The sequence below is a fragment of the Perca flavescens genome, chromosome 16 (assembly GCF_004354835.1).
Source record: "Perca flavescens isolate YP-PL-M2 chromosome 16, PFLA_1.0, whole genome shotgun sequence".
Classification (NCBI taxonomy): Eukaryota; Metazoa; Chordata; class Actinopteri; order Perciformes; family Percidae; genus Perca; species Perca flavescens.
In genome coordinates, this window is record NC_041346.1 from 23,507,101 (window position 1) to 23,651,279 (window position 144,179).

General features: G+C 40.2%; 2 protein-coding genes across 2 annotated transcripts; both read right to left on the reverse strand.

Moving 5' to 3' along the window:
• Positions 1-13,632: 13,632 nt before the first annotated feature.
• LOC114570542 (laminin subunit gamma-3-like) lies at positions 13,633-70,970 on the reverse strand. Its single transcript, XM_028600868.1, has 22 exons — positions 70,954-70,970; positions 69,633-69,697; positions 67,508-67,627; positions 56,141-56,339; positions 44,214-44,323; positions 41,444-41,671; positions 30,209-30,397; positions 29,650-29,895; positions 28,207-28,360; positions 27,960-28,102; positions 27,626-27,804; positions 24,530-24,710; positions 23,173-23,417; positions 21,953-22,029; positions 21,495-21,629; positions 19,607-19,811; positions 18,967-19,113; positions 18,199-18,301; positions 17,053-17,255; positions 16,350-16,490; positions 16,125-16,224; positions 13,633-15,576 (listed from the first exon to the last, which is right to left on the reverse strand). The coding sequence occupies exons 1-22, from the start codon at positions 70,968-70,970 to the stop codon at positions 15,314-15,316; spliced, it is 3,450 nt and encodes a 1,149-aa protein (XP_028456669.1). The 3' UTR covers positions 13,633-15,313.
• On the reverse strand, positions 69,616-117,992 carry LOC114570623 (laminin subunit gamma-1). Its single transcript, XM_028600993.1, has 8 exons — positions 117,367-117,992; positions 109,510-109,814; positions 90,396-90,526; positions 86,952-87,118; positions 76,084-76,272; positions 74,965-75,082; positions 74,671-74,799; positions 69,616-69,697 (listed from the first exon to the last, which is right to left on the reverse strand). The coding sequence occupies exons 1-7, from the start codon at positions 117,752-117,754 to the stop codon at positions 74,787-74,789; spliced, it is 1,311 nt and encodes a 436-aa protein (XP_028456794.1). The 5' UTR covers positions 117,755-117,992; the 3' UTR covers positions 69,616-69,697; positions 74,671-74,786.
• Positions 117,993-144,179: the final 26,187 nt, after the last annotated feature.

A 144,179-nucleotide genomic window follows, 5' to 3' on the forward strand; every position in this document is an offset into this window, starting at 1 on the left:
TTGTCTTTTTAAGGCTTCAGACCTTCACAGCTCTGTGAATAACAGTTACTGAGGCTATACAAGTTCCCCTGACAGCAATGGTCCAGCTAATAAACGATAGAAAACGCAAACTGCATTTACCTGTCGAGGAGAAAAACAACTTGGCTTCAGTTTCCATTCCCTCTGACTCGCTTAGGTTTCTTCATTCTCTCAACAGAACTTCCAGAGTGTATTGTTGTTTATGACCAACTCTATCATTGACAATTTGCAAGGAATTCTGGAGATTTTTGGGACTCAAAACTGAATGCTGCTCCATTATATTTTACATTACACACCTGTCCTTGGGATGGTTTTCTGAGCCTAACGGGAATTTTACGATCCAGAAAGATAAATCCATAAATCACACCATTTCTTTTACAGTTCCCATAAAACTGTCCATAGAGTCTGTGGATTACTTTTTCAAATAGTATTTTGTTTTTCCATTTTTTGATCCATGAAAAATGGTATTCCTTTCATTGTCATTGTTTTGTCAGAACCCTATCTGCATGGTTAGATATCACTTAAAGAAAAAAAAAAAAAGAAAACCTTGAAAAATATTATGGACAAATTCCAGTCATGGTCCAGCCTGCATAGCACTGAGTCAGCTCTCCTCAGGGTATCTAATAAACTGCTGATGTCTGGATTCTGGAAATTGTGCCATTTTATTGTGACCTCTCTCGCTACTTTTGACATGTTGCAATATACTTTTTTCATGCAGTGCCACAAGCAAGTGTTATGATTTGCCTCCTATTTATGAGAGAGATACATTTCTGTAAGAACTGGGAACTCTTGTATTCATTCCTCTATGTCTATGTTGAGCACACAACACCTTCCTTATTGTCATTTCACAGACAATACACAGTTGTAGCCATATTTAATACAGAAAGATACTAGACCCTATTGGCCCTTAAGACTCCACTATACTGCTGTGCCTCTGCCCTCAAATGTAGATAACCATTGCCAGAATTATTGTTGTTTTTGATTCTAATCTTGTTGACAAAGAATAAACACTGTTGTAAGTAGCAGTTTCTAACTCAGATCTATTGCAACATTAAAACAAATCTGATATTTTAGTTCCCATGTCTCTCCATTTTTTTGTTATTCTTAAAGACATTTTACTAAATGCTGAATATCAAAATGTCAAATGTAGAATTTCATGCAAAAGCATATCAGAATTCAGGGAGATACACCCCAAATAAAGGGTGGCATAGATTGTTTTTTGGCAGCAAAAAACTTGGGGGAGGAATAATGAGAAACACAACTGTAGGCAGTATCCCATGTAAAAAAAAAAAAAAAAAAAAAAGTGTTTTATTCACAAAAAAATAAAAAAAGGAACCAGATTCCTTAAACAAACTCCAGGAAGTTACACAACTTAAAAGTAAAGTTAAGACAAGTCACACTCATTCAACCTCTTCCTCCTAAATGACAGACCAGTGACTGGCATTTCACCTTAACAGCCTCATCTAAACTGGGCCATACCATCTGCTCAGGTAAACATGGGGTGACCTAAACAGGTGTAAGCTTTCACGAAAATTGACAAAACCACAAAACGGAAAGATACTAAGTTATTTAAGACATCAAAATTTAGCTATGAAAACACAAATATATATCCAAGTGCACACGCACTTTAATAAGGAGTATCATCTGAACAGTTTTTCTTCATTATTTGATGAAACATTCACTCACTTGAAGGACAAAGATGCACACCTGTTTTTAATCATCAATCATCAGTGATTGTGACCCTTTAAACAGATCACAATCCTGTGTAACTCAAATATAGCCACTTTTTAAAAAACTTGCGTTTCATTTCCATAAACATTACATACGATACATGTTAAGTAATAAGCCTACAAACGCCTCGTCTTTCTCCAGCAGTTGCTTGTGTTTCTTTGGTCTGAACTGGACTTAACCCTTGTGTTGTCCCAACGTTTTTGACGCCTTGTTAAATTTTTCTTCTACACAATTTCAGCGCTTATTTCTACGTCCCATATTTGATGATATAAAACAAAAATTGAAAACGGGTCAGTGTGACCCGAAGTCAACACAAGGGTTAAGCCAGTTTTAGAACCATGGCTAAAAAAAAAAAAAAACCTGTGTCACCAGAGATTTCCCAAACAAGTCGCTATCACGCAAGTGAATCTCTCCCAAGCAATTCGATTTGCATGACTGCTTTCACATAAAAAAAACATTTCCTTTCGTGACTTCATGATATCCTTTACGTTTGGTGAAGAAGCCCCACAAAGCTAAAAATGAATTCCATTTTAAAACGGATGAAAAATAAATGACATAATATGTGATAAAAGCCAAGGTGCAGTGATAAATCTCTAATACAGACATAATCAATAAGGGCATTGCCTAGACTTTTGCTTTTTGTCTACTTACCTGTGTTAGAGGGTAATACTTCTAACAGATCAGTCAGCCTGAGCCTTTTTTCTTAAAACAATGTTTAAAGCTCAAATGAGCTCCAGCCACAATCAGATTCACATGACAACCTGACAGCCCTCTAAGATACTTTTGGTCCGAGGTCTAATCAGCCAGATTAACTGAAAATACCTGCGTGGGTGTTCTGGGCCTTTAAATCTTTTTTTTTTTCTCCCCTTTTGTGTTTTGAAGACTTCAGTGTTTCGTATTCTAGCTTGTGAAGAATACCAAAGTACCAACACTGCTTTATAATAGTTGGAAAGGTAATTAGAAATACTTTTCCCCCTCCCAAATAGCCTGTTGTTGCTTGTACCTTGTGTCTTGAGAGCACTTAAAAAAGAAAAAAACAAAAACTTTCATAGCCATTATGGGATTGTTTTGAATAACTAATCTTAAAGCTGCACTAATCAATATTACATTAAAAACAACTCAATGATGTGTAAAGTGAAAGGTGACAAAGCACAGATTCTGCATTTCCACCTTTACGGAGCATTTTAGCATCTTTCAGCTCATTATTTTGGTTTTACGGATTGCAACTACTGTTTTGGTTGACTCTCACTAGTCTCATGAGTACGTTGGCCAACAGGGGCAAACGCACTGCAACTTTATGAAACACACGCAAATAGACAAAACACAAGCAAATTAAGAAACTATACAAAAAGAAAAGCATCAAGCACAATCACCGAAAACAAATGCAACAAAAAAATCCAGATTACACAACGGAAGTTCTCCAGGCCCACAGAGAGAGAGAGAGAGAGAGAGAGAGAGAGAGAGAGAGAGAGAGAGAGAGAGAGAGAGAGAGACGGGGCATGTTCAATCTCAGAACAGTGTGCAACTGTGTGCAATCATAGACTGTAAATATTAAGTCTATTTTTGAGATAGGCCTATGTTTTCTCTCGTTTGGTGGGTGTGTCTCTAGTTTATTGGCTCAGGTCGCAGGTGATACTCAATCAGCAGAGACGTGTCTGGAAACTCGTGGTAATAAAAAGGCAGAGCGCTCTCTCCCTGTGGGGTCGAAAATCAAGCTGTTCCACTTAGCGATCCCCCTACAGGCCTGGAGAACTTCTGTTATGTAATATGCAGCATTTTTTTTGTTGCATTTGTTTTCAGGGATTGTGTGCTTGTCTGTTGCATCGTTTCTGTTTTTTTGGGTTGTGTGCTTTTCTTTCTGCATCGTTTCTGTATTTACAGTTGTGTATTTGGTTGTGTTGTGTGTATTTGCGGCACGTTTGTTAAATGCTGCGCATGTGTTGTCAAATTAATGAAGATGTTCTCTTAATTTGCTTGTGTTTTGTCTATTTGCGTGTGTTTCATTAAGTTACAGTGCGTTTTCCCCTGTCGCCCACTATTGAATTGAATTGAAATTGAATTGAATTGAATTGAATTGAATTGAAAAAACTTTATTAATCCCGATAGGGAAACTGGTTTGCTACCAACCATACAGCAATCGAACACAATACACAACTAAAAAACAAATAAACAAACAAATAATTCTGGACTAGTAGACCAATAGACCGTGATAAGGAGACAATAAATAAATAAATAAATTATAAAAGACAAAAATAATATCCAACGGTTAACAGTGTAGGTTATAAAATCTAACCGCAGCGGGAACAAAAGACCTTCTCATGCGCTCACTAGAGCACCGAGGCATTACCAATCGCTCACTGAAAGAGCTTCGGAGTCCTTTGAACAGAGGGTGTAATGGATGGCCTTCAAAAAGCAGGACAATTTTTAGTTTTGAACTAATCCTCTTCTCTACAGTAACCTCCAGTACATCCTGGTTAAGACCAATAACTGAACCAGCTCTCTTGATTAACTTGTTTATCCTATTTTTGTCCTCAACAGATATACTGCCTCCCCAGCACAGTACAGCATAAAAAAGAACACTAGCCAAAATCCCTTGATAAAAAACATTTAAGAGCTTTGTGCTGATGTTGAATGATCTAAGTTTTCTCAAAAAGAACAATCTCGACTGAGCCTTCTTCATTAGCCTTGTCTCAAGACGTACAGTAGCAGGCAGATTTTTTTAGCAAAAAAAGCTCTGATAAACCCATGGCACGCTAGTAGCCTAGCACCAGACAAGTTAATGCCGCCTTCCCACTGGCATTTGAAATCAGTTCTGGTACGGCTGCGAAACGACCGGAAGTCATTCATTTCCTATGGAGATTCGCAGACTGCATGCGAATGGGGTCCGAACGAGTGCGGTGCGAAAGAAATTGTGTCAGTTCAAAAAATTTAACTCTTGCGACATGTGGTTCCTATCCGAGAATTTCAGCGGAAGTTAGCGTTGCTATGATACTGATAAACAAACCTGCTAATGCTAATTGGTTAGCTAGCAACAGCCATCTAACTATTGACATCATACCGCTATATCACATTTAACCGACCTGACACGTCAACGTCCTGGGCAACTTTTCTCCACGCAGCAGCCTTTCTATTTATATCTCTATAACCCTCATCAGAGAGGTCATAGAGAATCGTACATTCAGACACTTATCAGTCGTTCTAGTCTCTCCGCCATTTCTGTGAGTCGCTTCCAACGTTTTTCAACGGTGTAGTACGACATCCGCTTGGGGAGTATTGCGTATTACGGAGCTAATTTCAAGTGACAGTGGGAAGGCGGCATAAGAGCCAGATATTTAACTCAGGGGTTGACTGGAGGAGACCAAAAAGAGAGCTAAAAGGAGAGTCAATATTGGACTAACATTTACCAGGTGGCCAAAACATGACTCCAAATGTCTGATAATGTGTCTATGGGCCCTGTCTTGCACCCAGCGCAATTGACTTTGTGCACCGATGCATGTATCATTCCTATTTTGCACCCGACGCACAGCAGACTTTTCCCTCCACAGACTCATGTCGGTAAATTAGGGAATGAACTCCCGGGGGCGGTTCAGCAATTTTGCAGTTTGAGAAAACAATTTTGCCACAGACCAGGAAAAACCTAGTCTAAAGTCAGTGGCGCGTTATTCAGATGCTATTTTAAGGGCGCATGCTTGGCCGTAATGTAGAGTGTGCACACCGCGCATACACTTTGCTTCTCTCATCTCACGGACCCAGCAGTTCTCATTTTTGCAAACCATACATAAATACAAGGAAAAATATGACCTTGTTTTACACATTTCTATGAATCATGGATGTGTTGATGACATAAATGAGGAAATATTAGAGGACTTAAGGAAACGTGATGTTGAACTGCATTTGCCAATGCCACTTAACCCAAATGCCCCAGCAGCAGCAGCACGGGAGAGGAGAGACAGAAGAGCTGCATCGTCTATAGTGAGGTTATCTTGGTCTAATGTTAGACTACATTGCAACCTCGTGATTCAGTGAGAGTGAGAGTGAGCCCAAAACAACAAGTATGTTTTAGTGACATTTCTTTATTTACATTTTGTCAAAAAGAAAAATCAATTGCTGGTCTCCTTGGCTGTGAACCACTCCTGGCATGCACCCATGGATGTATTAAGAGTGTGTGCCTAGCAAATCCACCATTATAATAGCAATCCGCCATGGAACAAGCACGCCTACTTTTAAAGGGAATGTGAGATAATGCTCTGATTGGTTTATTGCACATTACGCCCAAACCACACCTATGAGTAATGTAGTTACTTCAGACCAACCCATTTTAGATTTGCGTCGGGCGCAAGAGTGATTTATCCCGCTGGTATAATAGCAAAAGTGCCCGAGATCCGCCTACAAAGCTACTTGTGTTTGATACTTGCGTTTCAGATTGTTAAAATAGGGCCCTATATCTGTAAATGAGAAACTATATGCTAACACTATAGCCATATCAATTTTATAAGGTGATAGTATGTCAGTGTTTACAGCTTGTTGGACTGCCCCCAAGTGAGCAAACAATTAACACATGTAGATTTAAGCCAACAAGACAAATTATTGGTCAGCTTTGCCATCAATCATCCAGATGTGTATTGGGTAGCTTCTGTTTTTTGGCCCTTTGTGGAATCATTTCGGCATCATATGTAACCTGTTTACCACTGAAGATTTTGTGTTTGATTTAAATATTGTAATCTAAATCCTCTTCTCATCTGCCAATTATTTTTTAACATATTCACTCTCCATTAAAAGACACACTCATCAGCTTTCACCAACGACACAGCTTTCACAGTTCATTTCAGCTCTGTTAAAGCTTAACAATTCCCAACAGGACTCACAGTACGTTCATCTTCACAGGAAATGCAACAGGAATTGTGAATGAGGTTACAAATATTTCATCATGCAAAACCTTTTTCTTTATAGTTTCAACTTGAATGATTCCACATTTTGCAATGCAGGAAGCAGATCAGTTTTCAGTCTCGTCACTCCACAGTCTGACATTAACACTATTAATCGAACCACTCAAATACACAGAATTGTTTTATTTAACCCTGTAGCATTCCACCCCCTTTTTTAAATTTTTTTAATTAGATTCCACAGAGAAGTGGTATATAGCATTTGAACGCTGGGAACCTGAGGATTAATTTGACATGCGGCCCATGTTTTTCTAGTCTTATATCAGTGTTCTCACCTGAAGTGAACCAAACTCTAATGCAATTGGAATCAAACCATGATCCCTGTTTTCAAGCGAACCAGAGTTCAGTTGTTAGTCTGCACCAGAGTTCGAGTGAGCTTTCACACCAGTGCAAACAAATCAGACTACCTGACGAAATGCTGGTTCAGTTAAAACAGGTGTAGTCTATATCCACAACGTTCCACTTCCAGGATTGCTCCGTTGCCACCAGAAATTTTGCCATATGTCCTTCTTTTTGGCCGGATTTCCGTTACCTTCCGCTTTCTTTCTTGTAATTTTAAACTCCGGTCGATTTATGAGGACTATGGTTAACTGCACCTCAGATCGCTGCAGGGTAAATCCAGACAGCTAGCTAGACTCTAGCCAGAATCTGTCCAATCTGAGTTTTCTGTTGCACAACTAAAACAACCTTTGAACGTACACGTTCCACCGAAACAAGTTCCTTCCCGAGGCTATTTTGCAGCGGAACCATGGCTCCGTCCGGCGCTTAGCACCTCCCAAGACAATTGTGATTGGTTTAACCCTTGTATTAAATTAAGGGTCAATTTGACCCATTTGCGTTTTCATGTTGACCAAAATACTGGTTAACCTATCTTTTTCTTCATGAAATTGTATGACATTTCCTCATTTAGGGTCATGAACTTGTTCATTAAATCTGGACACTGATGTGTAGTGGAATGTCTGTTCGGAGTTTGTATACAAAGATGATGTCATCAACACCCATTTAGAACTAGGTGTGTGTGTGTGTGTGTGTGTGTGTGTGTGTGTGTATGTATGTGTGTGTGTGTGTTTGTGTAAAGGAGGAGGAGCTTTCTCGCGCTTGTCCTCTTCTCTGTTGTAATGTCATCTCTTTGACACGCACACTACAAAATGAGCTCCAAAAGGTTTGCAATTGAAGAAGTTTCAGCACAGATTTTTGATGGTAATAGTGATGTAGAGGAAGAGATTTCAGAGTCAGAGGATCTTTCAGAGACCAAGAACAATGCTATTGACGATCCGGATTGTGAATTTTCCTATGATGAAGAGGATTCAGGGGACTAGTCTGGTGTAGTAAACATTAGCTGAAAACAATGGGCAGCAATCATAGTCAACATGGACAGCTAAAGATGGTAACATAAAATGGTCAACATCACCACACAGACTGACTGACTGTCATCAAAATGACTCCAAGCCCCACAAGATTTTCTGCCACACTAGTTGATGATATTCAATCACCATTTCATCTCTTCATATCCCAACCAAAAGATAGGATCATAGTGGACATGACCAACTTGTAGGGGAGGTGTGTATTTCAAGAGAAATGGAAGCCACTGGATCAGATTGACTTGCATGCATACATTGAAATCCTAGTCCTGCTGCGTCCGCAGCATGCACCCATGTTCTGCAGCGCCACGTTACATCCCGCAACACCCTGCTGTGATGTTCATACGCACAGAGTAGTCAGGATCCGGTATAGGAGACTGCACGACTGTACGACACAATGTGCCCTGCTACGACATGAACTTCCATGACTACTTTGAAGTCACTGTTCCATTATCTCTACTGTGACTATTATTTGCCATTGTTCATCACATCCCCAACCGGCCCCGTCAGACACCGCCTACCAAGAGTTTGGGTCTGCCGAGGTTTCTTCGTAAAAGGGAGTTTTTCCTCGCCACTGTCGCAACAGCCACTGCTAATGCTTGCTCTTGGGGGAATTACTGTAATTGTTGGGGCTTTGGAATTTATAGAGTGTGGTCTAGACCTACTTTATCTGTAAAGTGTCTGACAGTACATGCCCAACAAGCCTGCCAAGTATGGCATCAAAATATGGGCATCCTAGGATGCCAAATCTAGCTATGCATGGAATATGCAAGTGTATACCGGAAATATTTTCACTAAACAATTGGTAAAAACAGTTTTGGGGGAAAAAATGTTTGTGATGAGGAAAAAAAGTTTGTTTTGAGTGTATTTACACTGTACAGGTCATTTTGAACCGTAACCTCATCAATGTAATTTTTTTTCAACATAATACGAGGGTTAAAGAAATGCCAATAAACCAGAGTACCAGAGCATTTTTCTTCCATCCCGGAATGCTGTGTGGACTAGCCAGACCCTTTTCCGCAGCGCTGTGGAGGAAGGTCTGGCAATGCAAAACTAAAATGGATGAAACTGCATGGTCATTGCCCACACTGCATGGGATTAGCATATAGTAGGCATGTATGTCAAGGGGAGACTCGTCAGTACCCATACAACCCATTTTCATTCAGATATTATTAGGTGAGAGGTCAAGGAACCCCTTTAAAAATGGCCATGCTAGTTTTTCCCTTGCCAAAATCTATCCTAATTTTGTAGCATTATTAAGCCACCTTCCTGACAAGCTGGCATGACATGGTTGGTACCATGTGTTGAATACAGATGCTCTGCTGCATAACAAAAAATGAAGCATATTGTAGTGGTATTAGTATTATAACAATAAAGCAGTCCTATGTGGCAAAAGGGTGCTGCAGTAATCAGAAATATACCCGACACCAGGTTTAAAATGCATTTAAACAAATCACAATGTATTGATGACAACTGAAAAGGATGTATTTGCATAGGTTTACATGCTGTCACTAATACTGTACAGCACAAATTCTTCTGCAGGGATTTGTGCAGGGTGTTTTTCAACCTGTGTTGACATATTTAAGTCATCTAACTTTTATTTTCCCTCTTGTTATGAGCCTGTTTAATCTAAACTGCGTACCTACAGCATGCTCACATTCACAGCCACTGTGTGATTGCTTGATACCGAAGCAAATAAAAGGGATTAGGGAGACAGCTAGATAGTTTAGGGGCCCAAATATATTTAATTTCCCTTTCCTGAACTCATTTCATGACTTGCTGTGAAGTGGGATGAGAGTCACAGTAGGGGATGTGTCTGCAACTATCTTTGATGTTAAGGATTTGCACTTGTGTTGCCTGCTCAGACCATGCAAGGTATCTGCCTTCTGTGCTATTTTTTGTGGGTTTTAAAAACAGCTAATTTGACATTGATGTTTTTCTTGGGACGGTACAATGTTTTTTATTCTAGTAATCTATCCCCAGCACATGGTTGCCGTGTGAATGACATTCAACATACTGAATGACTGCCAGCATGCATCCTGACACACGAGAATGCATCCTATAGATGTCAAGCAACGGCTGGTAATTACCAGCCAAACAGCCTCTATGATTCACTGCCAGTTTCTGTTTGGGTCTTAGCTTATTAAAGTATCACTGAACCAACTCTTACTTTTCTGATCATGGCGACTCCCTGGTAGCCTCGTGAGACCGTCCTGATCTCGCGAGCTCCAGTTTTCCACTCGCAGATCAGTCTGGCATCTTGAGATAGAGAAAATTTGGAGCCGTTCGCCAAACGACCGGGCCAATCAGCGTTAAGTTTTGAGGTGGGTTAGGTGGTGATAGACAGATGGTTTATCCAATCAGCTAACCAGTATTTTCCGACAGCGGTAGCCCTAATTCTGTTAGCCGCTCGCTAATGCTTTTTTTCTCTTGGATCCTTCTTTTGGAATATGGTCCGGGAACCTGAAATGGTGCCTTTTATTCCTAAATTACACTCATTAAAATACACAAACGGCAAATATCCTTTACCGACATGTTGCTTGCATGCTATGCTAAAGAGCTATGCTTTGCCTGCAGTAGCAGGGGCGGGCTTGTGGTTGTATTTTCATACGCTTCGTGGATCTGATTGGTTGATTTGGCCCGTCTATCACCAACATAGGTGATAGACAGATGGTTCATCCAATCAGCTAACCAGTATTTCCGCCGAAAGTTCCCAGATGGATATGCCGAGCAAATGTGAAGCAATCCATCTGGCGGAGTCAGGTTAACTCCCTGGGTCTTCTCTGTAGGAGAAACTTTTATGGCAGAACCAGACTTTAGGCAAGTTATAGTTGTGCAAATGGAAATCTTTGACTGACAAAATAATAGGGATGGAGTGCTGTTCTTCAAGTAATGATTCAAGAGATGTATTAGCAGCACTAGCTGCAAAACTTGACTAGATGGTACACTTTTCAAAACCTTTCAGAATGATGCAGACAAAAGAGTGGAAGCACTGCTGGATATTTCTTGTATTCAACCACAGGTGCTCTTTGGATATTGCGGGTGCATTGTGTTTATCTGTCATGTGAAGGGCTCACTGCATGAGTGGAAATAGATTTCAATTCCAACATTTAAAATAGCTTTATTTTACATGGCAATATATCCAAAGTGACCAATGCAGTTCGACTCACATATACATTGACTTACACACCTGTACTGTACTGCATTAACTTATTCTTTTAGAATGATAAATATTCCATAAAATATTATCTTTATTAGCTAGCTAGCTAGCTTAAGCAGATAAAATCTGCCTGATTCAACTGACAAAATTGTCACGATGCCTGCGTTTGTTTACCTCTTTTTGTAATCAATAACCCATTGCTCCCGAATTTACTACAACGTTTGATTGTTAAATCTGCCCCAGTCATCATTGTAAACTGCATATGAGCTGTGTAATGGAAAGCTTAAGGGAGAGCATGTTATTAAGGGGCTTACCAAACCGTAAAGTGCGACAATTGTATATCATATTGACTTAAATATACAACAAATATTAATTCATGTATATGTAGTATATTGTCAATGTTCATTCTTACTCATTGTTATTAAACAAGGTCAACCACGTGTAAGCATTACATTGACAGCACAGAATATATCCTCAATAGAAATTAAAAGGAGCCCTCATGTTTATGTAAAGGTACACAACTGGGCTGGGCTGCACTGTCATGTCTTTAGTGTCATTTTAACATTTTTTTTTTCCAGATAGGTAATTTTCTAGGAACATTGACTTGTGTCAAAACACACTGTTCATGTCTTTAAAAGCCTAGATTCTTACTGTGAGAGTGTCATGGTAATTAGTTTCCCATTTTCGGCACTGGCACTAGAATACAATTGTTTGTGATTCCAGTAGAATGATGGAGCTGAGCTTATTAAAGCAAAATGAGGTTTGAAATTAGCAGGTAGCAACGCAGAAAATCACACAATATAGTGTGGGAGAAGCTTTTCTCTAACTGTTGAAAAAGGTGACATCATACTGAAGTTCCTTTGATGCTTTCATTTCTTGTCTTGAACTTTGAGTTCAAAGCAGCAAACTCTCAAATCTGTGATTCTCTGCGACACATTTTCATTAGAGTTCTTCTGTTGATTTGACTTTTTAACTCCTTTATTGAGAACACCAAGTAACATATATGTAATGTGTGGTGTGAATTAGAGCTTAGATCGGCCCAAAAAAATCAAGCCCGACCCAGCCCGAGCCCGAGCACGTTGTGTCCGGGCCCGGCCCGGCCCGACACATTAACTGTAATTATGAGTCCGAGCCCGATTTAAACCGACACTTTTTTAACACGTGGGCCGTTATAACTGACATTCTCAACTACAATTCTGAGTTGTTTGAACTGCAGAAATCTGTTTAGAATAATGCAACAAGGACGAAGCATGTAAACTGTGCTGTTTGTTTATTCAGCACAGCAGGCCCGGTATGATGCGTGCGAGTAGAGGGGAGACTCCGTGCATGACACGTGTTGCATTTTGTAACTGCAGCATAACTTTTGTACACATTTGTTACTTTTATATAGGCTATATATATTTATAATATTTCTGATTATGGCATAGCTTTCTCCCTACCCAATTAGGCTTTGGGTTAGGTCGGGCTCGGGCCGAGAATCTAAACTCTAGTATGAATACATTTTGCTTGGGAGACAAACCCCTCTTTATTTTCCAGTACAATAGTTTATTGTCTAACTACTAATTCAAGCTGAAAGAAATTTGCTGAAACATTTCCCCCAAACCACATCAATACATCTGTAATGCTGATACTAAAAGGCTGTAAATATTTTTATTACTTTTCCTATACATTTACTATATCTAGGGACACTACCACTTAATGATATTGTTGCGGACTGTACTGACTAACTCAAAAAATTAAAACCAAAGATCAATGGCATTCATGCAGGTGGTGCATCCACTCAGTTATATAAAAGAACGTAGAGTGAAGGAAAGAAGTGTGAAATGACACCCATCCTGAGTGAATGCCATCGTTGGCCAACATAAAACTGTTGGTGCATGTTACTACGTGCAGAAAACATTGTATCAAGGTGTCCCTGACTTCTACTGTATATGAACTTCTGTTGGACCAGTGCCTGTGGACATGACATTAACAACATATCTAGACAATATCAGCTAATATATGAACTGATACACTCACATTGTCTGGGCTTTTCTGGCGTAGACCCCATCAGAAAGAATGTTGCAGTATTCCCTACAGTATAAAGCATGAATACTGTGATAAAGTAATGACTTTAAGGACTTTGTGCCATTCTCTATCTCCATATTAACTCTCAACAGTCATTAATTTGGATTTCATTTTCATAATGACACTCATTTCTACTTAGCTGCCAAACTGACTGAAAATTATTACTTTTAATAAAATAAAATGTAGAGCTGCATTTATCCACATGATGGATTTCCATGAATGTTCTCCCCTGTGATTTTCTTGGTAGAGAGTTAAACCGAGACATTGCTCGGTTTCTTTCACCTAGTACAGTACAACATGTAACGCATTAGCATTAGATGTGTCAAAGAAAAATAAAATCACAAACGCTGACTACAAATGTTATAAAATAGTTTATTCGAGTTAACCTCTACAATCAGTGTGTGAACCAATATCGGGCACATCAGCTCATAAAAAAGACAATAATGACTTTCGCAATTTTTGAACTACACAGGAATAATTTGAGATTTTGGAAAATGCATTTATTTCGCTTTCTTGTCAAGAGTTATGAGAAGATCAATAAGACTGTCATATCTGTTGTTAACCATGAAGCTATTCAGCTGGAGATTAGCTTAGCGTAGCATAAAGACTGGAAACAGGCAAAGCGCACTAATTAACATGTTACATCTTGTTTGTTTAAAGGTAATACTTGAAATACTGAAAAAGGGTCGCTCATTCAAGTCCCTGTATGGACCACGTCTGGAGTGTGTACTGGTTGCTGGAGTGTGTACTGGTTGCTGGAGAGGTCCCAGTTCACCCCATGTGCACTGCTGAGGTGCCACTGAGCAAGGCACCAAACCGCCAACTGCTCAGGCCGTCTGTCCATGGGCAGCACCCTGGCTCTGACATCTCTCCATTAACGCCTAGCTACTGTTTGCATGTGTGTATTTCAGGCCTGTGTAAACTGTATAATAACAGAGTTAGAAAATTAAATTGTCTAGTATTATAGTAGAATTCTTCCTCTTTACCGAGAAATAACACTAACCAAAAGTGCTGTTGTTACGGTGAGAGGCCAGCGAATCAGTAACCCAACTTGTGTTTTTTAACAAATGAAACAATAAACATGTTTAGCGTACAGACATGACAGTATTGATCTTCCCCCCCACCCAGGAAACAGCCTTTTCTCCCTGTTGAGGTCAGGAAGAACGTACGGGACACACCAGGCCAGCACCGAGAGACTCAGGCCACTAGGATCCTAAACGAGGACACCCCCCTCTCACTTTCTGCTTCATGATGAATCATGCACAAGTTGAAGGAGCTGATGGGATTACATTTCACTGGAATTGTACTTTGTACGATTTTCATGTGACCGATAAAAGTTGATTGATTTGATTCTTGTGGAAAAAAAGCAAATACGTGTGTTTTCCCAAATGTCAAACTATTCCTTCCTTTACTATTCCGAAATCTTTCAGTGGGTGACAGTGCACTATTTTAGCACACAAGAGACAAATGTAATTGTTGTACTGCCAAATTCAGTTTTGAAAAATTCACAGGCAGCAAAATTGTCTTCGAAGGATACTTACATTTTTGTTTTGTTTTGTGAGAATTCCTTGAACCATCACCTACAATTGTAAGCTTTTTATCAGCTGTGAGCAGCTCCATTGCGCATCGCACTGTTCCCTGTATGAAAATGGCCCTTTCAAGTATACTTTGTTGTGTATACTTTGTTGTGAAATGGTTTCTATGTGAAGGTATTACGTTCTGATCTTGTTGGTAAAAAAAAGAGAGTGGGAGAAAAAAAATGAAAAAAAAAAAAAAAAACTAAAAGGAAGGTTAGGTATAAATCATGGGAGACAGTGGAGAGCTATGTGGCTTTTGGTTGGAATGTGTGTGAGACAGTGTATCGAGATGGTAAAATAAAGTGTACCTTGGGGCAAAAGGTGGGAGTAGGCAAGAATATGTAAGGATATAACTGAGCAGGAAAAAAAAATGACCACAGCCCCTTTAATTAACAAAATCCTCCCAGACATTCCTGATGTTCAGCTGTTTTATCAAATCCCTGTCATGAAGAGTATCTAGACCTTACCTGCTCCTGTGGCCTGGGGGCAGGACTGAGGCAGGTTTAAAGCAATGTCCCTGAGACTGTCTCTCTCCTCTATGATCTCCTGTAAGTCCTGTTCAATGAGGGACATCCGGCTGTGCTGTTCCTTAGCGGCCGAATGCAGCTTCTGGATCTTCGTGCCCAGCGTTGGGCTCTCAACGCTCCCGCGGAGCATGCTAAGGCGGCGCGCTGTCTCGTCTAAGATCCGGTCAAAGCGCTCCAGCGGCATGTTCTCATCTGGTCCGGACAGGCAAGAGGGAGGACAGAGGGAGAAAGGGAAAAACCACAGACAGAGGCGTCAGACGTTTTGTAGATCGTGGTTTGTATATGGCAGTCTGACATCAGTGATTCAAGTGGTGGATCAGCCATGAAGACCTAACTACAGTGATTTGGTCATTATTCTCTCAAGCATGTGAACATATTCACCAAAAACTGCAAGATCCCTGCCTTTCTAGTTCATTCTACAAATTGTACAATACATTATACAGGAAATTGGTTTGAATGAATAGGTCAGATAATCCTAGGTCAGAAATGCACAGCTGAATTATTTTAACACACTGAAATTTACCCACAAAGAAAATGCTGCTAGGCCCCATGAACAGCAATTATTCTTACTTTACCATGGGGATACAAATCTGGGAAATATGTCCATGTTAAATGAGGCAGTAAAAAGCACAGAGCTCTTTAGTCTGACATTTAAGGTATAATGAGGATTTATGAGTTTTATAGATATGGAAGACTAAAAAGGAGCCACACCGTACATTATCTATAAGAGAGTGACTTACCAATCTTGCTGATTAGCTCAGTTAGTGTAACAGAATAGGCCTTTAACTGAAGATTGGCTGCTTCCATGTCTTCCTTAACACTGGTCAGGGACACCGCAGGCTGGAAATGAGAAGACATACTTTAGAAAGTAGTAGTAGTAGTTTATTTCAAGCTGCAAACAGGAAGCACGGATCAATATGCATAGATTGTGCTGTTCAAAAGGTGTATATGTCTGTGTTAGGTACCTCGGAAGTGATCTGGGAGCTGGCTGTGTCAGTTTGCATCTCCTGCTCAGCCAGCTGTTGTAAAGCAGAGTCTATATGGGAGCTAAGGTGAGCAGATGCAGTCCTGGTATGCTTGGCTTGGGTCAGAATGGCTTTGGATTCCTGCAAAGAAAAAAAGGAGAAAAAAAATGGAGCTGAGAAAAGACAAAAGATAACTAGACTACTTAGCTACTTAGGCTGCACGAGTTGAGAAAAATATCTAATTGCGATTATTTTGACTAGTTTTAGTATTTTTTTACTATATTACGATTGCGATATGATCCACGATATTAGAGGGAATTTTATTTTGTATCAGTATGTATTGTATTAAAAATATTAAAATATATATATTTTTTAAATGATTATAATGTGATTTTTTTTCCCAAGGATCTGTACAAAACAAAGATTTTTTTCTTTAGTCTGTAGGATACAATTTGTAGGCTGGAGCACCACAATACTTAATTCAGAAGTGTTTGACACGTTATCCCCCTCCCCCCCCGCGATTTGGATATTGCAGTAGTCCATATTGCGATTTCGATAAAATTGCGAATAATTGTGCAGTCCTAAGACTACTACCAAAGATATTTTGATGATTTACAGACTACAGCCATGCCAGCGGCTCCGTGAGGCTGTTTTTAGGCATAGTGGTGCTTTGAGCTAAATGCTAACATACTGTGGCACATACCTTTGCCACAGCATGTGCTGTTTGTTCTGCCTCCTTCGTGGTGTTGCTGGAGAGGCTGGAGTTTTCCAGAGCTGGTTTTAGCATCTTCTCAATCTGTGAGACCTTTTTCCTGACATCAGCGAGAACCTTTTCCTCCAAGGGTCTTTCCTTCTTCATTGCAGCCTTGGTCCGGGCCTGCTGACGGGGCCACTCCCTCACCATGTCTGAATGGAGGTTGGGAAGAAGGCAGGTAGCAGGATTAAAGGTCCTGAGAAGTTGGTTTTAAATGCCAGGTATTTTGCTATCAAATTAAATAGTCATGAATAAATAAGCACATTTAAAGTTAGAAAAAAAGACATTCAAAGGGTGAAATGTTGCTAATTCCTGATTGGTGCATTGATTTATATGACATCACATATTTAAAACAGAGCCCCGCCCACTTCAAGCCAGTTAGAAGAGCTCAGAGAACATTAGAAAACCCAAAAATTCTCATGTTCATACCCTGTTTGTTTTCCCACTTTCTATTCTATATTTTATTCTGTATATACTCTGGACATTAATCTGCACTTGACTACTTTTGCACTTCTGGTTAGATGCTAAATTGAACTATACTCTGTGCAATGACAATACAGTTGAATTTAATGCATCCATCATTCATCGTAAGAAAATAGGTTTTCAAGGCCTTTAAGTTGGATTCAAGGTTGTATTGAATTATAAAAACTTTTACTTAAATAGATCATTGTCTACTGGCTGAATTTTTTATCATCCTATAATTATTCATCCTCTATTTATTCTGTGCTACTTTCAATGAAAGTCCGAGAAGACAAAATCACTTAAGATTCTCTTCACGTACCACAAACAGCCAACATTTCATTCCTGAAGTTGACGCCGCAGAACGAAATTCTCAAAACATTCCACTTGATTCCATTTTCCACATAAGCCGCTGCCGCATTCAATACATTTGCAATTAAGTCAAAACGTTACAATGGTGATGTTTATTATAGTAATACTTCAATCTGTAGCTCTTATGTTTGTTTTCAGTCTCTGCACTTGACATTTCAATTTGGACGTTCAACAAAAACAACAATGCAAGACAGTGAGACAGAGAGTGAGGGGAGTGAAAAAGAGAAGTTAGATAGATAGAAAGAAAGAGAGAAAGAGACTCACATTCTAGTTCCCTGTGCAGGGCGATGGCCTCAGATTCCACCTCTTTCCCTGTCACCACGGACGACAGAGCCATGACCTTTGCCCCCTGAGCGTGAGCATGCAGCTTGAAAAAGAGACACGTAAGAGGAAACATGACCTCGCTGGAGCCAAGTGTATTCAAAGCTTGCAACAACTGATATCAAGGCAAACTGGTGGTAGGACAGCATTAAAGTAGTCTACAGCCATTCTAGCAGCTCTGGGATGCCATACAGCGGTGCTCTGAACTAAATGCTTATATCAGAGTGCTAACATGCTCACAATGTTATTGCTCGCAATTCTAATGTTCAGCAGGTTTAATGTTTACCATGTTCACTATCTTACAGTAGTTTGCATGCTAACATTTGCTAATTAGCAATAAACACAAAGTACTGCTGAGGCTGATGAGAATGTCATCAGTTTCGCAGGTATTTGGTTATAATGCAAAGTATTGCAAGCATTTAAATTCTAGCCTGATGACGAAGCTACATGAAAAGTTCAAAGTCTCACCACAGTTACTGCATGGTGGTGCTAGAGGAAAGGTCGGAATTCATCGTCTGGGGACATAGAACGTCTATACAAAATGTCATGTAACATCCATCTGACAGTTATTGAGATATTTCAGTATGGACCAAAGTGGTGGACCATTAGACTGACTGAGCCATCTATAGAGCTGCTAGCATAGCTAAAAAAAAAAAAACTTTACATTAAGCTTTAAACAATCAAAGTATCTAGACAGTAAAATGTAGTCACCTCACTGATGTCATCCATCATCTCCAGTTTCTTATTGGCAGTCAGTTTTAGAGGCTCCATTTCCTCTCTGATTTTACTGATGAGATTGTCTTTGGTCTGAATTTGCCGGTCCAGCTCTTCTGTCTGTTTTAGCAGGTCCTCGCCCCACTGAACAGGAAGCAGAAATACACAACTTTAATGCTTTCATTTAAAACAATCCCATTTTGCTTCCGCAATCACTTTTGCTAAAAAAACATTCTGCCTTTAATCAGCCATTTACACGGGGCACATTAGCCCATTTCTGTGTCTTTTTACGCTCAAAGATGCTGCAGTGGTTAATAACCCTCCTCTGGAACAACATGTACCCCCATGAGCAGCAAATCTTGCCAGAAACCTCTCTCCTGTCCTCCTCTGCTTGCCAAATGTTAAATCAAGAAGAAAGAAAAATTATTTAATGAGTTAACTGCCTACTCATCAAAATATGAGAAATACTTGTATCTTTATATGAGCCTCGTTAAATGTCCCAGAATGGTTTCTTATACAATATGTGCAGCTATCAAACCGGCTCCAATTAGACTAAATGATTCACTCATGGGTCTATAATGTAACATAATAAAGCTTCAAATTCCATTTGTACCCTGCAGGTGCTGTCCAAACTGACCTTTGTTGTATGGTTGGTTGGATGTGTTTGGTCAGGCTCTGGTGATGGGCTGGCATCTGTCAGAGCCAGCTGATGTAAGGATGATGTGATATTACCCAGGACAAGCTTTAAACCAGCAGCTTCCCCCTTCAGGGCCAGCTGTTTGGCTACAGTTTCATTCACCTGTGCTGTCAGGTTCTCCTTCTGCTGCTGCATTTGTGTTATTCTGAGATAAAAGAAGTAGAGAAAGACAGCAGAGAAAAAAATGTAGTAAACTATAATATACTGCAATAGCCACTATTAAATACCAGGATGTCTTCTGTTCATTTGATTTATTATTGTTCAGATTATGAAAAGACATACTCCGCTGCAGATTTATTAGAGCCTCACATATTTTTTTCACATGATTTGTTTCAAGAAATTTAAAAAGCATCATGTTGTGCCATATACAAATCAATATAAATCCGGGAACAAGAAAATGCAGCTTGTTATAACTGAGTAAAGAGGATTCAAAAGATAAGGCGACATTGTGCAAAGAAAGCATGATGAATTCATGAAAGGTGTTAGGCTCAGTGCAGTAGATGTTAAAGTGCTGTTTTTATCACCTACACAGCTGTAATGATATCCAATCTGTTTTGCCTCAACAAAGCAGACACAAAAACATTCAATGTGTCACTTCAGCTTTTTTTCAAATCTCCTGTTTAGCAAGAAGCATGGCAGTAGTTAAAAAAAAGGTTAATTTTTGCAATGAATTAACATGTTTGGTAGGGATGCTGAGGTTAATTGAAAGTTCTTTCAAAACAACCCATATGGCAAAAGTCGGTCAAAGTAAAAGTATCAATACAACTATATTAAAATACTCCATTACAAGTAAAAGAAGTATTAAGTTGGAAATTTTAGCTCACAGGGATTTGTATTTGTATTATACAAATAATTTGTATTATAAAATTGTAGATATGACAGAAAAACGGAAAAGCATAATATGTCACCTTTAAGAACAGTACTTGAATAAAAATGCTAAGTTACTTTGGCTAATGTCTACTTCTGCTGCTAATAAAAAAGGCTGAGGTTGATTGTAAAATTGTAACTACTGTTAAAGATAGTGTCGTTATCTGAAGCCTTGTGATACAGGCCTAGTGTTAGTGTCTGGTTGAATACGTTTGTCATTTATCTCATAGATTGATAGCTGTCCTGCCTATAAAATGCATCTGAACTGCTTAAGTAAAAGCAATTGTTTCCTGCCAATCTGTGCATTAAGTGCTCAATTCAGTAAACACACACACACACACACACACACACACACACACACACACACACACACACACACACACACACACACACACACACACACACACACACACACACACACACACACACACACACACACACACACACACACACACACACACACACACACACGCCTCAAAGATTAACAGAAATCTCCTGAACCCTGCTGACTACTTTTTGGGGTGGGGGTGGGGGAGGGGGGTAATCAATTTTGAGTTCCTCGCCGCTTACTCTCATCATGGCCACCCGAGGGCTTATTGCATCATTCTGTCTAGCATTCAGGATAATCCTCAGAACAATCACACGCTGGGAGATGCAGCCAGCATGTGGCAAATCCAAGAAAGCAATATGCTTACAGTGGAGAGAAGCTGTCCCCCTGTTGCTAAATGTCTTACTCTTAAACTCCAATGTGCTTTGAAAGGCCGCTGGGAAGAAGAGGACCTTGAGCTGTAATACTGGGATAGGTGCACTTTGTTAGAAATATAGTGCAAAAGCGCAATAATCCAGGGAGTCATGCAGCTTGTTGGGATTATGCAATACAGGATGATGTATGTGAATGGGAGACATTCTCTCTGCTTGTGCTTGTCTGGGTGGGCGTGTTTGGATTCGTTGTTGTGCTCACTGCTCCGTTAGGTTCATGATGTACTCCTCTGTGGAGTTGTCCTGCAGTAGATCCATCAGGAAACCCAAGGTCTGATCCGAGGCGCTTACCGCCCTGCTGGCTATGGCCTCAATGTGGTCTGCCATTTCTCTGTGACTACAAGGGATGAAAAAAAAAAAAGGAAGACAAAGTGTGAGGAGGAGAAAAGGGAATTTAGTGAGTAACATACAATAACAGACCATTACAACTGCCTGAGGAGAGATGAAATGGATTTCAGCACTTCCCCCTCACTGGCTCGCAGTCCAGATTTCTGTAACTACCACATAATAATGCCGCATACTCAGAGCAGCCAAGGGCATCGATTCACAATGGCCTAACCACAGTGTCAGGAATGCTAAAAGAAGGAAGCGAGGAGAGATGAAGTTCCACAGATTACTACAGTGGCCTTTTCTAATAAGTGGTCAATTGACCTGACATACCTTTTCATTAAGGCCTGTGAGTCATTGACCATCATGTTCCATTTGTTGGGTCCTGACACCACCTCAAAAGGAATGATCTATGAAAGAGTTCGAGAGGGAAAGCAGATCTGAGAGATGAAAAAAGTATAGGGTCCAGCCTTGAAGAGACTTCTGGCTGTTTTGACATGTTAAATTGAATCCTGTGATCGTCTCTATCTGATAATTACACTAGAGCTGAGTGGATCTTCTTTAGACCCAGAGATATTTGCTCAGAGAATTTTGGATCCGTGTGAAAGCTATTATTAGAATCTGGGCACAGATCTTCAAATACATATTTTAACATATAAGAGCAGAGGTTAATGAGATGAGTTTTTGCTAGATTTTGATTGCTTTTCTGGACTGCAGTCATGGGTAAACCTCACAATGGTGGTCTGGGGATTGCTAGAATTCAGCAAATAATGAAACATATCTAATAAAACTCTACACTTAAATATAAGTATTCAAAAAGGTTCACAGCGGGGGCATATGGGGAAACCTCCCTCAATATAAAGCCCCTGAAGTTTTGTCCTGATAAATGTAATGTCTATACAGTCGAATGCAGAATACTTCCCCGAGTGACATTTAATTTGAGAAGATGCAAATAAAAATGAAAAAAACTGAATCCACAATTGACACTCTTGCATTTTCTCTTCATTTTGGGTGGCTGCTCTGCTTATTAATATGGAATTAAATTGCTGCCGCTTCAGGCTTACCCAAGTGATAAGGGCTACGGAGGTACACACAGACACACAATAAGAAATAGAGAGTTATATATTGGCAAAACAAGCCCTCTCTCATCTCCCAGAACCTAAATAACATGGCAGCAGTGTCCAAAATACATTCCTGCAAAGCACTGTGGTTAGACGGTGAAAAGTTGTTAATTTTAGCATCCATCAAACGTTCTTTGGATTTTCCTTTGAAGGCAGGAATTTGCCAGGCAGAGGGAGGAGGGTGGTGGAGGTGTGAGTGGTGGGTGAGAATATTGTTTTGCTTTGGGGGATCTTTGTGGATCTATACAGAGGAGCTCCACCAAGAGTAAACAGCAGCAGCCCATAATAAGGACAAAAAAAATCAATCGTGTTACATGCAATATCAGCATGCCTGTGAACTGGGTGAACATTTACATTATAGCTACCCGGAGCATTTTATACAGTGAAATACCTGGAATATATACTTACTATGTGGACCAATAAAACACCTACCATGTTGTCCAGGTCCAGTGTTGCCTGCTTTAACTGTTTCTGAGACGCTCTGACCATGAACATAGTCTCTGTGAAGGTTTGACACACACCCCTGCTCCCTTCATCCTTCCTCCTATCCTTCCCCTCTTCCCCCGTCATGCTGATGCTGCAGTTCAAAGTAGATGTAATGCCATGCAGCTGGGCTAAGAGTGTGCCTGTGGAAGCTTCCAGCGAAGAAAATTGTTTTATGAAGGCCTCCCGTGCCTCTGAAAGAACAAAGAGCACAAAGCAAATAAAACCACATTAAGCCCTCCACAGATTATTTCGTCAAGAATATTATTCTTCCAACTCTTTGTTGGTAGAACTGCATATTTTAACACATCTCTCTCAGTTACTGTGTGACATCAGACTCTCGTCCTTCCTGTTTACTGTACTTGTAGTCAGAAAATCCCAAACCAAAGGGAATTCTGTCCAGATGTTAACACTTTTGTCACTCTTACTTTGTACTCAGTGGTGTTTGTAGTCTAACTGGCTTCCTAGTCTGTCTGGAGCTGAGTACAATCTATCTGGATGTTTTGTTACTTCATTTTGTGACATACTTTGCTTGCCTCTTTGACTTTGTGTCATATAAAATGAGAGATAACAAGTGTGTGTTTGAGCCCCAGTGTGTGTCTGTTTGGCCTCTGTGTGCCCGCACAGTGAGCCTGTCGCTCCCACATACTCATTAAATCATTATTGGGCCACCCAGTGTCATAAAGAGCCTAGCTAGTAACTATATGTGTATGTGTGTGTAAGTATGTGGGTGTTGGGAGGGGGGTTGTTAGACCACTGAACTGTTATCATGATTGCAACTATAATCATAATAAATAAGGGATTAGAGATGCACCGCCTGTCATATAAATAGGGATTAAGTTGGTCACACGGCATCTTGTTCTATATTGTTATGATTTGTCTCCATTTGGCCTGTGCAGCTGAGCCTGTAAGCCCTTTCCCTTCCAAAGATAATGAGGATACATCAGCATTGTGTTAAAGTAATTGGGAGAGGTTTGTATTGTTTCCTGCTTTCTGATTTAATCGCTTTGTTGTATCGGTAACAGTGTCACACTGAGGAGACACACACAGAGCAACAGACCGTTTGCACAACGCTGTGGGCGGTTTCATGTCAAATTTCTCAGCCGTGCTTGCTGGTCTTGTATGTACTGATATGGCATGTTATCATCTCACAGCCAAAATGTGACACAATAGTTACAATGGCACACAAGCAAGCTTCCCAATTTGCAAAGCAAAGGCTGCCAAGTGTCTCTTGCGTGACCACATAGGAAACATTAAAAGGAGTGACAGGCCAAGTGGAATGATCTTGGCTTCTGGCTGCAGTTACCTTGGAAGGCCAGAAAATCCTCCAGAGCATTCGGTAGGGTATCCTCCCTCTGGTGCTCATGCTCATAAAGCCTGGCCATGTGATACTTCAGCAGGTGGCGCTGCTCCCCAAATCTACCACGGCAATCAAAGGGAGCCAGCAGCTTCTCCAGATCCTGCAGGCCAGTCCTCAGCTTTTCTGCCTGTATTAGCACAGAGATTTATCACTCACGGTGTCAATGAGAATACAGATTTTGCAAGAACAAAAAAAATAAAAAAAAATAAAACACAGGGCTGGGACAACTACCACAACAAAATATATATCCAACCAGATCTGTATTTATTTATTTATTCAGACACAGCGATTGAGATAGGACTTTGATTCTTGGTACACCATGACATCTAAATGTAGTATTTCAACGAAAGCAATGAATAAATGAATATAAACAACAGGATAAGGATAGAACATGGTTTTCATATCCGCATCCACTTACACTACTATAGCATGTGGCCAAAGAAAAGCATTTTAGGAGATAACTGGATTAGACTTCTTAGAGAATGGAAGTCCAGGTCTGAAAATTGAATAAAGGTGCTGTGATTGGCACCAATTTGTTGAACTCGGAAGCGAAATGGTCCAGACCTATAAAAAGAGCCTGTAGATCTCGCTGTGGTCATACCTCTTTTTCACACCAGGAGCCACATGCAATGTGGTTAGGAATGCAGAGTGGATATTTTCTGTTTTCTGTATGCTAATTGTTTTAGTTAGCAACCAACGTGTTTAAGATCAGCCATTTTAACACCAGGTACAACATATGCCTTCTAATACTGTGCTCATCTGCCGTTGAACAATAACCGTGTATCTTTTTCATTATTTAATTCCATTCTTTTTTGCTGTCAACTACTGTCTTTGTCATATCTTTCTTGATCACAGATCACCCCGCTCTGTCTTTTCCAACCGTCCCTGTCTTTGCGCTTGTTAGTCTTCTCATTTCTGTGTGTAAAGCCAGAAGAAAATGTGAGCAGCAAGATAAAGGATGGGAGAGGCGGAAAAGGGAGAGCTGGGGGAGACTGAGGAGTAATTGCAAGTGTTCAGAGCAGACAAGGCTTGAGATGTTCACTGAGTTGCTAACACTGTGGAGATCCACAGTGTTAGAGATCCCAGCATGCATTCACACAGGTACAAGCCGGACACACAGCCACTTTAGCTCGAACAAGAATATGTAAAGAGAAAAGACAGAACACGTCAGTGGTATTGGATTGGCTTCAGGAAGTGAATCCAGGTACGCAGTACCTCAGCATACAGACGTGGGTTGCAACAAATCTATAGGGACAGCGAGAAGCTGCACAGGAGATCATTAGGGCAAATGTCTCCTTCTGTTTCACTGCACATCCACTGTTTACTTGCAATCTACAAATACAAAGGGGCCATATGGCTGTCATGAGGATCTAGAGGCAGGATGTGCTGGGGGGGGACTGTGCTATTTAAAGAACAAATTGCACCTCATAATATAATAGCGAGAGCCAAGACAGCATGCTAAATGTTTATATAATATGTGCGGCAAACACACATTAATAAATGTGAAAAGGAATAATGGAGAAATATGATCCAAATAAGGATTCAAGCAGGGGCATAAGTACATTTACTCGAGTAGTAGAGGTTCTGACACTTAAGTTGAATGTAGTATTTTGTAAAATGCTGCACGCTTCCCGCCCCCATTACACCTCTTACATTTACTTTACTGTACATGTACATTGCATCCATCTGATAGTTGTGGCTACTTGTGCCTTTGCATTCAAGGCATACTTACATTAGTGCTAAAACGAATGAATCGTTTAGTTGATCAACAGAAAATGTATTGACAATTTAGCCAATGGATTGAACTTTAAAGCCATGTATCAAAACACACCAAACAATCACTTGTTCCGCCTTCTTTGATAGGAGGATTTGCTGCTTCTACCCCAGTTTCATATCATTGTAAATTAAATATCATTTTGAACCTTCAGCTCTGGAGACTTGTGATGGGGATTTTTCAGTTCATGGCATTTTATAGGTTGTATGTTTATCAAACTTAGAAAAAACTGAATAATCAATTTGTTTGTTGCAATACTAAAACATACCATAAGCTTAGAATATGATTAGGTGATAAGGTGGCTGTCGTGTATGCTAAAGACTTTTGAAATGCTGCTGTGGTCAGTCACCGAATAGTCTATGTCCACGACGTTTCACTTATGGGATTGTTCCTTTGCCGACGGAATTTCCGCCGGATTTCAATCTTTTCAGCCGGATGTCCGTTACCTTCCGTTTCGTTTGTGTTGGAATTTTAAACTCCGGTGGATTTATGAGGACTATGGTCAACTGTTCCTCACATCTCTGCAGGGTAAATCCAGACAGCTAGCTAGACTATATGTCCAATCTGAGTTTTCTGTTGCACGACTAAAACAACCTTTAAACGTACACGTTCCACCAAAACAAGTTCCTTCCCGAGGCTATTTTGCAGCGGCACCACGGCTTTTCCCGGTGCTTAGCGCCGCCCAAACAATTGTGATTGTTTTAAAGAAATGACAATAAACCAGAGCACATTTTTCTCCCATCCCGGAATGCTGTGTGGACTAGCCAAACCCTCCTCCGCACCGCTGCGGAGGAGGGTCTGGCAAAGCGAGACTAGTCACCGAAGAACCTCCAAACTGTGGACTTGTTAAAACACAATGTCTCCTTTTTAAAATTGTACACGTTAAAAACAAGATATGATTTGTGGAGGCTTTAAAGTTCTTAAAAGCACCTTTGAAGAAGCTGAGCTGAGTACAGAGTAATGTAACAAGTAATGTAACTAATAATGTAACTAATTATTTTTGTTGTTGAGTAATTAGTTAGTTAGTAACTTGCTGCTGTCCACATCTGCTGGATGTATAAATAGGCAATAGTTTTGTAACAAGTTTGGTGTATCAACTTAAATGGTATATTAATATTTAAATGTTTTCACAGCTTGTTTCTGTTGACCCATGTCTAAAAAACAGTAATTGCAGGTTTAAAGCCACTATGGGTAGAATATGAAAATTCCTCCAAATGGTGGTTTTCACACAAACACGCAGAAAGAATCACAAACAACCATAAACTCACCTGTTTCTTGACAAGACCATAGCAGACTGGGCATTCCTCGCACTGATGTGTGGCTCTGTTGTGGAAATAGTTCAACTCACATTTGTCACACTTATAACCCACGAAGCCCTGGCGACAGTGGCAGGTACCGTTACTGTGACATTGCATGGAAATGGAGCCCATTGGGTCACAGTTACAGGCTGGGAGAGGACAGCAGGATGGGAGCACAAGAAGACAGGGGAGCAGAGGTGAACATTTGTGGAGTTAGAAATGCTTTCATGTGTGATCTGTGTAAGCACATGTATTAGTGGATGGCACACAGTGCAGTTGTGCTGCCTGAAGTAAAGTCCTGTACCTCTGCAACCTCGTGACGAGAATCCAAAGAAGCCCACGCGGCAAGAATCACACAGTCTCCCCTCCACTCCTGCACGACACAGACACTGCCCAGTGATTGGATGACACGCGATGGACGATGAGCCAATCGGGTTACACTTGCACCTAAGGAAGGCAGGAAAATGTCTTATTAATAGATTCCGTTTGTAAGCTCTGTTAATATGTGTATTCCAAAAATCCACTTAGAATTTCACAGGTGATCTCTATACCTCTCACATCCTGCACCTGGTTGGAGGTTGAAGAAGCCTACTTCACAATAACTGCAATCCCGTCCGGTCACTTGAGCGAGGCACTGACAATTTCCTGTCTGAGGGTGGCATTCATTTACATGGCCAGAGGTTCCGCCAGGATTGCAGCTGCACGCTAGAGGAAACAAATAAAACAGTTTCATTTTTAAAACAAGGATAATATTACGTTGTTAACTGCTGGTATTTTGGCAATGTATCACCTCAGCATGGTGGACTTTTTATTAATTTGATTCCAGAGTGCTTTAAGGAGAAATGGAAGAAAGTGACAGACAGCACCAGGGAGACTCGTGGATCTCTCTTTGACATTGTTTGGTAAAAAAAAAATTCAAGTCTGGACGTCCAGGTAGAACTGAATTATTATAAGGAAATCAGAAGATGAACACATGACAGCTATTATTCTTTTTTTCAATCTTTCATTCAATTAGACCTTTTTGAAATTCAAGTCTGGACGTCCAGGTAGAACTGAATTATTATAAGGAAATCAGAAGATGAACACATGACAGCTATTATTCTTTTTTTCAATCTTTCATTCAATTAGACCTTTTTGAAATTCTCCCAAACCAAAGACTCTTCAACCCCTTTGTTAAAGGAATCTTTTTGATTCACCATTTGTCCACCCCCCCTTTCAGATTTTGCCTTTCATGATTCAAGGATTCAAACTTCTGAATTGATTAGTTAAATCCATTTGAATGCATCACTTTATGCATTCCTTCAAAAATACGAAGGACATGTAGTCTTTAATGGAATTTGACTATTACTTGACTCTACCAATTCTGTGGTGAACCAAACAGTCCAAATCCTAAAAGGCATATTGATGGCATGTCATGCGTGTCTTGAGTGAGGACTCAAGGATTTGTAAAGATCCCCTCAAAACATGTTTCAAGATTAAAAAAAGAATAACAAATACTGTCTTCCCCTCCATAATAGTTCAGTTAGAATGTAGAAAATTCTTAAAATTACATTTTACATTACATATTTCTTTTCCCTCATTGTAAAATCGTGAATATGCAAACATTGTCCATACTCCGGGTCTGGGTAAGTGCACTGGTGGCTTCAAGCTTCCACATCACACTTGTAAGTTGCACATTGGACCGTGATTGGCTTCCAAACTAATTGTAATGTCACATAGTCATGCTTCATGAACACGTTTAAAGTCAGACTTAAGGTGAGTGCAGATAAACTTCCCCTTTAGCAGATGGATGTGTAAACAGCCTTCTAGTGTCAAACTCTGCACATACGTCATTCTGACAGTGAATATCAAACATGCAGGTGAAGTAAGCACATTTGTTGAGAGGATGGGGACATAGTCTTACAGGAATACAATATATCTCTTTCTCCATCGCTCTCAACAAATAATGAATTAATTGAGAAATGTTTCATTGCACTCTCTTCTCAGTTACTTACGCTTGCACTTCTGGCCTGCTGTCTGGTTCAGGGCATCGCCGTAGAAACCTCGCTGGCAGCGTTGGCAGTGCTCGCCCTCTGTGTGTCTCAGGCATTTCAAACATCGCCCAGTGATGTGGTCACATATTCCCAACGCGTTGAAGTCCACGTTGCCATTGCAGTCGCATCTCACACACGGTCGAGCTGCCCCAGATTGTCCCAGGGGGTCACCATAGTAACCATCTTCACACATCTGACAGCGCATCCCTACACGGGGGCAAAGGTGAAAGTAGTGGGGAGGAATAAGATAGATGACTGAACTAGAACACTGTTGGAGGTCATCCCCACGTCACCTCTCCACTCTGTTATGATTACATTTAAAAACTCATATCGGATGTACTTGAATCACAGGTGGCATTGTTGAACGGCAGTCCCTGCAGATGAGCTGCTTCAAAGCCACAGTCTTTTCAGTATCAAGCTGCGTGGCAGAAATGTCCTCATTTTGTTCTTGACATAAAGCCCATTATTAACTGCGTGGTGCCAGAAACAAATATTTTACATTATTGTTGGTTCATCTCACCCGTCTGTCGTGTAGGGCAGTTGGTACAGACCACCTGTCCCGTCTCCGCAATTTCTGCACAGCTGGTACGGTCCGGGCAAGGGCAAGGCTGACAATCACCACGGGTGCCAATCAAAGCGTTGCCATAGTAACCATCCAGGCAGTGCTCACAGGTCATCCCAGTGGTGAAGTCAGAGCACTCACACACACCTGAAACAGAAAGAGGAGTGTGACATGTACGCACTCCTGCTACACACACGCACACCTGCTTATACGCGTCATTGTTTTTGCACACTTTGGGTTCGACAACAACTAGACAGAGGGTGATGTTTTCTTCATCGTCAGCAGAGTGCGCTGTGTGTCTGACCATAACTGCAGCCAGTCCATACAAACACTCCACTCCACAGCCCAATCCGGTAGAAAAACATTCCCCACAGCCCACCATGGAGAGCGGAAGACAACTAAATTCACCCTGACTATAATTGCTTTGGGAAATATAAGAGACAAATTCCCTCCGAAAGACCTTCAAGAAGTAAAGTCAAACCAAGTGGGAGAGATTACCAATTGTATGACGTCCTTAAAAACAAACTGTTCTTTCGAAAGCCATACAAAAACATCTCGCAGCTTGAAATCACTTTCAAGGTTTTGTTCAAGTGCAACACGTGTTGATATACACGTACAGTATATGCACCAAATCTTTGGTTACTTCTCTTCAGTTTATCGAGCAGATATTCAGTCAAAGAGCTGAATGATATAATATAATAACCAGAGAAAATATCCAAAGTAGTGAATAAACTGACATACATGTCCCAGCGGACTGTATCACTGTAAGGAAGGATTCAGATTAAAACAATCCAGTCTCCTGCAGTTCTAACGTCACAGACTAAAATGATAGGACCCACATATACCCTCAAAACCCTGAATTTGTGCAACAGCTACTTCTGGAAATGAAACAGTGAAAATTTGACATAATACAATGTGGCATTCTAATTTAATAACTGACTGACTAAAGCTTACAGAGGATAAATAATAAGTGTAAAACCACAAAGAAAAAAGCATCTGCTAAGATGCTTACAGAGTTTAATTTATCATAAGATCACAATGCGCAGACATTCATTACATTTTAATCCACATCTTTGCAGTTTAAAATGTAACCATTTTTTTTTGCTGCAAGAAGATACTTAGCATTCCTGCTGCACTGCATGGTGTTAGGCTTTTAGAATTCACTGGGCGTCCGTATATCAGAGAGCTTACAATAATTTGAATCATTTTTTAAATTTCAAAGTTTCTCAAATGAATTCAGCATGGGTTGACAACAATTATTGCGCTGATCTCCTAGAGAACACCAATAACATCTCGACGCATAGCAAATAATCCGCTGGCATTGCGGTTTTACGGTCCTCATTAAAATTTCCCATCCCTCCCTCATAGCCTACAGTGTGATTCAGGGAGGAGCTCTCCGCTGTTTCACACCACTGAATATTGGAGTAAAGAAATTCTTGCCTCTAGTTATGGGGTCACTGCAACCAATGTCTGCCATCACAAAATAAAGCCCTGTTTAACTTTAGACCTGTAAGTCAAGTATATGAGATAGAAAAACAGCTAAACTGATCACACTGCCATTTGGGGGGAACAATTATCCCGTTGTCCGGTGAAGTGTAGACTTCTGGGTAGAGCGTGGATAATACACGACTTCCGACGTCATTTAAACAGAGTATTTAGTAATAATGATTGTTCCTAGTATTAAGAAGTGAATCTTTTGTGAATTTCACAAGGCATTACAATGACACTGATAGTGTTCATTGTCAATCCCCAATGAGCCATAGTCAATTTAATGGCAGCAGAAATGTGCTGACTTTACTGAGTGTGAAGATGACTGAGCGTGATACGAGGCAGCAGAGTCACTGAGGGCCTCCTCGACACTATTATCATGCCATCGGCTCCTCGGAAAAGCTAACGGTATGCATCACAAACTGTCGCTGAATGGCAGGCTCGCTCTTCACGTGATATTCCTCATCGTCATGCTAATCATCATTACTTTACAACATCCCCGCAGAATCGTTTTTATCAATGAGTGAAATGATTTGGGATTTCAGTAAAGCTCCTCGTGGAGCTGCACACTTTGAATCCTTTGACAAATCCACACAATCACGCTATTCTGCTCTCGCCCTCTCGTACTCCTCCCCTTTCAGCTATGGAGCACTGCACTTCAGCTCCGCTCTCCGCCTAAACTGTTCTGTTCTGTGATGGCAAAGCAATATTTCTGTATAGGAAACAAGCAGCCTGGAGTTTTTTTTTTTTTTAAAGAGGAGCCCTCCATCACACACACATTACTCTCCAAATAGCTCCTTTCTACCAGTGCTCATTCTACCTGTACCTCATCCCTCCACCCTACTCATCATTGTACTCTCCACACACACACACACACACACACACACACACACACACACACACACACACACACACACACACACACACACACACACACACACACACACACACACACACACACACACACACACACACACACACACACACACACACACACACACACACACCCAGGACTAATGCACTTCATTAAGGAAGCCACTTGTGGAAAATAGGAAGCTTTGCCATCAACCTTTTTCCACATTTCCCTTGTTGAGTGTGTTTATACTTGTGCGTCATTCATTGTTCCTCTCAAACAAAGTGCGAGGAGTAGCTCTTCTGAAGATAGTGGTTGCCATTGTTTGCAGTAGCTTGTGATAGCTTGAAGTCCAGATGGAGATAGAAAAGTGGGAAAGAAAATCCGAAGAGAAATGGACTTGAAGTAAGTATGTTTTTGTTTAGGAAAAGACAATGGCGCACCCCTCTCCTGTTATTACATTCTTGCCCTCAAAATCTCATTTATTTACTGACCAAATTGAGTTTTTGAAAATCATTGCCATGTCATTCAGCACCATCTTGGGAGGTCTCTCTGAAGAACAAGGGCAATGTGTGGGGTCTTTGGTGATGTGTGAGCCCAGAAACACAAGTAAAACAAATCAAGAGTTCTGTGACTGTTTAGGCTACTTTTTGCTTTTGCTCCAGAGCAACAAATGCCTTTCAAGTGATTATGAAATAAATTCAGCAAAATCGTTCTAAAATAGAACCTAATTTTTTTTTTCTTCTATTTCTTTTCTGCTTTACTTTACATAAGCACAACATGGAAGTGATGTCAAAGACATGAGCTTTTAAAGACCTCCATATTTTCCAGGATGCTTGTCTACTTAGCCCAGTGGAACATTAAAAAGCTTTGGGCCAGGGAAATGTATTTACTAATGCATGTGGACTCCCTGATTTAATGAAGGAGAGACGGAAACAAAACAGAAAGAGAGAGACAATTTTGTCTGCAGCTCTGAGGCCTTGTGGGTAGAAGTTGGGGAATATATGCTGAGGGACTTTTTGATGGGGATGTTGCTCTCTAATTTAACACAGATATGCTGCTAGCGCCTGCTGCTGCAAATGTGGCTCGTCAGTGGGGTCTGAATGGGTGGACTGCTGCAGAGTAGAGAGGACGTTGAAGGAAAGGAGGAGAGGTTGTATATTCTGTCCACCCCCATACATAATGTGCACAATACGGATGACTGGGGATATATGTTTTGTCATACTGTGACTGTGGAAAATAAATGCATCAATTCCTGTCTTGTGTATAGAGGCTGTCACCCAAATTGTTATGTCCAAGGACCGGGGGTATCAGGCATGGGGACTCTAACAGTAGTGGTTGTAGCTCACGTTGTCTTGCTCTGGGTTAGCTAGTTGTTATTCAATTCAATTCAATTCAATTTTATTTATATAGCACGTTTAAAAACAACCTCAGTTGACCAAAGTGCTTAACATGCTCCAAAACGCAACGAAACAATAGAGGAGCTGGATACCCCATTTACTGTGTATTTAACTCTGATCAAATGTCAGTGTTTGAATTTCTTCTACTTTTGTTCAGCTGATTTAACAACAATACTTTCTCTGGCCTTCTGAATGACAATCCAGTCTGCCTCGGATTTACAAATGTTAACATGCTAACAAGCTAAACTAAGAGGGTGAACATGATAAACATTATACGTGCTAAACATCAGCATGATTAGCAGGTGCTTAAGCACAGCCTCAAGCTGCAAGCATGGCTGTAGACTCTTGCACATCCCAATCCGACATTGAGGAAGTGCAATACTAAATTGTGTGTGAGTCCGTTTAATTGTATCACATTTCTTGAATTCCTTTACATTTTATAACACCAACCCAACAAGTTGGAATAGTTCTATGCTTTTTTGTGGCTTCTCTGTAAGATACAGTGTGTAGTTGTGTTCTTTTCTAGAGGTTTTTGTTTCGTATCTGCTGTTTTAGGCAAGATAAACTTCCTCATTTTCATTAATTTTGGTGATGCACCAGGTTGGTTTTCCTTGTCTAAACTAATTTCATCAAGGGAAAGGTTGAAACCTTTTCAAATCAGCGATCTCTGAGAGTGTGACTGGAAACCAAGGCAGGCAGACAGAGTGTGCACATTGTTTATCTTTCTGTTTATTTTGGTGTAAAATAAATACGCTGGTTTTGAAGAGATAAGTAAAGCGTGCTGAATAGGATCAGCAGGAGAAATTACATGCTAAGATTCATTCTAACTGACTACATTGGTCTTTTTTTCTCTTTCTCACTTCCTTTTCCCCACCCTGTCGCTCCTCATATCCCATCACGCTGATACTGGCCAGGCATCTCAGGGCTTAGCCTGCAACTAACACAGCCCACCAGAGAGATTAGGGGGCAGAATAAGCCAGCGCTACAGCCGGCTTCACTCTATCAGTTTGTCTGCCTCAACTTTCTCCCATAGATTTTTCTAAATAATGACCTTAGAGAGTGGAAGCTGGCATTTAAGCAGGCTTTCGGGAAATGCACGCCCTGGCTTACTCTGTCTCTTTCTAAAGCAGACCTTTGTTGGTAAACACTGACTCACAGTATCCTCCATTCTGACCTAGCATTCAAATATGCAATGAGCAGCATGTTTGGTAATTTCTTTATCTGTACCCTAATGGACGCAATGAGACAGGTACTCTAGGTGATGGCCTTTATTAGGACCACTTCAATGTTTTTCACTGCAGGAGCCCCTGGTGGTCCATTCCCCTTCTCAGACCAAGAGCAACAACAACAACAAAAAAAAGCTTCCCCATCCTCCTCCACTAGACTGCAGTGGACGTGACATTTAGCAATGCAAAACCACTGTGCATATTCAAAAATGTTGGCCCCGCACAAATGTCATAGTGAGAAACAAGCATATGCTGTTATGAAACAGAACAAGGGACAGAAAGACTTTTGTTTATTCTGGGGTTTGCAGAGCAGATGCACATGCTGCATTCAGGTAATTGTGGTCGGCTATTACCGACTATAGCTGGCCTTCTTAGTAGCTGCAAGATTTTAGCTGGATCCAAAGTAAGTGGTAAAAACATGCTTAACTTGAAGTCTACGCATTGGGTAAATGATCCCACAGCAGTGTGTCTGTGGATGCACAGCGTGGATGTACGGATGCAAATAAAGATCGCTTAGATCTTTGCAATGTAATGTAATGTATGCTTAACTTCTCTCCTCTGTGAGAGTTTATAACCTCACCCCTTTATGTAAAAATGGATCACACAAAAAGACAATCACTTGGTTCTATTTCGTTCAGGCTTCGCCCTCTAAGAGCTGTCGTTATTGGGTTTATCCCACGCGCATGCGCGGTCGTGAAGATTTCTTTTGCGCCCTTGTGCCATGCTCAGGCCTCTTTTATGTTCGCAGTCACTGTATACGTATAACAGCTGCGAAACCGGAGATCTGCTCCCAGGGCGAACAGAGGAGCTCTAATACAGCACCCTCATGCTCAATACCCAACAGAGACTACAGTGTCAGGAGCATCATGTGTTTAATTTTGTTTAGGTGATTAATGAGCACTCCCTTACAGTGTGGGTTGCAGAGAAAATTGAGTGTCTCCATTTAACCTGCATAACAATCATCTCTCCTTCCTCAACACTCACTCAAGCTTACAAATCATGGTCTCTGCCTAATTGTGTGGATGGTGTGTATGCAATTAACACAGACTACATACTGTATAAATGCATGTCCAGGCCAGTGGTACACCAAAATGAAAGTCCAAAATAAATGTCCAAAACTGTGGAAACACATGCACTAGACACGCATTTTTTTTTTGTATCTGAAGGACATATATTTGACTTCATCAGCCCCGTAGCACAAGTGCTTTACAGAAATCGCAATTTTGCTCGTTCCACCACAAATATTAACATTTCCAATCTGTTGTGTTGCGCTACAGCAAATAGAACCGACACGACTCAGAGACTGTTAATAAATCATGATTATGAAGCACCATTGGCTGCAGCTTCCCTCGGCAGCCAGTGAATAAACTCCATCCCAATTCTGTCTGTGGGCACACCCTGCATGATGATACAAGTCGTTATGGTAATTATACAGCAATTAAGATTCTGATAGGAGAAACAGCAGGTTGGTCCGCCCTCCTGGTGACAATTGATGAACACGGCCTCTCTAATCAACTTACTTTGATAGTTCCCCTTGACCTGAACTTATAGATTTATGGAGAGCATCTGCTGTTTGTTTGCTCCCTTATATAAAATATAAAAAAGAATTAAAGACAAGCCAACCGGCTGTCAGAAGATGACATGCCATCATCATCTATTGGAAAAAGACAGGCTAATTTTAACTGGCTTCCTTTCCTCAACCCAAGAGCGTCATGCCAAAGGACACAACACACTGGGGATTTTGATCCATGACTCAGAGGACACATCGTTATCTATATTGAAACACTCAATTCATCATATGCATGGCACTGTAAATATTTTAAAGGAGCCCTGCCACACGTATTTCATTACTTTGTGGTAATGTCTGAAGTTCTACCATGGACTGTAACATTTTTTGTGGAAAAAATGCCTTGGTTACCTTGTTTCAAGCCATTCTATCGTGGTATAGAAAGCCTGCAGGAAGACTTGATTTGTGCCAGTTCTCATTAATATTCAAAGAGCTAAGCTGCTTGACTAAGATTGGCTAACAGCTAGCCAATGAGAGCCTGGCTATCAGCATCCTTTACCCAGCGCAACTGGGCGAGCTCATGAATAGTAATGAGCTCAGGCAACATGATGTCAGACTGACCAGCTTTTCTAATTGGCCTGATTTCTCTGCTTATTTCTTTTCAGTGGCTAGAGCTGACAGAGGAGGTAGCAGTTCATTTTCACATTCACGACATAACACAAACACATATGGACCTAACATATTTCAAAAAAATACAAGTAAAACTGTTTTGTGTGGCAGGGCACTTTTAAAGACATTCTAAAAAGCATGTGTGTATACATAATCCTTACAGTCTGTGGGTGCTTGTTAGGTGTGAACTCTAAACGCTACTAAGCTCAACCTGATGAGTTTAAACCAAACCTGCTTTTATGCTAAACAGTTAAACAGGTTCATTAATAAACAATGGCGGTTTTCCCTCCAACAACTCCGTACACAAGCACATTTGTGTTCAGACCGCCCTAAAAACTCTCTCCTATCTTCTGACTCTTTTCAAAGAAAAACAAAACAAAAACCTTTCCGTTTTAATTGCACAACTTTTTTCTCTCACATCTGCGCTCTGATTGAGGTTGAAATTATTGTTGGCACTATATCCTGTTCTAAATTAAAGCACCTACAAATGTTACAGCGTATGATCATACGCTGTAACGTTTGTGTAAAGACCTGAATGTTGGATACTATATTAATACAGAGGAAATAGAGTATATCTATAAAAGATGGGAAAATATACAGGGGAATTTACAGGGAGTGGAAACTTGACAGAAGGGAGTCGAGGACGCTAAAAACAAAGTCAAGGTGACTGGCGAGAGCAGGTGCAATCCTAGCTGAGAGGAAGAAGGAAGTCAGCAAGAGGCTGACTAGGGAGTCTGGGGAACAAGAAAAGGCAGAGAGAACAAGTGTGTCTGCATGAGAGAGAAAGAGAGAGAGACATCCAGATTGAGAAGAGACATGAGAGACACAGGAAATCTGCAAGCAAATTAGACATCATTAGCCAAGGGGCGGGTAACAAGCCTAATTAGGAAGGAGGCAGGCAGGCAGTGATACCAGACTTGCTTCCAGACCTCAGACACACACACACACACACACACACACACACACACACACACACACACACACACACACACACACACACACACACAAACATAACACACACTCACAGCCAAAGCTTCAGGCATCTCCTAACTAGGTCAGATCTCTGATACTTTAAGTCTGAGGGTAGGAGGGAGAGATAGAGAGGAAGAGAGAGATTGAGAAAAGATAAAAGATGGAGGGTGGGAACTTGGATGGGAAAGTTGTCTGTTCTTGGTGAGACGGAGAGACTTGTTTAAAGCTGTGAGAGAGAGATAGTGTGGAAAAGAAAGAGAGTGCATATAGTAAACACTCACAGACACATAAACATAAATAACTGCATATTGGCTGACTTGTTTACAAACCCAACAGCTGCTGTATTACTTCTGTCATTTATGGGACGTTGCGTTTAGGATATGAATCTGAAAGAAAACTGCAGCTGCTGTTATTATATCCCATAAAAATGCCAGGTGTGTTAAATACACGCTCCTAGTTTAGCTTTTATTATAAATATTAGTTGTGTAAAATGAGGGTATTGCTGTATTAGCACAGCCATCCAGTTCTTAGTTTGAGTGATAGTTTGCCAATACACCTGAGGGATGACTGAGTTACATTCTCTTGAAGCGATGATGACTGAATGTCAGCTCCGGGAAGACACAGAAAAATGCTTCAGTTGAACAGTCTGCATCTCCTTCTGTTCCCTCTGCTCTCTCAGAGGCACAGTGACAGAAAATATTGTCTCAACAACCTCTGATGATCCCTCATATTGTGAAACGCTGACGGAATGCTTCGGAAGACGGGATCAGTTTAATGTTGTATAATAATACACCAACATGCTGTTCTATTTAACATTGAACAGAGCGTTTTGCCATGGACAATACTAGTTGTGGTAATAGTTTTGAGCACTTTACTTTACTCAAGCTGAGTGATTGGAAGATTATGGTTATGGGAAGTATTTATTTACAACCTATATGGTAAGACTTTAAATGCGCTAAAGATAACGAAACACAATGATGGCTCTGATTTTCTTTCCTTCTTAAAAGAGTACTCCAGTAATAGTATACGGTTGTGTTGTACATGAAGTTGGGGGACTTTCAAGAGACAGATTTAAAAAAGAATGGTCAAAGTTAAGGGTACACGATTCAGAAAATGTCACGATTTGATTCAATATCGATTTTTAGGCTCATGATTCGATTCAAAATAAATTTTTGATTGGAAAACGATTCTCGATAAAAAAAAACGATTCACATATGTAAATGTAGTTACTTTTCCCATGTGATTGCAGTAGACATACAATTTAAAAGAAAAGAAACACAATAAATGAAATGTAGTTTGATATTACGTTATATGTCTTCATACAAAAATAAAAACTTTTGCAACTCTAAAGTGCAAAGTGCCAAAAATAAAACTGTTAAATAAAAAGAGCTTTTCGTTCAGAAGGGTGGGAGTTTAGAGCATTGAAAGAGTTGGTTGACTGGCATGTTAGGTACTTTAGGTTGTTGTTCGTCCATGTCTTTAATGTTAATTAATTTTAATTTTTGGAATTCTATGAATCGATTTTTGGAATTCTATGAATCAATTTTGAATCGGTAGAGCTTGAATCGCGATACAAATGTGAATCGATTTTTTTGCACACCCCTAGTCAAAGTTAATGCAGCAGATTGATTAAGCTCCAAATATGGCGTATCCTACTTCCGTAAAGGCAACTTAATAGCAATATTATGCCACATTCACGTCATATGGGACGGATGGCAGAAATTGGATATATTCCCATATTTATGTGTGGAGTCGTAATTTTTTTTTACATCAATAAAATGCAGAGCATTGCATTGTGGGATCCTTCATAAAGTAGTCTACGTGCCATGGACACTGCTTCTTTCTTCCATTGTAGAATTTCTATATTATGGATAAACTTCCACTCTCAGAATTCCCAGTGTTTCCCACACATAGACTATATTGTGGCGGTGTGGTGGTGAAGAAGACAGCTGAAATTCACAAGTTCACGAAAGGTTGGTATCTCGTGAACACCTTTACACAATCACGGCATTAAGAAGTGCTATAAAAATATTTTATATTCTGAATACAATGTTGTCAGTGTGTTAATGTTGGAGTCCCGACCCGACTCTTAGCAAACAAGCGATTGCGCCTGCTTTAGAAAGTTAACTAGTTGCAAGTTTGCGGTAAAATGCAGTTGGGTTGTCGAGGACAAAACACTATCTGTAGCAGCTGTGAATCAAATAAACTTATTATAAATAATGTTATGTCATTTTTTTTACTCTTACACTGAATGTTTGCTGCTTCAATCCAGATGAGTATTGAAAATTATTTTCCGCGACTAAGAAAGGCACGTGTTGAGGATGAGGACCAGCCTGAACCGGAGGTATCAGTCTGAAACAGAGCTCAACAGTCCAACCAGTGTAATTAGTTATGTTATTAATTTGTTTTACAGTATTTTCAGGCTTCAAGCAGTGCTGCTCACGCAAAAAGACACACTGGGAGAGAAAGAGATAGATTTGTTAGGCATTGAAGAAAGAGTAGGAGAGGAGGACAGCATCCAACACTGTGTCCTCCTCAATTTTTGATACTTGATTGTACCTGCCCCCCTCCCACGCCACAAATTGCTTTCTAATCTGTGGGAAACACTGATTCCATACAATGGCGGACAGTAAATGTAGTGCACTGTATAATTAATAAGGAGTGATTTTGGACACAGCACATCATTCAAACTTAACTTTTCACAAAGTATTTGTAGTCTCAACCTCAAGTCGATATACTTAAGTAATATTACTTGAGTCATTTTCTTAAACATCCTCCTAAGCCATAGAAGACATTGTACAGCTGTTTTCACGGGCTGTGGAGCGCTCCTGGTAAATTGACTTTGGCATGTAACACTGGTGGAGTTCTCCTTCAAATATTAAACGTTCTGCACTTGATTTAGGAAGTCACTTGTTCAGGCTTTTTCAGATGTTTCCACACGTGCAGATGTCACTGAAATGGAACAATAGTCGAATGGTTGTCAGTGCGGTGGCACCAAAGTCATCATGCTTACGTGTATTTATCATTTCAATACAGTTGTGTACATACCAAATATACTGTAAATGTTTCACTTATTACCTGTCTCTGGATGACAGGTTCCATGCTGGTGGCAGTTGCATGGCACACATGTTGAGAGAGACCCTCTGCTGGGGTCTTCCCAGGTGAATCCTGGGGCGCACTGCTCACAAAACTGGCCTGCAAAGCCCGGGGGACAGGAACAAGATTCCACCCATGGGGCAGGAGGATTGGCTGGACCAGAGGAGATGAAGGCTGAGGTCAGGGTTACCCCTGCGAGCTGTGATGTGTCTGGAGAGGAAGGAAGAGAAAAGACAGGAAGAGCGCTTTGTTATAAAAGTGATGCTTACAAAGGACAGTAGTAAAATGATAATTGTTGCCTCAGAAGCCTGCTGAATTGTTGGGGCACCTGCTTTCCTCTGGAATTATGGGTATGTGTAGTGTGTGTGTGTGTGTGTGTGTGTGTGTGTGTATCTCGTTAAGCTTTAGGTCATTAGCATTTGTTGCAGTGTTGTCCCTTCCTCCCTGTCTCATTACAGGTTCTGGCCTGTGTTTACAGTTTACATTCTGACACACACCTACACACCCCAAACACACACACACGCACGCACGCACGCACGCACGCACGCACGCACACACACAATAACAGATTCATCCACCCACACGACCGTAAATGCCACACTTAATGCTCACTTGCACACACACGTACGCATGCATGCGCCCACACACGTACACTCATCACTCAGGGAATCTTTGATATAGCAAATGAATAAATCACTGCAGCAGAGCAAGACAATAAGAAAAGGAGACAGGAGACGCGGTGGAGGTATGTCAGACGTGCAGTTCCTGTGGGGTTTCAAGATCCCTCTCTCCTTTCATGAATAGTGATGGGGGCAGGCCATCCTGAACCAAATCCCTTTCACCCTATACTCTCCAAACCACAGCCGCAGAACACCAAATTACTTTTGTTCCTGGTCCAATACTGTTTCTACTCTCACTGAAGAAAACACAAGATGGATGGATGGATGGATGAAATATGCAGTGCATGTATGCCTTGTCAGATAAGAAAATAAACCATGTGTGACTAGGTGGCTGCATAATGAGGGAAATCTGAGTGGTAGAACCCGAGGAGAGGATGGACATTCACTTCTAAAAAGTCATGATCCAGCCATTTCTTCATTGAAACCCAGTTCATTTACACCTCTGAGGGATAATCAGTAGGCAACCTGTCCTCTTCCCTCTGCATGACTCGCCTTAGCCTCTACCCTTTACTCTCCTACTACCTCCTGAATTCTATTAGCTCATTCAACAGGGGAAAAATGTGCAATTAAAAAATATTCAGACACGGAACCCTATATTTCAGTTATTTACAAACATTTCATTTTAAGTTATGCTGTACCAATTCTCTCCATCAATCCTTCCTACAAGAAACCTTGTCAGACAAGTCAAGATTTAAATTCCCTTGAATCTTGAATGGCTCACTGCAGCCCTGCGTACTATGACAGTTTCGGTCTCTTTAGGTACCTGTACATTAAGCCATCAATTTATCATAAACTTCCTTTAAGGCTATGCTCGCTGTTCAAAACTCATTTCTTCGGGCGGGGAAAATGAAAGGCCTTTTGACTACTGTCAAAGCCTGCCTTTCTAAAGACAATACTCTCATTAAAATAATACTGTTCTGTTAGAAGAGACTATCTGTGGTGCAGAGATACATTTTTAAGAATAAAGGAGAATGTGAGAGAAGAAAGATGAGAGGACAGCTTTATGGGATTTTGAAATTAAAGTAAGCCGCGCAGCCGGCAGCGATAAAGCACTTCTAACACAGTTTGAGAATGTGTTTGAGACCTAACACAAATCATTAACAGAGTTTCTCCCCTGTGATGTGCAATAGATGCAGTGTAAACTGTGTGCTTGGGTGGGTGGTTACAGGAAACAGTTTGACAGAATATGCATGACTGGGCTTCTGTGTGCACAAACTTCTATGCCGGTATTTTTGCATGTGCAAATGCACGTGGAACTACACAAGAGTGTGTGTCACAACGCCTTCACTGAGCAACTAATTAAAATGGTGTGAAGGAGCTGGTGATTTTGGCCAGCTGTTCTGTCTTGGTGCTCTAATCCAATGTAATGCCTCTCAAATCCTGCCTTTACTTTACAATACAGACTATCAGATAGAGAGGGAAGAAGGACATGATAAAAATAAAAGCAGGATTTCGAGAACTAGTTACTAACATCTGGGAATAAATATCCCATTTTTTGCTGAGCCAGATTTGGAACAGTTGAAGTATTCCCTAAATACAAGCAGTGACATTGTTTTTTAAAGATTATTTTTTTGGGCATTTTAGGTCTTTAATTATAGGACAGCTAAAGAAGTGAAAGGGGAGAGAGAGGGGGAATGACATGCAGCAAAGGTCCGCAGGCCGGAATCGAACCCGGGTCCGCTGCGTCGAGGTGTAAACCTCTACACATGGCCGCCCGCTCTACCAACTGAGCTATCTGGGCGCCAGCAGTGACATTGTTAAAGCAACTATCTTTGTTGCCGCTGTAGCTACTTTGTGATGAAAATGTATTTTTAATTAACAAAAATGTGAAGTTTTTGGAATCCTTCTGTGGCACCATGTATTTTGCTGGTATTATTTGTAAATGGCCATGCATTCAGCAATTATATTACATGATGCTTATTCTTCTACACTAATGCCAAAACGCTCTCACATAAATAATCATGCTCCGAAGGTATGGGAAAAGTCAATAATAATGCATTAGATATGTTTAAGTAGCCAAGCAAAATAGAGCCTAAACTAAATCTGTTATCGACACATAAACACACTCTTACAGTTCTGTCCTCCAGCGTTGCTGATTCTGAGAGTTGTCAGGTTGTTCAGTAGTTGTTGGAACTTAAAGGCAGACAGTGGAGGTTCAAATCTCATCTCATTTTCATGAAGCCTGTAAAAGACACAAAACACATCATTTACATGTCTGTTTTTCCATTCAAATGATAACAAACTGTGATTAAACACCCAAAATGTCACATTTTTAAAGGTACAAAAACCTAAACAGTGTAAATTTGTTTGTCTGGCTGACTTTTCAACAACTGCAGTGTTTTTTTTAGGGCAATTTATTGCGTGGAATTTTTATGGTAGCCTATCTACAACACTACCAGCCGACACACAGTGTGCAGAAAAATGTAGATGTGCTGACTCTAACACATATTCAGGGTCTTGATCACTGAGCTTTGCCATCTGCTGAAGGATGTTCTGCAAAGCCGGGCTGCACAGCTGACATCTGCCTGTTTTACTCCAGGAATCATGCACTCTTTCCATTGTGATGAAAGGTGCAGTGTCAGCTCCACACAGGTGATATAGTGCTACATAATTTTCTCCCAGTATTGTGTGAAGGTCCCAAAGGCGAGGAGCAGCAGCATAAAAGAACACATTCACAAAATCCCCACGTACAGGTGTAGGAAACACAATTACAGGTAACATTTTCTAATATGTAGCACCTAACCATTAAGAAGTATTATAGTTAATATAATAAGTTCTATAAGCCATTATGTCTGCAGTTACAAATACAGGTGGTAATGAATGGATTTGGTCCAGGTGCTCTGCTCTGCAGCTCAAGGAAGAAGACCAGCCATAAGGAACTTTTCACAATCAGGGAATGCAAGACATTTTTGGCAAGCCAAATGTTATATATTAACATACATACTGGAATATATATTACTTTAAAGGTCCAATATGTAATATTTGTACTGTAATAAATCCAAAAATGACACCAATGCCTCATCAGATATTAAGGAAACATGTTAAACTGAAATACTATCTTTTCTGACAACAATGCTAATGTCAGTAATTTTTTCTTTTTGAAATTTACATTCCGTGACGGAATTTATGTTTATGTTTTGATTTGTGTGTTGTTATCAACGGCCCAGTTTGACAGCCAGGCCGGGTTGCCAGATATACCTGTAAAAACGTAAACCCAGCGCGCTACAGCTGTAACGGTAGTACAGCCATGAAAGCAGCAAACAAACGAACAGGATCAACGGAGATAGATTCTACATGACATTAAAAAAAAGAAAACGGCTTCTAACAGTTGCGACAAAGATGGAGACAGCTTAGAGCCCAAAAGGACGCAGAATTGGCTTATTTTCTCCTGAACAGGTAAGCATTAGCTCCACGCTAATTTATCACAGCTACTAGGGATGGGCATTTTTTGTCATTTCAACATTTGTGTTCTCACATTGAATTATATAGCTAGAGTACCCGAGTTGGTTACTCGCAAAAACAATTGAGACATAGCCAGTAACGTGATCCCGACTGGTCCTGGCTAACGCCGCCATGCTAACCGCTAACGTTACCCAGAGGACCAGGCAAGCAGCCCATGGCTGTTTACAGCGTGTAGTTAGTTGTAGACAACGGTGAGTTATTTTACGAGAGGGGGGCTGTAAATCGGAAAGAGAGGACTGTGAGTTTGCAGTGTGTTTAGCGATTGTTGCCGTAATTCTAAGCCAATGAAGTGTGTTCCGTCGGCAAGGTAGTGGTATTTTTAGCGTTTCGTATTGTAAATTCTAAGCCGAGGAAGTGTGCCTGACTGGCGTGTGGAGAGGACAGTGAGGTTGTTGTGTTTTTAGCGGTTCATACTGTAATTTTAAGCCGAAAAAGTGTGTCTGTCAGTTGGTTACAGAGCTCTGCCTGAGCACGGGCTTTTATGACTGTCAATATAGCCAGCATCTACCGTTAGCTACTCCACTGTGCTGTGGAGTAATGTCTGGCTATGTGAGACTAGCATCTACCGTTAGCTACTCGGCTGTGCTGTGGAGTAATGTCTGGCTATGTGAGACTAGCATCTACCGTTAGCTACTCCGCTGTGCTGTGGAGTAATGTCTGGCTATGTGAGACTAGCATCTACCGTTAGCTACTCCGCTGTGCTGTGGAGTAATGTCTGGCTATGTGAGAAAAGCGTCTAGCAACATTGTTGTGAATGCTGCGGTCTCAGCCTGGCAACCTCCGTGAACTTCGAGTCTGGGCAGGAGGGGGCGGGGGAGACGACTCTCCAGTATTTTAAAATTGGTAGTGCAGTAACTATTTTAACCGCTAGCTGCCAGTATTACACACAATATTACATATTGCACCTTTAAGCATTACTTTGCTGTTTTGAGCGAAACATTGCAACTACTATTTTATGAATTGCAAGGTAATTCGGTACAGAAATTTGTGTTTCCCTCAGGATGAAATGTGACAACTTTGGTGATCCCTTAACTTTTCATCTGGCGCAATTGTCAGGTTGAAAATTGTATCTGTCCATTTCAATCAGGAGAGACTTCGTTGCAGATATGCAAATATTTATTATAGATGAGCATGATATGAACATGGATACATGAAATGTGCATAGTCTTTGGGGATTAAACTCCATCATAGTAAATATTTAAAGGGGCAGAGAAACAGGCATATTCCCCCCCGATGGAGCCTAGACACTGGTGATGGCGGAGAGGGAACCAGGAGGTCGAACGGAGGACCCGTCCGCCAGAAGGGACTCTGGTAGCAGGTTGACAAAGCCCGGAGGAGGAAGGGGAGGAAGAGGAGGGTTGCACTTTTGCCTTAGAAGACAGCTGATAGCAAGAGAGGGACATTTAAAGCAACAAGTCATTCTGTGATTGGATCATGATTTCTTATCCAATTCTGATTGGTTTACTGAAGAGTGCACGCCTCTTAACAGCTGAATAGAATTAGGGAGAAATAGTGGTGATTGCAGTCATAGAAGTCTGCGCTGAGCTTCATTACTTTGGTTTATGACCAAATACCTGAAAACTAATGACATTTCCCATCAGCATCAGCTGTTTTTGTGTCTAGTGATAATTTGCCAATTTGTCATTGAGGGCATGCTGAAGTTAGCATTTTTAGTTTAAAGCATTGCAGTGCCTAGGGGCCGGGGTATACTCAGTCAGAACTAGTTCTTATGATGTGTTGTCGGTATTGTCGGTTTCAGAAAGTTAAAGAAAAGGTCAGACATAAGCCCCCCCCCCCCCATGTTGGCAGAGGGGGTTTCCAAAACTATTTGACCTTCAACAAGCAGTTCTGACGGAGTATACTGGCCCTTTAACTAACTATTAATAAAGTAATTTGTTACAACTTATTAGCCACACTTATAAAGGGCACCTTATTTGAAAGTGGTACCCAATTATAATTTATGAACCCTGTAACCATAGGCAAGAACCATAAAAGAATAAAGTGCAAAACCTTTCGTTTGTTGACCATATCAGCCTAAGTCAGGCCTTTCATTGTGTGTGTTCCATGGTGTATTTTATTAGGTCAACTGTTCTCAGCATGACACTAACTCACTTTCAAAATGCTTTTTCTTTTGCGCATGGCCTCTGTGTCAGCATTCACATTTACACTGTGCCCAAGAGTGAGTGTGTGTGTGTGTGTGTGTGTGTGTGTGTGTGTGTGTGTATGCTTTCCTGGCTTGCAACACAGACTCTCCATTGATGCGGCGGGTCCTTGTTCCTTGGCCTGACATGTAGGCACAGTAATAAAGAGAGGCAATTACAAAGTGGGCCTCATAGCCATGGTAATGGAGCTGGTCAGACAGAGATAAGCAGAGTGTGCACGAAAGTGAACAAACTCCTAGTCATGCTTTCCCTAGCGTCAGTGTCCCTTTTAATCAGCACCAAGCAGAGTGCGGAGAGCCACACTGTAATTAAGCCTGCTCTGCTGAGGATGGGAGGAGATCATCGGGAGAGAAAAGCCCAAAAGAATACTGGAAGCACGCACGCACGTACACACAACAGAACAGAGATAGAGATACAAGGTGTGCAAGACAGCAAGACATGGTGTGTTAAGGATGGACAAAGAGAAACAGAGAAATGATGAGGTACTGGAAAGATAAGCATGTAAGTGTAAAAAAAATTACAAATTAGTTACTCAAATAGAATGTGTATAGGGACAAGTTATTAGCATATACCAATAGCATATTCTAATTGTGCTAAATCTACTAAAAACATTTTAATTAGATCTGTCTATTAATTTCACCACTGTTTTAAGTGATATAGTGAGTATCTCACTCTAAGTTAAGTTATCAATGGCTCTAATCCTTATACAAGCACATTTAGTTACCATGCTTGGTTGGAACCCATTTTTACATCTTTGCACCGTTCCAAGCAACGTGCACACATCAAAGTTTGAGACCCAGTCCGCGGAAGAGACTGTAATGGTTCACTGTTTGATTTAGTGATTAAACTATTCAGCTTCTAGGTTTTGACCCTTAACCTTTATCAAGCCAGATTAGTGACATGGTTTGTCAAACAGAGTCAAAGTTACTTTGAGTAAAGCATTTTTTATTGTCCATTATCAATTTTCCCTGATTTTATTTATTGCTTATAAGGCTGGTGAAAGCCCAAAGTTGCTGCCAGATATACCAAAACTTCCCAGATTTTAATGAGTAGATGGATTAATGTTCTGGAATGAGTTATCACATGATTTGTCACATCAGAATTCAAAATAAACGCATTTTGTAACATTTGAGGCGAATCTAAAGTCTACATATCCACTATATAATCCATATACTGTATCTGGAATGCAATTATTCACTTCAAATATTCTAACAGCTCTGGTTAGCCTGGCAAAGTTAATGTAAATTCAAATAATACTAGAACTGAGTTTTTGGTTTGGGACTGTAGGGGTTAATAAATCACATTTGAATCATAGGCACATAGTACAGGAATTCCATGTTTCTTTTTTCTTTGCTCTGTCACCTTTAGCATTTCTTTTCATTTTGGCGGCAATAAGCCTTCTTTCTGTTATATACTTAGCTGGCCCTGATCTATGATCAAAGTCAGTGAATTTTGAAAACATGACAGAAATGAGCTCAGTGCCAGATGGACCACAAGCCTGCACTACTACTAGATCTCTGCTGACTCCTGTAAATTGGCTCATACCTTTTAAAGGCGTTTGTATGAGCAGTTTCTTGAAACACTTCTTTTGCCAGTGAAAACAGTGAACAGCTGATCACCGTGTGTTGAACCTTTATCAGTCAATTGCAAAAAGTGACTGAGCATCTGAGGGGTTCCTTATGGCATAAATAGTATGCTTACTGTACACATGCAGCTATAAAACAAGCAATAAAACCTCCCCGCCTACTGCGTTCAAGGGAACAGAAAGTGAACAGAGGGAACATCAGAGAGAAGAGTGGATGCTACCTTATATAAGCCATTCACCTCCTCTCATCAATCCCCTGCGCTTGAATCCCCACGCTTCCATATATTATTCCTTCATCTGATTTTGAAATGATCTTTGCACCAGGTGGGAACACATAACCACTTAACAGGTTAACATATTTACCAGCTATGAACACAGATGCTGTCAATCAACAGAAATGTGGAGTGTGTATGAGAGAGGCAGAGGAAGTGAGGGAATAATGAAGAGCATGTTGCGAAGTACATCTGTGCATGTATCTGAGAAGTTTAATGAGATCTGTGGAGAACGTCTTCAGAGAGGGACACTTAATGGCAGTCTCTGTGCCCCGAGCTCCAATGCATTTCAGAGGAGGAACCAAAGAGCTTCTTTAGCCAGGGCTCTTGGTGCTAAGGGGAAACTCATTACTAGCGCGCATACACCAGAGAGAGAAATGGAAATATTGGAGGGGACAGAACTATACAAGCTGTGTCCCAGTTCAGGGGCTGGATCCTGGAGCAAGCAAAGATGTGTCTCTGAATTCAAACTGCATTTGTATGCAACGTTTGGAGAAGCGGTTGAAATCAGACAGTCCTTGTCAGCAGTCATACAGCAAAGTATCTACACAAATATCAAATACAACAGCTTAATGTACATAGTCAAAGTGATATATTCCACACTAAGCCCAGTCTTCTGCAAAAAACACTCAAAACTGGACAATTTTATCCCCAAGTCAGCTTTCAATGACTTTATAATGGACATTCTCACTGATACATGCAGCTGTTTACCTTTATCTGTCTGCTGCTTACTGTTGTCCAAGGCAGATTCTTAGAATCTTGCTGCTGCTGTTTTTATTTGCCTGTTAAGTCCTACTGCTTGTGTATGCTACTCTGGTTTATTGTTCTGTTGTATTGCCTGATGGCTGACGCTGTTGTCTGCGGATACCTGCCTGATGCTTGTGTGCTAGAAGTCTGCATGCCATTTATGTAATGCTTTCTGTCACATGTAATGCTTGTTGTGATTGTATGTTCGTGTTAGGTGTGTTGGGAATGTTTGGATGTGTGCTGCAGTCTTATTTTTTTTAAAACTTTTGACATTTCTTTTTTAGTCCACTACCCCTTTTCCTAAAAAGGCTTTGCATTTTGCCAGGCTCTCGTTGTAAATAACAATCTGTTCTTCCTGGTTAAATAAAGGTTAATTTATTCCATCATACTACCATCACTTTGCCAGTAACACACTCTGCCTCTCTATCCCATTACCTGATACTCCATTTGAAATGGCCATCTCTTCTAAAGAACCCACCACACTAAAACCAATTTCAACAAGACTGACCTGTCCTTTGTCAAATGTTGTTTTCCCACCACCACAGCCAACAGCACAAGTATATTGACTCCTGCTCAAACTGCCAACAATCGTAGTGATTCTAGACAACCAACTGCTGTGTGAGCCCGTCATTGCAACCACAACACGATCCTGCAGGTTTACACTTTACAACGTCCATCAAATCAGACCTCTCCTCGCCGATGATACTGGCCAGCTCTCTGTGCATGCTTTAATCATCTCCAATCTGATCTAGTGCAGCTCCCCACCTAGAAAAGTACAACTTATTCAGAATACTTTAGCCTTCTATACCTTCTCTTCAGCTTTTTTTAAAAAAATTTAACATATTACTGTTTTTTTAGAATCCTTTCAGCAGCAGCAGCAGCCAACAGTCAGCTGCCCATTGTTATCAAGACAGAGAGTGTGATCCCAGAAGTATGTGGAGGCTCTACAGGACTGTTTTGAGCTAATGGACTGGAACATACCCTGTGGAGCACACAGAGAGGACAATGCAGGGCTCCCCGTCTGCATAACATGTCAATTTCCATGTGGACCCTTTAATGCCTTTAAACAGTTCGCTGTTTACTGCAGTTCTCTCTAAACAAACCCTGGAAAACAAAGAAAATTAAATCCCTTCTAAGGGAGGAAGATGGCTTCCAGGGCTGGCTACAGGGAGGAAGTTGCTCTGCTGGTGCTGAGGAGGAGAATTAAAGATAGAACAGGGGCAGAATTGAAGACAAATTGCAACAAAACAGTGTGAAGGAGGTGCTGAGTGGGATGAGAAGGATTACTGGCTCCAAGACACCAGGCCAAGTGGGGGAAGAGAACAAAAATAGAGTGAATGACTTAAGTCTGTTTTTAACAGGTTGAACGTGGAGACTGGGCCAGCCAGCCCACCCACTCCCCCAAGTTGACGGGCCTAATGAGATCTCTTCAAAACAATATGACTGATTACACTCCTGCTTCTCAACAGGCCTGCACACCAGGAATCACCTCTTCAGCCTGCCCCTCCACCTCCGGATTGACCACTTTACCGGGAAGGGCAAGAAAGAAAAAGGCATGCGGGAGTCTTAGAGAGCAAATTGTTTCAAGGATAAGCAAGCAAAGTGAAATAGGAGATGAAAGAGCTGGTAGAGGACTTTAAGCAAAGAAACTGGTAATGGAACAATATCAACATCCAATTGGACTGGTCTGACAGCACAGATTATGAGAGTAGGCTGTTCCCTTTAGGAAGGAACGACATGTTCGAGCACTGTCTGCCTGTATGGTATGCTGTTGAGGCAGAAACTATGAACATCTTGAGGCAAGAGGCTGATTTTGTCACTGGGCCGAAGACAATACCTCAGCATAGGTTCACGTTTTTGAATCTGAACAGTTTCCACATGCACATATGTATACTGAAAGAGTTATTGGTGGCTGTAATTGTTGTAAATGTAAACCTATCATTTAACCTAACTGCATCTTGGGTTAGCTTGGAATAAAGTAAATCAACTAAAAACTATTTAAAATGTCTCAACAGGCACTTGTTTAGACAGTGACACAAATAAACTCAGGGTCAAAGACAAAATGCATGCTGGCACAAGACAACTCAATCTGCTTTAGTCTCAGTTTCCAAATAGAGATGCTCATTAAGTCAATTTATTTGATTTATTTAATCAACTGTCTACAACACAAACAAACTATTACAACTGACACACGCACAATTTAATATAATCCAACATAGATAGGTAGACACCAAGAAAACAAAACAGCAGACTGACAGCAACAAGTAATGTAAACACCATCAGCTGTGTGACAGGAACTGTGTCACAGCTTGATTTTGATTGCTGCTATCTTCACAATCGTTACAATATCCAACCTCTGATTGCTGCAATAATCAAATTGATGCTGTAGCCGTTTACCTACCTGAAGGCTCTAAACAATAGTAAGTATTGTAAGGTCTCGTCACAAGGTACTGGTAAAAAAAAACAACAAAAAAAACAAAAACATTCATATGAAATTGTTATGAGTTTATATATTTATGTATATTTTTCTGTACATATGCTACCATAGTATGAATGTGATCTGATTACTATAAGAACATGTGTGCTCATACAGGACACGTGGCTGGTGTGGGAGGCTTCGATCAGTATGCATTATACTGGAGTGAGTGAAACCACTCATTTAAAACTGCAACTGTTAACAGCAAAGTGCTGTGGTAGGTCACAGATATTTCACTTAGATATTGCAGGATACAAAACATGGACAAAATATTTAATTCAAACTTAACTTTGCCATTAAATTAGCAAATCCCTGAGCCAAATCCTGGCAAGTGGGATGCAGCTATGCATGCAAAGCACGTGTATGCAGAGGTAAATGTAACCGGACTGTATTTATATAGCGCTTTTCTAGTCTTAACAACTACTCAAAGCACTTTAATATAGTAAGGGAAACATTCACACACATGCACTGTGGCCCAGGCAGCCGTACAAGGCGCCACCTGCTCATCAAATAAACATTCACACTAGGGCTGTCAGCATCGCGTTAATCACGATGCGATTAAAGGCCGAGCATAACGCGTTAATTTATTTTCACTTCACTCGGCTTCGCGTCGTGCCTAACAGGCTACTATTTTGACCCTTTGCCGCACTTTGCCATATTCCCTCGTAACACATCCTACTGCTGCAGGCATGATGGAGAAAGACAGCAGCAACACAATTCTGAATGGCGCTTTTTATTTTCCAAAACTCCCGCACAGGGTCGACACCGGTGCCTTAACAACCAGTACCTACCGTATCTAAAAATGCCCTTTTTCCACCTGGTGGTTGTTTTTGTCAGCTATTTACTACTGAAATAAGTTATTACATAGTTATTACATTATTATTAAATCATTTAATTTTGACCATATGGCCTTAGTAATAAACAAGTTCTTTAATGTCACCAACTGTTGTTTAGTACTCTTCTTTTTTTTTTACTTTCTTAAAGGCACCGGTACCGTTTTAAAAGTACCGCTTTAGCACCGGTATCCAAACCAAACAATACCCAACCCTAATATTGACTCTAGATTCAAATGTGTGACTAGATTCACACATTTTTCTTTTGTTTACAGTAAATAAATAAATAATAAACAAATACAAATCTTAAAATCAAGTTCATAAAGTTACTTTCTTAGCATTTATTTTATTCCCAATCAATATACACTGGTAAGAATTGCTTTCCATTGTTAATATGTACTAAAAACCAGTTCTAAAATGCAAAATAATAGAATTTTAATCATGTGATAAAACATGCGATTAATTGCAATTAACTATAGAAATTCAGCGATTAAGAAAAATTCATTGTTTGACAGCCCTAATTCACACACATTTACACTCCGATGGCACAGCATCGGGAGCGTCTTGCCCAAGGACACTTGGACGTAGGACTGCAGGGCCAGGGATCGATCCACCAACCTTCCACTCTACCACCTGAGCCACAGCCGCCCCATGATGTCTGTACAGCCCGAAGAGCACACAGATACACACTATTCCCTTGATGAGACTGACATTTTTCTGTTCCTACATGTGCACATACAAAACTGAAAATGATGTTACATTTTATAAGGTGTACAGCTTTTTACTGCAATATTGTACTAGAAATATACTGTGTACATACCCAGATACTATATGGACAGGGTGACATATACTGCATTGATATTTTATTAGTTTTATTCACGCTCATACTTTCTCCATAATTATTCTCACCTGTTTGGCTATTTACAGTAAATTTATTTCAAGTTGACGGTGCCTTTGCCCAAAGTGGGTAGAGAGCATTAAAAAAAGTGTTATCCTCCTCATTTGTACTGTATATGTTTATAAATCAAGTTATCAAGTTAAACTGTCAATAAAAAATATAAAAAAACATCATATTCTAACCATGAACCTAAACTAATCAACTAATAAAGCATGAACTGTATTTGAACTCCACACTCAAGTCTAATAAATCAATTTTGTCAGTTTTGTTTACATCCCTAATGTTTAAATGCCCCCCTTTTCATATAATAGTATTTATATTCTACTTTTTCTTTGTTCTTCAATGGCTGTGTTGTCCTCATCCAGATCAATACTGTTACATTTCATACGCTGCCTGACTGTGGCTGCTTGTATCCAATTTGAAGCCCTGTGTTGGCATATCAGGCTGCACAGGGACCACTGCCCACATAACTGTACCCCCAGGCCATGGACCAACACTATAGTCCATCAAGTGCTCTGCATGCTGTCGTTATAATCCATTTAGTTCTCCTTTTCCTGCCAAGACCTGGTCATCCTTCCATCCGGACCCCCTTATCTGGCTAGGGGAGTGACCTCCCCACTCCAGTCAAACCTTCAGACTCCCACTAGCTTTATCTGTTGAAGTGCCTAAAATACCCCTCTCTTCACTCGGTATATTAGAAGCTTTCCTATATTTGTGGTTTGATGTGATCTTTCAAACAGGAACCCCTTCTTTTTTATATTTACATGTTTTCAGCAATGCCAGCACCCTAGCTCTAGGGATGGTCGTCATATAGGTCGACCTCTTCTGGTACAGATTGAAATATCTTAACAGCATGATGGATGGCCATAAAATTTGGTAATCGAAGGATGAGTCCTGCAGGCTTTGGTGATTTGCGCCACAAGCAGCTGCAGATCAAAGTCTTCTCTTATCCAGTAAAAATTCTGTGAGTGAAATGTCTCAAAAACTATTGGATTTGATTGACTTTTGCTTCCCCTGAGTATAATTTTTTTGGTACGTTTGTGTCATTCCACTGCTGCACACATTTCAAGTCACTCTAGGTGAGACCATTTGCTAAATGTATAAAATATAAAAATGGAAATGTAATGTGGCTCCTCTGTACCTGCCAGCATACACGACAGCCAGCGCATGGGGGAGCTAGCTCATTACTACATTCATATCCCAAAATTCTGCTGGGACCATGACAGCACAGTCAACGTAGGTGAGCTGTAGTCAGTACACGTGTGTCCTGGATAGCATGCACTCTGCGGACTCTACACACACACACACACACACACACATAATAGTATGTGTGTGTGTGTGTGTGTATATATATATATATATATATATATATATATATATATATATATATATATATATATATATATATATATATATATAACAGGGAGATGCATAGAAAAACAAACATCCTGACATCCACGCTTTGGTATTTTCCAGAGAGACTCAGGTTCAACAGTATAAAAAAAAAAAAAAAAAAAGAAAGAAGCATGTGCACAGACTAAACAAACAAACTGCATCCTTGTACCTGACAATGAAGGAGCGCCGCGATGAGAGGCTGGGGTCATGGTCAAGCACTGGTTGGGGTGAAAGGTCAGCAGACAGGGAGACTCCAGAGCCTTGGAGTAGCAAGGTGACGTGGTCAGGAAGCAGCTCGGCGGTCTCAGAGGTGAAGGTGATGGAGAGGAGCTGGCCGTAGCTGTAGACTTGATGACCCAGGAATTTCTCTAGTGGGTGGGCAGAGGTTGGATGTTAGAGAGGTGAGGGGAGTCAGCTTTATTATTAATGTCTCAGCCATCGATGTTGTAAACACAGGGATGGATTTCGGTTTGTGCAAGTGTGTTTTGATGGAAGCTGAATTAGTATTTATTTTTATGCATATAAACAAATATATATATATGCCCGTTTCCTGCTGTGTGTGTGTGTGTGTGTGTGTGTGTGTGTGTGTGTGTGTGTGTGTATAAGGCAAGGCAAAGGGATAGAGGCTTGTTGAGCCCACATGGAGCGCTGCAGGAGGCTGTGTGTAATTACCCACCCTCTCATCTCTGGCTCATTACAGCACATTAACAGGACTTCAAAGATCTTAGCCACCATGAGACATACACCCCTCCCAACCTCCAAAACGGGCTAGAGGAAAAAGTGGTACTTTGGACTTATAAAAATATGCTAGTCTTGGCATGACCCTTAATATGAAAATATGAAAAATGTAAACAACAAATCCTATTGTAGAACGCCTAGCACCAGTTTTACTCTTAAAAATCATAACAATTTGTTTTCAGAAAAAAAAAAAAAAAAAAAAACACTATGCTGCCATTCCCTACCAGCTCTGGGTGAGTGAGTGGGCAAAACTGACAGGTTGCACGCTTGGTTGCCACCTTGTTTTTGAGCGTAATCGTGTGTGAAGTACATCCTGAGCCCTTCTGGGGGTTGGGAGGGCTAAGGACTTGAGTGGGTGATTTTGCTTGCGAGGGGCCTCTGGCGTCATTCGGAGCATCTCAACTGTCTGATCGTCTGATAACTACTCAACCAACAGCCCTCTCTTATCATCTCTGCAGGGCCTTTCTGTACATCTACAGCGCACTCTCACTGTGACATCTATGGTCAGATTAGTCAGTGTTTTTGTCTGACCTGCAACAATTTGTTATGGCACTACAGTACATTTTGACACCCCAAAATTATGTTTTTGGCTGCTGTCTGTAATGTATTACTCAGTGATGTGTTAAAGTATTTAGTTAAAGTTATTACTTTTCTCAAGAAAAAGCAATGTAATTATTATTTCAATTAAGTCTAAACTGTGTTTTCTTCTTTCATCATCTCATATATTTCATGGTCCAATAAATAATGCTATTTGCTTTACCAATCACTTAATTTAGTTTAAATTATATTGTTATATTATTATTCTTGTTGTGTCTTTCCAGCTACTTTTCTAGCTGCAGCCATACTTACTTTTGTTCCATTCCACTGTAAGTAGTTACATTTAAATTGTTATTTTCTGTGTTCAAGGGACACCTTGTTGTGTCTCTTTTCTTTTTAATAGACTGCAAGCTTTCACAAATTAGAAACCAAACTCAAAAAAAGTTTTTGCAGGTTTTGTTTCTTCTTCATATTCTCACTTGAAACAACACATCATCAGAGGTGTAGTGGTAAAAAAAGAAGTGGGTAAACTATAACTTCTGTGATCAGGTGGACCACGACGTGGTCACCCGGTAAGGTGGGCCACTGCCTACCGGTGTATGTGTATCCTGATGACATCGCTAGAGGCTATCATTTGACGGTACTACCAAGGGTATCACTGGTTGTTCCCTCATAGGTCACACAATCACTATTCATTTCATACATTAATCTAAGTTCTTGTTAAAGAGACTCAAGAAGGAATAATATGGTTGAAATCTATAAAGTTTACTAAATGACAAAACAGAGAGAACAAACATATTTGAGAGAGATATAGAGGGAGGCTCATACAGTATCCAGGGCTTCCAATGCATAATACGTAATGATTATGGGTTTAGGGATTTGGGATTATTTTCATAGTTGATAAATCTGTTATTTTCTCAATTAATCGATTAGTTGTTTGGTCTATATGTCAGAAAGATTTGGAAAATATTGATCAATGTTTCCCAAAAGTCCAGGATGACTACCCTAAAATGTCTTGTTTTGTCCACAACTCAAAGATATTCAGTCACAGAGAGAAGACACTAGAACATATTCACATTTAACAAGCTGACATCAGAGAATTTTTTACTTTTGTCTTAAAAATGACTCAAACAGACTAATTGATTATCAAAATAGTTGTTGATTACAGTTTTTAACAATTGCTAATGTAGCAGGTGCAGATTGACGACTCATATAACTCAGTTTCTGTAATTAACAGAAGAAAGACAATTTAAGTTGCACTGTACTTTCCACAAGCGTAATGGCTGCCGACATTAACAGACGCTTTTGTAAAACCTGTTACTTGTAACATGGGCTAATGGGAAAAGGTAGAGGTGACTTGTTGAGTCAGTGGCATGAATCTATGTGAACCAAATGTACCTCAAAAACATGAAGTTTAGTACTGTTTTCCGAGCTCACCCACTTTGGGCTTGTAGCCGAGGCCGTTTGCTGGCATCAGGAGGAGGGCTGCTGTCTTGACGGTGCTTAAACAATTGCCGGATATCCATATTTACAATTCATTCACCATTACATGAGACATGTAGGCTAGTTTGGGCTAGTGACCATAGACTTAGCTAGTGACTGACGAATCTGGATGCAGTCTGCTGCTTCCTGCTGGATACGCTGGAGATGCTCGATGGTGGTATAAGCCCCCAACGTTGACTTGATGGCAGTGCTGCGACCATTGACTTCATGACTTCAAGGCACCTAACATTGCCTAATCCTAGTGACTTCCAGGCATAGCTGCCTGGAAGTCGACGTTGGGGGCTTAAATCACCAAACACCCCAAGAGATTTGTCAACACAGACAGTAATGCAGCGCAATATGAAAGACTTCGTCTTAGGTTTAACAACCTATGAAACTAATAATGAACAATATGAAACTAAAACGACATAATAATAATAATATTTAAGCTTAATTTAAAATGGCTTAGGAACTAAAACTCAGTTTATAGGTGGATAAACGCTATTTAGAGGTGGATAAACGCTATTTCCGAATTTTGGGAGGTGCGTAAACGGCGTTTACGTGCGTTTAGCCTCCACTACATCCCTGCACATCATGCCTCCATCCTTGCTGTTAGCTTTTGAACAATTACATTTTAATGAGAGGATACGTGAATGAAGGAAGCGCAACCCACTGTTATTTATATTTATCCTTCAACACTGTTGGAGCAGTTATTTGTAGGAAATGAAAAACAGGCAGTGATGGAAGGGGAATGGCTTCAATTACACGACCAATCAATAGCACTTTCTGTTGTTAGTCCAATAAGGCATCGTTCATGTCAATGTGACTTCAGAATCAATAGAAATAGATAATTACAGCCAATCACGAGCAGGGGGAGCGGCTTAACAACCACCAATCATCACCAGTGAAGACAAAACACTTTCTCAAATTAAAGTGGTTTCCACACATCTCAGTGTACAGTGGGGGAAATAAGTATTTGACCCCTTGCTGATTTTGCAGGTTTGCCCACTTACAAAGAATGCAAAAATCTACAATTTTAATCATATGTACATTCTAACAGTGAAAGACAGAATCCCAAAGAAAATTCCAGAAAATCACATCATATGAATTTATTAAAATTGATAACCATCTGATGAGGAAAAACAAGTATTTGACCCCCTGGACAAACAGCAAGTATTCTGGCTCCTACAAGCCAGTTAGTCTTTCTTTAAGACACAGCCCCAATCCAAACCAATTATCTACATCAAATACACCTGCCTCACCTCGTTACCTGTATAAAAGACACCTGTCAACACCCAAACAACCAGCATCCAACATCACCACCATGGGCAAGACCAAAGAGCTTTCTACGGACATCAGGGACAAGATTGTTGATCTGCACAAGGCTGGGATGGGCTACAAGAGAATCGGAAAGCAACTTGGAGAGAAAAGATCAACTGTCGGTGCAGTTATCAGGAAATGGAAGAAGCACCACACCACCACCAACCTCCCTCGGTCTGGGCCTCCACACAAGATCTTGCCTCGTGGGGTGTCCCTGATCATGCGAACGGTGAGGAATCATCCCAAAACCACAAGGGGGGAACTGATGAATCAACTGAAGGCAGCTGGGACCACAGTTACGAAAGAAACGGTTGGTAACACACTACGCCGTCATGGATTGAAATCCTGCAGCGCACGCAAGGTCCCCCTGCTCAAGAAGAGACACGTACAGGCCCGCATGAAGTTCGCCATTCACCACCTGGACGACTCAGAAGAGGCCTGGAAGAAGGTGATGTGGTCAGATGAGACCAAAATAGAACTTTTTGGCCTCAACTCAACTCGTCGTGTTTGGAGGGCAAAGAACACCGAGTACAACCCAAAGAACACCATCCCCACCGTCAAGCATGGTGGTGGCAACATCATGCTTTGGGGGTGCTTTTCAGCCAAGGGGACGGGACAACTCCATCGTATTGAGGGGAGGATGGACGGGGCCATGTATCGTGGAATTCTGGACCGACATCTCCTTCCCTCAGTGAGAGAGCTGAAGATGGGTCGAGGATGGGTGTTTCAGCACGACAACGACCCTAAGTACACCGCCAAAGCAACAAAAGAGTGGCTGAAGAAGAAGCACATCAAGGTTCTGGAGTGGCCTAGCCAGTCTCCAGACCTGAATCCGATTGAAAATCTTTGGAGGGAGCTTAAAATTCGAGTTGCCAGGCGACAACCTCGGAACCTGAATGATTTGGAGGCTGTCTGCAGGGGAGGTGGGCCAACATCCCTGCCGAAATGTGCACAAACCTTGTCACCAACTATAAAAACCGTTTGACATCTGTGCTGGCCAATAATGGCTTTTCTACAAAATATTAACATGCTGTTTGTCCAGGGTGTCAAATACTTGTTTTTCCTCATCAGATGGTTATCAATTTTAATAAATTCATATGATGTGATTTTCTGGAATTTTCTTTGGGATTCTGTCTTTCCCTGTTAGAATGTACATATGATTAAAATTGTAGATTTTTGCATTCTTTGTAAGTGGGCAAACCTGCAAAATCAGCAAGGGGTCAAATACTTATTTCCCCCACTGTAGTTTCAGAATTAATACATATTTATGACAAGGAATAAGAAAAAATCAGCCAGTTGGGGGAAAAAAAAAGAGGCTAAGATTAAATCCATCACCAATGAGACAGGAATGCCTTTGATGAGCCCTCTCACATTTAAACATCTTAACCAGTGGAAAAACAAATAATATGGGAGAGAGGTCTAATGAAATAACCGATCAATACTCACTACTGAGTCCAACAAGCCACCACTCATGCCAGTTTGAATTTAGAACAAAACACATAAATGACTCAAATATAGAATAAACCCCTGGTAGTGTTTAAATAGTTTGCTCAAATTCCCCAAAAAATATATTTTCATCGGCACGATTTCAAATTAGCTCTTAAAATGCTTTTGTTAACATAATTGTTACAAGAGTTTGTAGTGTGTCCCTTCAGCAGTGCACAGCATATGGATTACATTAACATTTATTCATTGGCACAAAATGATTAAGGAGGATGATCAACATTAGCTGCTCTGGCTGGGGTAGTTTTATAATGAAAGTTAGCTGCAGCTAGGTAGCTAAAAAGGTTGGCGCTCAGTGTGTTCAAGAAATGCGGAGAGGAGCACAGTAAATGTTGCGTGGGGTAAATAGGCAACTGATAAAAATCAATAAAGTGTACACAAACTAAACAGCTGAAAATAAAATGGGAAAGTGACAGATAGGTAATAGAAGTGTAAAAAAATATTGTATATGCTGCCAATAGACAAAAGTGGATAAAGAAATATATGTAAAGCTTTATTTTTCTTCTTCCATTTTTATTGTTTAACTAACTGAATGTTATATTTTTCACTTTAAATTGCCTTTTGTCAGTTTTCTGAGCTCCAAACAGTACCTTTTGTGCAAAATACCTGTGGACATTTTTATAAAACTTGGATATAACTTCTGAAACCCTCCTTTATGAGGTGCTGTATATTTGCAATTTTACTAAACTTTGGTCTCTCCAGTCGGTCACTCAGACACACCACACTCAGTGCACTCAACAGAATAGAATCGAACAGCAGATGATTGTTGCATTGCCGTATTAAGTGAGAGTCTCAGCAGAGACACAGAGGAGTGGCAATTACCTATATTTGGGGAGTGGCACACTATAATGATGAGTAATAAAAGAAACTCATATTCACAGAAAATATAAGTCAACAGATATTACTTTTAAAGTGATTAATAGGAAATATGTGCTGCACATTCGTTGCATAACGGTGCGTAATGAGCCCAGTAATACTGTTGTGTGACAAAGCTAAAATTCTCTCCTAAAGTGCTCCCTTATGGTTGTGAGTGGATTCCGATGTAACTTGCTGGCCATTATTCTGCTGGGGTCTGATTCACGTCATTGTGGTTCCTGGTAGTTCTTTCTTGTCTGTGAGGACAGAGGTACCACAGCATAATTACTCAAAACCGTAATAGACCATCCAGGAATGGCCCCACTGCCGGGCCCCTCTCCAAAGTAATGAATCTCTATAAAAAAACAATGAAAGGAGTATCCATGTGTAAGTGTGATCTGCTGTCTGTGTATTGCCATGAATTTATATTCATTATTTTATCTCACATAATAAATTGGAGAGAATTAAAAGGTTTAGCAGTCTCTAAATACCACAGTGTGCTGGCTGCACTTGTAAGAGGATGTTTCTCTTCTCACAATACTGAGATTCATATTTTCTTTGTAACATTCAGTGTAGTACTTTATACCATTAGGTGATAACTTAATTAGTCAATCAATTCTTCATCAAATTATTGATTGAAGAAATATTTCACGTAATACGCTTTCTTTTGCGTCTTGTCGTGGGTTTGATGAGGAGATCGATACCAATCTCAGGATTGGTATCGATCTCCTCATTTTGAAGCTTTAGTGCGTAACTTTTTGATATTAATGAACGTCCGTTACATTCAAGCCATCGCCAAATGAGTTGATACAAAGCTAATTAAGACTATCAACTCTCTCTGTATTTCTCAGTATGGCTATGTTCAGAAGATTGTGGCGTCCGGTGACTTTCCCGCGCTGAAACTCAAGTGAAGATAATTACCTCTTCTGAAGAGTCCATCATGTTTTTTTAATCCTCCGTGTCCGCCTTGGTTACAAGCAACTGCGTGGAGGAGGGCGGTGGGTGATCACAGAAGCCTGTATCATGTGGACGCGTTTTGATGTCATTACTTAGAATTCCTCATGGGGAAACTACCCACTATAGCTTTGATTCTCGCCAACAAAGCAAATTTGTGTATTACCCAAAATGTCAAAGTATTACTTTTTCCTACTCTTTTAATGAGTTTGCACTGAATATCTTTGGGTTGGTCAGACAAAACAAGCTATTTTAAGATGTCAACTTGAGCTCTAGGAACTGATATACAAAACTATAATATACATAAAGTAAATATTATATAATAGAAAAAATATCAACATAATAAATGTTGCTAATACTAATAAAAAATAAGCATTGCAGCTCTGGGTCAGTCCAAATAAATGATGCATGTATTTCAATCAACAATTTCAAGAAAACAGAATGGAAAAACCAAAGCTGCAACCTGTGCCACTCTATTTCCATTTTGTCTCTATGAGTCTGTCAGAATGATCTGAAGTCCTCTGACTGTGCTGCCGTTGACGCTCAGCCAGAAACACATAAAGCCGCCATCACAACAAGTGATAGATTCCCCTATAACTTTTGGGGAATGGCAGAGCAGCTCACGATCAATCAGGAGGTTTATACTTTGCTCCAACCAAATTAAGTCAACTCTATTTCAATTAAATCACAGCTGCCTTGCACAAACACACTTCCGACCGCAGCTCTAACATCGACCACCACGCAGACAGTCTGAGGGCAAAGGTTGGGTGGACAAACTTTTAATTTCTGTCAGGACACAGAGTCTGATTGCACTGGCTGCAGGCACAATATATGTGACCTGAAATCAAATTACATGAAAGGAAATTTTTTTAAAGCAAAATACACCACATACTGTATGCATATGTAGACTTGTACGCATTCAAAGTGAATAACCATATGCAACCAAAAGTGATGATTTATCTTTGATATAAATCTAATAGAAATAAAATGTACTATTTTAAGAAACAAATCAACATATTCAAACACATTTTGGCATCTGCACCATTGTGCCAATGCTGGAAATGAAAAGGAATGCTATAAGTTTTTGACAAAGTGCTGCTGTCGGTCTAAACAGCCCTAAGGCCTCAGTATGCCCAAACAAAGTGCTCAACAGATTGTCTGACAGTGTCTGAAATCCCCTCATCCCACATCTCAACGTTGAAAATGGACGGGACTGTGTTTGACCATTTTTGTAACTTTCTAAAACAGACACTCTATCCACCCACGCATTGATTGGTCAAGTGTTTGGAAGAAAGCAGGCAGGGTTTGAGTTTCTCTCAAGCTCTCTTTTTACTACTTCCATTTATTTTGTGTGTGCAACGAATTGCAATATCATAAATGAGAATGAGCAGACTTCACAAGAGACACAGAGCTCTTGGACAGAGATTGGGGAGGCAGTGGGATGCGGCCAGGAGGAGGCTATGATGGCAGGCTTTTCACCAGGCCTTTGAGTGTGGCCATTTGGAATGGGTATCAACTGGGGTTTGTTTCAAGCGTACTCAACTCTTTACTCTTCCACTCCAGCCTCACTCAAGCACTCCTTCACCTTCTCGGTTGGTTGACTTTCCCTCTGCTTCTCTTTCTCCGTACCGCTTTATTCTCTGTTTTTGTTCTTTTGTTCTACTTCCTCTTTCTATCTCTCCTCTCAATTTTCTCATCTCCCTTTTGCTATATCTCCTTTCTGTTTTGCTTATGTTTTTCCAGAAGAAAAGGCCACCAGACTGGGTGCAGGTAGCGCTCAGGTTGTGTGAGGCTCTTAGCTGCAATTGTTTCTTGAATCAGAGCGACAGGTAGCCTGGAGCTGCTCTCATAAATCTTTGCTCTTCTTACTCTCTCTTCCACTCCACAACAGAACACTTTTGCCTTCTACTAGAGGGTTATTTTATTAAATTCGGTGAGTTTTTTCCCCTTCTTTCTTTTCCTTTTCTTGTCTCCCTGCTGCTTCAGGCTTAGCAGGTTGGCCTTTGCTGCAGATATGAAAAGGATCAACAATGCAAGCTTCTCAACAGATGGCTGTAAGGGCTTATGTTAGATGATGTCCCATTCAGCATGAAACGCTGCTCGGCCAAGAGAGCCACGGTTGCTGTCCAGCAGAATCAAGTGGTGACCACAGTTGTTGGAGGCAGGTCAAAGCAACTGTTTAGGGAGGTACTTCATGTTTGTCTATGATAGTTCCTGGCAGCTGCGCTCAAGTGTTCAGTCTGTTGAGTCACCAGAGGGACACAAACTCCGCCTGTGTCAACTGTCAAGCAGATGTCCAGAATCAGGAGGAGGAAAAGTGGCATTACACATGCTTTAGAGAAAAGCCTGTGTCCCAAAGTGCCCACATGCATACACATTCACATGTGTCTACCTACATATGTACATTTATGATTTGGGCACTTGACATTATGGTAATGAAAGGTCAATTTAAGGTGTTTACAGAAATGAAACGTTTCCATGCAGTGGAAAAAAAGGAGTAATTCTGATGTCCTGACTAAAAGTGCCATGTTGGCCACATTGTCATGGTAAATTCAGGAAACTCAAGTGAAATTATTTTTGCTCTTTCACGCTATCTCAAACTCTCCCTCTTTGGTCCAACAACTCCTTACAGGCACTATTGAGAGAATATTTGTGATGTCTTGTCCTCTGTAGCGTCGGCTGGTATTTCTAGAGCTGGGTAAGTAACGCAGATCCCAAACAATCATTCTTTTTAACAGAAAAAAAAAGAAGAAGAAAAAAAGCCTATGATTGAATCCTGTCCCTCGTGTGACAGCGGAAGTCAAAAGCCACTACGGTGACATATACATTCTTAGGAATCACAGAAATTGCATTTTGTATGTTCGATGGGGAGTTGTCACTCAGAATTATCTCCTACTTTGGTGAAGGACACAGTTGAGGGATTTCAGCACAAATACATATTAAAAGTAAAAAAGAGCAGAGACATTAAAAAAGAGAGAGAATTATTTTAGAGCTGCTTCCAGAGCCGCTGCCACTCTGGTCTAATCTTTAAAGTAACTGTACACATGCACCACGATGAAAAAAAGGCGAGAGCAAATGAGATCATTAATAGGGATGGCAAGGCAATAGATTTGTGCATTTATTATGTGGAGAAACAACATAAACAAGCACTGCACAAAGTAGATAAGCAGGCTGCCACAAAGCTGCTCTCGGCCAGTTGGGCCACTAATCTGTGAGTTGTGGCCTGTAGAGACGTCACTATGGACCGTGTGAAGAAAGCAACTTTAAAAGACACTGTTAACTATGTTAATTTCTAATTACACATACAGTATGTATAGCAAAGCATGCAAGCATTCACTGTGGACTTACAGTATGCACGCACACACACACACACACACACACACACACACACACACACACACACACACAAAACAGAAAAACTTGCACATCCATGACTTATGAACGCATTCATAATGACATTTTATAAATTATGCCTGACCACCAGGCTTTGTCACATCCTGCTGTAAGCAATTCATCTTTCTAAAATAAGATGCCTCCAAATGGAGTTGTTCTCTGTGATCGTGCGTTTTGGGCATTAAACCTCCAGGATGCGGAGTTAATGGGATTGCTTCCATTTTGCCTCTGGCTGTGGGCTGCATGGTGGCTGGAGGGGCTGTGAGTTGATGCCTAGAACCGACTTAGTGGAGACAAGAAGAACCCAAGCCAATTTTCACTTTGTTGCTTCTCCAGCATGGCCAAGACATCCAATTCCATCAGGCCTCTGCTGCTGGGGCGGCTGATAGAAATGGGCCCTAAGTCCTGTAGCTGGGCCAGCTTAATCCCTTATCGTCTAATGGCTCTGATAACGGATTGGAGGAAACGGTGTCAGAATAACTGCCGCATGACCCGCTGCCATAGACCCTGATTAATCTCACTAAGGAACAACAGGAACAAGCTATGGGTATTAAAGATGCACTACTAACACTAAAACCATTTACATATTTGCTAGAAGAGCAACAACTGGAGGTTTGGCGATCTAAGAACATAAATGTCAACAATACAAGAACAGCTTCCTGGGGACTGCAACCCACCCATTTGACCCAGCCTAAGTTAACGATCTGTCCTCATGGATGAACTCAAATCTCTATTATTTTCCGTTCTGACTCACCGGGGGCTTTGTAGAAGCCGATGTCTTCCTCGGTAAGAGGCAGCAGGTAGACTTCACCTTCCTTCCACAGCAGGGGGTACTCCTGGCCTGCAGAGAACTCTCCCAACCAGCCATCCTGATCTGGAGATAAAAGAAAACATTTCAAAACATGAATAATGGCTATTATCTGCATCACAGACATTCTGGATATAAACGGTGCATGCTAGTGTTCACAAAGAGTTTAAACGTTTGAGTTGATACACGAGATGTGTTCAGATTATTTTTCTATTAGTTTTATTTTATCTGTGATCAACAGAGAAAAAACAAAAACTGTACACAGTGGCCCTGAGGACTGCATCTAATAATACTAATACAGAAATGTGTTGCAAATACAATAAACACAATCAAAAAGAGAAAACACAAATATTTAAAAATAATATTTTTTTTAATAAATAAGCTTTAGCATATTATCTGCAATAATATCTGAATCATGCAATCAGAATGTTAAAACTTAAACTTAAATCACAGCTCATTTTCCAACACCATTGGCAGGTAGTTGACTTCAGTGCATTTCTGTACTTTGTTGTATTTTCTTCATAGGTTGTTTTTTTCTGCGTTTGCAGCTTGTTTCGTTATGCTGCATACAGTATGTGATTGGCAGTTTGCCCGTGTTTAATTTCCTTGCAGGGTTTTAGATTCTCTTCATGTGTTGTCAAATTGGTGAAGATGATTTTTTTTAATTAGTTTGTGTTTTGTCAGTGCGTTGAGCTTGAGCACATTTTTATCCGTTATCCCTGGCCACACTTAAAAAGGCTCTCTAAAAATACAATAAAACAAAACACATCCAATAAATTTGATATTAGAAAGAAATAAAAATAAATAAATAAATAGAGAAACATAGCAACATGCACAAGACCGTACAGTAGCACAATAAAATACACAGTAGTTAGGGAAAATAAAAAGTGAGAATTCAGAGAGAACAAAGTAAACATTGCTGGTCTTGTTCATTTTAGCTGGGTAGTAACAATCCCACAGTAAGAAGGAAACCTGATTAATGATTAGTGTGTCTTAGACAATACCTTCAATGAAGTCAGAAGAGATGTTGATAGCCACATAGTGATTGGACGAAGAGCAGGCCTGCGAGTGGCCAAAGCAAAAAACACGCTTGGCAGCCTGCGGGGTTCACTTGTTGTAGGTTGAAAAAGCCTGGCTTGCATCTGTAGGTACACGTACACACACACACACACACACACACACACACACACACACAAAAAGTTATTAACATCCACATGTCGCACACGTGCCTCAATGCAGCTATTTAACACATCCTTGCTGTAGTGTTCTTTTTTCTCTTCCTTTTAAGTTGTTCTCAGTGCAGCAGTGGGGGTGCTGGTTGCTGCAGACCGCACTGTTATGGAAGAAGGGACCAAATGGAGCTCAGCTGCGAGGACCCTGAGCTCTGACCTACAGACACTAGCTGGCATATGGGTGGGACAGGAACACCGCTTAAAATCAGCCACTATACTAGTCACATTACACAGGAGAGGGGCCTGCTCAACGAGCCGTGAAATCAGCAGAAAAGTCAACAAACAGGGAGCACAGAATTATTCAATAGTTTGAGACCTAGGGCTGTGTGTATTGCTTATCTCACAGTGACTTTATCGGTTGGATCCTGTATCCCAGAGGAACAAGATGGAAACAGACAGGGGGAAGCAGGGACTTAGTTAGTGACATGTTGTAATAGTCAGATTCACTTTCAAAGTAGTCAAAATGCCAGACAGCCCCAAAATGTTGGCCAATTTTTAGATGCATTATTAAACCTTTAGTATACTGCTGCACTTGCAGGGTGTGCTGACCTGTCTGCTGGATGTAAGCACTTATGTGTTTTTTCATTACTTTTAAATCTAGGAGTGATAATGTAAATATTGTGTCCTTAAAACAAGACTTTAAAGATCAGATATAATCAAATGTACTATATTCTGTACAAAGCGATGAATGGTTAGTAAGGGCTTCAGTTGTTCTACTGTGAGAACTTTTGAAGAGAACAGTTGCCTTGGTAACCACAGGTCATGTGCACACGTGTGTGACGTAAGCGACATGCTTATAACACACCTGTTGCAGCTGTGTCCCTCCACGTTTGGCTTACAGTGACAGCGTCCATCCAGAGGAGAGCATTCGTCCACGGTCCCGCTGGGGTCACACTCACACGGCCTACAGACAACAAGATACGTGAAGATGAAACATGAATCCACTGCACTTAACGGACATGTGTATATTGAGCAACATGGATATTTTTCTTGGGCCTTGGACCTGGGTCTCCCTATGAATGTGTTTTTGTCATCACTACTCTCATTCAAAAAGCACAAGTGTCCTTGTAACAAATCATCAAAACTAAGATGCTTAATATAGTACACAATCTATCAAAAAAAGTTAAAGGCTGTGTAAACAACCTCGATAAAAGCTAGTGAGGTGTGTGTGTGTGTGTGTGTGTGTGTGTGTGTGTGTGTGTGTGTGTGTGTGTGTGTGTGTGTGTGTGTGTGTGTCAGCTTGGGTAATGTCAAAATGTGTTGATCACCTTCATTGATTGATTACTTTTTTCTGAAACTGTAACACAGAATCAATTTTTTTAATGAGGTGCTATTACAAATAATTCAATTATCCCAAGGCGAGCCGTCTCTACTGGTTTCTGCTCCAGTGGTCTGAGTAATTCACACCTCAACTCAACAGCCTGATTTTGCTGCATTAATGAGAGAAAGCAGTGTCTGTGTGTGTGTGTGTGTGTGTGCATGTTGGCATCTATGTGTATTAATATAATTTTGTCTGTGAGAATAGTCCAAACTAAGGGTCAACTAAGGTTGTTAATCAGTAATGGTTTTCCATAAAGCCTCCTTTATCTTAAGCCCCACTTTAAACCTGCATTAACTGATGTTTTTGGGGAGCGTAAACGAGCTAAAAACACCAAACTGGGTTCACATAACTTCTTAATTATATGACATGTTAGCGAACAGTTATCTTACGCATCTACAAGATCTGGAGCAACATTAGCATTAATTTGAAGTTGTGTCCAAGTCCAACATTTACTCCCATTTTAGCTCTAGTTTGGTCTCCACCAGCTCCTGAGAAAAATATCGGTCTCTTTATCTTAAGCCAATGTCTTCTTTAGCTGCTGAATGTCCGATTAATATACCAGCTGGTCGCTAACTTTTTCTGTCTGCTCTTTGGTGCTGAACAGGAAACATACAATTAGGCCTGTCGCGATAGTCAATAAATCAATTAATTGCACGATAAAAAAAATTAGCTTGATAATTTTTCCAGCAGCAATAATTTTCATTTGTTCTCTCTCTCTCTCTCTCTCTCTCTCTCTCTCTCTCTCTCTCTCTCTCTCTCTCTCTCTCTCTCTCTCTCTCTCTCTCTACCAAAGAGACTGGAGGACCACTCTCGGTTCCTTAGCATAACGAGGAGTGAACCCTCTTGTCAGTCGCATGGTCTTTGTGTTGGGAGGCGTCCCTTTTCGCTAGAGTTGAGAGTTGGAGCAAGGTTTCCCGCAGCACTTTGCATAAGGCGCCGTCAAAAAAAACAACAACAACAAAAAAAAAGTATATGACCGATATCCGCCGTGTTTTCTCCCTTTCATTCCAAAGCACAGAAGTTGACAACCTGCAGGTGGAGGCGTGGAGATACACGCTGCTGTACTGTGGACTTGTCAGTCTCGCAAGCGGTTTCAGGAAAGTGGCTGCATGTGTCCGACAATGCACAGAACATCATCACCGGTACAAGCCTACAGCTGTCGGCAGACACGGTGTGCGGAAAGTGTGTCAGTTGCACCAGTGTTTGTGTGTGTGTGTGTGTGTGTGTGTGTGTGTGTGTGTGTGTGTGTGTGTGTGTGTGTGTGTGTCGGCCAGCCCCCGCGAAGCTCCGACCTGCTGACAGCAGAAAAAAGTAGCTGCACCTTCGCCAAAATGAAGACTGAAAAACAGAACTATTTTGGTACAAACATTTACTTGCCATGTGGCAGATAGCCACATAGAAATAGATAGATATAATTTATTAATTATATATTATTATTTAAATTTAATATTTAGTGTTTAATAAATAATTGTTAAATGTAGTACAGAAACACTCGAGGAATGCTGCAAACATTTCACAGCCTGTACGAATTGCCTGGGAGAACATACGTGTCACAAACGGCAATTCCACAACTGTACAACAGCGTGAAAGATGACATACTAAAGGAGATCAAAGACATATTGTGGATATTTAAAATGTCTTCCAGTTCAAGTGTTAAATATTCTTTAGAAATAAAAGTGTATTGATCTTTGAAAAGGTGTACCTGCATTATTATGCCATTATCATTATATTAGATGAAAATAGTCTCGGAACGATGATATTATCGTTTATCGCAATAATTTCTGGGACAATTTATCGTCCAGCAAATTTTGTTATTGTGACAGGCCTACATACAATTGTTTTCTTAGAGGTTCATGCTGAACATAGATGCGAGACGGGAGACTGAACCTAAACAGTAGAGCTAAGTACTGCAGAGTTGTTACACAGTCACTTGATATATTTCAATTTTTTTTTTTACAAAAAAATTTAATTTAATTGTAGCAGCTTTAAACTCACAAGAATATATATTAAAGTTTTTTGTCAACATCTAAAATCTGATTTCTAAAGTTAGTCAACTGTCTGTTGTCACGGCATCCACATTTAGGTGTTGAGAAATAATGTTAACACCAAACAGTCATTGAAATGCGGTTCTACGCCATCACAACTTAGCATTCCCTCGGCAGGTAGAGGGGGTCAAGGAGAGCTAGGATTGACTTCTTATGAATATTAATACTACAACATACTTCTCATAAGTATGCACACACACACACACATATGCACCATCATATACATTTACATGCAGGCTTATATGCATAGGATAGGAGAGCTCTCAGGTCAGAGAAAGTTTAAATGTGCATTTCATCATCAAAATGTATGCATTCAATAGACATGTTCATTTTGTTCTTATTCAGGGCGCCACCTCAATAGATAAAGAACAATTGTAATCAGCTATCAATCTTACAACTATAAGTCAGTGATTAGTTTGTCTCTGCAAGAAAACACCAAACAATCTCTCTTTAACTAAATAAAAGCATTTTTTTACTACAAGCTCAATATTTCAATGTCATAACTAAAGCAAAAGACTGGAATTAGCTACTGTGACTAACACGTTGTTGGTGACTGTAAATAGAGATTATGGATGTTTGGGTCAATACAACGATAATGGCATGGGATAAATGTAATGCAAAACTAAACACCAACCTTTCCTAACTAAAGCATTATGCATTAGACTGTCTTTGGAGGAAAGCAGGGACATTTTTGAGGCTAAGTTTGTCCTTGGGGTTGGCTGCGGCTAAAGCTGTTCTATGAAGTTTCTGAAGGCAGCAAGGCAGGATCTGGTCACCATGGTAACAGATGGAGGAGACCGCATGGTCTCTGGCTTGGTTCTTCAAACACCAGGTCTTTTTTTCTCCTGGTCAGGACGGCTGGCTGACCAACCAAAATACTGTCCAAGTGCAGGGAATTTTGTAATTTCTGAGCTTGGGTCACCATGACACTGGATATGTGCCATTATGTTTTCAGCTGGCGTGTTTTTGAACATTGATTCGGGAAGGGAAAACATTGCTTTGTTGAAAGGGAGATTCTTGATTTTGGATCCGATCAAGAAGAGTTAAATCAGTCAGGCCTCAAGGTCGATTCACTTTAGGCTCTTTATTCAACGTGTTGGTCTAACACAAGATGAACAGAAGTAGAAGCCCCAACATGGAAAATACATGTGTCACAATACAATATATAATGTCTTGATTTCAAGTGAAAAACAAGTTTAAGTGTTTAGTCACATGTAGTTTTGCTCCTCTCGGTCTCAACTCACATATAAATATAAGGACCTAGGGTTCAACTACTTCTTCAACTTCCCTTAAGCTAGGATACCTGCTAGACCTCTATTATGTTAAAGGGACATCACTTAGTGACAAAGTTACACAAAAAATAAATATTTAAAATATATCAACATTTACATGAAATAATTATAATAATACAAGAGCATCTGAATTACCTGCTATTACAATAACTATAATGCACCCTTGACTTGTCCTCCAATTATTTATGAATTATTTCTTCAACCTGCAATAGCTGAGTTGTTTGGCCACTTGGGGGAAGCTGTAAACAGCTGATATGGCAAGCTTGTTAGAAAACAGCTGCTTACTCACACATCAACCAGACAAGCAACTAGCGTTGGGAACCGAAACCAGGTTCCAATATGGCTTTGGTTCCTATACAGTAGGACCGGTATCTACCGGACCGAATGATTTTGGTGCCACTTAAATGCTTGTGCTGTTCTCTGGTGCTCCAAAATGGACATTAGAGGCAACAGAAGCATCCCTGCATGTGATGCTGGTTAACATTACACTTGGCAGCAGTTAATGGTAGCCTACAGTTAGCTAGTAGCTGTCTTAAACGCTGTTTTCCACCGGGACGTGCAACAGTCTGCAGCTAAAATTAGGATTGAAATGGGATTGAAATGGGTTGGGTACCCATTTCCCACTAGCCAACCCTACATTCGATACCCAATCGGTACCCACGCAACCCTACATGCAACATTAGCATTGATTTGGAGTTGTGTGTCAGGTAACCTGATGACTGCAAGTCCAATATTCACTTTTCATTGAGCTTTAGTTTTTGTCTCCAACTATCGAGGGAAACATCTGGCTCTTTAGCTGCTTAGTGTTCAAGAATGTTCACCAGGTAGTTCCTAATTTTCATTTAGATCAGATTGTTTTGTGTGATCCAAGAATGAAATGATATGCAGACAAACACTTTAGGTAAGGATGGAGCAGATTGTGATAACCATCAACACCGTCCTACTGTCTTTTTAGATAAGACGGATGAAACGGACATTTATTACAGGAAAGCAATGATATTTATATTACAATTCAAGATGTGTATGAAGACCAAAAGAGGCAGAAGGCAGTGACACGTTGGAATGATTGAAATATCTGTTGAAATCTTGATAAAATTGAATGTTTGAAATTTGAAATTGAACATGCTTCCATGTGGAAAATCACAGCGCTCTGGGTTAACTTGCTTCTTTATAATGGTTGATAGCAGTTTTGTATTGTACGCCACATCCTGGTACTCACTGATAAGAAGGTCACTAATTCACAGTGGTGTCACATAGAGAAGTAAGAATCCTCTTGTTTACGACTGCTTTGTAGTACGACTGCTTTGTAGTTTGATAAATTCAGGCTTGGGGAAGTTAGATGGTATGACTGCAAAAGAGGGAAGATTTATGAAAAAGTCTGTGTCTGTGGTACCTGTTTATCACTTTTAACCCTTACTCTCTTTTACAGGCATGTTTCTTACCATTTGTTTGGTTATCCTTTTAATATTTACTTTGTTTTTGTGTCTCTCTTGTGTGCATGCGTGTTGCTCACCTGCAGCCACCAGGGCCAAGCGAGTGAAAGCCAGCCCCACATGTGTCACACTTCTCCCCTGTCACGCCAACTCGGCACGCACACCTTCCCTCTACATCACACTGCAGACTCACTGAACCTGGGAAGGACAGCAAATGGATCAGCAGAAGGAAAAAAATGAAAAGAGAATAAAAAGGGTACAGAGTATTTTCAAGAAAATGGGGGGCACTTCCAAATCCATAAAAGGATATTGGTGAATTACATGAAATGGATCAGTGTATCATTAATAATTTGCCATGACGGGGACAACTTAAAACCTGTTATTGAATTCTGTTCAAAAACCCAAGAGATGTGCTTGAAAGAGCAGGATATAACCTTGCAACCACACTGTAGCTGACATACTGTAGCTTTAGTTAATGGAGAAAAAAGACCAGCTGGGGTATTATGGACAGGACAGAAAAGAAAGCCTGATGCGAGTCTGCTATAACCTTTGATCAATATAATGGAATCCAACAACTCTGTGCAATCACCTAACACTATCTACAAAATGTACAGGAAAAGATTGCTAATGTATTTGTCCATTTATTTGTCTGGTTCTCTCTCTTTACCCTGATGATGGTGTAATTAGGAGCCCAAACATGTAATGTCCCTCCCCCCCTAAAATTAGACTGTGTTTAATGAGCACTGAGTCTCTTCATTGATAACGTCCAGTGAGTCAACTGGATCAATTTACAACAGCAGGGCTGAGTCAAGTCAGGAATTTATTTAATGGTCATTTGGGAAGCTGAGGCGAGGATAAGTCTGATGAGATGTGCAAGACATGAGAAGAACAAGATTGTGTAAATTATGAACCAGAAAAAACTCTTCTCTTAGGTAATGTTTGGCAGCTGAGTAGTGGATGTTGTTAATGATTTAAAAGACATTTGGCCATAACATTTGCAACAATAAATCCAATGAGTCCTTTTTGTCTGTAGCTTAATCGTGTGCCTTATTGTGCCAATACAGCATCCAATTTAACCATAATTACATTTTCTCATGCCAGAGAAAACAAAAATAGTGAGTAATGATATTTGCATGGATTATAATTAGGGATTTTGAATTATTATCAAAACAATTAAGGGTTTTGTATCGGCAGTTTACCATTAATACTGCAGTTGCAGGGTAGGCAGGGCTCTTCAGCAGATTCCCTGTAGTGGTTCTCTCTGCAGCGCTCACAATGTGGCCCATCAGTGTTGTCTCTGCAGCTCACGCAGCGCCCCCCACTGCCAGTGCTTCGATACTGCTCCATGTCAAACACACACTCGTCTGACCTCCCACTGCAGTTACACTCTGCGGACGAGAGAAAGAAAGCAAGAAAGAGAAAGAACAAGAGGTCAAGTGAGGAGAAACGTGAAGAACGAGAAAGGAGCCATCACAGGGGAAGAAGCGAGCAAAGGAGGCAACGAGGTAAAAAGAGAGAAGACAGAAATAGATGGAGGAAAGAGACAGAGGGAGGGTATATATGTGAGAGATTATGTGTTCTGGGATTGGATCATAATTTAGAGGCTCGCTGCTAATCTCATTTCACACAGGCCTAATGAGAAGCCAATCGGCTGTCAGGGGGCACTTAGATAACAGTAATTCATGTTTATACAAGAGCAAATTACTCAGTTGATAACACACTATCACAGCTTTCATACCCCTTAGATCAAATCCCTCCTTAGTTTACCAGTTACCCTGAGGGGGGATTTAGGTGAAATTGCCCATTTTATTATGAATCACGCTCTCTGTTGTGCTGGTAATAACCATATGATTATTCCATCCTGTTAATAAGGAGTCTCAGCAGTGTTCAATTTATTTCAAAGATAAAAAATGATCACCAGTTGCTTTTAAACCCAACACGTAACGGTTACAAATTTGGGATTGATGGTGAAAAACTTTAAAAAGGGATTTAATAAAGAGTTTAATTTGGGTCAGAGTAATGTTGATTTATAATTTATAATAAAGTAAAGTAATAATAAAGTAATTTATGAAATCATTGAGTAAATGAGGGTTCATCATTACTGTTTAAACCTGTGTTAATTGCTCTGTTTGGCTACTACAAGCTGTAAACACCATTGACATTTGATCAGGTCAGGCTGTTAATAAGGGGAAATAGCCGGCGTTTTAGCTGCTAAATGCTCCACTATGTTCACTAGCTATTCGTTAACTTTGTCTGTTTGGTGCTCTGCAGCAGTGTTGGGCACGCTTACAATAATTTGAAATGTTATTACAATTGCTAATTCAAATAACGCCATGTTAATACTGTAACAGAATTACTGTGAGAGTTTTGGGGTCAGTTTGTATTTATTATATCAAATTTGTCTCTGTGAGTTCAGTGGATAGACTGGTCCAGGATGTGTTAGCATGGTGGTGGCGGTGCGATTAGGAGGTTAACCTCTAGAAGAGGAATAAATCCTGTGAGCAAGAAATGCGCCTCCCAGTTAGGGCTGGGCGAGATGGAGAAAATCAAATTTCACAATATTCTTGACCAAATACCTCGATGTCGATATGGTAGGGTTGACAACTGGTGCATTCACAAAATATTTTCCCAGTGAAATTTTAGATAAATAAATCATCAATAATGTGGATATAATGACTAAGTGGGTAAAGGCAAATAATAAAACAGCTAGTAAGTCTGGCTTCAGAAAATGACATCACGTCACTGTAATGCAGCCTTTAAAACCAGGAAAAGAAAACTCTTATGCCATATTACGATATTCAAAATCTAAGATGATATCTACTCACATTTATCAATATAATATCGATATATTGCCCAGCCCTACTTCCACTAAAGTTTTCTAATTTACACGTTGTTTCTTCTTAGCTTACTAGCTAGTTAGCCACTGGTAAGCCTACATGGAATCATCTGGGTTTTTTCAGAGTCAGAGGGTGTGTGAAACACAGATCTTCATAGAAGGGAAGGGACTTGTGAAGTGCTGCGTGCAGTCAGTGGAGCTAAGCTTTAAGGGGTGCACGATTCAGAAATGTCACGATTCGATATCGATTTTCAGTCTCAAGATTCAATTCAAAATCAATTTTCGATTCAAAAACAATTCTCGATTCAAAAAACGATTCACAGTATTTAAATGTAGTTACTTTTCCCATGTAATTGCAGTAGACATACAAATTAAATAAAAAAAAATGTTTATGAGAAAATATGAATTGATTTTTTGAATTCTATGAATCGATTTTGAATCGGTAGAGCTTGAATCGCGATTCGAGTGTGAATCGATTTTATTGCACACCCCTACTAAGCTTTTCATAGTAAGTAAATATTGTAACTCCAAATTGTAGGCCGGTTGTTTGAACCACAATGTCTCATTTTCTATTCCTCCATGTGTTATCCAGATGAGACGTGTGGCTGTGGAGGAGTTGTTTAAACGCACCTTTGATGGAGCTGTGAGTCAAGAAAGTAACGCAACAAATAATAAATCAAATGAATTTTGCTGTGTTGAGTATAGTAAAGTGATGTATTTTTTGTATTCAGTATGGTGATAAGTTATTCTTTAGTTTGTCAAGGAACTTGTTGAACACTTTTTCAAGGCAACAGCTGCCTTCTGCATCTGTAAACTGTAAAGTTGTGGCTGTAAAACCAAAGAGCTGAGGGGAAATACAATGATAATTCTCTGTAGGTTCTTCACTACAAGCTCCTCCTTTTTTACAACTCCTTTTACATTACACATTGACACAGCGTTAGTATAAAATTGTTATAAACTGGTGCAGCTTTAAGGATCGGTCCTGAAATTGTAGTTCTGATGGATGAAACTGAAACGATACTGACGGAACCAGGAGCCTTTGCGCTGCTAGGAGTGGCCTCCCGAACACAACCTCTTGACTAATGCTGAGTTTCTTGTTATCACATCTGCAGTCCCTCTGCTCAGTGGGCAAACAAAATCTGACACTCCACATAGAAAGTCGCTGCAGCATGACTCAGTTCTGATTGGCACTGGTGGGCAACTAGAGCACAAATACGACCAGCCGGCTCTTCCTGTCAACTCCCATTCACGTCTTTATCGTGCCAGTTTGTGGTGCTGCCACTGCTGGTCAGGCTAGCTGATAGCAAGGTGGCACTACTGTCAACAGCCTTCACCTCGGTCGCATTTCCTTTAGTGGTACATTCATGTTGACTCTGAAAGCACCTCATAAAATATGATGTAATTCTGTTATACCGGGATAACATTAGATGCTCCCAGGCTTTTTCTCAAAAACGTAACAATTATCTCAAAATTATGTTTAACTCACATAACTTCAGGTCTATCGATAAGTTATGTCAGAAGTTACTTCGTGTGTGAACAGAAACGAGGGCAATCTGTTTGTTGAACTGTGGTCCTTCATCCTAAAATGAGCTTCAGGGCAAATTGAACATCTGGCTTTCCATCCCTCTCAGCAAGTTCAAAATTATTTTATTACTTACTGCTCCTGCTTATTAAGGTTTTGTTCTTGCTGTTTGGATTTGGTTATTTGTTTTGGTTATCTGAACTGAAAAAAAAAGTTTTGTGACTAGAATTATTTTGGATCATTCTCAACTGTGTTTAATGACCCTATGTGTATTTCTTTTTAAATAATAATGTACATTAAAAGCCTTTTATGTTAATGTCATATTAGCCTAGTCAACCTCTGATATCTAATGAAAAGAAAATGGTTAACATTAACATTAAACACATTATAATAATCATATTAAAATGCATGTTTCCCATTGAGGTAAAGAGGAGAACAATGGAGTGTAGCAAAACAGTTTAAAGGTGGTGTATGTGGGATGACGATCGCTATAAGCAGTGCACACACACTATGGCAGAGAGAAACTGAGACAAAGCAAATCACTTAAAGCTGTTTTTCAACAGATGCAACACAACAACCTCTACACAGCATTCCAAAGAACTGTGTTTGACCAGCTTGACCACATTTAGGTCTGTCCGCCCACATACACCTCTTCCACATGCTTTCCTCAATCCTGTCCTGGCAACCACACAGCCTCTGCATCACAGCTACTGTAGAGGCTCCACACAAGTAAGGAGGCATACCCACTGTGGCTCCACCCATGAACACAATAGTGCACAAAGGACTTTATCCTGTGATTGATGAAGCCACCTCCTCAAACATTTTACCTCACACATTTTTGGATAGGAAATCTAGAGGATTACAATAGAAATACTTTAGAATGCACCACTGTTGGGTATTTGGGTGCTGGCCTGCAGCCTTCTCAGCCATACATTCCATTTCCCTCAATTACATAGACACAGAGACCTGTGGTAGTTGCAGTTTACAACTAAGGTGAAAAATAAACTGAAATGTGACTTTAGCACATAGCTTTACACAAGGTCTGGTATAGTTTAAGGTTGACTTGCATGTATGGTTGTTGTGAGAAAAACCCTGTCTCTTAGAAACTATGTTTATATACTACTCATTTGCAATGGTGGCCCTTCGTCCACTCGAATGGTCACATATTCATCATCCTGTGTCATATGTGTAGTTTGTTTAGTAACAGTGGTCAGTAAGTCAGGATACCAAGATGATAAACTTGCTGAATCACCATTCTCTACAGATCCTGTACAACTTAACTGTAAGTGGATGTCTACATTAAAAAAAAAAAAAAAACTTCCTTCATTGTCTCTGTGTAGAAAAAGGGACGGCCCAGTGCCTTCAGTGACTATGAGCCAGAGGCACTAACCTCTCTTGACAGGCCGGTCCGGCAGCACTTCAGACTCCTACTAAGGGCTTTCAAGGACTCTTTAATTTGCATATCATGCCTATATAGGCGTGGACTTTGCCATAATATTGCTCCTTGGGGCTTTGTTTCATAGAGATTTGCCTGGACACAGAGTGAAAGCCACGTTCTTCTATATTTCCAGTGCTTTTAACAGCACACAGTGCCTTACAGCCTACAATAAACTCTTATTGCGAGTATGGTGTAGTAGCACTATGCAAACTCATTAATATCAAGTACAGAGATGCAAGTTGTAATATCATCCTATGTTGATTGCATCCTTTTGATAATCAAAATGATGATGGTTAACTCTTCAGCATCAATCTGAGTGCTACTGGAAGTTTGATCAAAAGGTAGTCTGTGCTCTATAAATAACATCAGAAATCAGCTACTGTGATGCAAATAACTCCTGAATTACCCACCAAATAACATACACAATGGCATACACAAAAACATATATAAAATATTAAAATGATGAAATACAGTAATAACAACAAAATATTGTACCCAGGTTATGTATAAACTGGAATTTTGAGACCAATCTATGAATGTTTTATTTTGTTATGGGTGATAAATCAAAAAGGCTTGAATTATGGAAGTGTAGTGGTCGATTAAATCAGTTAGAATGAAAAATAAAAGTCAGGGACAAACAAGCTACAATAACCTTTCTGACTGGAATACAAAATTCAGCACTCTGTGCATCAGCTGTCTTTCAGCAGCAAGGCATGTTTTTGGAAGGACCTGCATGGGAGGGGGATGCAATTCACCATCTTATTGTCTTCTGCCCTTTATATGTATAATGTCTTAGTATTGTTGCAGAACACACGGAGGGACCACAATCCCTGCAGGCAAAATAATTTCTCATTTTTATATCTAATTTTCTGGATAAATGAGATGTCGGACTAGCCAAGAAAGCAGAACACCAGCAGTGATAAGACCGCAGTGTATGAGGAATCACGCTGAATACATAGCTGTACAACCTTTAGTGTTACAGACAAATCAGACCTCTACCTAACCCACACACTATTGCGCCTGTTACCGTTGTGCGTAGCTTAAGATATACATTTTTGATAAGAGGTCTTCCAAAAAAATGCAGCGTTTGCAAACAAGAGCAGTCCAGTTGTCCATCCACATTATTTACCACACCGGAGTAGTGCTCATGTCTCTGGACCTTGAAATCCTCATAATTTCCTCTGCCAAAAGGAATTTGTAATGCCAGTGTCTGCAGTGATACACACAAAATGAATCCATTCATTGTATATATGTTTATACAGTATATATACAGTATCTCACAAAAGTGAGTACACCCCTCACATTTTAGTAAATATTTCATTATATCTTTTAATGGGACAACACTGAAGAAATTACACTTTGCTACAATGTAAAGTATTAAGTGTACAGCTTGTATAACAGTGTAAATGTGCTGTCCCCTCAAAATAAACCGCTGGCAACAAAAGTGAGTACACCCCTATGTTAAATTCCCATAGAGGCATGCAGATTTTTATTTAAAAAAAAGTTATTTCATGGATGGGGTACTTTCCATAAAATCATCTCTCAATGCAAATCAAACTAGCTATTAGGCTAGGCATAAAGACATGCATGCAACTCGGACTACAGTTGAAAATTAGCCGACTGGCTAACACTGGCGCATTTACAGAAATGTTGATTAATGTGCATTGTCCTAATATAAATAAATAAAAATCTTCTTCTTCTATGTGATGATGTGGGGCTACTTTAATTCCAAAGGCCTAGGAACTTTATCAGGATGCATAGTATCCTGCATCCATGAAATAACTGGCCTTTAAAAATAAAAATCTGCCTGCCTCTATGGAAATTTAACATAGGGGTGTACTCACTTTTGTTGCCAGTGGTTTAGACATTAATGGCTGTGTGTTGAGTTATTTTGAGGGGACAGCACATTTACACTGTTATACAAGCTGTACACTTAATACTTTACATTGTAGTAAAGTGTAATTTCTTCAGTGTTGTCCCATTAAAAGATATAATGAAATATTTACTAAAATGTGAGGGGTGTACTCACTTTTGTGAGATACTGTATATATTTATATAGCAGGCCAGCAGCAAGAATTTCATATACTTGCGTTACTTGTGTGAGGGAGGGCTCCTGTACTTTTAACCTGTGATGGTTTGGGACACACAGGTCATTTCTCATTACCTGTAGAGCCAACTCTGTGTAGTCTGGGTTAACGTCATCACTGCTATAGCTACTGTTTCTCCACAAATTCACAATTACTTTCACTGGTTTCCAGCAGGTTGCTTTATTTATAGTCTTAAAAAAATCTCCATGTAGAAGTTATTGTGACATTTTGGCCGTTAGTTTCCTACCTACCTGCTGCTTGTTTGTAAATGGGAGTACAGTGTATTTAACAAATTGTCTGTTTTGTGCAGAAGCGTTTGGGGTTCAGAAGTAGATCATGTGTTTTTGTATTATCCTAAATTACTAGCTGGAGATTTTAGGCTTAAATCTTATATTTATTATATAGCTGTCCCATTCCACACTAGGAGTACTACCAGGAGGCTTAGATGACAAGCCTCGGCAGTACTATGAGTGTACTATTGATATTCCAAACAAATGATCACAGTCTCCCAGCTACAACTGCAGCCTTCAACCTTAAATCAGTGGCAAGAAAGGATTTAAAGTTTCTTACTGGCACAGCCGCAGGCTAAGCTGATGACACCATACAAACAACGGAAATCATGAAGGCCGGGAGCAACCTGCTCGAGCTATAAATGATTTCAGTCTCAGAGGGGGAGAATCTTGATGATAATGACATCCCATTTCACCCCCGATACGCACACATAAACCCACAAACCCACAAACAATCAATCCATTGCATATTTCTCCACACCTATTTTAAGGCCACAAAGCAAACAGCAATCAGTAGTCCAATATCAAGTTAATGAATAACCTAGACTGGTAGTGAAATTCCCAATAAAGAAACATGTATGTGAACACATGTTCACATACAATGAAACACTCGCATAACAAGCCCCCCTGAAGCTTCCATTTACCACCTGCTACTATTGTTCACACTAAAAACAGCACAGATAGCTGTAATCATCACGCATGATTGCCACTGCTGTTCATCTCTTTGCTCTTTAAAATAATTTCTACTGGAAATCTGAAGCAGTCTGCTTGATAAATATCTTAAAATACAATAACCACAATTGACATGCGGCTGTATACAGTGAGCAGAATATATACTACTACAATATTAGAGATGCTTTTTATCTTGGAAGACAGAATAAATAGATACTTAATAGAAATATAAAGAAACCATACTGTATCACTAAAGTACGTTGGTGTGTCATAGTGTTAGGGAGGACTAATTTGTCTAACTGACCAAAGCATTATACTCACACACTCCATCAAGGGTTCCCAATGGGGTTACTGTAACGTGTTTGCATTATGGTACTTGTTTACTACCATCAGGCATTCTGGTTGATGTATATTGTCGGTCACCTAACACCACATTATTATATCTTGTTCTGACATGCAGAACCTTTGAGAAATGTGATGCTTGATTCCTACGATTTGCATACATGTATAAACACATACTGCACTGACTGAGATAAACAACTGGATTTTCTGAACGTGATATGAGGCTGCAAGTTTATTATTTAAAATGAGATAACTACAAATTTGAGTAGTACGTTTCAAATCCTTGCAGTTAGGTTTAGTGCATGCGCTGTCACCAAAATGTGATAAGGAGGATTTACAGAAAGTAGTTTTTTTTTCTTCCACTTTGTGTTTATTTTGTAAAGTTCAGGTTTAATCATAATTATTTTATATATTTATATTCTTGGGTTCCATGTTTTTTTAAGTCCCAAAAGGTCATGAGTTTGTTATAGTTTAGTATCCCTGCTAGAGGATTATTTGTTAAAATATTGCTTGATAGAGACACTTGACATTTTTGCCAGATTTGTAAGAAATTGTCGGCTTCTATCAGCAGCTAAAGCAGTCATTGAAAATAGCCAACATAATTGCACTGCACATGTTTTGACTTACCACCACCTTTCAAAATGTATTTTTTGTGCCACAATAATTGGAGTTGATGTTGCAAAGTGCTTGTGAATTAGGTGCTGCCTCTTATTTGCATGAGTGCTTCATATACATAACTATCTATGTCAGGTTCTGTTGTTGTTGTGTTGTCAATTGTTGCTGCACTGTGCTTGACTGAAATGTTTTGAAGAATTGCTATTATAACAATTATAACACTTATTTACATGCTTTGATACATTCATTACAGTTTTGACCATTTTGGTGTTTCTGTGTACAGTACTGTATTAGTATGTACATTTTTTTTTTTTACATCCACACTATTGAAGATGTATAAAATATGCAAATTAGCTTTACATTATTTTTAACTGTCACTGCTGTTTTTCTTGGAAGGAAAGATTAGCTTAATAAAGTAAATAAAACTATCAAGCTCCCAACTTTATTCTAATCACTGATCTTCATCAGCTGCTAGGTTATAGATGTAATAATTATATACACAAGGAATGTGACATACAAGACCTTGACAGTGACTTTGCTTTATGCTTTTTCTCTCAGTTCCTGCAAAACCAAAGATCATGTTCCTTTTATTCAATTCAGCCGGGTACATTCTGACAATTCACCTCATCCCTTTTACCTTATTTCAGAGTAGTCTAAAATGACATGCAGCCAACGCAGTCTCACACTACAAATGGTGCTGAGGCTGCTCAACCAGACTTAATATCAGGTATAACAAATGGTCTCAGCCCCCTCAAGCCCACAAATGTTTCACACCTTATACCTCTGACAGTTCAGCCTGCAATTGTTAGTATGAAGACATCTCTCCCATTACTAGCAAGTACAGGGTCGGGAACATCTTGACATTGTTTCTCCCCTTGGTTGTAACAAACGTGGACATTATAACAGCATGTGTACACAGTATGCAGTTTATAACTGTACAATAACAGCGCAGCAACATACATCAGATAAATGATATAATTGTCTAAAGCAGTTTCTATCAAAACTGTATTGAAACTTTTCATTTCATACCCATTCTTGTTTCTTTTGTGGTTTAAGTGAGACTTTGTTTAAAAGGCAGTTATCCTTAAAGCATTTTATGGTGAAAGACTTATCAAAAAACAAACAAAAACTACGGAATCTCATTGAGATTGTACTCCTCATGTGGTGATAGAGACCTGTCCAACGTTGAGATGGGCAGTCAAAAACCTGTGTTGACTGCCTATCTTGACACAAGATTATGATCTCATTCTGTCTTTAAACATAAAAACAACTACATTTCTACTGTTTATAAGTTCTTGAAAGTTTATTTAACTACATTGATGCAAATGTGTCACCAGCATATAAAACTATGTCACGGAGAGAATGTTATATATATATATATATATAAGGGAAATATAAAAAGGTTGGTGGAACTAAGGCAAAATGAGTTTTGTGCAAGATAGAGATGTGTAATTATACTGAGCATTCATTATTATGTTTCCACATTCTGGGTGCAGTACTCTATTTAAGACGCTATCTGTTTGGAACCAAGAGTAAGAGTAATTAAAACAAGCTTGCTGCTTAATAGAATTCGGCAAAAAACAAATACAATTTGTGAGTCACTCTCCTTTATGGGTTTTATCCCTCAGCCAATTATAATTCATCCTCAACAGCATTCAGTAAACGTGCACTGGGTGATGGGCCAAAGCTGATAATACTCATGCTAATTCATACACAAACACTCCAATGAGGGGGGGATGTGCAAACATGTGTGCATACAAAACAAGCACATGTATTCCCACACACAGATATCCACAGAAAACAGAAACTGAAGAAGCGGAACCCACATCTTCCAGGGAGCCAATACTTATAGACTTTACAATGCAGGCATTTTTAAATCAATTATTTAAATTAACAATTATTGCTCAAAAAGTGATAACGGAGATGTGGTGGCAGACAATTAAATGCTGAAAGAAGCTGGGTTCAACATTATAACATACCATTCAATTTACAGCATAATAATAATCAATGAGTTTCAATTTCTATGAACACTTAATTGCCATACTGATTGTCATTATCTACTCGCTCACGCAGCAAATGCAAAAGCTGCACGAGAGGAAATCATTTTACGATATATTGGGGGTTGATGTGAGGTGGTGCACTGATGGATTTTATGGGACCTCTGACAGCCTGAACTTGTCACCTTTATTCAACAAGTCCCTGTGGATTCTGCACGAGGCTGCACCCGGTGGGCTTGTGACAGAGGAACAGAAGCAGGCTACTCACTCAAACACTCGTTGGCAGAGTCCCCAGTGGCCCTGGCCCAGGGTCTGTCCTGGTAAAAGGGGTGACATCTCTGGCAGTCATCTCCCACCGTGTGATGTTGGCAGGAACAGACCAGGCCCAGATGTTCCACCTCAACACACTCGCTGGCGTGACCGTTACACTTACATCTGAGGGAAACACAGACAGATAGTTATGTAAAGGAAGGACTCAAGTATAGACATACCTATGCACACAGTGAACCGAGTAGAAGGCAGAGGAAGAGGGGAAAGTGAGAGGGTATTTCCACCGCGAGGACTTGTCACTTCCTATTATCTTTCACAGGCATAAACATGGCTTGAGATGAGGTGGGGTTTTAATATCCCTTCAGCAACTGCTCTGTTCAACTGTGCACTCATTGCTAATACACTCACACTGTCCAAGAGTAACAGCAACAAGCATGTATCTCTGGGATTATTAGTGTGTGAGTTTGTGTTACATGTTTACCTACGCACATGCATATTTGCTTTTTATCTTTGTGTGCACCAAATAAAAGTGTTTTATATTTCTTAAAGTAGATAACTAAATAATAATAGAGATAAATGGGATTTATTAAGTCAATTTTCATAACAAGATAGCTAATATCTGCTAATTTCCTTTCTCCCTGCATTGCGAAAGCCTATCAATTCCTCTGAAGCACGGTGGCAGCTAAGCCCTCCTGTGCGTAATATTTCCTGGCAGTGTCGGCAGGTTTTGTCAAGTGGCTGTGATAGGGGACAGGGACTTGTCGCTGAGTGGCAGGCTCTGTCAAATTTAGCCAGCTGTCCCGGATCCAGACGTATGCTTGCCTGAGGCTAGACCCAGTTATTTCTGTTGTCGCTGAGATGACAACAACCTAGTAACTCCAAAGTGCTTCCAATCCAGATATCATATCTTTCTGCTAGAGGAAACGTGAGCTGCTGATAATTCTAACTGAATATGTCAAGAGGGAGGTGACCTGAACTGTACAGGTAGCAAATGTGCAGTCCAAGATAATGAGGGCAATAGAGTCCTCATGTAAAAGTGCTCATATTATGCTTTTTGGCTTTTTCCCTTTTCTTTATTGTGTTATATATCTTTTGTGAGCATGTAATAGGTTTACAAAGTGAAAAAGCCCAAAGTCCACCCCAAAGGGACTTACCATCTCCAACAGAAAACACTGTTCACAAACTGCTCCAAAAAGCTCTCTTGTAGTCCAGCTTTTACTTCCGTGACGAATGTGTGTCACTTTGTAACATGCACACCCTCATACTCTGCTTTTGACTAGCTAGCAATGCTTATCTGGGTACTGTGCCTGTGCGACTTCCAACAAAGATAGAACAGAAGTGAGAAGTCTCACTTTGTAGCTAAAACGGAGAGGTCAACACACAGGGTGAAAAGAGGAGCTGCAGCAATGTGCAGTACAACAAAAATATGGTGTTTGTTGAAAATTAAACCATGTTAGCCTATTCTGGTAGCCTGGTTGACACCAGACCCTTCTCAGCTGTAACTGAGAGTGGGTCTGGGAAAGCTTCATTGACAATTCATTTCCAGAGGGGCATCACCAACGGACCCCACTCAAATGCCTCTGGGCGCATTGGATAGTCCTTCAACCAATCAGAGCAACGATCCGGGTGACGCTTTTCACATCCACTAAAAAAAATGTGATTTTGGTTTTTGGTGTCGTCCCTCCAAACCCTACTTTCTCCTTGCAGGTATTGCACATTGCAAACTTGTTATCTTCTGCACACGCGCTGAAGAATTCCCAAACAGCTGAAATGTTGCAGGTTAATTCACGACGTTCCCGACAAGCGGGAGAATAGCGCGGACACACGCTTCACACCGCGAGTGGGTACGCGCCACACACGGCGGAAAAGTTTAGAGAAAGGAAAAAGAGACTGTGCTGTGTGCGTGCGTCTTTGAGAATTGTAACTTGTATAACTTATGGCGTCAGTTAATTGTAGAGTTGACCGGCATGAAATCGGCATATGTCACACTGACCTGCAGTTCGCTGAGCACGTGAAGCACGGCTTCGGTAGCCGTCATGTTGAATTTAAACAAAAAGCTGCTCGCCGTCGCTGCGCTATCGTCGTCACGTAAAGCCCGCCTCAGCGGTTGTGATTGGTGTAAAGCAAGCCTCGGCAGTTGTGATTGGTGCCTCAATTTTGTTAACATTGGAAATGGGTTTGAATGAGCTCTTCGCCAGACTGACTTGCAGAGCAAATCTCAAATTTGCCGGAAGTCAGGGTTTACCCAGGCTACGATTCTGGTACAACCTCTAAATAAAAGTATTCACATGAAAATGAGCATAATATGAGCACTTTAAAGCAGAATGAAAAGATGCATGAACAGCATTTTTCATACATGTGGATTGCTGTCACCACAATTCTAGCACTTTTATTTTCGTAGCAGTGTACCTTTGGTTATCGTTACATTGATATTCTGTATAAATCACGAGGACTCTTTTACAGCATCTGTAAGTAGGACTGGCCGACTTGGCGAGGTGTAGCACGGAGGTGTAAAGGCATGTGTACTCATACAGAAAGCACAAGGCTAACATGTTGTCATGTGGGTCTCTCCCCCAGGTGTTGTGGCATTGGTGGGTAATTTGTCCTGTCGCTGCGGTGATCCAAAGTGTTTATGACATGTGTCAGATCAAATTTATATTCTGTTTGAAGGCTTCATCTCAACTACTTAATCGTCTACTTCTATCGGAGCCTGGTCCTTGGCACCACGTCCTCTCTCATTACTTTGAGTAATAAACCAAAAGAAGTGGAAGGAGTTGGTTTATTCTCACCCGATGGCAACTTGACAGACAGCAAGATGTTTTTGTTATTAGTTTAGCAAACAGCTTTTTAGGATGAGGTATTGATTGCTCGTCTTGCTATTGAAAACGTACAGGATGCACGATGTGTTACACAACAACCCTGTCCCCTGAAAACAATGTTCATATACAACATGTGCATATTCAATTGCGTTTTGAAGGAAAGGTAACACTGAATGGATAATGTTATTTATAAACACAAGAAGGACATTTTTATTTGAAGCGTGCCTGCAAACTGTTCACTGCAAATGCAAAATGTTGACACTAAATGTATCTGAAAAGATTGTTGTATTGGGTAAATAAAAAAACTTGAAGCAACAGATGGTGACAGACATGGTGAATTCAATACCTAACCAAAACCATAATTTTTACCGAACCATAACCAATTGTTTTACGAGCCTAATTCTAACAATATATAGATATAGAATAAAAACCCTGGGCTCTGGCTTCAAAACATGTGCTCTGTATGCCCAACCACCCACCCCTACCTCCTCAAGCTTTTGAGTTTTCATTTGGTTTTTGGTTCAACCACTGTAAAGTGACAAACAACATTTGACATTTCAGAAAGAGTGTTGACTATGCAGGGTGACATTATCCTGGATGGCACATGTGCTGGTGTCTCTTACCTGCCACCCACAGAGAAATCAGAGATGGCATAGAAGTACGAGCGCAACACTTTAGCATCCTTGAAGAACTCATCTCCAAAGGTGTTAAGCCTGTCCAAAGAGATGAGCAGGTCAGTGGCGGTCACCCATTCCTGGCAAAGAAAAGAAGGTAGGGAAGAATTTAGGTCCAACCGGGTGAAAGAGATGTTACATTTTTTTTTTATGTCATCCACTTTAGTCAGTGTCTTGGCTGCTGCCACTCTTGGTAGGTATAAGGAAGCACACGGGAAGTAAGAAGGTGAAGAACACAAACTGGGGTCTAGTTGAGAGAGGGAAGAGGTGCGAGGATACAATAACAGACCTGCCAACCTTGACAAACTTTTTTGAGTAGCAACTTACGGATTTATTGTCGAAGTCGACACGCAGGCGGAATAAATGTGCCATTAAATGTCAAATCTGTATACATTTTAAACCCTAGAAAATAATTATGTTCAAGTAGGCTACTTGAATTAAATAAAACATTTTATTTAAATGATCAGTCATATTTAATACAATTAATTGGATCATAATATAATCCAATAAAATAAATTACACTGCATAATGAGCACTTTTACTTTTGGTACTTTAAGTATATTTTGATAATACTTTTGTACTATTACATAGGGAAGATGTTGAATGCAAGACTTGTAACTGACAAGTAATTTCTAACTCTAAAACACTGTTTTTTCTACTTTTACTGCAATACATAATCTAAGTAAGTCTTCCACCTCTGGAGATCCCCACCAACAGTCGTGCATGAATACCTACAGCAGTGTTTAACACTGAAAACACACAGCTCAGTTCAGCGTTTCCTTGCAGCTCTGCTACAGTAGCAGCTAACCTTTAACGTTACCTGCCGGTCACATCGTCTCTAAACAGTCCGCTCACAGTGAAGTCCTGCACGGATCAACAGATGTTAGAGTCCGGCGGCTGCTCGCTCTGTTTGTTACGCACACCGAGCAGATTGATGCGCTCTTTGCAGATGTCACCGCTCGGTGTTTGGCTAGCTAATAAGCCATTAGCCTGTTAGCTTGAGCTTTGTCTGAAGGCACCGAGCGGCCAGCCAAGGTCCGACAGACACCGACACATTCCGCACATCCTCCGCTCAGTTTAACCGCTAACCCCCCCGGTACCGGTCAGAGAGGCTTGTTTACTTGTGTCTAGGTCCGGTGCGTCCAGTGACGGGCTCCGGTCAGTTTTTAATTAACCTACATTAGTAACAGTTAATTTTGTTACGGTATGAACTTAATCATAGAAAAGGCAAAACATATGTAAGACCTTTGCAACGAAATCCAAGACTTTATAAATGCAAGTCTTTATTATTAATAATAATAATAATAATAATAATAATAATAATAATAATAATATATATAAATAATATTTCTCCAAAGTTGACAGGTAGTCTACGTAAATTAATTCATTTCACAATTTCACCTTTCTACATCAAATCAGTTTACCTTTGCAAGCACCGTCCTCCCTTGGGCAAACCCATAGATATATGGGGGAAACCAACCAAACTAAACGGGAATGAGGGAGGAATAACACTTGAATCGGATGCTTTCGTTTTACTATCATTGACATATGTTTACTATCAGTAGCCGATATCCCCGCTTGACATTAGAGGAAGGGACCCGACGCTGTGATTGGTTGAACTCTTCTTCTTTAGTTTTTTTTTTTCCAGCATGCTCGTGGCATAAGTTTTAGCTGCCTACTACCATCAAGAGTTAGACTGAGACGGCTACTGCACGTCAACAAGTAAACTCAAAGCAGTTACCCGATTTTCGCTAGTTTAAAGTGACAAATCGTATCACCGTATTTTGATGTCAAAATGCCTATCTACTACGCAAAATGCGTACAGGTCGGCAGGTCTGCAATAAGACAGCAAAAGGTGACAAAATTCAAAATGGAGAGTTGGTGGATCAAGGAAAGGAGAAGAGGTGAGGGTGTAATGCTCGATGGTGTTTTTTGTAGGGCTGATCCCTCTTAGTCGATTAGTCGACTAATCGGTCGTTTTGGTCTTAAGGTGTAGACACATATAGCCGACGGCCGACCGTTGACAGAAAACCCCGTCGATATGATCAGTCGCGTCCCCGAGGTCCAAAAAACTGCCACAGAACAGACCAAAAAGACGAGAGGAGACGAGACGTAATACATCTCTATAACAGCAGGCGGCGCTAATCTATAATGTCGCCCAAGAAATGAAAACCGGCAGCTGATTGGACGAACGCGTCATGGGTTTGTTTTCTCCGAAAATTCAGACCTGGACTGTCATGGCGGCCGTTCAGAATACGATCTCATATTGTACTAAAATACAGTAGTTCACTGAAACATGTTTCTGAAAACATTTTAAGCGAGAAATAGGCCATGCAGTTGCTGAATCTGTCTTCAATTCAGCTCAAGAAAGGTCAGTTTAAAAGATTTTCGTCAGATTTTGAGAGACTCTAGTCACCTCATTCCGCTCGTCATTTCCGGGTGAGTCCCGACTGCCCTGCCGCCGACCGAACATGTCAGGTCGGCCAAAATGAACGCCGACAGCCCCCCAGACGGACAACGGCACGGGACACACCGAAGAGATTTGAGTCACTGACCTCGCCAGACTGTCCCACGGCCGATAATCGGCCTGGTGTGTCCCGGCCCTTAGTCGACTAAGATTTCTTTAGTCAATTAGTCATTTTTTATGCTTATTCATGCTTAATTACTCATTTCCAAGAAACGTCTGAGCACATTTATGGTAAACACAAGATTTAAAGTGGTGCTTTTGCAGTATTAATTGTGGAGAAACTCAGTTTACAGAGGGTTAATTAACTACATTTATATTGTGCTTTTCTAGTCTTAACCACCTCTCAAAGCGCACAGCGTTAGTCGTGTTAGTCAACTAAGAATTTCTTTAGTCGAGGACAGCCCTAGTTTTTTGCCTGCTCCTTCCAGGCAGCGCTGCGACCGCTGCCTTCAAGGCACCTAACCCTAACCTTAACCTTAACCTTAACACTAACCATAACCAGTGCCTCCCAACGGCAGCGCTGCCTGGAAGGCGCCATTGGGGGCAAAAAAAACACTGATAAACGGGTGTAATGGCAGAGGACAGAGCAGATGTAATGGGGAAATAATGAGTATGGTGCAGGGAAATTGAATTGATGTCAGAAAGAGGGGTGAAGAAAGAAGGGGATTAATGGAGACAAAAGCTAAAATAGGGAGAAAAAAAACATGCAGTTTAATGGATGACATGTGGCAAAGCTCCCATCCCTGATATGATTTAAGCTCCTCTGTTTGAGCTCACTGCAAAGGTAAACGCAGGATGAAGCAAGAGTGGGAGAAGAAAGTGAAGAGGGATAACCCAAACAGAGAAAAAAGCAAACGGGAAGTGCAATAGTGGGGTGGAAGATAAAAGTGAGGCCAGGTAAAGGGAGAACAAATGACATGAGGAATCCCTCACTCGCTAAGAGAACCAACTTTAAAACAAATAGCTGAAGAGAAACTTTCTGTCTGTTTCTTGGCTGGTTTGGGACTCTGTGGCAGTCCTGAAAAAGCCTGTAATGCTGTGCGTTTTGAAGCATTCTCCCCAGAGGTGCCTTTGAAGTGTGGCAATGGGAGAGAAGGAGATTGGAACGGATGGGCCTCAGACTAAAAACATGTGTGATAAGTTCATTCATTCATGCTTTTCTCAGACACGACAGCTTACCTTTGTAGTGCTAAAACCCATCAGACACCACATATTGGATAGGACTCAGGCTAAGCCTATTTTAGCCTATTGAGTAGTACAAATTGTGTACTTTACTAATCATATACTGTATACTGTACCTTGTTATCATCTTGTAAAGTGTACCATATACACCATACCAGCTTTACCATGCCTGTGGCATTGCCCTAGGTGATTTTGTACAGACATTGACGTTTCCCAGAGGATGAATCCTACGGACTTTGGTGATCCCCTGACTTTACCTCTATTGCCACCAGCATGTTGACATCTTTGGCGTTTAGTTATGTTGACAACTACTACATGTATTTTCATGGTGCAGGCACATGTATCCATGGAGCCCAAAGGATGAATCCTAATCACTTTGGTGATCCCCTGATTTTTTAATCTAGCGCCACTATCAGGTCAAAAGCACACTAACAGACTAAACTACAATGGCAAACCTGGTAAATATGACCTTCTTTACATCCACATCATGGCTGTTGCAAACAGTGCAGCCTCACAGAGCCGCTGTAGAATCTTAGTCTTGATTCAGACTGATTTCCTAAGTCCTGTTTATATTTTTGTGCTATTCAATCTGAAAATGAATAGCACATTAAAGCGCCCATATTATGCTCATTTTCAGGTTCATAACTGTATTTTAAAGTTTGTACCAGAATAGGTTTACATGGTTTAATTAAAGAAAAACACCATATTTTTGTTGTACTGCACAGCTCTCTCTCACTGCTGTAGATCCTCTTTTCACCTGGTCTCTGTTTTAGCTACAGAGTGAGACCTCTTTTCTTCTTCTGTACTATCTTTGATTGCACTGCACATGCTCAGTAGCTCAGATGTAGAGCATGTCAGCTAGCTAACTCTAGAGACAGTAAAAGAGAGCCTGTTTCTCCAACTTTGGTCAGTTACAATGCAGGATTAGCTGGGAGACTTCTAAATGAGGGCGCACATGTAAGTAGTTCTTTTGTAGATTATGGTGAACTTGTGTGTGTTGTAGCAGTGCTTTGCTATTGAGAACGACGTAGCATGGTTAACATTAAAATTCATTTTAAACCAAATCCCTGAATTAACGTTAGCATGCTAACGCTAACGCTACGAGCTAACGGTTGTGGTTAGCCAGCTCATTTCGGACTGTGACATCACAGTCCGAGCCGATTTTGAACAGCTCACTAGGAGACTGAAGGCAGGACACATTCAGAAACCGTATCTCACTCAAAACAGCATGGATGGATTTTTTTCAAAGTTTGTATGTATGTGGAAGCACTAGAGACACAAAAGAACACCCCAAATCCCAGAAAAAGTGTTTTTTTCATAATATGGGCACTTTAAGGGATACTTCAACATTGCAATAAGCAAACATGGCTCTTTTGGCAGCCTACTCTGATATTGAATCTTCTGTTTGAGCCATTTAGAGCATAGCAGAACTCAACAATACAGAGAAAAGAACAGAGAAGATAATAGAAACCAATGTACAGTAGCGCTCTGTAAGTTTTGAAGACATTAGGCACAGGATAGTAATTAATAGACTAATAAGCATGTTGATAGCTGGTAGTCCTTAAATCTGCCTCAGCAGAATCTTTATAGTGCCTAATGAGCATTAAGATAATGTAACAACAATTTAATTATTTAGCTTAATAGTCATTACCATGTAAAAAAAAAAAAGCATTACTCTTGTGAAGAAAGTGGCCTAATTTGTAACTAGCAAGAAATATAACAAAGATGACACTACTGAGCCCTCTGAGGATCTCTTCACAGGTAGGCTACCTAATGCGATCTCTCTCATCTTAAAATAGCCTGAGCAGCACTGCAGTAAAAGTTTAGAACTAAGTTCTCTTTAAAAGAGCTGCTTCTTAGGGGCTTTCTTCTTCTGTCAGCACGACCACCATCCTCCTGTTTCAAAGAAAAAGGATCCTGGGATTCAGACCACCTGCTTGGCCCATGCCTGCAGTCCCAAGAGACATCCTGCTGGGGCATCAAGAGGTCATAGCCCCTTATTGGAACATCTGGTGTGAATATACTACACACGCGTTCTTGATTGATTTAACCCTTGCATGGATGGTGTCAGAATTACTACTGGACTTTAGTGCCACCTGTGTGTTAGCTTTGTCGGTAAACTTACTTTGTCAGTAAAAAGAAGACTTTTTAGAGTGGAGTTTTACTCAGCCATGTGCAATCAGTGGCACAGCATGTACAAATCTCAAATTGACAGGTCATTTTAAAGCGAGTAGAAATGTTTTGTTATTTAAACTAGGCCAGCTGGTGGCTCCATTTCAGCAAAATTCTAACTATTCTACAGTCATAACTCATCTCACCTTTAGTGTTCTTACCTAAAATGCCCTCTCACTTTAGCCTATACCTTGTCTCTTTATTTTTCCTTCTCTCCCTCTGCCAGCCTTATCTCTGCACTCCTCCGCCAGCTGGAGTGCACTTCAGGATTTCCAGACAGTTCTGTGCCTTAGCAGTCATTTTTTTATTTTGCAGTAACCGTAACTACAGTGGTTCAGTATTGAGTGCAGTTGGCTGGCGTGCTATTGTTCCGGCCCTTGCTTATCGACTTTGCCCTGCTTGACATGTCTTCACTGGCTAATGGGGTTTGGAAGACACTGAATAACCCCTGATGCACTGCAGTTCCTAGGGAAAATAGATGCTCATTCTTCATTTTGTTTTACACTACCTGGACATGACATGATTTTCATTTATGTTTTATGAGAGGTGAGCTGTGGGGTTTAACATGGGAAACCTAGCTGCCAGGTAACAAATGAAGGTAAAACAAGGGGCTGTAAGGTTAAGGAAATGGAGAGGAAAATTATAAAATAAACTATGATTTAACTTTCCAATAGAAACAAGTGGCCAGAACAAAGCTAGAGAATACACATGGAAAAGGAAATGATTCTTGAGGCGTAAGGCAACATGCTTACAAAATACAAATTATCTTTAAATGCTTATCTTTTCTACCTTTTCATCCATGGTTTACTTGTCTTACTTATTTTTTTCGAAGTTGGTGCCTTCTAGACCGAGAAAAGCTAGAAAATGTATTTTTGGCTCATGTGGATGATAGACAACTCCCAGAATGCATTTGCTTCACTTCCTTACGAGTCCATTCCCAAGCCACACCTACCGGTTACAGACATAATAGACAGTGAGGCAGTCAAGTCAACTCAAATGGGTTATATTGTCATTTCAACCATACACGAAACAACGTTTCACCGTGGCTCAAGTGGTGTTAAACATTTAAAATATATAAAAATGACATTATATAAAAACGACATACGAAACATGTAGTGCACACACATTATATGTTCCGTAAATTTCAGCTAACGCATTGGTAGTATTATCGCTTGGTGTGATGTAAATACAGAGTATAAACAACACAGCCATGAATTTGCGTGGAATGTAGAATGGTCGGCATTTAATAGTCACAAACTCCACCAACGGTTAGCAGTAGTTGGATAAAAGCACCCCATTTTTTGCACCAGTCCGTGTCCGTGTTAACACAGCCCACCTCCACGAGTCTTACCCGACAGAGCAGTATCTACTCTGAAGGCTAGCAGGCCTGGTAGATGGATAGCTGAGTCCGGTACACTGTTGCTCAGCCATGTTTCCACAAAATAAAAACACAGCAGTCACTGAACTCGCGTTGGGAGTTTCTTTGAAGTTGGATGTAGTCCAGCTTGTTGTCTAGTGAACTGACACTTGCAAGCAGGATGGATGGGACAGGTGGCCAGCTAGCGTTAACTTTCCACCTAGCTCGAACTCCTGCCCTCGGCCCGCGTTTCCACTTTCACACACACCGCTTTCGATGTCCCCTTACCCGGCTAGCGGCATCAAGAGACACCGCAGGCTGAGGTGCTGGTCTCCGTAGCAGGCGAAGCTCGCGTAGTGTGTCGAGTATTCTGTCTGTAATAAAGTTTCCTGCCTATTCTCCGATCTGTACCGACGTATCCCGGTGGCACACGTGCGGTAGTTTGAATGCACATAATTGTAAAATTGTAAAAGTTTGCTGCTGAAAAGAGAGAGCCTGTTTAGCTAAGCTTCAAGATGACACTCGTCTCGCATCCGATAGTAACAGTCCCACCCTGTATGGGCGGGATGAAAACATGCGGAACTAGCTGGCTGTAGTCCATAGCCTCTGGGCAAAAAAGCCTCCGATGACGTTAAATGACAATTTTTGCGTCATCAGAGGCTTTTTTCCAGACCCACAATACAGAAAAAAAATTGTCTCAGGGGGACATGAGGGAGGGAAGCACGGTCACTCAAAAATACTAGCGGGTTTCTACTGATACAAAGCTTAATGCTAATCGGTGAAGTATCCCTTTAAAAAAAAAAAATTAAATATGATCAAATCTCAACTGAAGCTCAATGTTTCCTATAAATAACAAGGGAAGGACGTAACAAACATGACCTGCCCTTTTGTTAAATTATAAATAAATAAGTAGCGCAAACTGATCATTAATGTTAAAATGCAGCAGATTCACGCCTCTTTTAATGAGGGGCCATTCTGAACACTGGTATTGCATTGATATTGTGTCCAACATGCAGCTCTCGTGCTAAAGCACGCACATAGATGATAACGTGTTGTAAATGCATTGTTAGCATTTTAAAGTTCTTACACACCATAAAAGCAAATACTCTCTTCCATTTATCATGGAGTCCGAGACCATTATCATATGGAAGAGTTATTAGTTATGCTTGGACAAACAGTGCTTACTGTGTAAGGATAAGCAGACAAAGTTCCAAATATCACTCACTGAAAGAAAGCAGTTTCTTAGGGTTAATTAGTAGTCAGCCCATTACGTATTATTTGTGCAAACTACAGCAAAAGCTTAATTAACTTTGATTCTCACTCCCATGGAATTTGGGCTCACAATGCTACAATTATGCTGACTTAGGGATAGGCTATGGCGTTGAGAGTGGCAGTGAGCCAGTCCTTTTGCTTAAGACAATAACGGTCTAATGATTAAGTGAGCAGGTGCACAAGCAGATAGACAGGGCTGCACACAACAAAGCTTTTGACAATATCAAACACGTTTTCTGGAGGCCATCTCTGCTCAGGGGCTCATAACCTTCACCCTCACCTCTAAAATATATCTTGTCTCTTTCCCCCTGTCTGTCTCTACGTCTCCTTTCTCTACATGTCTGTCTCCTTCCCCTCTTTCTGTTTCAGTCCATTTCCTTGAACTCAGAAACCTCTGGCTGCAGGCAGTGACGGGAAGGAGAGCAGTGTCCCTCTTTCTAAAGTTAATAACTTTTTTAATTTAATTGCTTAAGTTCACTGTGGCCTCAATATGTATTTTCCCCCCCTTTTACTCATTGTCATTCAATGCTGGAGCTCCAATTTGCCACACAGCTTTCTGGAGAGAGAGAGAGAGAGAGAGAGAGAGAGAGAGAGAGAGAGAGAGAGAGAGAGAGAGTGGGGGAGTTGGACTGGTTGCAGGAGAGACAAACCATTTTAATGGATGACTGAACAAATTAAATTAGAATTCAAAAAGCAGCTTTCATCTTCTGCGTGATTATTGAAAAAAAATAGCTTTACAAACTTGACAACAGAGCCCTCTTTGAAGTATGCCATTACTTGAGAGAAAACATCTAAAATACTGTGTTACAAGGTGAGTGTTGTTTATTCCAAATTTGGGAATTAAAACAAATCACATTAGATCACTGGTATAACACACAGCACTATATTTATGCTGAAACATACGCAAAAATAAAAACACCTGTTTGTTTAAGTGTCACCAGATGTTTGCTTTTTTTCAATGTAATTTTGCTTCGACCTCTCAAAATGACATGGAGATATATTTTAAAAGCAGCAGTTGAAGTGTGTGAAGTCTCTATATTGAAACTACGCGCTCCTCAGACTGAGGCACAAGCAGTAAATCTGCAAAGGGATTAAAATGCTAATAAAACAGGCAGGATGCAATTCCTGTTTTAAGCCTCATGAAATATGCATGGTTCTGTGTGAGCCATATGCAGAGGAAACGGCACGCTGACATGCCACAGAGACAACCAAAGACCATTTTATGCTCTGTTGACGATCTGTATCTAAAGACTGTAATTTTAACCCCTGATACAAATGCCTGATCTCACTGTAAGAAAAGACAATTGATTAATTTAAAGTGCTCATATTATGCTCATTTTCAGGTCAATGATTGTATTTAGAGGTTATATCAGAATAGGCTTACATGGTTTTATTTTCAAAAAACTCTTTTTTGTTGTACTGCACATTGCCGCAGCTCCTCTTTTCACCCTGTGTGTTGAGCTCTCTGTTTTAGCTACATAGTGACGCATCTCACTTCTGTTCCAGCTTTTTTGGGAGTCGCACATGCGCAGTAACTAGTTAAGTACTGCTAGCCAGTCAGAAGCAGAGTATGAGGGAGTGCATGCTAGCAGATAGGCGAGCATTATAACCTGTGTTACAAAGTGACGCACGTTCGTCACGGAAGTAAAGGCTGGACTACAATAGAGCTGTTTGGAGCAGTTTGTGTTCAGTGTTTTCTGTTGGAGATGGTAAGTCCCTTTGGGGTGGACTTTGGGCTTTTTCACTTTGTAAACCTATAACATGCACAAAAAAAGATATATAACACAATAAAGGAAAGGGAAAAGGGCAGAAAGCATAATATGAGCACTTTAATTTCTATGAAGAGAAATTCCTTAAGTGATCCGTCCACACTAATAAAAAGCACTTTGAAAATATGTTTATCAGAGAAGTGGCTTTTTCAGTCTTGATTTAATGTCCCTCTGTGCAACTGCACACTGGAATTTAAAATGCATCCCTTTTTTATGGTCTACAGTGTCAGTCAGATTCACAAAATACGGTAGGCTATGGCTTCTTTTGTACCTCCGGGGTATGATTTTACTGCATTAGCTGGATCACTGCTCATTTCTATAGAAACGCAATATTGCTACAAACAACGCAGAAAAACTGCATAATAAGTGCTTGGGGCATTTACTCTGATTACATCAACTTCATGTAAAAACACATTCAGCCTGAGCAACCGCATTCACAAAATCAGAGGCTTGTTTTACAGATGTGTTTTTCATAGAGGCTAATCAGTGTACAATCACAACACTGACATTTTTCCTACTTCTCTTCCGTTTGCGTGAGACTTCTTCGGGGTTTACTTTCTGAGGAAAAATAAAAGAGTTCAATCCCAGACACCTAACCGCAGGGTATTAAGAGTGTTCTCTAGCTCTTTTTCCTCAATATAACGTGAGAAAAGCTCAAGTCATAACAGCTACAATGTGTGATTATCACATGTGGCTCATTGAAAGTAGAAAAGATGCATAAAATGGTGCCAAAAAGTTGACACTTATCTGATGCTCTTTTTGTTTACCATTAAACTATATTAGCAATACAAAAATCTTGCAGTCAGCCAATGTCAACTGTTAATGGAAATATAATCTTCACACAAGGTTTGACATAATGAAGAGGTATCTGAGGCTGAAGGAGCACTCGATGTGCACTCGATATGTGGACTAACATAATAATAAGATTCACAAGAGCATATTGATACTGTGACATAATTAAAGTATCATATTGTTTTCTTGGAGTTCTGTATTCAACAAGACTAAGCAATGGTTAGGCATAGCAGTGCTTTGAGCTAAATGCTAACATGCTAAGTTAGTATGCTAACAACATAGCATACTAACATGCTGACAATGCTATCATGCTGATCTAGTCTATCTATATATCCACGACATTCCACTTCCGGGATTGGTCCGTTGCCACCTGAAATGGATGTACGTTACCTTACGCTTTCTTTGTGTTGGAATTTTAAACTCTGGTCAATTTATGAGGACTATGGTTAACTGCTCCTCAGATCTCTGCAGGGTAAATCCAGACAGCTAGCTAGACTATGTGTCCAAAGATTTCTGTTGCACGACTAAAACAACCTTTGAACGTACACATGTTCTATCAAGTTCCTTCCCGAGGCTTTTATGCAGCGGCATCAGGGCTCTGTCCGGTGCTTAGCGCCACCCAAGACGATTGTGATTGGTTTAAAGAAATGCCAATAAACCAGGGCACATTTTGCTCCCATTCCAGAATGCTGTGTGGACTAGCCATACCCTCCTCCACAGCGCTGGGGAGATAGGTCTGGCAATGTGAGACTATGCTGATATAAAGCCAGACACATTTACCAGGTTTGCCAGTGTAGTTTATAGCCAGTTATTGTGCTAACATTTGCTGCTAATTCTTACTAAACACATCAGCCGAGGCTGATGGCAATGTAGATATTTTAGGAAAATATTTGTTCCACGTAAACCAAAGTATTGGATAAATTAGAAATTAGATTTTTGAATATGTGAATCACATTGCCCCCCATACCTGACAGAACTGTTTAGGTGGGCTTCACCACCGGCCCCTAATGGTCGCACGAGGTCAGCAGCAAAGGCTCTGGAGAGGGCAGCACCAACATGTCCTGGAAATCCCTGCAGCCACAAATGCTGCATTCGGGAGCAGCCTGCAGTGCTGTGGTGTGATCAGAGGGACAGGTCTACAAGGGCTCAAACATAGCCTACAGGCTTTCATAGGGAAAATAAAATCTACACTTGATCAAAAGACTGTTTAATATATTTTTGTCTTATTGTTTCCAATATACAGTATGCATTAACAAGCATGCAACCAAGAGAATTACTCTGGTAAAATAATGTAAACTATTTATTGTTTACACTACAGAAAAAAAAAACTTTGAATTTGTGTAAGGGGTTATATTTATTGTTAAACACCATAGCTATTATAACCTTGCATGCACTTCCCTCCCTGTTTCCCTCTCCTCCATCCTCTTATATTCAAGAAATAGTGCTGTTGTGGGAATTATATTTTCTGAGTGCTTCTCTCAATCCCAACCCTTGTATTGACTTGCTCATTTTCATCTTGCTTTTCTAGTATTTGTAGCTCAAGTGGGAACCAGTATGTCACGATTAAAGTAGAGTATGCCCCACCGTCCTTTTTTTGATGATTCACTGCGTGGAAAAGAATATTCTTTTACATTCCGCCGGATTTGTTTTTGCATCAAAGAGGATGGCCGATGCGTTTTTGTCACTACACCCATTTGTCCCATCACCCTTAAAATAGAGGGGGAATGAGAGATTAAATGAAAGAAATGGTGCAATTGATCCACCTTTTATTCTAATGGGACAACAGATCACAGTCAATTATGGGTCTTCTCATCTTGTTGTTTAAGAAAAAGGCAGAGAGGGAGAGGTGGAGTGAAGGAGAAGGGGTGTTTGGCAGGTCTGTTGAGAGATTTGCCACCCAATCTATGTATTCTTGGCTTATATTGATCCCCCACAGCTTTATAATCAGTGGGTCGATCCAAATACTGAAAATACAGCCAACAACACCATCGGTAGCCAGGTTTTAATGTAACTAAGGCCTCCTCACTGATCACCCACCCACCCTTATGTCTTTCTTTCTTGACATGGCCTCACCATGAAAATAATATCATCTAGTTGTTAAAATGAAAGTTGCACACCTGCAGTAATAGCAACTAGTTTAACAGTACAAACAAATATGTAATTATTTGATGTAATTGAAGCAAGATTATATAACAACCTGCCTAAATGGTAATTTATGTTGTTTTGCATAAATGTTTTACCATTGCTAAGTTTCTACAACAAGGGCCATTAATTCAATAATATTGTGTATTCAGTAATAATAAACCATTCAGTAATATTAATGTTTTATGTTTACTTCAGTAGTTCTTAAATCTGATGCATTAAACACATTAAGTTGTTAAAAAATGAAATATTTTTATTTTATGAGTGACAGCAGCTTCCACATCTGAATATATAAAATCTGATATGGCGTTTTGATAGTGATCTTAATTACTTTGTAGACAGAAAATAAACTATTAAAGACTTTATGGTAGTGATTTATGTAATTTTACCTCAGGAAAGATTTCATGTCCTGGGATGGATAATATTACATGATGTTTAGTGTATAGAATTATTTCTATACTACCACCTGTAGAATTGAATTAGCTTCAGGCGGGCATGTGCATTTAAACCTAGTTATTTTTATACAGAATACAGTACTGTTGAGCTTTCCCCACACACTAACTAATGCATTAATTCATAGATTTGTTTCCATCCAGCTGTTCACAGTGGTTCCACATACACAGAACAACAGGAATGATCACATTCACAGAGCTGTTGACTGGGTGAGGAACAGACACCAAAATCAGAAGCTGCTGTTGCTGTTCCTCATTCAGAGAGTGAAATCTGTGATGCTGCTGACCTGGACAAGGAGACACAGGGACAAGCTGGAGCTTTGGACGGAGGGACCAACATACCTGGGAATCAAACTGTCCTATATAAACAAACTTTTTGGATGAGTCCTCAAGTGTAAAAAGCAAAACCAGTTCAATAGCCTGAGTCATAAGGGTGATTATTGGAACAGCATTCCCCCTCTCTGAAGCCAGAACAAGAGGTGTTGTGTTGCTACCATTTAAGTGCTTTTAGATCCACTGAAAACTCTAATTTGAAGTCACTGAAGTCTATCAAAGGTTCAACCGGTATAAGGTGCGCATCCATGTCAACGTTGATGAGATATTTCAGTCTGAACAAAAGTTTTGCACCAACCAACCGACATTGCCATGCCCAAAGCAACAGCACGGCTGGGCTAAGATATTTTGATAATCTGTGTAGAACATTAACAGCATATTCCTTCATTAATATAAAAACATATTTATCATTTACCTTCAAAATCCACATGAACCACTCTTCACATTAGCATTAGGATCCACTGCGGTGTGCAGTGGATCCTAATGGCAATGCAATTTCAAAAGTGACATATTTTCTTTTTAAATAAGCGGTGTGCTTATTTACAAATGTCACTTTTGAAATTGGTTAGCCTGTTACACTAGTAATTTCCTCACAAGCAATGTAGCATTTAAAAGGCAATTTTTAAAAAAAAGGAGTCCAGTGCAGTGCTCACTCCACATACAACGCTACACTAAATCACTTCCAGCAAATTCCCCAGAGCACAATGAGGGCAAAACAGCATCACCGATCTCTTTTAACCGAATATCTGGTCCAGCTCAGCTATAAACACAAAAACACTGAAACCGTCAGCATGCCATTCACCACCGAGCCCGTTTGTAACCGTATCGACGGCTATCGACGTTATCTTTACTGTGATAAATTCTGTGCGTTTGGAGAATTGCCTGCCACCTCGTGAATTATGTGACAGCAACACAAACTGAACATATTATTTCTGTGGAAAGGTACAAAAAATTAACAAACCGCTTAGCGTAAACAAGTAAAACAACTTCAGTTATATTTGTCATCAATAGTAGTAACCCAGTCCAGTTAGTTTGGGCAAGTTTTCTTTTTCTTTCTTGACTTGTAACTGCACCCAGGTCATTACAGATTAAGGCAAGTGTCCACCACCCTGACCACAATGCCCTTTCTTCCGATCACGCTATTGCTGACTACTCTCAGACTACCTGTTTCTGCCCATGCCTCCTTCACATAATCCTTAATTCCTTAATCCCACATAATCCTTTCATAGTGAGAAGATGTATTTATTTCTCACTCTGTTCATGCATGGAGCATGCATTTCCAACTAAAAATATAATGCTCACTTCACAAAATGTTAGCAGAGCAGACTCAATCCTGTATGTCCTACAAACCTAGACTCCAGTTTGCTATTGTCCCAGTCTGCCAGAGTCCAGAATTGTATAACAGATATATAGAGAGGCCAAAATAGCACAGTGGTAGAAGACTGGTGGGAAGAGATTAATCAGAAAAGGACAGTTTAATAATCTCTGAACTAGAAAACCAGGCTGCTGCTACCTTTTCTTGTAAGCATTTTATAACTCTTTTGCACACACAAAAAACAGTACAACTACCAGCACAGGAGGTGAAGGAAGCAAAGTAATACACACATGCAGAGAATAATGGGGTGGAAGGAGAACATCCTTCTGCTCGTGGAAACTTCTAGAGAGGTCTTTTTTCTTTAGAGTGGGTTAAGTGGCTTTTGCTAAGACACATTTTCATTAACTCTCCTTTCTTTGTTGTTCTAGCAAGACAGATAAGAGTAGATCCTGTCCTGCGTGCAGATTGCTCTTTCATGCAGCCGTACTGATGTCGCCTTACTGACAGTAGCCTGCCCCACAATGTGCACAACCCATAGCAACACTAAAGCTAATCTAATGGTGCATTTCGGTTCTATTTTCACCCGTAGACGCAAGGGAACCTCACATAGCAGAGATGAGGAGAAAATGTCTTTATCCTGCTCCTCAGTGCAGTTTAGCGTATGCTTGAGAGTTGATGTGGCTTCAACCACTGCTGTCTTTCCATCCTCCATGTTTTCCCAGTTTAAAATGGGATCACACTTAAGGAAAGCTGTCTCTTTCTACTCAGTAGGAGGTTGCAGAGATCTTACCCATTCAAAGTGCCCTGGTTAATGTGAAGGGAGGTTTTATGAGAAGACAGCATCCGCCACAGAAAGTATTTGTTTGTGTTAGGGTGGCGGGGGTGGGGGTGGGGTAAAAGTATGTGTGCAGGCAGAGATACCATATGTAGCCCTAACAGCTTGTCAGCTGCATCACACTGCTTTTGAAATCATCGTCACAACAAATCAGTTACAAACTATTAGAATCCGCGGATGTGCTGTGTGTTTCTGTAAGATTAAGTAGCTTTTATTCATCATGCCACAATTTAATTTCAAATCTGACCTCCATATATGTGTATATATGTGTATATATATATTATATTATATATATATATATTATATATATTATATAATATATTATATAACAGCTTTTTATTCACAAACTAAATATAATTTTTTAAAGAGAATGACAAAATATCCAAGTACATGCAATGTACTAGCAATGGCAGACAAAAAGCTATGTATCTGCTCTGAGTCAGGCTCCAGTTTGCTTCAGCAGTTTTTCATTGAACATTGCTTTTAGAGATTTCAAACACCATACAACATATTTCATAGTTGAGTTTAAAAAAAAAAAAAGAGAGAAATATTGGGATTTGGGTGTGCTAGAGCTAAATGATCTTTAAATTGACAAATATACCATAAACCGCAAATATATTGAGAGGCAGAGCAATACACATCCTCCAAAAATCCCCTCATTGTTATTTTATTAAGTTTTGGAAGATGGTTACTTTCTTTGGGAGTGGGTTATGGTTATGCATGGTTACACTGCATATCCTGCACACGTCCTCCAAAAGACACCCTTACTCTTCTTATTTAATGATGTGGAGGAGGACAGCTTCCTTTACAGGGGTGGTAGTCTTGCATTGCCAGACCTATTTCCTCACATTTCAGGAGAAAGGTCAAACAGAAAAAGATGTTATCATTAGCTAACATGAGGGGGGCATGACTGTGGACTGATATAGGATATAGTTCCTGAAATAAATGTGGTAGGGTTGTTGGTTTTTGTTGTTTTTGTTGTAGAGACGGGAAATAAAAATAGTAACATGCAGATACCACTGTAAGGGACAGTGGAGAGAAGCTAAATGCAGAATGAAAACATGCAGGCAGTGGGAGCACCACATAAACTGGGTCCACATCCTGTGAAACAGGTTTTGGAGGTGGTTTTGGGACTTTCACTAAGAAACTATAACTTTGATTTTGAATGAGGTTCATTCAGCTCCTGCTGGGGTCATTTACATTGTCTTATTGCTATTGCCTCCAGTCTACTAGAAATTACTTTAATATTTAGCTACTTATTTGCAAAAGCAAAAACTTGAATCACATTTTTTCGCAAACATATTTTTGAATGAACGTATAAACTGCTGGTCATCCAGAATCGTGTTCCCTGGTTCAATATTGAAAAACTCCACAGTGAATTGAAGTAAAAAAAACAGGATGTTGAAAGAGAATGTTTGCCTTTCTTATCTCTGTACATTTTCATTTTCTCTATACTTAATACTGTGAACATTTCACATTCCCTGGTCAATATTTTGCACATTCCTTTACAAAACAGTACAGCGCTTTCATTAAAAACAGATTGTAGTCTATATATATAATTCATCAATTTAGATAGAGATTTGCCTGCTTCCAACATCACTTTTCTTTGAAGATGGACCATCTTCATTTCATATCCTGATCTATATTTCTGGCCACACATACACATGTTTCATCTGCTTCCAATTGGAGGTATTATTAATGCATGTATCGTCATAATATATCCTCCATCAGTGGTTGGCAAGGTAGCATATCTGCTCTAATTAGCTAACTTACTTAATTTGTTGTGACAAAGTTACTTTTACCGAACATTGTGGTTGATTATAACTTACTGTAAGCAATGCTGAGACCTAAAAATAAACACATATTCATGCACATGACAGCTATAGGTCCTCAGTAATAAAGTGTGTGTGTGTGTACATATATATATATATATATATATATATATATATATATATATATAAAATTATAAAGAGATATTTCACTAAAGTAGCCATGCAAAGCGCATGCATGAGCAGATGCACACACAGGAAAAAGGAGTGGCTGCATTAAGTGCTTTATTTACTCTTACTAATTACTACTTTTTTTTAGCCATGGTTTACTGTGCCCACCCCTCTCAGACTCTCCCCCAAGAGGCTGCTATTAATTCAGCACAGCCTTCTCAAAGCTTCATCAATGTTGTTATGAGCTAACATTAGATTCCCCTCAGCTGTTTTGAAAAAAGGCTTGAAGGCATACATGTAAATGTGTATTGCTACAGTATGTTTGTTTGTGTAAAAGTGTACGTTTAAAGTGGTGGTCAGGAAACATTAGTTGTATGGCACTGTTACAACATGTTTTCTATGTGATGAGATCAGCCCTTGTTACTACAGGTAAATAATAACCCTTTTTTTGAAGAGGTTGTTCACATTGTAAAACTGAGAAACATATTTTTTTTATATTGGAAAGGTCAAGACTAACATCTAACATCCATTATGGATTGGCATCAAGTTTTAGAAATGTAGGTGCTACATTAAAAAGATGCAAAACAGTTGTCTTTGTTTTTTAAGAATTATTTTTTGTGCTTTTTTTGCCTTTATTGGATAGGACAGCTGAAAACGTGAAAAAGGGAGAGATAGGGGGGAGACATGCAGCCAAGGGCCTCAGGTTGGAATTGAACCCGGGCCACTGCGTTAAAGGACTGTGCCTTAGTACATGGGTCTCTTATTCAACTAGGTGAGCTGCCAGGGCGTCCTAGTTGTCTCTTTTAAGAAATGTTTATTTTGCATGAATTACTTTTTCAAATGTTTTTGTACCTGATTTTTTTCCCTTGCTATTTTCAAAATCTGAATTATTAGATTAAGTGTGTTAGTTGTGAGTGATCTTATTGCAAAATCACTTTGAGTGGAGCTAATAATAGCCATGTAAATGAAAATATGTGAAAAAAGAACCATAGCTATAACATGCATATAAATATACACGACACAATGTGCCCTCACCTTCAACACCATGCTTTGGTCAAAGTTGTATGCACTGGGCCTTCCCTCCAGGGTGGAAAAAGCCACGTTTCCTCCAGTGAGGGGAGAGATATCACTGAACTCATCTGTACATAAAGCAGTCCTCTCATCATCTCCTGGGCGTATGTAAGCCTTAGCATCCTTCCCATAGGTCTTCCTACAAGAGGCACTGTAATACTGGTAAGGCAACCAGGGTCCATCCTCTTCTGTGCGCTTGTAGATGGCGAAGCTCTCCGGCCGACTGGTGTAGAATTTCAATCGTATATAGGTTATCTCAAAAGCCTTCCCTGTGGAAAAACAGATATGATTAGCTTTGAATGGAACTACTGTTGGAACTACATCTATTGTAGTTACACAGTTAGATCAGGGCTGGTTATGTAAGAGACAAATACTGTGGGGTGATAGTGTAGGGCCCAAGAGCAAAGAAAAAAAAAAACATAATTGCATTATTGAAAGAAGGAAAACAATGGCGGATTGGCTTAATTTCCCGTGGCTCTATGTAGGGTAAATGAATGTCATTCCTGCAGGAGTAGAAGAATACCCAGGATTATTTTCTCATTATCCAGATCATAGTGGGCCCCAGTAGTAAAACATAGGTCAAAGAGATAACTGTATGATAACTGTAGGACAGAACGATGTGCAAAATCACAGGGGAAAGTGCATGCAAGTGTATTGTCAAATCCCTGGTAAGAATGTAAGTCTGGTATAACATCTGAGGTGCAATGACAGAAGGGCGACAGATCTAATCAATAGAGAAGTGCATACAATTAAACACATCATTCATTGACTGAGTAATAATATCTAATGCAAGGTTTTAGTGGTACATCAGCCATTTACTGGCATGGGAGAAACAGAGAGAAAGAGAGGTGAGACTTTCACAGATTTGTATTCCCCCTAAAACTGTGATTCCTCTTTCAATCTGTGAAAAAGGAAAATGGGTTTCAGAGCACAATCTCATCTAGAAGAAGATCCGCAGCGAACGGGGAGATATACCATTCCCAGATTTCCATTTGAGTTGGTGTTGGGGGATTTAGCAGATCCGACTAAGTTGCGCTGTAATTGGTGTTGCATTGTAACTGAAGAAATGTCTGCAAAGTAATTTTTGAAGGTGCATAGTAAGTGGAGGGATGAGACTCCAAGGTACGTGTTTAATTAAATGAGAGGAAAGGTTAGGAAAGAATGCATTTTGGCATCTTTTCTGCATATTGCATATTCATATGTCTTGAAGTAATGATGGTGATTTTTTTTAAGATGAGTTTTTTGGGGCTTTTATGGCCTTTAATTGATAGGATAGCTTGAAGACAGGGATGGGGAGAGGGAGGGGGGACAACATGCATGGCCACGGTTCGGATTCGAACCCGGGCCACGGCCAAGGACTAAGCCTACATGGGGCGCACACTCTACTGGGTGAGCTTGAGGTCGCCCCAATGGATGATTTTTTTTATAATGTTTCCTGTAAGGAAACTAAGGTGGGAAAGTCATGGATTTTTCTAACGTAGCTGTTGTCCTTATTTGGTTGTGTAGGAAAGACACCTGCTTCCCTAATCTCAGAGCAAACAGAGAATCAATGCTTCTTTTTGATTGAGTGGGGTCATTCCCTTCTAGTGTTTACTCACTTTGGACACTTACAATAATCTTGGAGCGATATCAAGGAGGCTTGCAGAGTTATACTTCGTGGATATACTGTCCACACAAATTCAGAATCTGCCAAATGTTGTGCAGCTTTACAGGGGATTAACTGGGCATTCACAAACTGAAGTCATAATGAGACCAGAATGAGAAGTAACATGTAGAAACTCTTAACAGGCTTCTTCATTGCACTCTGTTTTTTTTTTTCCTTTCTACATCATTAGATACTAAGTTGCAGCCACTCTGCACATTCATAGAAGGATGCCATCCATTGGTACAGCCATAATGACATCTGTTGCTTTTCTCTGCCAAGTCATACGTAGGCCTCTCTGTCTCTTGTCTCTGCAGCAATCTCTAATGGTATCTTTCCTTTAGGAGCCCTAAGATCATTTAGCTTTCATTTACTCCCTGCATGAGGTGAGCTCAGCCCTGCAGGGACTGAGGCGAACACATAAAAGAGGCAGAAGATGAAACATTTGTTGGATATCCCGTGATGAAATGCAGACTAATTGCAAAGGATATTTGTACGTTGTTTTGCATCATGTTTAATGATTCGCGAGTCATCCTCTTTCAAGAGTGCATACTTGTATTCATTAGAGTTTATGTGGGTAAAACAGAGGAGGATTTTAGCTTTTCAATCTTAACCAAGCAAAGTAACATATAACACAAAATAGATCAAATACACCCTAAGATAGTATTCACACATCTATTTTCAGTTTGGAAAGCTCAGTTTGAAGCACAAGTATCTCTTTGTTTGCCAAGCAACAGGTCATTAAGCACTGAAAATTAAGACGTCTGGAAACCCAGTAACAGCCTGGTGGGACTTTACAGGGCTGATCCAGAATCTTGTGGCATCACAAACCAACCAACCAAAGTTATTCATGTTGCGCACAAGCATACAAATGAAATGACTATTTGGACACAGACTTTAAGAGTAAAGGCTGGGAGCTGCACAGTATAGTATCTGACCTTACTCTGAGTCGTGTCAATTTAACACAGCTGCTCTCGTCTGCCCAGACTGAGACTAAACTCACCACAAGTGCTGTAGGCTCAAAATTTACAATCTATTTACTCCAAGCTGAGATTTTTGTGATCAGCAAATACACGGATGAGTGGATTTATCTTCCGATCATGCTGCGTCTCACAGTTTACAAATGAAATTAGAATAGAATGGCCTCTTACAGAGAACTAAGTCTCATATGCATGCCAATATTCTGGCTGTGAGAGCGTCATGCCATGCCAACTGTGGCAGACTTTTATCATTGTTTTACATCTGACACAGGATGTTGCTGGTCTTTGACAGCACTCAATGAGAACCAGCTGCAGACTTCAATGTGTGTGTATCTCTCAAAGTCTTTGTCTGTGGGAAAAACCTGACCCCAATTCCTTACCAGCAAACCTCCCAGCATTTTCTTTTTTTCTCCCCCTTCTTCCTCATTATGTTTTGTTTACTCCCCTTGAAGCGGCCCAACTCCCAGTCTTTCTACTCTTCCACAGACCCACTCTGACCTGGCTGCAATATGTGTCTCTACATCCTACTGCCGGTGTTTATCATCCCAGCATTGGCCTGGATTTCCTTCAGAGAGAGCTTGTTTGGTTTGGAAAGGCAAAAGACACCCCCCACCAGCATCCCAGATGGGTCACAAAGCTTTTATATGGACCAAAGGGATGCCACACATCCAAAATGTAAGGATATTCAGTTACATGAAATGGGGTTATGAAAACATAATCATCCTTCTTTTAAGATTGCTAGAATAATTCAAAGGCAACAGGTCTAGAAAAACACATAGTAGTGCAGAAAGGAGCAAAGGTCAATTTAGTCTGAGAGAGACAGACATGTGGGTGTTTGGATTGTTTAAAGAATAACAACCCATCCAGACAACGCAGAACATACCTCTGCAGCAGCAACACTGCTGACTTTCTCCAGGAAAAGAACTAAAACTAAACAACAAAGCCAAAAAACACAGAGAGACATCTACTTGCTATTGGAAATCAATATTCTCCATTTGGCGGAGGCACCTCTGTCTTTCAGAACACGTGATATAACAGTTCATTTACGGACAAGCTCTGACATTTTAAACTTCGGTCATCATTTTGTCCCTGTCTCTTGTTCTACTGAAGCTGAGCCTTTTCATGGGAAGCGCCCACTCCACCTACAGAGGCGGAGGGAGGAAATCTGACCTGTCAAGGAAATTTCTAGCGTTTGAACAGGAACTGTCTTCACTGAGTGATTGCTGGAAGTCCAAACACACATACCGGTAGTTCTGTGATTCTAAGTGCTGAGGTGCTGAGCTAGGTCTGGCAATGCAAGACTGAAGTGGTGATTCAAACCTTAGTTTAGCGGCTGTAACGTTAATCAAAAGTGACACTTTGCAACAATTAGCTAGCTAGTAGCTAACTGTGTTGGTTCACTCTACATTTTCACAGTGGCCACAGCTAGCTAGCAGCTGTTAAGTTGAAGTTAAACCGCAGGCAGAGCCGATTTGGCTAACGTTACTAACTTTAGCTACTAGCTAGTTAACGTCGTGGTGTTTTGTTAGCATTGGTCAGCTAATAAAGAACCATTTCCTTCAGGAGTTGGTGGATATAAAAAAAATTAAATTAAAAGAGTGAATATTGCACTTACATTCGCTAAAAACAAGTCTCCAAACGAATGATAATGTTGCTCCGTAAACGTTTGTGTGTGTGTGTAAATCGTCAACTGTTTGCTAACAAATTGGCCGTATCAGCTTGCAAGGTAATATGTGCGTGTAGTTTACAGACGTACAGTTACTCTTACTTACTTGTAGGCTATAGTCGTAGCTGGAGAGAATCCACGACATGAATTTCCTTCCATCCACCAGTTACCGCACACACTCACACAAATTTGAGTTGTCAATCAAAATTTGGGCAAGAATTCCTGTGTATTCTTTTTCTAGTTTTCCATCAGTAGGCCTACATGAACATACCGTGTTAGCTATCAACCGTCTATGGTCTTCTTACTACACACTAACTTGAGAAAAATTAAAGAATTAACAATGCTTACTGTAATAGATTACTTCCTTTATTCAGCAAGTGTACTCTCTGGAAGTTGATTTTCATACTGTGAGTATATGTTTTTCAAGCACATGGTAGGCTACAGCTTTATGGACACTGCTGAGTTCTATTGATTTTGGTAATATATTAGTATTTTGGACATCATCCATTTTGGCATTTGCAAAGCCAGAGGAGATTAATATCAAAGAGAGAACAGATTTAACAGCACAAGAATGCTGATTTCCACCTCTAACTAAGAATAAATTAAATGTATTAATTGTAGGCCTACTCTTAGGAAGAAATACTATGTTTCATTAGTATTTAATTAGTATATATTTAGTTAAATAAAAAGGAGGCCCAGAGCTATACTTTTCGGGGGGCCGAACATAGGTATTTGGCCAAATACCTATGTTCGCCCTTGCTGAGACCCTCTATTACAAACACACACACACACACAAACACACACAGACACACAGCTTAGCAAATAAATGGAAGTGGGAAAGGTAATTTCATAGAAAGATTTGTATTAATGCTTTGTAACATAATTCGCCACAATTTAATTCAGTTAAAGTGACAAATGTGGTCTGAACTATTTCAGCAGTTACGCACAGCATGGTAATGGGATAATGATGCTAATGGCTCTAGCTGGTCTCATACAATTTTGTGAAATGAGAAATGTGTTCAAATGCAAACATGTACGCAGTGTAAAAAAAGTGAGTCAAATGCATTCACTCAAAGGAAAAGAGTGCGTGAAGGAGGCAATCCCAAACACTTGTATTACTAACACAGGAATAATGCAGCGTAAAAAAAAAAAAAAAAAAAAGGTGCATGGTTACATATGGTATTTGCTTTAAACTGTGAAGACACAGGTTCAGTTCCAAGTAAAATTATTTTTAATTATTTGAGCTAATGGTTTTCACATTTTACCATGAATAAATCCCTGATCTTACCATAACCAAGCATTTACCCAGCCTAAACCTATCAAATTCCACAACCAGCAAAGTACAAACCTTCATAAACAGATGCATGAGAAAAATTCTGAAAATCCATTGGCCAGACAAGATCTCAAATGAAGACCTGTGGACGAGGACAAAGCAAACACCAGAGAAGAAATTGGACAAAGAAGATGGCGATGGATTGGGCACACCCTTCGTAAACCAATGTTGAATACCACCAGACAGGCTCTGATGTGGAACCCCCAGGGGAAGAGAAAGAGAGGCCTAGAAACACCAGGCAGAGGGAGTTTCAGACAGACATCAAAAAGATGGGATGTACCTGGTCACAGATAGAAAAGGAAGCCAGCGGCCAAGTTCTCTGGAGGTCATATGTCGACAGCCTATACCCCCCCCAAGGGGTGTCAGGCATAAGTAAGTAAACCTATCCTTATCCTATAACCACTGGATAGAAAATTGTTCTAATTGAACTACAGTACTTCCACAGAATCTACTTCGTGCTGGAAAAACATTATGTTTCCATAATTTGTACAAACAACAAGTTAATTTGTCTTTAAGAGTGAGGCTAATTTTACAAACTATCATAACATATTGCAATTATGATCCACAAATTTTTCACAAATCATTAAGCTCTCCTTTTTTCCACACTTAATCAACAATGCATTTGTGCCTTCTGTATAAGTTGTATCAATTAAAACCACTGCAAATGGAAAAGGCAAAACAATAAGTTTTTCCCAATTGGTACAAAGTTGCATATTTTCCTGAAAAGTTCAGGGCTACCAATGATGTTGCTGGTTTAAACTGATCCAGCCAAGACAAGTTGTTTGTTGTTTAGATACTGTAATTTATTGGTTACATTGTGTTTTGATAGTAACAGCAAGTGTTACCTATAGGCATCTGACTGTTGTTTCAAAAACTCCAAATCCTAAACTGTGTTTAAAATGCATTTCTGAGGGATGTCTCTCCAAAAGTTTCACCAAAGTGAAGGGAAAATTTGCATGATTTCAAGTGACAGTAGACCTGCTGACCAAGTCTCCGGCTATGCAAAAATGACTCTGGCTTGGGGGGGTTAATGAAATTTACCTCTCTGGAAAGTTAGGGTATCTTTTGAATTCCAAATGCATTTTATGTAAATGCCTGGCTAACTTCAGTTGGTCCTCCTTTTCTTATCATAGTTTTATTTCCGCCAAACTTTGGGCTTTTCGGCAGGTTATCAGCTGCCTATATCCTGGAATTTCTCTATAAAAAATAGTAAGTGGCTTCTCTTTGGTTTGACAGTCAGTTGTACAGTATGTTTGTCGTGGTAAGGATTGCTGAGACGAAGACACTGAATCAAGCCTATAGCAGAAGATTAATTTTGAATTTGCAATGTGAAATGTGGCTATCAATCTAAAATGGTTCCATACAGTAAAGGTTGATTTCTGGACATGGCCTGGTTCAAGTCATGCTGGAAACATGTTTCTATGTAGACTGTGTTGTGGCTGTATTTCAGTTGAGCTCTGGCCTAAGTCATACATACAAAAAAAGCCTAATCAGCTTGAGTTGGGACAGTATTTATGCAGACAGATCTGGATGGGTTCATCACTAATACCCCATGGTGGTATGTGGGCTGAATGAAAGCAAACTTGGGCCAACACTAAATCATGACTCAGATGCTATCCAGGCATGTCAGATGCAAGTGTGTGTCCTCCTTATCCACTTTAAATCCAACAAAATTTTCAGACATGCCCTCGTGGCTATGTGCTCACAAACACTTTAAGTCTAAGCCAAGTCTGGGCCAAAGTGTTTTTCATGAAGATAGCTCAGAGCCACAACAGAGTAATACAAACCATGTGTTGTTAAGCACAGCTGTTTTGTATTAAAGATTTCCCCATCAATGGATTTGCAGTACACAAAATAATGCATCAAGACATGTGAGAACATGCATTCATCTGAAATCCTATCACTAGACTCTCACCGCTGGAAACCATGTGCATTCAGTAGAGAGCTAAATCTATTACTGATATTAATATTCTATTCCGGGACACAGCAAATGCAGTGCACATGAATAGCTTTCAAGCACTTTAAAATGAAATAGGACATTATATACAACATTATAGAAACAGAGACCATAATCGAACCCTGAGGACACACACGCTTGACCTAGATCACTCAGCCTGGCCACAAACTACAAGTTGAGGAAAGTCAATCTGAAGAATTCTGGGGGTCAGACTGAACTAAGGATGTGCTGCTGTGCTCTTACCCAGGTGGAGGGTGAGGGTGACAGAATTGGGGTGCTGGATACCATAGTACATGGATTGGCTCTGCCACCACGTGGACTCCTCATTCCTGTTGAAGTCTGTCAGGAGGCTGGCATTGTGGCTCAGCTCAGGGTCTGATGCGTCACAGTGGTGGCATGAGCGCGTTGAGCCAGTCTGCATGCAGTAGTCCTCAGGTGGGGAGCCACACACATTTGATGTCACCACAGTGCGATTGAAGGCAATGTTCTCAAACTTGGGCATGCAGCGGCTTGGGGCGCCCTGCTCATCATAGCAGGAGTCCATTGCGGCCCAAGCAAGGAGGTGGTTGTGTAGATGAAGAGAGAATAAAAGGGCCAGGGAAAGAGAGCTCACAGCAAAGGAGGAATCCATCTTTAAAAACAATTCAAATTACATTTACACTATGCACACAAACTTTCACACTCAAGCACTCTGATGCAAAGACACAAACGTAAAAGTAATCCAACAACAAAAAATAGGTCCAGTCTGTGAGAGCTTTGTTTATCTACTCTCTCCGCTCCGTCTCTGTTGAGTCTCCAACATATGTTCTCCCTCTGTGGAGTGGAATGAAGTTTGTGCAGGAACTCCTTTGATCAGGGGCAGCGTGAGACAGACAGAGGAGGGACAGGGGTGGAGGGGCTGGAGGGTAGAAAAAAGTCCATGAAAACTTCTCCACCTGCTGGTCATCACAAGCGCCACGCCACTATTAGCTTTAAATGTAAAGCAGACTTTGGGTAAAATAATCTCATTTGACAGTAAAAACACATTCTATAACATCTTTAAATAATGCTGCAGCTAGGTTGTTACCCCTCTGGGCATTGAGGCAGTGAATACCAAAGCACCTGCATTTGCCACTTACAGGAACGCACAATATCATCGATATGATGATAAATGTACTTGGCAGTTGGCCCCACAGCAGGACATTCTGGTAAATGCTGACTGTAGTGATTCACAGTGGAAGACTAGAGGTGCTAAAACTGTCTGGAATATTTTAGCAGGCATGGGTCATCTCCATAAAGGGATGTCGCTCAGGGGAGTTCTGTGACCTAAAGGGACGTATTATTTATATAAATAAAGCAGTAGAGAACTGCACTGCTTTTTCAGCAAGGCCCAGTCACCAAGAAAAGTGAGAACTAGTTTGCATATCCCTGTAATTCATACGGACTGCTCGCGGTCCTATGTAACACATTCACCAGTGTTTGATTCAACTTAGCCATGAATTAAAACTAAAGGTAGGGAAACTATGAGAAGTAATTGTGAATCATCAGCGATTTAAACAGATTGCCTATTGGTGGGTTGCTAGGGTGTTAAATATTCCAACAGTTTACAGTGGAAAGTAGAAGCATTTCAGACCATGGTCACCACTCCTGTGCACATCTCCTAGTTGATGATTGGATCCTGGTCTGTGTGTTTTAATCAGCTGGTGGTTGCCCCAAACAATTTTGGCCAATCTCAATTCTTTATGCGCTTGTTGTCTGTAAGTGACAATATGTCTATGCAGGACATACATTATGTAATTGTCACATTGTTCCAACGCTGGGAATTTTTTGCTGAAAAGATATGTGTACGTTTCAAAATAAATACACTCTCATTCATTTCCACACTCACCATTGTGCAGAGAAACATGAAGGTGTGTACCCTTTATACTTCAACTATCCAAGTTGACAGGCTTCCTGAGTGTCCTTGCTCTACAATTCTGTACACAGTAACAACTACAGTGTCAAAGTGGAATGACAAATCCCACAAGTGACATGTCCAACAAGTGGTTGTGAAGAGCAACAACCAATGATGTGTAATGATGTGCACTCTAATCCTCTTTCTATGAATGGTTTTTCTGTTGCTGAAATTTGGCACAATCACCCCGAAAACCAGCAATTCAAAGCGACAAGCACAAATCAGCACTAGTACAATTTAAGTAATGATTAGATCAATGTCGACATGGGAGTGTTTGAAATGAAGAAGATGGAGAAAAAGAAGACAACAAAAGAAAGTAATATAAACATAGATGGCAAGAGACAGACAGAGACAGGTGGTGTGGACAGACGCATTTAGATGCTGTACATTTATGATCCCTGTGGGATTTACGGCAAAGTCTTTTCCATATCTCCTTGTGATTGCCTTGATTTACTGCGGCTTTATCAGTACTCAGGCAGGGACATTGTAAAAAGGACCACATCAATTTGCAGTGAAATCCTCTGCTGGGCTTGGATGAGAGCAGGCTTGGCTTCAAATCTGTTTGGCTGTACGTGAGTCAGCCATTATAATGAAGAATTTAATGCCTCTGCAAACAGATTTTTATTCATCAAGCAGGTTCGTTATTACACCACTTGTATGCCATGTGCAGTATGTGAGAACACAACTGTTGCATGGGATGACGATGTGTTTGAACAATATGCAAATAGAGAATTGTATGCACCGAGCAAGGATGGGAGATGTGGGAAAAATGTTATTATCAGAAACTGGTGGCGCAGTTTTTCTTGAGGGCAGCGTCAGATGAGTTGGCCTATCTAGGTCTGTTGAATCAGGATGACACTGCAGAATTCGGCACGGCAAGCTGGAGAATCAAATTCTTTAAAAAGAAAAATTCAGACAAAGTCGTATTCTTGACATAAACATTTCGGCCAGTATTTGAGTTGAGTGAATGAGCTCAGCATGGGGCCTGCACAAACTAGGGGGAAAGTCTGCAAAGCACCCAAAGGTATACTTTTTCCTGGGACCCCCTAATGTTTTTTCAGTCTAGTCAACCATACGCTTTCCTGTGACACAGGAAAATGAGATAGACCACACACTAAGAGTACGGAACTCAGCTTGTCAAAAATCACTCTGCTGACTTCATACAAACTAGTTATCTTTGAAAGCCTCATGTCAAATCCCAGCTGTAGGATACAAATGCAGAAACTTACTTCTCTACACATTACATAGTTATTCCAATATGCATCTTGCACACTACTTTGCACTATTACTTTTTGCACTCTACGTCCCACTCCATGTGTACTTGTCTTGATATGTCTTATTTCTATATTTGTATATTATGTTGATATCTGATATGTATATTGTTGTCTCTATTGTACAGTATGTGTCTATGTGTCTATGTATAGAGAGTTAACACCTACAAAAGTCAAATTCCTTGTGTATGTAAGTATACTTGGCCAATAAATCGGATTCTGATTCTATGTGTACATATAGTTACACTTTTTCTGGATCAGTATCACAATTGTATTACCAAGGAGTTCATGGTTTTGCTATAGCAAACACTCTCTTGTCATTTTCTTTTCAGTACAAAAAAAGTAGTCATCACGATGTAAACTGACGCATCTCTGTTGTTTAGGGCATTTAAGGAAGCAAAATGCGTTTGCAGGAGTCCGGCTGGCTTGGGTCAGATTTGGCTATGATTTATGTTTACCAGAGCTAAGCCAGCTCGTTTTTGAATCCCTGCCTAAGCCAGTTATCAGACTGTGTTTGAAAGTGTTTGACTTATGCTGGTCCCAGCCTTTCTGCAACTCAGAGTGAATACGGGCAGAATGTTAATTTCCAATGGAGTTTGTTATAGATGAGATTATTGTCAGTCTGTTCAAAATGTAGACAGATTTATTATCATCCATCATTTTTTTCTGCTTTAACTTTTCCATTCTTTGTTATGCCTTGCACTCACATCTTCCTAACCTAGGACCATGTAATACTTCAAACTCCACATCCCACATTCTCTACTGCTTTTCCCTATGCGTCTTACCTCTCATTTTTGTCTCCTCCTCTCTCAATGCCACAGATCCATTAGCCTCCACAAGCCACCTACCCCTTTCATGCTGCAGTCTGGTGCCTGTCACCATGTGAAACTTGTTTCACTGAGACTAGCAGCAATGGCCTCCTTTTCATAATGACACAATGTCGTAGCGATGAGTTACGCTTTCAAACAGGGATTTGATGTCACAGCTGTCAGCGCTTCACTTAGCAATGCAGGAGGCGGCTGCCAAATCCCCGCAGGGAAAGCCTTATCTGACAAACTAATGAGCGCTTCACAACCACCACGTCGTCACAAAACACACCTTTATGAAAGCCTTCTCTAGCCTGACTAAATAGTATTGGATTTATGTATAACAATGTTTATACTGTATGATGTTTTGGTCACAACATACACAAAGCTAAAATGTTCACATTACAGGTGTGCCTTTTGATTAGCTGAATGTTATGAATGGAATAGGAACATAATACACAGTTATTAAACGATAAGTCTGGGTATTCTTAAGTATTGCTCATTATGATTGACTGTGTTCACAAATGAAATCATCAGTGTAGGCCTTCAGCCTGTATGTTAATTTCAACACGTTAAAAAGTGTGTAAGTCAGCACCAGTGTGTTAAAATAATGTTTTTTTTTTAATGTGTTTTGCATTATAATTGGATCAATACTGACTCTTTGTGTCGCAATTTGACAACCAGTATTACTGTAGTTTTCCTCAACTCTTTGTGTTCAGTATTGGAGATGAACTCCTCACATGGTCATTTGTTAAATATATACTGTAAGTGTTGCCTCCATGCCATAGACTGTAAGAAGTAAATATGGCAAAGAAGATCAGACTGAAGCTGCAGAAACGTCCCATTTGTCATCCTGCAGTTTATAGACTAAAACCTGTTCACATTGAAACACATTCACACTGAAATCTGTTTGCAGCTAAAGTCCGCATATCTCAGCTTGTAGAGAATTTTTTTTTTCTGTTTGAAGGTTGTGGGTTCAAATCCCCTTGTTACCCTATAAAAAACAAAACCCATAAACCATGCAAATAATCCATTAAAACCCCTTAGTAGGAAGGCAGCTGCCTTTTATAATGTAGGGACGTTTTAGTAACTTACAATAAGTTGAAAATACAGTAACACGTACCAGATTCTAGTACGTAATTTATAATAGCACTTAAAAATACTCATATGCTGTAGTAACTGCTCTGTTGTATTAAGTCTTTGCACACAGCACTTAGTATTAATTTATCATATCATATCATGGGCTGCAACAACGAATCGATAAAATCGATAAAATTTGATTACTAAAAAAGTTGGCAACGAATCTAATTATTGATTCGTTGTGTCGCGCAACTATTAGGCCACCTAGTCGTGGAGCAAAAGAAAAGAAAAAAGAGCAGAGCGGGGGTAGAGGAAATACGGAGAAAGACCGGAGAGACCCGTAACGTTGTTCTGAAACACTCGGCGGAGGCAGAGAAATCAGTACGACCCAAGTCATCCAAGGTGTGGGAGCATTTCACACTAAATAAATCAAAAACGTGTTAATTGCAAGATAAGCAAAAGCGACACGGCATGGCACGGGCGCACCACGGTGATGAGTCAGCACCTAAAACGTAAACATGTTGGAGTCCTTGATGAGGAGGAAGGGAGTTCAACAGCAGGGTAAAGTCACTACACTATCCTACTTCTGTTCCGTTCTGAAGTGAGGAACGTACCGTCCCTCCAGTAGCTCTTCTGGTGCTGCTGTTTACTCGTTATCCAGCTGACTAGCATGACAAGCTAGCGTTAGCTCGGTAATAACAGTAATAAAGCAGGGGTGGTATACTTTGCAAGACTAAAGACACGGTTTTATTCACTCGCCTTTTTTCAATCTGTTATGTATATATTATGTGCTTTGTCCCATATCAGTTATTGTTGACAAATATAATAGTGTGTGGTGTATAAACGAACTTAACTTGCACTTACTACAATGATGGTAATAATTTAATGAATAAGTGTGTGTGTGTCTGTCTGTTTGTCTTTCTGTATGTCTGTCTGTCTGTCTTGTCTGTATCTGCTATTTGGGTTACTTACCTTTACAGAACTATTAACTAAAACAATAAGTATGCATGTATTGAGTTGATGTAAATGAATGCTTTTTTTTTTATCCGATTCATCGATTAATCGAAAAAATAATCGACAGATTAATCGATTATTAAAATAATCGTTAGTTGCAGCCCTATATCATATATTAGTCACATACATTCTTTTGTAGTCACTGAACAGTGATATTTTCTCTTACGATATCAATATAAATGTAGATGATATGGACTCTCAATGTGTGCATGCTGCCCAAAGTCTCTTCAGATAATGGGGAAGAGATTTATCTGCCTGTCACGGATGCTGCTGCAGCGGCCAAAGCTGAACAGGGTGGCAGAATATTCATAAAAGACCCACATCAGGGTCACCACACTCAGCCCAATGTTACTGGCCTTCACCACCAGTTTACCACCATGAAACTAGAAGCCATGCAAGGTTATAATCCACACAGTAATGTACCAAACGGCAACAACAACATCAATATCCCAGAGGAGAGAGCATGCCACGGGTCTGAATTTATCAATAAACAAGATTTACTCGCAACCCCCCCCCAAAAAAAAACATCCTCACTGTCAACACTTTGTCTACAGTATGTGTAAACTAAGATGGGCAAAACAGTTTTGCAGCCACAAATCCACCACACTAAACTATTTTTTGTCAGTCTGGCAAACACAAAGAAACTTTTCTTCTTCTACTTATCCAGCTCTGTGTTTCTCAAAGATGCCTGGCTCAAGTCCAAGAAGATAAATATTCCATACAACAAACTAAATACAAGTTAATGTCCAGTTGTAGATGTCCATCCTTCTCGGTTTCATACAAGCAAACCTGCCAATCAACAAATTAGACATAATCATTGCATAACACATGAGAAGATGAATCCAGAAAAAGCTTATTTTCCTTATTGTTTGTGCCCTTGAATTTCTTTTTCTATAAGTGCAGTAGTTAGCCCCTGCAGACTGTAGAGCAGGGGAACACACTATCACTGAAAAAAAACTGTCCCCCCATAAAACTTGCTATTTGTACTTTAAGAAAATGTGATAATGAACCAAAAAGAGGGTCTAGAGTCCCATTGAATCTAGCATGCTGATTATTCATTTTGTCACAAACTTGAACCTACTGTACCATCAGGCCTGTCATTTCAAAGACAATGTGACCATTACTAAGTATGGAGTGATAATAGCAGTCCAGAGTCACTGACTTTTAACAATGACCTTATGTATAAGCCAGTCAGATTGATAATGGCCAATCATCTGTTATCTCAAGTCTAGACTACCCTCTTCCAGTACAGAACTTGCCAAATGGAGCATTACATCATGAGCAGAGAAGAAGTGTATGTTGAACAACACAGACAAAACCACCTGTTCCCATGTAGGTGTCAGAGAAACTCAAATATGTTAATGACTAAAGCCATAACTAATGGATGAATAAACATGGATAATGAGAATGGTGTTGTTTTGTTGTCAAAAATAATAGATGTCTGTTAAGAAGAGTACAGGGAATGAAAAAAGCAGTTGGCAGTATAAGCACAGTCGCAGTCATTTGGGATGCTCACTCTCAGCCAAAAAATAAATAAAAAATTAGACTTGAGTTTACAGAAAATGTATGTTTTTTGACGTGGGTGGAGTAAAACTCAGGAATGCTTTCAAGCTGTCACAATAAGAAGTCTGTGCTTCTGCTTCCTCTGATATGATGTGAATGTGAAAAAGATCAGCTGCAAGTAAACAAGTGTGGGCAATGCTAAGAATAGCTTACAATGGACCATTATAACTGAGATTTAAAGAACTGTAACAGCAGTATTGAAATTACTTGTTTTTTGGCTTTTCGTCTATACGGTTAATAATCCCAGTGACGCTCTGGTACTTCAACAATTTGGGGTTTGACTTGCTTGCAGTTGTACCGAGAGTTTGATGGGTTGGGAAGATGGCAAGCCTCCACCAAAAGAGAAATGTAGCTCAAAAGTCATTGTATTTACATGATGTCTCTTAGTTAGCCTACTAATGCTACAGCTACAGGTAAGCCTGCATTCAGGAATCACCTAGTTTTGTTCAGGGTTGGAGGGTGGGTGAACCTCGTAGCTTCATTGTGAGACTTCTCTGAAGAAGTGCTGTGGTTACTGGGGGCTAAAGTTAAGATAGCTGTTGATAATCAGCTAATTCCCCCCGAAACCTAGGCTTTGTGAGGACAATAGGTGGGCAGATGAGGGAAGCATGGTCTGAAATGTCAGGAGAAGATTGCATGAAAATAACCAGAATTATTAATTTGAAGTACACTATACATCCTATATATTTAGTGTGCCTGGAAATTTCTCATCCTTTCTGACTCAAACAGAGCCTGTCTACGGATGAATGTATTTAATGAGCTCCAGCTTCAACTTCCGATTGTAAACCTTCTGTTAGTGGAGCAGAGGGCAGCATTTTAGCTGGATCATTGGATGGAGTGCTCTGTGAGAAAGGCATTAAACTTATTATTTATATAAGTTTTGATTCACACATTTTTGTACCTTCTTTGTACCTTCAAAAAGCAGGCTCTGCTTCTAATTACACTCATAATTTAAAAGGACCATGTTGTGGCCATCCAAATGCTGCTGAGAGGGCATTGCAGAGGCCTGCTGCCTAATATAACTCACCCAACTTTGCTGCTCTATAGTGTTAGTTCACACTGTGTTTTGTCAGCTTCCAAGGCTGATATGAAAAGATTTTGCCATTACAGTGTTGGGAACACTGAACAGAATAAACAGATCCAAGTTTCCAAGTTTCATAAGACCTGCAAACATGGTAATATGGTGCTTTTGCACAGTGGTGCCATTGAGGGGAGAAATCACTTGAATGATTTAGGAGGCCCAGAGCTGGACAGAGGCCCTGCAACAAACCATGGATTGTAGATATTTATTGTGTCTGAGCGGTTGTTAAGCTGTTGTCAGAGGCCCAGAATTTGCAGCTTCGCTCTTGCTTCAGAGCAGAGATTCCTTCTGTTTTCTTTTCTTTTTTTAAATGGACAATACGGAAGGCCACATTTTCTTATCTCTCTGTCCACTCATCTTCTTGAAACCACCAGCTTATTATTCGTAACATCCCTGAGTTTAGTAATTAGTTGACTGTTGATTAAAAAAGGGCTTTAGAGAGAATGGAGAGATCCGGCAATTACCCAGCATATTAATCCCCTTCAATGGCTTCATTAGAATGCTCCACGCACCCTGGTTTCAAGTTTTACATTTAAATTTGACTCAGGGATTTTTACACTGCAATTTGCACTTTTAATTTGTGCCTCCCATAATTGGACATAGCTGGTTTGTGCTTGAGTTGGTTTCTAAGTGGAGCCCATGTTCTGCCCTCCTATTTGTGTTTGACTGACTGTGGGGCCCCACAGGTTTGGAAACGCAGACAAACAACTTTTATGCGGCATACCAAAGCTTATTTTCCATATTCTTTGTTTCCTTTACTGCATCACCATCACTTTTTTAGGAAGTAGCCCACCATGGAGGGGATAAAGGAGTGGAGCAAAGGAATGTTCCATCATTAAAAAAAACTGCTTGGAACAATGATTTGTGTCTTGTATAGTTTTTCCACAAAAGAATCTTAAAAGTAGATTTATTCCTACTCCCTCACTAAAAAAAACCCAGAACAAATGAATATGCAAACATGTCTTCATTCACTGCACATTAAGCTCAATACAATACACAAATGTGTCCTCATATAAAACACTTGACTTGAAGTTATCGACATAATCGTGACATGACACTGTCATAACTATGACATGACACTGTCATGAACGTGTCATAAACGTTATAAACAGTCATAAACGTTTATGACTTCTGTCATTAAGTGTCATTCGTTTTTTGTCATGACAAGTTGACATTGTTTGGGTTGTCTTGATTATGACAACTTGACATTAATCAAAGTGACATTACCAGAAGTTGTCTTGGTCATGACAAGTTGACATTAAATTTGTTTGGGATGTCTTTGTAATGACAACTTGACATTAACCAGGATGACATTACCAGAAGATGTCTTTGTCATGACAACTTGACATAATTGTCATAATTTCATCCTGTTTAATGTCAAGTTGTCATAATCAAGACAACCCAAACAATGTCAACTTGTCATGACAAATACGGAATGACACTTAATGACAGAAATCATAAACGTTTATGACTTGTTTATAACGTTTATGACATGTTCATGACAGTGCCATGTCATAGTTATGTCAGTGCCATGTCATGATTATGTCGATACCTTCAAGTAAAGTGTTACCAAAAAAGACAACAAACAGGGTAAAAGCAAACGTTTTGTTTTTACCAGTACACAAAAGTGTCCTGTATTTGAAAGTGCATCAGCACTCTCACTTAGGCTACTTTGGGCACTGACAACGGTCTTTGGTGTTTTTTGCCCCCAACATCTCCTCCCAGGCAGCGCGGCAATGGTTATGTTTAGGGTTAAGGCTAGGGTTAGCTGCCTGGAAGGCGCTGTTGGAGGGAAAAAACACCATTGAGCACTGACAACAAGAAAATTGTCATCCATGTTTTAGAAAGTTTGTTGAGTATTTAAATGACCTTCTGGCAAAGATACACCAAGAGAAGAAGAGGAATCCTTTGGCTGCCCTGGAGGTCTGGCTATAAGCAGAGGTGTAGTGGTAAAAAAAGAGGTGGGTAAACTATAACTTCTGTGATCAGGTGGACCACGACGTGGTCACCCAGTAAGGTGGGCCACTGCCTACCGGTGTATGTGTATCCTGATGACATCGCTAGAGGCTATCATTTGACGGTACTACCAAGGGTATCACTGGTTGTTCCCTCATAGGTCACACAATCACTATTCAATTCATACATTAATCTAAGTTCTTGTTAAAGAGGCTCAAGAAGGAATAATATGGTTGAAATCTATAAAGTTTACTAAATGACAAAACAGAGAGAACATAAATATAACTCAGTTTCTGTAATTAACAGAAGAAAGACCATTTAAGTTGCACTGTACTTTCCACAAGCGTAATGGCTGCCGACATTAACAGACACTTTTGTAAAACTTGTTACTTGTAACATGGGCTAATGGGAAAAGATAGAGGTGACTTGTTGAGTCAGTGGCATGAATCTATGTGAACCAAATGTACCTCAAAAACATGAAGATTAGTACTGTTTTCCGAGCTCACCCACTTTGGGCTTGTAGCCGAGGCCGTTTGCTGGCATCAGGAGGAGGGCTGCTGTCTTGACGGTGCTTAAACAATTGCCGGATATCCATATTTACAATTCATTCATCATTACATGAGACATGTAGGCTAGTTTGGGCTAGTGACCATAGACTTAGCTAGTGACTGACGAATCTGGATGCAGTCTGCTGCTTCCTGCTGGATACGCTGGAGATGCTCGATGGTGGTATAAGCCCCCAACGTTGACTTGATGGCAGTGCTGCGACCATTGACTTCATGACTTCAAGGCACCTAACATTGCCTAATCCTAGTGACTTCCAGGCATAGCTGCCTGGAAGTCGACGTTGGGGGCTTAAATCACCAAACACCGCAAGAGATTTGTCAACACAGACAGTAATGCAGCGCAATATGAAAGACTTCGTCTTAGGTTTAACAACCAATGAAACTAATAATGAACAATATGAAACTAAAACGACATAATAATAATAATATTTAAGCTTAATTTAAAATGGCTTAGGAACTATAGGCAATTTAGAGGTGGATAAACTCAATTTAGAGGTGGATAAACGCTATTTAGAGGTGGATAAACGCTATTTCCGAATTTTGGGAGGTACGTAAACGGTGTTTACGTGGCTAATAAGGGACAACAAATGTACTTCACATCACAGATGCACAATCTCTAACACAATAATAATGCCAGATGATTTCCACACTTTCCTTTTTGCATTCTACCACAATCGCTTCACACTATACTGAACACCTCAAGAACTGAAGCTAATTCAGTTCCACTGATTAACTCAACCCATAGACCATCACCCCATTTCTCTAAAGCATAGACAGTTGGATAACTCCTTCGCATCCAATTACTGTAATGTAATTGTGGTGTATTTAGTAGGGTGGCGGCTCCAGTATTGATTTGCGACGCATGGAGGAATATTGTGTCTTTTTGATGTTGTTGCTGCAGATCCATATTGTTAAAGCTTCTTCAGGTATCTACAGGCAGTCGATATGTTCTAGGAATTCTCAGGAGGTAAAGCACAGACACATGAAGCTCATTATCATCCAGTCCCGCACCCATAACCAATGGGGTATGTCTATTGTGACAGCTAAATATGATTCATTCATGCTTAAAAGCTAGACCTAGGGCTGTTTTGAGGCATTCTATAAATCATATGTTGCACTTTTTTTTTTTTTTCTAATGGGCTTAATACGGTCTGGTCTTCTTTATCCCTGCTCATCCTTCATGTAATAATTTACATCATTTGAGCTTCTCGTTTGTGTTTCTATCTACCCACATGCATTATTTACACACAAAAAGGCTCATAAACAAATGCAGGCGGGAAGACCAGGTCATTAATTTAATGGCTATTCCACCTTAGATGAATGAAAAAGGGGGACTGTGGGTGCTTATGTTCCATCTTTGCAAATTTGACCTCAGTGGTACGTGACTGCAGTCCACCCACACATGCAGTTAATCCACACACACCATTGCACACGCCATTTTTTTTTGGCCCTTTTCCTCCTTCTCTCCCCTTCTCTCACTATATGCACATACTGTATACATCCACATACACAAGCATGCAAACACACAAGCACCTTAAGGCTAAGAGTGTCTGCTTAATGGAGTTAGTGATATATCCATTGGGTGCTCTGCTCATTTAAAAGTCAGTGAAGGGAGGAAAGGAAGCAGGCTGGGAGGAGGTGAGGATGGTGAAAGGCTGTAGGCTACAGAAGAACTGCAACACAAGGGGACAGGACATATGGATGGAGAGGAAGAGGCGGGGGTAGTGTGAACAATAGGTGCGAATGACAACATTAATCCCAAATCAGGGCTATCACCGAAGGGTGAGAATGTGCATGTGTAAACAAGGCCATGAATGTTCCCTGAATAATGGGAAGATCTCACTGGACCAGTCCTGCCCAGTGTTATTTTTCAGTATTCTATGTGTCTCATTGGGGTTTTATTATGAAACAAGCCAGAGATGAAAAGACACAGGAAGAGGATAAATGATTTTGCCTGGTACTGACCTCATTCAAATGGCCGACCTTCCTTTAAGTGATACTGTCTGAGCTTCTTAGCCTGAACAGTATGGAGGATTAGAGCTTAGAAGCATGAATTAAAGCAATGTAATGACTGAAATGTCCCATTTACATCCGAGTGGTACAACGTAATGATCATTTCAAAGTAAGAAGTTAGGGATTATCACTAGGAAGCATTAGTCTTAATGTCTAGGCTGTTGTTATTCCCTTCCATGTGTTGATATACACCCTCTGATTCCCGTAGGCCTAGTTTATAATGACATTACAGTGGAGGGCATTTATCAGCTAATGGTTTTCCTTATTGACCTCTCCAAGGCTTATCTCAGTATGGTTGCGGTGATCACTCCCGAAGCTAAGGAGCTGTGGTGTCCACCTGTGCTAATTTTCCTCTTTTCCTCACATAACTGTCCTATTTTCCTAACTCCATTCTCTTGAAATTCTGTTCTGCATGGTTGACCTGACACGGTTTGGTCTGGGCACATGTCCAGCATTTCCTTCTGTCCCTCTCTGCTTAGATGTGTGTATTTATGTGTGCAGTGAGTCTACTGTACATCTGTGTGTGCACATGTGCTACAGATACAGGGTTATTTGGAAGTGCCCTGAGTGTGATGAATAGCTCCAAGATGATAATTTCTGTTCCTGCATGCTGGTGTAATCAAACCACACATGTCTACTCTCTTCTTTTGCAGTTAAACTAATGTGTGTGTTTATTGGAACATGCAGGTACTGTAAATATTTCACGTACTTCAATTGTTTGTTTGCATGTCTGTAATAATCAGAATCACTCTGCTGCATTAACTGGCTCTCCACCATCTCAGACAAGCTTATAGAGCTCAGTTTTGAAATAAATAAATGTATACTCAGCTGATATCTAAACCAACCGGACCAAATATGAAAAATGTTGCATGTTAAAAAGCTCAAACCGTTGATTCTGTGACTCCTTTCTATGCCATCGTATGCATAAATACATATGTTGCCATTACATTATACATTATTAACAACTTTATTATAACAGAACAAAGGTTGTTTCTCCATGATATACTGAAAAAAAACTTTACAAATGTTACTACTGGAATGAAAAGCAAATTATCTTGAAGTTAAGGGCGCTCATTGCTCTGAACATTTCTTAAATTGTACTTTCTGTTATTTTTTATAGTATTTGTGATTTTATTTAGTATTGGTATGTGTGATAATTGCTGGGTGTGTATAATTTGTTCTGAGGTCTCTCATGTTAATCTCGGGGAGACTTCCAGAATAAATAAAGCTTAATGAAAAATCTACAAGGAGGAACCTTTAACCTGGCAATCCTCACTGAAACAGAATTTAAATATGCTCTATGGTGACCTCTGAGCTCTATAAACAAGCATAGCTATCTCCCAGAATTAAAATACTATAAACATTGATTAAGAAAAAAACTCTCTGGAGTGGCTCAACTGGAAATGAGCTGGTTTAGTACATCTTAATGCAATTTTACATCTATGGCAGATTTTTGATGTGTTCTCCACAGCCATCATCTACATACCAAATGAGAGATTATCATTTGGAAAATTGGTGTTTATCCAACATTTAGAGTAGAATCTATGCAGAAGTGCTTTGAAGCTGTTCTGGTGGCATGCAGTGTTTGTACTTAGACACTTTATTAAGCCCCCCTCCCATAATTTGTACTTAACAACCTACATGAATTCCATAATTTATAGGAAAAACTGAGAGATTATCTTTAACCCAACCATTTCTCCGTTTCACGGATGCAACTACAGAGGCTACACTCAATGTCTTGTCTTGTATCTGGCATTAGAGAGACCTGCGGTAAGTCTAATGTAATTTAAGAAGTACAAGTTGATATATTAGATATTTGCTGTAAGGTAAATTATTTCATATCCTGACATTTCACAGCCCAGCCTAAAGAGGAACTTTTTTTAAACCTGTATGTCACTGTTATGTCGACTCATGTAGCTGTGGGTGTCGTGGGTGTTTTTAGCTGGTGCAAACTTTGGATGAGTGTATTGTGTAAAAAAACACTTGTGATGATCTCAGCACTTCGGTGCTTTGAATCATTAAGGATGCTGCAGTGTACCATAGGAAAAAGTCATCCTAAACTCAACTGGAGGACAGTACATGGCTCAGCATATATCAGTGTACATCCTTGTACTTGGCAATCTACAGTAATTCATTATTATTCCACCCCACTGTACTCCCCATTCCTTTATGTTGTCAGTCTCTAATCAGGTTGTCCCCCCCTCACCTTTTTTCATTCAGAACATAACTTCTTTAGTAAATTATGCATTTTGTGTGTGTATTATACTCATCCAAATGTAGCATACTAAGAACCCTGGCCCTGGTAAACACACCTCTAATGTTTATGGGGCGTAAAGACGATCGAAACGATGATCGTGCCACTGATTTTTTAAATGCCCTTGTAGTCAAAAAAGTATAAAGCCACAAAAAACTATGTTTGTGATAGTAACAGCTAAATTAAGTAATTGAAAATATGCCAATAGGGGGCTTTAATTCAGCTTCTGTAGTCAGATCAAGCCCCAATCAGGTGTTATTGTACCATATTTTAGGAGGTATTTTCGATATGTTCTTATGCCTAGTTGACAGTAGAAAGATAACAGAAAATGAAGGGCAAGTGAGATGTGGATGGGCCCTTTCCACCACCTTCATCAAAGACTCTCCTGTCTCCTCTTGACAGTTATTCCTCCGCTGACCAAATGCCAACCCCCCCACCCTACACACACACACACACACACACACACACACACACACACACACACACACACACACACACACACACACACACACACACACACACACACACACACACACACACACAAAGGTAAAAACAGCATCCATGTTATGTGTACAGAATGCACCAAAATGCTCAAATTTCATTATGGAATGTTACTTTCTTGTCCTCATCCTTTCAAAGAACTGATACAGTTTCTTCACGAAATAATTTTTTTCAGCTTTGATGTTTTGGTGGCAGCAGCCCAGCAAAATTTTGCCATGGCATGATGAAGAGAACAACTGTACCTACTGAAACGTATGCTGAGACAGCCCTTGCCTTTGAGCCCAGACTTAAATGATCTCAACTTCACAGGTAGTAATAGGTAGCCTTCAATGCCAAGTTCAATGGTAAGAAATCTGCTTTCACAGATTGAAGTTTTGTACTGAGGCACCACTGCATTTCAAGGGTGAGGGTAAAGGGAAAGATTTAAACGGTACAGCTCTACAATAGGGATTGAAGTAGTCATACTAACTGTTACTCACTCTAACTACGTACACGATGAGTCAACTGATAGCGTACAACACTCTGGAGGAGGTAGCAGAACAAAGGACATGAACAAGTTGAATCAGAGTTTTAAGAGTAAAGACGATTGTAAAGCACAGCTTGTTAAATGGCCCCGGCAAACAGGATACAAAGTATACCATGTTCTAATATATATGTCATACTTTACATCAAATATGTAGGCAGAGCAAGGCTGTAGTCAAGAACAACTTAATAGAGTCCAAGTCAAGTCCAAGTTGAGACCAAGTCCAAAGGTAGTCAAGAAAACCAAGTCAAGACTGAGTCCAGAGCAAATTGAGTCCTGTTCAAGAGACCATAATAAGCAATGTTGTCTTTTCCATGATAATATAGGGATTAAGGAATTAGGATGATCTATAAACAAAAATAATCTATCTTCTAATGTCAAACTAATACAATTTGGGCAATGTTTTGTAGTAATAACATGACAAGTTTTCAAATGGCAAGTCCAAGACAATTCCGAGTCCAACAAGGCACGGGACCAAGAAAAGTGCTGGACTTCAAAAAAGTTGACTCAAGACCGGTCAATTATCTAGTATGTTCAAGCAATACATAGACTTAGTCAGAAATAAACTCATTGTGCTGTGGGAGGCAGCTTTGTTGTGCAACTTCAGAAGTATGAAGGATTGTTAGTGTGGAGCTTGTTGAGTTTGAGTATAGAGGTGATCTGGGAGAGCCATCCACAATTTTTCCTTCCTCTCACTGTGGTTTGCCAGCGCCATGGATGACTTAGCTTAAGACACACATCTCAAGCAGGCAGAACAATAGATAATTGGCATTTCTCTCCTTCACTCCGTCATCAACAATGAACCCTTCCTACACTTGATTGGACAAATACACCACTCACTGTGCTGTCGCTGGTCTTTGCCTGTAGTTTTCAAACTACATAAAGATGGCGGCTGTTCTGGACACATTAGAATTCTCCCTCAATCTTTTTTTGAATAATGTCAGGTGAGAAATATGCCATGCTGTTCGCAGTTGTGCTTACAAGTGTCATCTACAATGGCTAAAAACAAGTTGAGTAATTCCAGTGATGTTGTAACTCTAGAGGAGGTACACAGTGAACGTGGCTACCTGTCTCATGGTCTTTACATTTTAAATGGTACAAATATGTATGCATGGTATCATATTATTTGTTTCAGTTCTGAACTGGGCCCTTATATAACTGATGGCTTAAAGGATATAGAAGTACTGTGTATTTATCAAATTTGGCTTTTTTCAAATTTAGTTCTATCCCTTGGCTAAAGTTGCAACTTTCAGCCATTTTGCTTTAAAAGCACAGTTGTATATTTTGAGAAACATGCATATTCGCTTTCTTGTTCGAGAGTTAGATGAGAATAGATGAAAAGATCAATACCACTCTCATATCTGTATGGTAAATATGAGGTTAAAGCCAGCAGGAAATTAGCTTAGCTTAGCATAAAAACTGGAAACAGAGGGAAACAGTTAGCCTGGCTCTTTTCAAAGTTAATAGTCAGTAGTATAACTAAGCTTTAGATGTGCTGTTATGCAGATTTCCTCAAGCTTTGGACAAGCCAAGACTAGTGCTCCCTGCTTCCAGTCTTTATGCTAAGTAATGCCATACTTTTTATTCATTTTCTTAAATGGATTGATGGTACCACCAAACTCTAAAAGGCTTTAAATTAGCCTTAACATGCAAAATGTGAAAATGTGTGCAGTTTTCCACGCGGTCTGCATTCCAATTGCGGCCAATGTATTATGCATTTAAATACAGACCATGTGGACTCTACCACATTAGCTGCAATTGGAATGCAGGTCACATGGACATTCACAGTTAGGCAGAAACAGCACTGTACATTAATCGCGTATTGGGGCTTTAAAATGAAGTGTATTATTATGGTGTTGAATAGTTCAACTGTTGTAAAGTTCAAGTGAGACAATTAAGCGCCATGTGTTCCTGAATGATATATTGCTGGATAATGATAATATATTCATTCCTTTCTCTCTTTTTTCTTTTTCCATCCCCACTGAGTATGAGCTGGTAAAGGAGTGGAAGGCCAGCACACTTACCCGGGATTAAAGAAGCTCTGTGTGTCCTCACTGATATTGCTCTCTTTCACACACTGAGGCTTTATAGCATATTTTCACTCCTGCCCTGCTCTCCCTCTAATGATTCCAATCCTATAATCTCTCTCTCTCTCTCTCTCTCTCTCTCTCTCTCTCTCTCTCTCTCTCTCTCTCTCTCTCTCTCTGTGTCCCTCCACCAAGGCTTTACTGTCTCAGTTCAACAATCTTTCCCTTCCTTTTAGTACACTATCTCCCTGTGTCAGCCTTAATGTTTTCCTTTCCTCCTTTTCCTTTTTTTCCTTCCTTTCTTCCTTCCCTATTCAATTCTCTCCTCTCATCTCCCGCTGTAGCCCCCTACTGCTCCTCTGCTCTCAGGTTGTCAGATAAAGGTAAGGATCTCCTTTAGAGTGCTTGGCTCTGCTTTTCTCCTTCTTTCATTTTTTTTTCCATTATTTTTTCACCCCCATCTTCTCTTAACTTTTCTTTTTGAGCTCTGGTGGTGGCATTTCTGATTGGGCTGGAGCGAGGAGGGAGATCTTTGCAGTGAGTGACCTTTGTGGATTTCTAAAGCTCATTATTCCTTATTGGACTCAGTTGTGGCACTGTTGGGAGTGGCACAAGTGTAGTGGCAGCTGCTGCTGAGCCAGTGCAAATCCTGGTGATTTTTTTTCTTTTTAGTTTTCCTCATTGCCCTTTCCTCTTCTGCTTCTCCTTCTGACCTTTTTCTGTCATTGCCCCAACTTTCTCTTTATTTCCATCCCATTAAACCCTTTCTGTCTTTGTTTTGTTCTTTCCTGCCTCTAAGCTTGGCTAACTCCTAATCAATAATTCCACTTTACTCATTTACATTAGCTATAACAATTTGTATGTAGTGCACCTTGATTGCACCTGAAAAGCTCACATTAGTAGACTAAACATGTCTTAGAACATGGTGTTTTGAAACCTATATAAATACATATACATTTCACATGTGAGTGAGGGCTGGAGAGAGTTTACACTGTAGAGCAGGAAACCATATTTCAGACTTTAATGTTATGATTCAGTTCCCTTAAGTAACACAAGCAACTATAACTAATGCATAGTCTACATTCCCAGGCATAAGTTTGTTTGCATCAAAGTGCTTGTGTGTGGGTGAGTGGACGGCACTGATACATGTCGTTCTAGAAGAATATCCTAAGCATACAGTATCAACAAGGAATGTATGATGAATAATGTTTGCATCGGAAATCAGTCCCCAATCCTCCAACAGAGGAGCTGTACCATTTGTCAAGTCACTAAGTGTGTGTTTTGAATCATGATTTAACATGTAGATATGCATGATGAGTGCATGCAACATACCCTTGGCTGCCCTTCTAGTCTGTATTGACTCACTGATAGCCTTAATAGGAGGTGTGTTTTCTCTGAAAAATAGATAAATGCTGCCACAGTAGCCTGAAGCACATACTATTTTATCAAACTTGACTAAACTAGGTTGAGCACATTTTATTACCAAGATTTTAAAGACACCTTCAATTTTTCAATTTTATCGGCATTTACCAAACCAAATGTTGATGTATTGAGATTTGAAAATAATACAAATACTTGCTCTAGGCCAGTTGGTCTTTTGACTTTTAGTTTATTTTCATTTGACCATCTAACAGTTTTTGAGTTCTTTGTTCTTGTGAATACCTTGTGTCTCTGTAGTCCTTACCTGCTTGTCTCACCCCTGTCCACCTGTCTTTGTGTTATCAGTCCTTGTTGTATTGTTCCCACTGTCATGTCATTTAGTTTCCTGTTTTATGTTGTCATTCATTCCCTGTGTTAACGTTTCCCTTATTTGCTCTTGGTTATGTTTTACCCATGTTCTTTCTGTGTTCTCTCTGTGGTTTTCCCAGTTTCTTCCTTGTGTATGTTTCATGCTTCAATTTCCTGTTTTATTTTATAGTCTCTCTGTTTCTCCTGTGTCATGTCTTGTTTTACTTTCTGCCTTGTGTTTTCCCGCCTTTGTGATTGTCTGCCCCGTCCTGATGTGTTCCACCTGTCCCTCAACCTTTATGTCACCTGTCCCTCGTTACTACCCTCGTTACCTTGTGCATTTAGTCTGTTTGCTTTCTGTGCCTGTTGTTGGTTCGTTGTCGTTCCTTTGTTGAGAGATCTCTGCCTGTGCTAGCTGTATTTCTGTGTTCCTGGATTTCTCTGGGGTTCTTGGCTTTTCCTGTGTTTGGATTATTCCTCAGTTTACGTGGATTGTAAATCCTAGTTGTGTTTCATTACATTATTCATTTGCCATTCTGCATTTGGGTCCAAGCCTGAAGCAAGTTGTAACATTTTTGGGCAATCAAGAAATTGAACAGTACAGCCTTTCCACAACAGACGAGTCACAGGTGATACATCTTCATCTTTTTATTTTATTTTTTATTTTATTTTTTACACCTGTATTCAGCAATTTAATGTAAGTAGCTTTTGTATTCATATTTAATCTGATCTACAGGAGACATTGAATAAAAAACTCACTAGTTCATAGTGTTGACTTCAGGGATGTACTGTGCAAACAATACGACAAAGACAAATCTAATAATGGCAAAATTAAGTTAAATCAATGGTGCTCATTATGCAATCCATTAAGTACATTAAAAGCATTAAAAAGCAGTCAAAACCCTAATTTTGCCTTTAGTCTACTGTGATATTGCTTAGCCCGCAGCTTAGCTTGCAGATATTTTATTAGCAAAGACAATTTGGCTTCACTCTCATCCATGGCAACAAACTAGTTTAATGAATCTACCTTATCATAGCTGCATATATCTTGAAGATGAAATGGAATGTATGTGCAAGAGTGTTCACTCACTTTCAGTCTTGGTCAAATGGCAAGTTTCTGGCCTCATTACTGATATAACCTGGGTTTGGCTGTTTTATACACAGTGGACATTAATGAGCAAAAAACCTATTAGGATGATGACATTCTTTTGTATGAGCATGTGTTCACTGTAGCATTGACAAAGTAGTTAGTCCAGGTGCTGTTCACTGATGTTATGACATAATTTACAACCCTTATTTAAACCCCATCCAGTGGACAGAATACACTTGAATCTTCTGCATGTGAATGTTAGCGAACATGCACATATCGTATGTGCACGTCTTAGGCTGTTTAAATCACAATATAGTTGGACCATGACATATTAAGCATGGGAATGTCTGTGAAAATAATGTATTAAGCGCATTAAAGCAACATGGCACTTTTTTAAATGTCCTTAGTAAGCACCCTCTATATATTCAGTGCTATATAAGGTCAGCAGTATTGTGTGATGCTATATCATATTTCCAATGTCAGTTTTGTCTATTTACATGAAGTGTTCAAGGGGCTAGTGACTCAAAGGTCAATACGATGGGCGTCAGGGAGCATGTACGAATAAATAATATATGTTGTATTCAGAGGGTAAGCGCAGTCCTTTAGACAAGCCCTGCTGATTAAATTTTCATTGAGTCTGTACAGACACCTCCCCATACCAGACGGTTGAGATGCAGGTTTTAATAAAGATGCTGTTTCCAGTGGAATCAATAACAGCCTCAGTCTCCACACAACACAGCACAGCACCTGGGGAAGGAGTCCCACTGCAGTCAACAGCAGCTTGCCTCTCTCCTTGACATGCTCGGCAGATTCTGGCATGTAAATACAGCAGCTGTAATTGCAAGTCATTGAGATTCACTAGCCAGCTTCCTTCCACAACTGCACAAAATCCATACACAGATGTGCCCCTTTGATGATTGTGCCCCCCCCCAAATGACTTTGATAAATATGTTTTTGGATAGAGTTCACACATGAAGTGTTTCCCACAGTCCTGTTGCATGAAATGCAGGGCATGACACTTTCTTGAATGTATTGTCAGCATTGATTGCAACGAGAGCGCCCATAGGATTTGTTGGACATAACTGTGGGAAACGCAACACCATTAACAGGGAGGCACCATTGAGTTAAATGGGTGATGATACTTAGGGTCACTTATTCCTTTTGCCACCTATAATAATTTGTCCCAAGTACAACCAGGCTGCACGTGTAATCGATGTGGATAAAGCACTTGGTATAACACTCCCCAACTATTCAGAGTGTCAAAGGTGTGGTCAGTGGGCTTTATAGGTGTGAATGATCATGGCTGTCTGGAAGTACTTAGGTGGAAGTTGATGTTCTAGGGTAACGAAGACTGTGAGATACACTGCTTCAAAAAAAACAGCCATAGAAGAAGAATTAGATCTCAGAGAGATGTAATTGCTCTACTTGACAAAAGCAGTTAAAGCAAAACTATGTAACTTTTCCCGCTTCGGCCCCCCTACAGGTCGTCTCATTGGAACTACACCTGCAGCTAAAAGTTACATAGTTTTGCTTTAACAGTATGCTTACTTACTTGTCACCATTTTTCTTTAGACATTGTGTCCATTTCTTCCTGGAAAATCCAATTTTGTTTCTCAAATTTGACCTTTTTAGGACTGACTTTCCACACTGTAATTTGCAAGCAGTGAAGTTGATTTGTGTGTCAAGGCATCTTCTGCATGTCTTGCTGTGGTAACAAGAGAGGCAAACGTATGTAGCCTACTCTGTGTCAAATGCATGATGGGGAAAAAGGAAAGCTGCAGGCTAAAAGTAGAATGCAGATGTGTTCTTTTGCACATCAATCTGTAGAAATATTCACAGCTAACTGCACTCTGGATGTTATGTAGAATTTTAGCGTCCAAGTTGAGACATTTTTATAAGCTCAAAGTGAATTAATTTCTTTATACTTTTATTTCTTTTCTTTTTTTTTTCAAAAATCCAAATTTAATTTAAATGGATGCCAGTTGGAACATGGGCTAAGATATGTTGAAAGGGTGTGTGTGTGTGTGTGTGTGTGTGTGTGTGTGTGTGTGACCACTTTGTTCCAGACTGACAAATCGAAACAACTAATGAATGGCTTGCCATGATATTTTGACATTCTTGGTCCCTGGGCCATGAATCCCGTTGACTTTGGTGATGCCCTGACTTTCCCTCTCTCTTGACATTTTTGTTTTATGGAGAAATGTCTTAACTATTGGATAGGATTGCCATTAAATGGTGGTCAGAAGAAGAATCTCAATGACTTTGGTGATGCCCTGACTTTTTATCCAGCAGCATCATCAGGTCTAAATTTATGAGGCTGGCTGAAACACGTCAGCAACAATATTTCAATAAAACTTGAAGCTCCACTGGATTTGATTGCTTTGGTGATGTGCCATCTTTCTCTACTTTTGAACAAATTACCCATCTGCCTCATTTTGCATTAAGCGCTAATGAGCAAATATTAGCATGCTAAACTAAGATTGTGACCATGGTACGGTACACATTACCTGCTAAACATCATCATGTTATTATTACTTTGGGCATGTTAGCATGCTGACATTTTAACACTTTTTTTAGGGTCCTATCTTGCACTCAGCGCAATTGCCTTTGTACACCGATGGATGTATCATTCCCTCCTCCTACTTTTCCCTCCACAGATGCCGTCTGTAAATTAGGGAATGTATTTGCGCTCCCGGGGGCGGTTCAGTGAAAAGAGGAGGCGTGTTCCGGCGCAAACGTTCCCTGATGCTATTTTGCAGTTTCAGAAAACAATTCCGCCACAGACCAGGAAAAAGCTGGTCTAAAGTCAGTGGCGCTAGTCTAAAGTCAGTGGCGCGTTATTCAGATGCTATTTTAGGGGCGCATGCTTGGCCATAATGTAGCGTGTGCACAACCGCATACACTTTGCTTCTCTCACCTACACGGACGCAGCAGTTCCCATTTTTGCAAACCATACATAATTACAAGGACAAATATTATTACTGAAAATGCGCTTCAGGTGTTTGGATAGGTCAGGAGGCACTTAACAGTACAGTCCTCAAAAAGTCGCAGCATTCTTTGTGGCTTGTTGTGTTTTACACAACATTTCCATGAATCATGGATGTGTTGTTGACATAAATGAGGAAATATTAGAGGACTTAAGGAGACGTGATTTTGAACTACGGTGGGATTGGACACTCCGGCGGGATCTGGTCCGGGAGTGGCAATGCGCTCCTGGTGGACGGAGATGGAGTGGGGGTAGGAGGAAGGGGCACAACAGGAGCAGGTGGGGCGTTTGGAGGCCTGCTCTTAAAGGGAATGTGAGATGATTCTCTGATTGGTTTATTGCACGTTACACCCAAACCACACCTAGCTATTTCAGACCAACCCATTTTAGATTTGCGTCGGGCGCAAGACTAATTTATCCCACCGGTATAATAGCAACAGCGCCCGAGATCCGCCCACAAAGTTACTTGCGTTTCGCGTTTGATACTTGCGTTTCAGATCATTAAAATAGGGCCCATAGACTCTTGGTATACTTCATTGTGACATTTTTAATTGATTTTCAACCCCTTTTATTCTTTCAACCACTCACATACTCTCTTTTTTGCAGACTTGACAAATGCAACCAAATACTCCATATGGTATTTTTCATACAAGGCACGACCTGGTTCACATTTGATAGGGGGTTATTTTGGTGAGAGTGGGGATAATATGGACACATTGTACATGCGAGCAATAAAGCACACAGGGGCTACAGTAAACACACTTGCACTTGGTCTTTTGTCTACATGTGTTTTGTAGCAGCGCAGACGGTGGATGAAAGGAAATATAGATCCGAGACGACTCAGAAGGTAAGTAAGACAGGGAAGGCCAGGTAAAAGGAAACAGGGGGATGAAGAGATAAAGAAGAAGTGAGTGTGAAAGAGACAGGTGACAAAGTAAATGGCAAATACAAGAGAGAAAGACAGAGCTTGGATTTATGCACGTGTCTATAGTTCTTTATTGTACATGTACACCCCTGCACATTTCTCTAATGGTCCAGTCATTTTGGGATGCGGTATAACAAACAGAAATTACATGGTGCTATCACTGATTACCTTTAGTAGTCGGGTCCATTCAGGAGGCTGTTTGGACTGTACTTTCTGTGCCTTACTACTGTTTGTCTCTAACTCTGATAAATTGCACTGTTAGGGTCTTTCTCTGCACACCGGATCATATTTCATGCCACACAGGCCAGGAGGGAGAGAGGGAGGGCTAGAAGTTGAGAAGGTCTAAGAGGAATATCAGGAGGCGAAGAAAAGAAGGTAGAACAGAAGAAAGGGGAGGAATGAGGTTCATCTTGTGGTGTTGATCAGTTGTGTCTCTGGAGGGAGAACTTCAGGGCTAAATCTAATGATGGAGCTTCCTGCCTCACGGGTCATTAGTTTACCCTGACATCCTTCCTAATCCAGGAAGTCAGACCTGTTGCCATGCACATCCCAAAATACCCCAAATGTAAACCTAATGAATACGGGGTCCTGGACATAACTGTTGGCTGTGGCTTCCTCTGCCTTTCATTTGCAAGATGGCTTCATTTGGTGTTTGATGATAGAATCACGTCTGCCATGAACTGCTATTTATAATCCCCAATAAAACCATCTAATTTATGTGACTGGGACTACAGCCACCAATTTTATTTTCATTAGCAAACCAAATGTGCTAATCGCCTCACTTGTGTTGGGGAAAACTATCACAGGGTGTCTTAAAAAAAAAGAAGCTAACTGCTGCTTGCTTGAAAGCTCCAGCCTCAATCTTGATGGTAGTCAGCAGAGTTTACTTTATAGTTAAATGTCAGTCACCTAAAGGCACAATGAGTAGGATTTTCCTAAACAATGTGTGTATATATAAATGTGTAGACTAAATAATCCCTCACAATTATCTCTAATGGCCCACTAGACATGCGGGGCGGTGTCTGTATCTGCAGAGATCCTGCCCGCTGCCTGCATTTCTTATTTTGCGGTGCTCGAGGGGCCTTTTCGGAGCGTTTCACTGGCCCTCCCTCTGCCTCCAACTGTCACTACTTGGCCTCTTCTCATCCAGGGCTTTGTTCTGCCTTTGTGCATTTTAAGTCGGAAGCTTGGGAGGCTCTGCTAAATTCTCCTGTTTGTACACAACTATTATGCCTATTAGCTAGCTGGACTGAAGATCGCCGAACTTGCTGGCTATTGACGTTGAGCCAAGGAGGAGGGGATAACTTTGAATGTTGTGTTCATATTCCGCAACGGACATATGCTATTCTGCCTTTTAATGCAGAGTTCTGCTACAAATAAGCTGACTGAGCATAGATACTGGCACACAAACCCATACTTTGACTTGAGTTTAGAATGACCTGAGGAGAGAAGGCTCGCAGAATAAGTGAACTCTTATAAATTACTTCTTAAAACCCATTTTTATAGATTTGCTTTTAATTACTTTTTTGTGATGTTTTTATTCCTTTTTACTGTATTGCTTGTATCCTTTTATTTTCACATCTTTGTCTTTTATTTAACCAAATTGTCTTGCTTTTGTTTGGCCCGACTGTTTAGCTCTCTGTCTATTGACTTGTGGGTATCCTGCTTTTGCTTTGTCTGTCAAAGCACTTTTGTAAACTGCTTTCAAAGTGCTATATAAATAGTTTTAATTATTTAAA

Bases quoted from the DNA above. Each gene is read 5' to 3' on its own strand.
- LOC114570542 (XM_028600868.1), bottom strand. The intron at 30,398-41,443 runs GTAATAAGTGAA...TTTCTGTTTCAG, and splicing joins AACCTGTCATCCAGAGACAG to GTGTGTGTGAGTGCTCTGAC. The intron at 28,103-28,206 runs GTATAGAGATCA...TGCCTTCCTTAG, and splicing joins CCAGGTGCAGGATGTGAGAG to GTGCAAGTGTAACCCGATTG.
- LOC114570623 (XM_028600993.1), bottom strand. From the start codon at position 117,754: ATGGATTCCTCCTTTGCTGTGAGCTCTCTTTCCCTGGCCCTTTTATTC. The intron at 90,527-109,509 runs GTGAGGGCACAT...TTTCTTTGCCAG, and splicing joins ACCAAAGCATGGTGTTGAAG to GAATGGGTGACCGCCACTGA. The intron at 87,119-90,395 runs GTAAGAGACACC...TGTTTCCCTCAG, and splicing joins GATTTCTCTGTGGGTGGCAG to ATGTAAGTGTAACGGTCACG.